The sequence below is a fragment of the Pagrus major genome, chromosome 7, assembly GCF_040436345.1.
Source record: "Pagrus major chromosome 7, Pma_NU_1.0".
NCBI classification, from domain to species: Eukaryota; Metazoa; Chordata; class Actinopteri; order Spariformes; family Sparidae; genus Pagrus; species Pagrus major.
The window spans coordinates 6,907,724-7,017,816 of record NC_133221.1 but is presented as its reverse complement, the minus strand read 5'-3'; the positions used below and the strand labels follow the sequence as shown (position 1 = coordinate 7,017,816).

At 40.7% G+C, this 110,093-nt stretch overlaps 15 protein-coding genes and 1 pseudogene across 15 annotated transcripts; 15 read left to right on the top strand and 1 right to left on the bottom strand.

The window, feature by feature from the left end:
- The first annotated feature begins 8,123 nt into the window (after window positions 1-8,123).
- On the top strand, window positions 8,124-13,255 carry ccn5 (cellular communication network factor 5). Its single transcript, XM_073470867.1, has 5 exons — window positions 8,124-8,186; window positions 9,555-9,771; window positions 10,246-10,494; window positions 12,327-12,568; window positions 12,916-13,255. The coding sequence occupies exons 1-5, from the start codon at window positions 8,124-8,126 to the stop codon at window positions 13,201-13,203; spliced, it is 1,059 nt and encodes a 352-aa protein (XP_073326968.1). The 3' UTR covers window positions 13,204-13,255.
- Window positions 13,256-17,191: 3,936 nt separating this feature from the next.
- On the top strand, window positions 17,192-18,242 carry LOC140999332 (P2Y purinoceptor 1-like). The gene has a single exon (XM_073469681.1). The coding sequence runs from the start codon at window positions 17,280-17,282 to the stop codon at window positions 18,240-18,242; it is 963 nt and encodes a 320-aa protein (XP_073325782.1). The 5' UTR covers window positions 17,192-17,279.
- A 1,921-nt stretch (window positions 18,243-20,163) lies between these two features.
- LOC140999331 (P2Y purinoceptor 1-like) lies at window positions 20,164-21,132 on the top strand. Its single transcript, XM_073469680.1, has one exon. The coding sequence runs from the start codon at window positions 20,164-20,166 to the stop codon at window positions 21,130-21,132; it is 969 nt and encodes a 322-aa protein (XP_073325781.1).
- Window positions 21,133-24,283: 3,151 nt separating this feature from the next.
- On the top strand, window positions 24,284-25,538 carry LOC141000134 (P2Y purinoceptor 1-like). Its single transcript, XM_073470764.1, has one exon. The coding sequence runs from the start codon at window positions 24,373-24,375 to the stop codon at window positions 25,339-25,341; it is 969 nt and encodes a 322-aa protein (XP_073326865.1). The 5' UTR covers window positions 24,284-24,372; the 3' UTR covers window positions 25,342-25,538.
- Window positions 25,539-27,175: 1,637 nt separating this feature from the next.
- LOC141000236 (P2Y purinoceptor 1-like) lies at window positions 27,176-28,283 on the top strand. The gene has a single exon (XM_073470899.1). It carries the CDS (start codon window positions 27,216-27,218, stop codon window positions 28,182-28,184), a length of 969 nt encoding a protein of 322 aa, XP_073327000.1. The 5' UTR covers window positions 27,176-27,215; the 3' UTR covers window positions 28,185-28,283.
- A 1,936-nt stretch (window positions 28,284-30,219) lies between these two features.
- On the top strand, window positions 30,220-31,369 carry LOC140999306 (P2Y purinoceptor 1-like). Its single transcript, XM_073469636.1, has one exon. The coding sequence runs from the start codon at window positions 30,260-30,262 to the stop codon at window positions 31,226-31,228; it is 969 nt and encodes a 322-aa protein (XP_073325737.1). The 5' UTR covers window positions 30,220-30,259; the 3' UTR covers window positions 31,229-31,369.
- A 9,153-nt stretch (window positions 31,370-40,522) lies between these two features.
- Window positions 40,523-41,546, top strand: LOC141000223 (P2Y purinoceptor 1-like). The gene has a single exon (XM_073470880.1). It carries the CDS (start codon window positions 40,523-40,525, stop codon window positions 41,489-41,491), a length of 969 nt encoding a protein of 322 aa, XP_073326981.1. The 3' UTR covers window positions 41,492-41,546.
- A 5,755-nt stretch (window positions 41,547-47,301) lies between these two features.
- Window positions 47,302-48,273, top strand: LOC140999330 (P2Y purinoceptor 1-like). Its single transcript, XM_073469679.1, has one exon. It carries the CDS (start codon window positions 47,302-47,304, stop codon window positions 48,271-48,273), a length of 972 nt encoding a protein of 323 aa, XP_073325780.1.
- A 16,884-nt stretch (window positions 48,274-65,157) lies between these two features.
- On the top strand, window positions 65,158-66,144 carry LOC140999328 (P2Y purinoceptor 1-like). The gene has a single exon (XM_073469678.1). It carries the CDS (start codon window positions 65,158-65,160, stop codon window positions 66,142-66,144), a length of 987 nt encoding a protein of 328 aa, XP_073325779.1.
- Window positions 66,145-68,774: 2,630 nt separating this feature from the next.
- LOC140999327 (P2Y purinoceptor 1-like) lies at window positions 68,775-69,764 on the top strand. Its single transcript, XM_073469677.1, has one exon. It carries the CDS (start codon window positions 68,775-68,777, stop codon window positions 69,762-69,764), a length of 990 nt encoding a protein of 329 aa, XP_073325778.1.
- A 2,664-nt stretch (window positions 69,765-72,428) lies between these two features.
- Window positions 72,429-73,415, top strand: LOC140999326 (P2Y purinoceptor 1-like). The gene has a single exon (XM_073469676.1). It carries the CDS (start codon window positions 72,429-72,431, stop codon window positions 73,413-73,415), a length of 987 nt encoding a protein of 328 aa, XP_073325777.1.
- A 3,071-nt stretch (window positions 73,416-76,486) lies between these two features.
- Window positions 76,487-77,491, top strand: LOC140999304 (P2Y purinoceptor 1-like). Its single transcript, XM_073469634.1, has one exon. It carries the CDS (start codon window positions 76,487-76,489, stop codon window positions 77,489-77,491), a length of 1,005 nt encoding a protein of 334 aa, XP_073325735.1.
- Window positions 77,492-77,547: 56 nt separating this feature from the next.
- Window positions 77,548-81,619, bottom strand: LOC140999303 (UDP-glucuronosyltransferase 2C1 pseudogene; annotated as a pseudogene).
- A 1,693-nt stretch (window positions 81,620-83,312) lies between these two features.
- On the top strand, window positions 83,313-84,351 carry LOC140999305 (P2Y purinoceptor 1-like). The gene has a single exon (XM_073469635.1). The coding sequence runs from the start codon at window positions 83,322-83,324 to the stop codon at window positions 84,306-84,308; it is 987 nt and encodes a 328-aa protein (XP_073325736.1). The 5' UTR covers window positions 83,313-83,321; the 3' UTR covers window positions 84,309-84,351.
- Window positions 84,352-88,788: 4,437 nt separating this feature from the next.
- Window positions 88,789-97,928, top strand: pfkfb1 (6-phosphofructo-2-kinase/fructose-2,6-biphosphatase 1). Its single transcript, XM_073470259.1, has 14 exons — window positions 88,789-88,904; window positions 93,102-93,227; window positions 93,335-93,431; window positions 93,634-93,700; window positions 94,102-94,176; window positions 94,790-94,846; window positions 94,947-95,068; window positions 95,150-95,357; window positions 95,529-95,675; window positions 95,795-95,899; window positions 96,200-96,329; window positions 96,428-96,490; window positions 96,576-96,640; window positions 97,236-97,928. The coding sequence occupies exons 1-14, from the start codon at window positions 88,853-88,855 to the stop codon at window positions 97,293-97,295; spliced, it is 1,374 nt and encodes a 457-aa protein (XP_073326360.1). The 5' UTR covers window positions 88,789-88,852; the 3' UTR covers window positions 97,296-97,928.
- Window positions 97,929-98,534: 606 nt separating this feature from the next.
- On the top strand, window positions 98,535-109,705 carry itih6 (inter-alpha-trypsin inhibitor heavy chain family member 6). The gene is made up of 17 exons (XM_073471060.1): window positions 98,535-98,642; window positions 99,294-99,329; window positions 100,738-100,892; window positions 102,859-102,969; window positions 103,145-103,392; window positions 104,178-104,347; window positions 104,503-104,619; window positions 104,757-104,928; window positions 105,037-106,632; window positions 106,752-106,778; window positions 106,949-106,966; window positions 107,536-107,583; window positions 107,681-107,710; window positions 107,802-107,897; window positions 108,003-108,116; window positions 108,256-108,639; window positions 109,452-109,705. The coding sequence occupies exons 1-17, from the start codon at window positions 98,535-98,537 to the stop codon at window positions 109,703-109,705; spliced, it is 3,684 nt and encodes a 1,227-aa protein (XP_073327161.1).
- The last annotated feature ends 388 nt before the right edge of the window (window positions 109,706-110,093 follow it).

The window sequence follows — 110,093 nt, the reverse complement described above, 5'->3', positions numbered from 1 at the left end:
AAAAAAAAAAGGAAAAGTTTACATAAGCGAGAGGATGATGAGATAGCAATATGTGCGGCCCAAAACTACAACCAATGTGTCAGGGGATTTAATAGCAATGGTGCAAAAACGAGACTAAAAAGCTTCACCTGTGGCTCCATTTGAACACAGTGGTGCCTTTAGCTAAATGCTAACATCAGCATGCTAACAAGCTCATAATAACAATGTTAACTTACTGCTGTTTTACACGTTTACCATGTCCATCACCTTAGTGTAACACATTAGCATGCTAACATTCAGGCCTATTAGTACAGCTGGCATCGATAAATGGATTGTCTTTAGTTTTCCACCTATTTGGTCATAAACCTGCCTGTTGGAAGGATTTAGTCATGATGGTGGCTCTAGAAAAGTTACTGTTACTGAAAAGTTTATGACAGTGCATCCACTAGCTGTCTAAACATTTCAAGGGGTGTAGCACAAAATTGTGGACCCCATACGTAGGCATTATGTATGGTTCCCTCCCCAAATCCAAAGCTTTTTATTCTATTCTTAAGGGGGTGAAGAAAAATTTGATTTTCTGAAGCATCTTGATTCTTTTTTTTGATTCCTTAATAAATTTTATATAACAATACTTCAAAAAGTATTTTATTTACCACTTTTATATGCAGGCTCATATTCTGCGCTGTGCAGTTTTCAGGGGTTGTGTTTTTAGCCTAACATTTATTTGATTATTATTTTCTTATGGCACATACAATAAATGTAGCGGTTTACTTTTAAAAGTAATTTATTTACCACTTTATATGGTAAGGCAAGGCAAGTTTATTGATGTGGCACGATCCAGACACAAGGCAATCCAAAGCTTTACAGGGGCATAAAAATAAATTGAAATAAGACATTAAGAAAAGAAATATAGTACGGCAATTATCCTACTGAAATAAATTGGTCGTATGATTCAACTTTTCCCCAAATAAAAATCACCACAAATTGTAAATATATCACAATAAATATATAATCTGCACCCAAGTATTGTGATTGCACTATGATAAGTGTATCATCCCAGTACTATTATCTTTGTGGGCACTCCTCACATGAGGTATACTCACACCTCTCAGTTTGAAGCAGATATTGATATACTTCACTGATTAAACAATGAAAGATTGGGGCCATGGATTCATCCTCAAGATAAATCCTCAAGATTTTAAAGTTAAAGTCAATCCATCCAGTACCTGCTGAGATACATCACTAAGAAACAAGTGTGTCAACCTCATGGAGGCACTAGAGGAAAAATTCATCCTCTGGGGTTCATAAATGTCCGTGCAAATGTTATGACAATTTATCCAGCAGTTGTTGAGATATTTCAGTCTCCACCTGCGTGGTATTGCCAAAACTCACATTAGGAAAAGCTTTAAAGAGATCCCTCCTCCCATCATCAGCACCATAATTTGAGGTCTGACCTGTGAAACTGCACAGGAAGTGGTCATTTGTCATTAGAGCGACAATCTTTGGGTTTTAATACAGCGTGTGACGTTGTGCAGACAGTTGTTTCTCCCTTTGTCGATAACATCTGTCAGTGCAGCTGTCATGCTGAGAAGGTGTCAATGAGCGTCTGGGCAATCTTTGCTTTTCTCTTCTCGCTGTAGACACGCAGTCACCTCAACCCTGTGTACGTCAGGAGTTGACCTTTTGGTCAGGATGATGTCCTTATCGTCCGCTCTGGGTGCTCCTGTGGCAACACTGTGGGATTTTCACACATCGAGCTGGAATGCCTGGAATTTTAGGTGTCATAGTAGGAAAACATTTTGGCTGCGGCTGGAGTTATCCATGTTGGAGGAGCTCTGGCTATGTGTGTGTGTGTGTCCTCCTGTGGGTGCTTACATCTGGAGCACATCTTGACACATTAATCATATAAATGGTGATGATATGCACATAGACAAAGGACACAATCAGTTCTTCCTTTCTCCCTCCCTTCCTTTTGGACGTTTCCACTTTGTGGTTTTTTTTAAATTCGGTTCTGGTTTCGTAAAAGTCTAGACGTTTTTAGACTTTTGGTGTGTGGAATGAAGGTAATTACCGTATTTAGTCTCTGGCTGAGTGGCTAGGTGGAATTAAATCATGTCTGAGTTTGTTGTTTTTGGCTATACTTAGACCACTCATGACAATTTAAGATGTATATTACATCATACAAGAGCTGCGCACCTGTAGTATTTCCTCTGTCGTTACACAAGAGCTATTTCAGAGGAAATGCCTGGTTAAAGTACTTTTGCTGCTCTTCATTATGTTATGTAAATGTTAGGCGAGTTTTCCATCTGCTTAGATGTCCAGCCCTTCCTCTTGTCTTTTTCCTAACTATTAAAAGTTTTATGACTGAGTTGTTGAAAGCGGCACTTGTTCCAGTCCATCCAGATGTCATTTCGTCCGGCTGTTTGATTTCAAAGCCAATTTTAATGAATGACGACGTTATCTACAGTGCTGACTTTTAAAGAAACTGCTAATCAGGAAGCTATTTGAGCTGAGGTGTGTTGAAAGAAAGACGGAAGAGAAGCAGACAAGGTGCAGTTTGAGCAGTTATTGTGTTTTGAATGGATTAGAACAGCTTCGTCTGTGACCTCTGGGTGTGGTGGTGATCCAGTGATGCCTGACATCACATTACCTCTCCAAAATCCTTACTGGAATAATGAGTCAGTATAACTCAGTACAACAACATCATGAGCAGACTACAACTCACACATGCTTCCTGTCTCAAGGCTGCGAAGTTGGACCTCTCACATGCTTTTTGCTGCTCCATCAGTCACAGCTAATCTGCCCTCTTCACTGAAAGAGTACCTGCAGATCTGGCAGAGCCGACCTGCCAGTGACTAGAAAACCTTCAGCTTCACATGGTGCCGAAACCTCAGACACCAATTACCAAGTGCACTTGGAGCTGCTCTGCATGTTATGCATGTGTCAAATATTGTCCTGGGAACAGATTTGAGTATTATTTGTGGCTGTTACAGCCCTCAGCCTGTTTATTCTGAGTCACACTCAAATCAGTCACAGCTAGTTGGCACCACCCAAAGCCACGAACTGGCAGACTGGAATATTGTCTGGGTTTGCTGAGGTCAAATGTGTTGGGGGTACGAAAATGTGCTTTTCGCAAAGAGCACCAACCTAAAAATGTGGAGGATATTAGGAGGATGCTTTCTGATTGTTAAAACTAAAACTACAATGACCACAACACAACTAAAATGTTTCAGCACAGAGTTCTACGATTTTCATTGTCTGTTGGACTGCTTGTATTTTCCCCAAACAGTAAATACATCAACCACAAGGTACCTGTAAGCTAGCAAGGTATGCACGTGTGTGTGTGCCTGCATGTCTGTGTTCGCAGATAAGATATCACCGTGTTGGTGTTGTTCCTGGAACATCATAGTTAATGTTGTTCCAGGTTCATCACTGCAACTGAGCAATCACGTTTTGGTAACGTCATAGCTTTGCAACTCGGGGGAGGAAGACCGGAAAAATTTGCACATGGAAGAAGTCATCCTTTCAAACACGTGCTTAACGTTGTGGAAGGGTATATTTTAACCCAAACCATGTTTTCTTAAGTCAAACCAAACGTTGACAGAGAGCTGAAAAGAAACAAAACATAATAAGTGAATTCTGTGTAAAATGTCAACAGTATAATGATGTGTTCCTAACAGGTTACACACCAGTCTCCTGAGTGAGAGTCCTTGACTTAACCCACGAAACCACAACAGCTTGCATCAGATTCAATGCTTCTTCATCGTTTGAAATACACTGTCTGTGTTCAGCCCAGCCACTGAACTCACAACTCTGATTCTGTCTTTTGTTTTCCTCCATTTTTTTTCTCCAACTGAAACATTTTCCACCTTGTGCGGTTGTGTGTTTGCATTGGTTTGACTGAATCTGCATTAACTTGGATTTTTCCATTGACTTTAGCAATTGCGGCACCTGTAAAATTCACCTTACATTCTATCTGAATGCAGAGAAGGAGCCCGTGCTAGTCACGCTAGCAGCTCTGTGAGTCTGCACTTTGACCTTAATACTAATGCAATGACAGTTACAACATGTCATGTTGGCAGGTATATTGTTTACCATGTTCGCCATCATATGCTCCGTTCCAACAATTCGAAACTCAAAAATTTCCGACCTCCTTCACTCAAAGTTGGAATTCCTACTTGGAAACTTGGGGTTGTCCCAACTTCAAGAGGGAGCAGCTGTCTGATGTAACACAACAGTGGCATCACCCATGGGGAGAGGGTAGGATGTATAATATTTGTAGACAACAATATTTGTATTAGGTGAGTGAAAGGACTATTTACATACATTTCCAAGTATAAAAGTGCCATAAAATAAAATGTATAATGGTGTTTGTTACCTCATTTGTTTCCCTGCTCTTTGTTATTGATATATGCGAGGAGGCTGGACAGCTGAGGTTTTTGTACAGTTTTTGTCAACTACACCTGGAACGCCTGGAGGCAGAAAGTTGGAAATTCCAATCTCTGATTTTGATGGTAACGCAGCATTAGTTTAGCATGTTAGCATGCTAACATTTGTTAATTAGAACTAAACACAAAGTTCAGCTGAGGCTGCTGGGAAAGCCATTAGTTTTAGAGGTATTTAGACTAAAGTATTGAAAAAATGTTGACCTGATGATGACACCAGAGGAACAGTTAACAAATCACTAAGATTTTTACAATTCATCCTGACAGGAACATGAATATCTGTACCAAATGTCATGCCATGAATTCCTGCAGAACGTGTCATGGCAATCCATTGAAAAGTTGTTGAGATATTTTAGTCTAGACCAAAGTGGACAGACAGACAGAAATTGCTGGTCCCTAATGTGACACTATTATTCAATCAGCACCTATTACTGTCTGATTTAAATGTTTAACTACCTTTAGAAATTCATCATCAACTGAACTGAACTGAACCGAACCGTTTCCCCGCCTGTCAATATGATATTAAGCACCACATAACTGTTGCCCCCCCCGAGTCTCATTACAACATGTCTGAATCTGTGCTGTATTTTGTTCTGCTTCTCCTCCGAGGCATTTTCGGGTTGTTGGACAACTTTTCTGAACATGTGTTTGACATTTTTACTCAATGGTGACAGATTTGGTAGAGTGATTTTCCTTTCTTTCAGCACTTAGATCACTGCATTCTTGTCTAACATTTACAGCACTAATAATATTTTCATTACTTTGCCGTGCAGGTTTTGCATTCATGAAGCAACAAGGAATCCTGCATACCATCACATACCCAAACAATATTCAGCCACAAGTGAATGAGGGTCATTGTACAGAATTTGGGGGTTTCTTCAGAAGTGTCCACTGTTAGTGAGAGCGATACTTCACTGTCTGGGACCTCTCCAACATCTGTGCGCTCTGGAAAAATGTGTTGAACCTTCTCAGCTCCTCTTGGTTTGATTTGGCTGACGGTGTATGATTTTTACTATGACTGATACTGTCTGGAGTTGTTGATGTTAAGTCTTGGATAAATCCTTTTCAAACAGTGATTGTTCATAGATCAAGCATAATAAAGCTATACTAAGCTCTTCTATTCATACAATATGTCCTACCAAGTATACTTAGGATCATTCAAGATCTTGCATTCAGAATCTCAAGCACAGAGAGGCTTTTCCCACACAAAATCTAAGACTAAGTGATCTCAGCAAGCTGGATTCGTTATATACTTCAAATCTTCTTATGTTATAGCCGAGCTGTTGCCCATTACAGTGCAATCCTTCCAGCCTATGTCACTTAATGGAGAGCACGGAAACATATGGACCGGTGGCCAGGAAAAGCATCGTTTTCAAAGAAAGCAGAATTTGAGGCCTTGCAGTACATCTACACTGGCTCTCCACATGGAGCCCACCTGCCTGGACACACATTCTTTCCTCTTCTCTATCTTTCTGTCTGCCTCCTTCTATTTATAACTCATCACTGGATGTCTGAACTGCCCACCCAGCTGTGTGAGAAATGTCTGATGTTTAAATCCAGGAATCTGGTGTTACTTTTGACTTAATCCCTCAACCATGATTGGTTTACTGTCTGTTTCAGTGACTGCAGTGGTTTTGCTAAAGTGTTTGGATTCAGATATGTTCTAGCTATGACGGCATCCCCATGCGTATACATGTACAGTAACTGTTCTGGAGAGTTTAATGTTTTTTTTCTTATTTTGTTTTTTAGCCAGTGAAAACCCACCATGACCTCACCCATTGTTTGTGGACTATTGTTTTGAAGCTTCACGTTTGGCATTACAGCCATCGCCATCTTGTTTTTTCAGAGCTAGAAGTTACGACATTTGGATGATTTTGGATGAGACCATATTTGCAAAATGAGCATTATACTGTGCTAAAGAAGACTGAGAAGATGTTTAGTGAGGTAGTAAAACAAGTGAGAAGTAGGCTCTTTTTCTCATAAGCTTACATACAATCAGACCTCTTTTTGAAACTGGTTAAGTCGCCTCCTGCTGGCCATTAGCATCCATATTGGCTTCACTTTTCAGACATAGAATCTCCATCCATTTTTTATACTGTCAATGGTTTTAAGCCACTCTAGATGCTGTAGGGATGCCAATCAATCAATCAATCAATCAATCAATCAATCAATCAAAGCTTTATTGTCATTAAGCTGTACCTACAAAAGTAGTGCAGCAAAAATGAGTCAGTAGGTCGGTAGGTCTAAAACAACTATTGCACAGATTGCTATGAAATGACATTCATGAACCCAACAGGGTGACCCTAACCCTGATGACTTTGTTGATCCTCTTTTCATGTAGCACCACTAGCAGGTCATAGACTCACTTATCCACCAAAACATCTCCAAATCTACTTAACAGCTTGGAGCAAAAGTTGATGCTGACATCCATGGTTCCAAGATGATGTGTCTGAAGGACTCTGGTGATCCCCAATTTCAATTGTCATTGCAATGACATTTGGTACACACATTCTTGTCCCTCAAGATAAACTGTAGCGCCATCCTCAGGTCAAAAGTCTTTCAATACTTTGGTTTCTGACTAAATGCCTGTAAAACTAATGGCCACCATCCTCAGCTGTACTTTGTATTAAGTGCTAATTAGCTAATATTAGCATGCTCACATGGCAAACAAAAATGGTGTCATTACACCTGCTAAACATTAGTTCTGAGTTGGAAATCCAACTTCAGGTGGCGTTCCAGTTGAAAGTGCCGACTGGGAACTTGGAAATGCCGACTTCCGACTTCAAATGGAAGTCTAGTGTAGCTGTATAGACACACATCTGCTGTATGGGTTAACAAAGATGGCTGTTTACATCTTACACTATGTATCTTAAACTGAATCAGTCTTGTTGTAAGCACCACAGCAGTTACTATGTAGTAATAAAGCAGCTCAGTCATGTGTCCTTTTGGCCTCTGAGGAGTCCTTTGACACTGTTTGCTTCCTGGCTCCTATTTGAATTCTCGTCATCTCTCACAATGGAAGAGATCTCGATGATTCAAGTTCATGACAACCTCAGACATGCTGCCCTCACACCATGGAAACCAGAGGGAAGAGCAGGATTTAATCTCTTTTAAGTCTGGCTGAAGTTACACATTGTGGTTTCAGTAGTATTTTAGGTTTTGGGAGGGAAAAATTAAATTGTGGGAGTATCTCCTCCTATATCTGTCCCTTCAAAGGATCAGCTACTATATGTGACTGACCATGCAGTGAAGCGGCAGCCTGTAAAAATATCAGCGAGATAAAATCTTGTCGACTTAAATCGGAATCGTCACCACAAAAAGCCCTGGAGGTTGTTTGAGTCGTAGACAGCTGGACTAATGTATTTTTCTCCCCTCAGCTCGTGTTAAGCTGTGTAAACTTAGAGCGCCACAAGACTGGAAAGAGAGGGAGGAGAGGAAAATGAGGGGAAAGACTCAGGGGTGGAGGTGTGTGTGTGTGTCTGGAAGTGGAAATGGGCAGCAGGGAGGAGGAATGTGAAACATTTCTGATGCTGGTCCAGAGGCTGTTTACACGGTAGTCAGCCTGTGACATCAGAGTCCAGACTTTATAAATGTCAGCAGACGCAAGAAGGAGCAGTTAGCAAACAGCTGCACTGGTCGCACCACACCGTCACACAGGTTAGTGAGACAGACTGAGCTCCATCAGCAACACGAGCCCTCATGGACCGACTGCTGTGTGACTGTGTGATAGCTTTGGCTGTGCTGCTGTGTGTGGCTACACAGGTGAGGCCTGCTTACTTACAGTAGTTTGTTGTGAATGGATGATTATGTGCTGTGTTTATGTGCGAAAGAGCGTAGGCATGGACGTTCAAACAATGAAGCAGATTTCCTGTAATTCTTTTAATTTGGCTCATATGAGATTTTTTTTCTCAGTGTGATTATTTATTGATACATTTTAGTTGTTTTACTCATTTTGATGTGTGGAGGAGCATCTCCTTAGCTACCCTGACTTAAAGAGTCTGAATAGAGTGAATCTAACTCTAAAGCTCTTTATTCAAGAAATGCAAATATGATGAAATAAGTAGGGTTGTAGCTGTCATGGTTTGGGTTTTTGATTAGCTGTTTCCTGTTTTATTTTGTGTCCCGTTATCTCCTTATACTTCCTGCTCCCCTGTGTTCCCGGTGTTCTGTTTCCCTCCTGTGTTCCTGTGCTCCTCCTCAGCCGGATTTCCCCCCCCCACCCCACACCTGCCTCAAATCAGCCTCGTTAGCACTGCCCCGTTCCCAGTGTCTCTCCACCTGCACCTCAGCCCCTTGTTAGTTTAGCGTGCCTGTGTTGTTCCCTCACTCTTTCCCTCCATGTACTCCTGTGCCTGTTCCCTGACCTTGTGTTCCTGATTTGTTCCTCATGTTGTTTTTTTTTGGTTTGTCCTCAATTTTTCTTTTCCTTGGTATTGCTCATTAAAGCTTGCTGTTTGTTTTCAGCCTGCCTACCTCTGTGTGTCTGCATTTGGTCCTCATCATTTTGCTTTTGTGAAAATAACTTAACAATTTTAACTTTTTAACTGATTTCTTTAATATCTGTTGTGTCTTGTTTGGGCTATCAAATATCAGTACATACAGAATTTACTTTAAAGCCCCAGGTGATAAGATGAGTTTGTTTTGTCCACCTAACAGTCCAAAATCCAAATATATTCAGTTTATGGTCAAATGAGACAAAGAAAAGCAACAAATTCTTACATTTGAGAAGCTGGAACTTGCTTGAAGAATTACTAAAAAATTGTTGGCAAACAGCCCTAAAGATAAGCAAATAACTAAAGTCTTATGACACTGGATTGTCTGCATATTCAAGTACATGATTTTGTCTTCCACATTTTCTGCTCTTGTCGAGTAAGACTACTTGCTTGTCCAGGTCTCATCTGTCTTTTGGCTCCACCAGACACATGTAATTGAAAACAGTGGTTTGGCCCGACAGTGTTGGATACTTGCATGTAGTTTCTAAGAATACCAGAAATATTTTCTCCTCTCGTGAAAATGTAAGATTTAAGAATCTAATTTAGAGGATAATTCTGATAATAGATCGTGGGATGACAACAGTGATAGTCTTTGCCTGTAACATCCTCTATCTCATGTGTGTGTTTTTTCCTGCAGGTGTTGTGCCAGCTGTGCGACAGGCCCTGCCTCTGCCCCAGTCCTGCCCCTCAGTGCCCCTCAGGAGTCCCTCTGGTGTTGGATGGCTGCCGGTGCTGCCAGGTGTGTGCCAGGCAGCGAGGCGAGCCCTGCACTGAGATGTTTCCCTGCGACAGCCAGAGAGGACTGCAGTGCGACTACAGCGCCAGCTTCCCTGGAGACGCTGGGGAGTGTGTCAGTGAGTGCCTCTTCCTACAAGCGAACAACCAGGCCCATGTCTGTTTGGGGACATACAGCTTCAGTCAGTCTGCATGAGTGGCTCTGCTGCAGACTTTAAACATTAACGGTCTGTTTTTCCCTGACGGCCAGCCAGATCTCCAAAACGTTTCAACTTCTATTTGCAGGACTGCTGTTGACACATTTGCACTAACGACTGCCCTTTGAGCATGATAGATTGCAGAGACAACACTCTTGGATTGAAAAACAGACTCCTCAGTTTCTCAGTAGAGAGGCCTGGTTTCCCATAAAATTAAATAACCATCGGCAGGGACAGCAGCTCCTGTGTCCTTACTGCTCTCCTAATTTCTTCTGCTGTGTCCCTTTGCATCCATCCCTTCTCTCCTCACCTAACCTAATTCTTTCACTTCCTGATTAAGTTTCCCACATCAATCCAACGAGTCAAGACGCTGTCTGTACTGTGTGTTCTGTACAGGTCAGGAGGATCTGGGTTGTGAAGTCAACGGCATCACTTACCAAGAGGGCCAGTCGTTTCAGCCCTCCTGTGACACTTACTGCCACTGCAGAGGTGGAGGGGTGAGCTGTGTGCCAACTTGCCCTCTGAACGCCCGTCTGCCCACTCCAGACTGTCCCAATCCACAACACGTCCGGCTGCCGGGGAAATGCTGCAGGGAGTGGGTGTGCGAAAACCTGGAGAACACAGTCATTCAGGATGCGATCACAGGTAAACTCTACAGGTGGATGGATGAGTCATGAGGGTTAAATCAACACTTAACACGCTGGGACTTCATGGCAGACTCAATTTAATTTCCAATTTCTATCCCTTTCCCTTATTCTCAAGTGCCCCCTTGCCCCTCAGAACAATGTTACAAGAGATGGTGGTTGAAATCGCCTCCTATGAAATGGGAAAACCCTTCAAGACCCTTGTACGGCATCTGTTGTCGCTGATGCTGAGCGTTTATGTAAACTGATGCGACTGAACATTTCCAATAGGCTGTCTTATCTGATCAAGATAGAAAAAGTTCACAACTTCAAGCTATCCATCTAGTCATCAAATAAGAAAGAACACTGCATCATTGACTGGCAACTAGCACTGCTTTATAGGCTAACATTATCAACCTGTCCTCCTACCCTGCCCCTATACTCATAGTCTTATCGGCTCCAGCTCCCACGGTGATGGAAACACACCTAATTCGTTTTCCAGTTGTCTCCATTCAAGCAGCTCTCGAACATCGATCAGTCTTCATTGAGTTTTAAAGAGGGACTGACATTGTCACTGGCCTCAAGGCTACTTTCTACTGTTTCCTGTTTTTCTGAGTGTTTGTGATGTCGAATGTAACACATCAGAAAAAAAAAACCAAGAAAGGCAAACTTTTTTTCTGCCAATGGTAAAGGAGTATATAGCCCATTTCAAGACGGTTTAATGAACTGCATACACATGTTAATTGTGGTGTAAAACATTTATAATTTACATGTTATAACTTCTTTGTTTTACTTTTACAACAACCCAGACGAAAACAACAATTTGTGGTTTTTACCTTCTGAATAGAGACATGCTAGCTGTTCCTCTTTACTTCCAGACTTATTGCTATAACCTTAAAATATCTTGGCTGTAGCTTCATATTTAAAAACAAAGACACACACTTTCTATAAAGCTTCTCATAAAAGTCGCTGCAAGAAAGCCGATGAGCGTATTTCCAAAAATGTCTAACTTTCCCTTTGTACCCTGACATCAGAGCTGGATGTTTGCACATATTTTCCAGTGTCAGGGTGCTGGTGCCAGGTGCATCTCCACATTTTCTCAGCGACACATGTTGCTCATTGATGATCAGTCCATGTGGCAACATCATCCTTTCTTTATTTATATGAGGTCTGTCACTGGTGGTCATGTCTGGAAGTTTTTACTGGAGCCTTTTTGAATTACACTGGGGTGTGTCTGGCCAAAGGAAAACTCACAAAGTCCAAATATAACCCGCATTTCTCTGGAAAAGTCAAAACATATTTTTTTTCTCAGCCACCAAGTTTAGGAGTTTCATAACAACGGCTGTGTAACAATTAAACATGCAAAGCTTTGCAGAGGATATTAATCCATTCAAAGGAAAGTGTTTGTTTGAGTGTGTATGTGTGTGAGTCAGAGTGGGTTGTTAAGGAAATGAAGCCACTCTAAAAGCATCTGGTAATCCAAACACTGTCAGAGTCGAACAACGTGACGAGAACAGTGATGGGACTTTTTGTTCTTGAATACAAAACATTTGATGTCATTCCTGAAGATCAGCTGATTATTATGACACATAGATGTTAGTTTTGGGAGGAACAAAATTTTGCTTTGGAATTTTCTATTCACAAAAGTCCAAAGCATTGGATCAGACTTGAATTGGATATTTTTGAGAGTGAAAAAACAATCAGATGAGACATTAAATTCCTAGAAAGTGACTCACTGAGGTGAATGAGTTCAATCTGCATGTAGTCGGTTTAGTTTAGTGCAGTTGTTCTCAAACTGTGAATGCCATTTGAATTTTCTTCTGATCCTGCCATTGTTGTATTTGGTTTCTTCAGCCATGAGACCCACCAGGCTGTGGCCAGCTCTCCCGAGGGATCATCCGCTAAACAGACTGGTCCAACCTGCCTCCAAGTGTATAGAGCAGAGCACCCAGTGGAGCGCCTGTTCCCAGAGCTGTGGGGCCGGGGTGTCCACACGGGTCTCTAACCAGAACCCAGCCTGCAAGCTGCAAATGGAAACTCGACTTTGTAAAGTGCGGCCTTGCCATACAGTTCAACCTGCCCCAAGAAAGCCCATGGTGAGTGATTCCCTATTTTACTTCTACTGTTTCTAGTATATGTTTTTACGTTTTTATCCTGTAATTTGGACCGAATCAAAATGTTTGAGAAAGTTTGGAGAAATTGCGCTGTAGTTTCAGGAACATGTTTAAACAACTGGTGAAAACTGTAACGTGTATTTATCACCTGTTCCACAATGAAACATTGTCACTGAAATGATGAAGCAACACTAGAACCAGCCTAGCTTTGACTCACACATCTAACCATCTTTTGACCTGCAAATCACCAAATCACAGCATTGCTGACTGGGTTTTTTTTCTTCTTCTGACTCACCTCTGTTAATGTGTTTGTGCATGCTGTTTTTTAGTGGGGACAGCAGGCACGTTGCAAGGCCAGCTACACATCACCAGGCCCCATTCGGCTTGTTCACCAGGGCTGCTACAGCACTCGGGCCTACAAGCTCCGGTACTGCGGACAGTGCACCGACTCCCGCTGCTGCACGCCCAATCAATCCACCACGGCTGACGTGACCTTCCTCTGCCCCTCTGGCAGAAGGCTACAGCGACCTGTGATGATAATCCACTCGTGTGTTTGTCACAACAACTGCCCCTACGCACCTTACAGTAACCCTGCTCTGTGGGGCTACAGGCCTTGATTGACCTGTCTGAGCACTGATTCCTTCAGAGCAGGAAGACTTCACTGACTGATTCAGGGGCCGGACAGTGAGAGAAGCAGAACTAGGTGGATCCACATGGGCATCCTCTAATCAATGGACCTTGAAAGAGAAAATGATATTTTTAGATAAAAACTGTGACTGAGTTTGGATGAACGTTGATCTTCACACATGTACGATCTCATTCTTCACTTCAGCATTATTCCTTTTATAGTTGTACACCTTCGGGAAGTCTATACGCTGATGACTGTGCCCTTGACCTATCCAAGAATCAACATTTTTGGGAAAATCTACAGAAAGCGAGCATGCAAACATAATTTACATTGTATATAATAGCGCTTTTAAACACTTATGTTACAAAGTGCTTTACAGGAAGAAGAAAAGGGAAAGAGGGAGATGGCGACAGAGAAGACAATATATAAACGAGGGGCAAAAAGGGATGTAAAGCCCACAAAGTAAAAGTTATAGAATTGGGAAAACAAGTGGCTTTTAATAAAGATGTGCACTGATTTGCCTTCTTTCTCTCCTATAGAGGTCAGAGGGCACAACAAGTCCTTTAAGTACAGAAGTGCCTGATCATGCCATGTCTTTAATCTCAAAGTGACAGGGAGCTGATAGAGAGACACTGAGGCTGCTGTTGTGTGTATTATGTTAAGTTTCAGTCAAGATAAAGTCAGTCACAGTTGGGGGTGCCGAGGGGTCAGTCTATATAATGACTTCATAGTAAATGGTGCGTGACATTCATGTTTACTAATTTGAATGGCCAGGATAACATGTCTGTAATCACTATTAACAATAATTTACAACAATTTGAGAACGCTATGCACAACAGCAGATGGCAAACTTGAACCCCAACGTACTATAGGTCAAAGCAGCCACATCATTTACAGTCAACAACAGCAAGCAGATGAAGAGGGAGAAAAATTCTGCCCTTTAAAATCACTCAATTTTGTGAGTTGTTGAGTTTGGAGAAACTTTATAGACTTTGTGAAGCGCTGTATCTGTCAAATTCTTAATTATTTGGGCCTTTTTGTAAATTTGGCATATGTTATAGCCTCATTTTAGGGAGTGCTACGACCCCCTCAGCACCCTTGTTCCCCGACAATGGGTCAGCACACAGAAACATATTATGATGTCCACATTCTCCTTATATTTGGGATCAGATTCTTGCAATGTTCCAATGTTAGTTGGAGAAAGCAGGTCTGAACTTATGAAATGGAGTTTAAAATTTAGGGTGGGATCAGAAGTAATTCTTGACACTTGGTTAAATGTTGATAAAAGTTGATCAGAAAAATAAACTTTTGTAACCAAACAGCTAAACTATGAATTGAAGACAGTTGGCCTGATTAATTTGGTCATAAAGATAGTTTTAAAAACATGTTCAAACTGCTAACTGGCAATATATTATGTCTTTAAGACCAAATATAAGTAACTTACAATTCTTTGTTTGATAGAAATTTATGCCACAAAACGACCCCAACCTTGTGTTGACAGATATTGTTTTCTGACGTGAGCAATGCAGTTTTTAACTTGTACAGTTTTGTTTGTGTGTTCGTAGCTGGATGACATTGCACTTATTTCTTCATTTTCTTAATTTGTTTTGTTGTAAATAATTCATGTATAGTGAAAAATGTTTCAGTGTTTTACACGTTCTGCATTTTAACTCTAAATGATTTTAGTGTTTTTGATTTATATTTTTTCATATTGTATTTACAGATTTATATAGTTATTTTGTACATACTGTGGCTTTTTACATGTTTGTCTGATATTTCTCTTCATTATTCATCAAAAATCATTGTACACTACATGTCTTCCTCTTGCAGAACACAGTACCACAGAAGTAACTTTTGGTATTTCATATAAAAAATGAAGCCAAATTAACTACTACTATTACTTGTAATGGCTTTTTTGTTGATGTCCTCTTTATAGTTTTGCACTAAAGCTTGCACTGTGCTTCTAAAGGCTTTTTCAGTCAGACCAGATTACCTTTATAGACATCCTGACATCTAGTGGACAAAGTAATGAACTGCTGAGGCAGAACAACACCTTTATCTCCAGCATCTTCAGAACATAAGAATGCATTTTATATCTTGGCTCTTTCTGCTCGCTCCAGAGCTGGTTAAAAGTATACCAGTACACAAGTTCAACATTAATTTATAAATGGAAACAGAAGTATGGGACACTTTGAAAATTTGACCACATGATGGCGCTATAGAGGAGAGGTCAAAAGATCACCAAGTTATTACAATGCATCATAAGAACATAAATGTCTGTACAAAGTGTCGGCCCATAGCAGTCAAAAAATGTTGATGAAATGACTTGGTGGTTCTGGAGGAAAATTCAGGAGATCGCCAAAGATTGTCTGAGAACCACAATTGTCTGGACAAAATTTCATGGCAATTTATTCTATAAAACAGAAATTTGTGATGAAACTTGGTAGAAACAGGCTCCTGCAATGTGCATCAAGAATCTCTCAAGAAATGTTGGCATGTTTCAGCTGCTCGGATGGGGGCGGGGTAAGAATCATATTCATTTGCATATCAACAGAACCTGGCATACGTAATGAGGCAAAGTTGTTGCGTTACAACCAAGACATTTTAAAGCCACGTGGGGATTTTTCATGGAAAAAGACTCCAAATATGTATTTGTGAGGAACAGACATGAATTATCAGGGGTTTAGGAGAGGGACTTCTGTTTGCGTCTGACAGTGCCTTTAGTGGACAATCTGCACCTATGCCTGTAGTCGCTTCTTTTATGATAAAAGTTTATTTCTAAAAATAAAATGTTTAAACTATAAATATAAACTTTAAACTTTGTGTGTAAGTGGTAAGCCTTAGTGGGTAGAGGTTTAATCCGCCATGGTTTAGAAACAGTATGGCTGACCACATCCTGTAGTAAAATATATTATCTGTGGTAGCTGCTCAACTCTGAGCTGATGGTACACTTGAAAAGTGTTACTTAGATTTAATATCAAAGGTCACATTTAATGCAAGTGTTTTCTTTCATGTTGAGGGACTGAAAATCAATCAAATAACTGAGTCTGATTATTATGTGTGTGTGCTGCGCCCCCCTCAGCACCCTAGATCCCTGACCGTATGTCCTGCCAACAGAAACATATCATGATGCAATAAAACCAGGGTCCACATTCTCCATATATTTGGGATCTGATTCTTGCAATGTTCCAATGTTAGCTGGAGAAAGCAGGTCTGAACTTATGAAATGGAGTTTAAAATTTAGGTGGGGATCAGAAGTAATTCTTAACACTTGGTTAAAAGTTAATGAAAAACTTTTTTTTTTTTCGAAAAAAGGAACTTTTCCATCTAATTTCATTACTCAGGTTTAATATCAAAGGTCACATTTAATGCAAGTGTTTTCTATCATGTTGAGTGACTGAAAATCAATTGAATAAGTCTGATTATTATTAAATTAAATTAATACAGACTGAAACATTATTCAATTATTACATGTAAAATTAAGGGTGACTTCTACATAAACACAATGTGTTTCTTATACAAGTATTAAACATATAAGTAATGCATTTCAAATGGGTTATTCTCTCTCTGGTAACAAACCACACATCTAGTTATTTATTTTATACACACTGACGCAACATGATAGAAAAACTTTGCCTTAAATGTGACCGTTTACATCGACCTAATGTAATAGAAATAGGTGTAAAATGTACATGTCAAGTCAGTGTTTGAGTCATCAGGTCAAAGTGGAGCAGCTACAACAGAAAAATATTTCCGTGCAAGCTGTGGCAAGCCTGACTGTAATTCTAAACCCTGGCAGATTAGAGATATGAAAGGTAGAGGTTTCATGATGCTTACCTCTTACAGACAAACATTTGTCTTAGGCTCTGCATCGATTCACAAACCAGCCAATTGAAGTCATTTCCTGAATATTGGCAGGTGCAGATCTCAAATATAGTATGTAGAGGCGTGGGCTTACAACAGGAAGTCTTCTGGAAAGCACTCATGCTCTGATTCAGTTTTAATCTGTTGAGAAGACCAGAACATTCACTGAGAGAAGGAACTGTACATACTGCTGTCCAGAAGATGATAAATAACACCACTTGTCCTCAGGTCAGCTTTGACTTTACAGGCAGATTCTTGCCTCCTGTTTACATCTTAGTGTTCATCATTGGTCTGGTAGCTAATGGATGGGGACTGAAGTCTTTGCTGCACAACTGGAAGAAGCTGGGTAACGTCAACGTGTTTGTTCTCAACCTTGGACTTACAGATGTTTTGTACCTGCTCACACTCCCATTTTTGGTGGTGTACTACTTCATGGATAGTAAATGGATCTTTGGAGAAGCATTCTGCAAGATAACAAGATTCTGCTTCAATGTGAATCTATATGGCAGCATTGGATTCCTGACTTGTATAAGTGTGTACAGATACCTGGCCATTGTTCATCCAATGAGAGCGAAGGGAAGAGTAACTGTCACCCATTCTGTGATTATCTCGGTCATTGTCTGGCTGTTGGTGAGTGTTCAAAGTCTTCCAGACATGTTCTTCACCAAGGCATCTAGAAACAACACTGAAAAATGCTTCGATACCACGGATAAAGCCCACGTTGAGGATTACCTGAAATATAATCTTGGATGGACCCTCACTGGGTTTTGTATCCCGTTACTCATCACACTGGGCTGCTATGGACATGTGATTGTCGTTCTCTGCAGCACAAATACTATTGACAAGGTACTGAAACAGAGAAGTTTAAAGTTGATGTTCATCTTGATTCTTCTCTTCTCTGTGTGTTACATCCCCTATCATGTATTCAGAAACCTCAACCTCTTTGCAAGAGTTCTTACCGAACAGAGGATTTGCAATGACTGGTATAATGGAGTCTACATTGCCCATCAGATAAGTCGTGCCCTTGTGTGTCTGAACAGTGCTCTCAACCCTCTGGTTTACCTCCATGAACATGGAGACATTCGTGCTCAGCTCAGACGACTGATCCAGCAAGCTTGTCAGGCTGTCGTGCCGGTCTCCGTCACTCAGTCTTCACTGGTATGAATTGTCTGACATAAGAAAGAAACTGAACAATTGCATTGCATCATCTTCCACTACAACGCTGTCAAGTTTTCATGTATGTCTTCATCACTTTGCTGTAAACCTGCTCCAAAAGCTGAGATTAAACACTTTTTAACACTTGGTAAAAGGTTTTATAAGACAAAGAAACTTTTGTAACCAAACAGCTAAACTATGAATTGAAGACAGTTGGCCTGATTAATTTGGTCATAAAGATAGTTTTAAAAACATGTTTAAACTGCTAACTGGCAATATATTATGTCTTTAAGAGCAAATGTAAGTAACTTACAATTCTTTGTTTGATAGAAATTTATGCCACAAAACGACCCCAACCTTGTGTTGACAGATATTGTTTTCTGACGTGAGCAATGCAGGTTTGAACTTGTACAGTTTTGTTTGTGTGTTCGTAGCTGGATGACGTTGCACTCATTTCCCACATTTTCTTCATTTGTTTTGTTGTAAATAATTCATGCAAAAATGTTTCAGTATTTTACACGTTCTGCATTTTAACTCTAAATGATTTTAGTGTTTTTGATTTATATTTTTTCATATTGTATTTACAGATTTATATAGTTATTTTGTACACACTGTGGCTTTTTACATATGTTTGTCTGATATTTCTCTTCATTATTCATCAAAAATCATTGTACAGTACACGTCTTCCTCTTGCAGCAAACAGTACCACAGAAGTCACTTTTGGTATTTCATATAAAAAATGAAGCCAAATTAACTACTACTATTACTTGTAATGGCTTTTTTTGTTGATGTCCTCTTTATAGTTTTGCACTAAAGCTTGCACTGTGCTTCTAAAGGCTTTTTCAGTCAGACCAGATAACCTTTATAGACATCCTGACATCTAGTGGACAAAGTAATGAACTGCTGAGGCAGAACAATGCCTTTATCACCAGCATCTTCACAACATAAGAATGCATTTTATATCATGGCTCTTTCTGTTTGCTCCAGAGCTGGTTAAAATTATACCAGTACACAAGTGAAACATTCATTTGTAAATGGAAACCAAAGTATGGGACACTTTGAAAATTTGACCACATGATGGCGCTATAGAGGAGAGGTCAAAAGATCACCAAGTTATTACAATGCATCATAAGAACATAAATGTCTGTACAAAGTGTCGGCCCATAGCAGTCAAAAAATGTCAACAAAATTCAACGTCTTGGGGGCTCTGGAGGAAAATTCAGGAGATCACCAAAGATTGAACCATGAGAACCATGTTTGTCTGGACAAAATTGGCATGTTTCAGCTGCTCGGATGGGGGCGGGGTTAGAATCATATTCATTTGCATATCAACAGAACCTGGCATACGTAATGAGGCAAAGTTGTTGCGTTACAACCAAGACATTTTAAAGCCACATAGGGATTTTTCATGGAAAAAGACTCCAAATATGTATTTGTGAGGAACAGACATGAGTTTTCAGGGGTTTAATTAATGTCAGGAGAGGGACTTCTTTTTGTGTCTAACAGTGCCTTTAGTGGACAATCTGCACCTACTGACTCACCATGATAGAAAAACTTTGCCTTAAATGTGACCGTTTACATCGACCTAATGTAATAGAAATAGGTGTAAAATGTACATGTCAAGTCAGTGTTTGAGTCATCAGGTCAAAGTGGAGCAGCTACAAAAGGAAAGTGTTTCCGTACAAGCTGTGGCAAGCCTCATGCCTACCTCTTACAGGCAAACCTTTTGTCTTAGGCTCTGCATCGATTCACAAACCAGCCAATTGAAGTCCTTTCCTGAATATTGGCAGGCACAGATCTCAAATGTAGTATGCAGAGGCGTGGGCTTACAACAGGAAGTCTTTTCGAAAGCACCCATGCTTGTTTTAATCTGTTGAGAAGACCAGAACATTCACTGAGAGAAGGAACTGTACGTACTGCTGTCCAGAAGATGATGAATAAAACCTCTTGTCCTCGTGTCAGCTTTGACTTTACAGGCAGATTCTTGCCTCCTGTTTACATCTTAGTGTTCATCGTTGGTCTGGTAGCTAATGGATGGGGACTGAAGTCTTTGCTGCACAACTGGAAGAAGCTGGGTAACGTCAACGTGTTTGTTCTCAACCTTGGACTTACAGATGTTTTGTACCTGCTCACACTGCCATTTTTGGTGGTTTACTACTTCCTGAAGAGTAAATGGATCTTTGGAGAAGCATTCTGCAAGATAACAAGATTCTGCTTCAATGTGAATCTTTATGGCAGCATTGGATTCCTGACTTGTATAAGTGTGTACAGATACCTGGCCATTGTTCACCCAATGAGAGCGATGGGAAGAATAACTGTCACCCATTCTGTGATTATCTCGGTCATGGTCTGGCTGTTGGTGAGTGTTCAGAGTCTTCCTGACATGTTCTTCACCAAGGCATCTAGAAACAACCGTAAAAAATGCTTCGATACCACGGATAACCCCAACGTTGAGGAGTACCTGAAATATAATCTTGGATGGACCCTCACTGGGTTTTGTATCCCGTTCCTCATCACACTGGGCTGCTATGGACATGTGATTGTCGTTCTCTGCCGCACGAATACTATTGACAAGGTACTGAAACACAGAAGTTTAAAGTTGAGTTTCATCTTGATTCTTCTCTTCTCTGTTTGTTACATCCCCTATCATGTACTCAGAAACCTCAACCTCTGGTCAAGAGTTCTTACCGAACAGAGGATTTGCAATGACTGGTATAACGGAATCTACATTGCCCATCAGATAAGTCGTGCCCTTGTGTGTCTGAACAGTGCTCTCAACCCTCTGGTTTACCTCCATGGACATGAAAACATTCGTGCTCAGCTCAGACGACTGATCCAGCAAGCTTGTCAGGCTGTCATGCAGCCGTCCGTCACCCCTACCCAATTTTCCCTGGTGTAAATTGTCTGATATGAGAATGAAACTGAACAATTGCATTACATCATCTTCCACTATAATGTTGTCAAGGTTTTATGTATGTCATCATCATTTCACTGTATACCTGCTCCAAAAGCTGCAATTAAACACGTTTTAACACTTGGTAAAAGGTTAAGGTCGATGAAGGTGAGGTTCGCCCAGGGTGTCATGCAAGCTAGGACCACCACTGCTCAAAGACACACACACATATTAAAGATAAGATACACACTGACTGCTTGACAGTGGAAATATAAAAAACAAAATAACTTTACAGACTTTTATTTATTTATTTGTTTTAAAAGATGACTTTGTCTATGATCACAAGACAGATTAAAGAATGGCAGCTGAAACCATCAGGTGAGACACACCCTGGTAGCTTGCAGCTGATAACCAGTTTGACCAGTTTGGCTGGGGCTTTTGACGGCTGGGAGGCCAAAAAACAGCTCCTATTCTTACCAGTTACAGTCTCACGGGCGCTTAAGGTGAGGCTCGCCCAGGGCGTCATGCAAGCTAGGACCACCAATGCTTGTAATGGCTTTATTTGTGGATGTCTTCTTTATAGTTTTGCACTAAAGCTTGCACTGTGCTTCTGAAGGCTTTTTCAGTCAGACCAGATTACCTTAATAGACATCCTGACATCTAGTGGACAAAGTAATGAACTGCTGAGGCAGAACAACACCTTTATCTCCAGCATCTTCACAACATAAGAAGGCATTTTATATCTTGGCTCTTTCTGCTTGCTTCAGAACTGGTTAAAATTATACCAGTTCACAAGTTAAACATTAATTTGTAAATTTAAACCACAATCGGACACTTTGAAAATTTGATCACATGATGGCGCTATCGAGGAAAGGTCAAAAGATCACCAAGTTATTACAATCCATCATGAGGAGAACATAAATGTCTGTACAAAATGTCACCCCATAGCAGTCAAAAATTGTCACTTAAAACCACAAAATTCAACCTCTTGGTGGCTCTGGAGGAAAATTCAGGAGATCGTCAAGGATTGTCTGAGAACCATGATTGTCTGGACAAAATTTTATGGCAGTTTATTCAGAAATATGTGATGAAACTTGGTAGAAACAGGCTCCTGCAATGTGCATCAAGAATCTCTCAAGAAATGCAGGCATGTTTCAGCTGCTCGAATGGGGCGGGGTTAGAGTCATATTCATTTTGAAGTGCTTCATGCAACATTAATAGGGAGTTTTGGGTTAAATGTGGCTATCAATAATAATTAATGATTATCAGGGCTAAATATTAATTATGATAAATAATAAGATCCAATTTACATTAGATCACCTCGGTGGACCACCCTTGAGGAAGGGAAAATCTAGCCAATTCACCAAATCAGTCTCAGAATAAGTTATTAAACTGTCAGTTTGTAACTCTGATTAATAATTAACTTAATAACTACAACCAAAATCACCATAAAAGCTAGTAATGGTTGAAGGATTTAGGATTCCTTGACAGAGTAGAGGTTGGCAACATTCACTCTTGTACAATATTAAATAGACAGCATGAAGGTTCAAAAGTCTTTTATTTAACACAAAGATGAAAACACACAATCTAACTAACATGTACTATATACAGGTGTGTGTGTCTGGAAGATCAAAGAAACAATAGTGGTGCTCACATCATGTGCTCACTGACATCACATGTGGGTGTGATATGCTCCAGGCTGAAGGAGTGTGTGTGTGTGTGTGTGTGTGTGTGTGTGTGTGTGTGTGTGTGTGTGTGTGACATGTCACGTTATAGAAGATGGGTAGTTGCATGCAAAGACCCTGAGTCTGTGTGAAGCATAATTCAACTAACGTCAATTTAGCCCTGTAGCAAAGCAAACTACCTATAACCTGACCTGAGATCACAATAATTCCAAAACAGTGAACAAACACATAGATTGAACATGTGCATTACATCAACTAGAGTTAAAAGTCCTGTGCTTAGCCTTGTTATGTTGTACTGTGTGCTATCTAGGCCCAGTTCAACGTTGCCAGTCTTTGTGGAAAAGGTGCTGATGGTTCCTTGGCTGATGAGCCAAGTAGGAGAAGGTTGCAATTCCAAAGTTGAACAATGCTTTTATTGCTGTGCAAGGTCTGATGAAAGACAGCAGGTGGAGGAAACTCGTTGCTCCTTTCCTTTGCAAGGATAGCAGCTCGGTGCTAACTTGCTTGGTGTTCCTTGGATTGTGTAGTTAGCTGGTAAGCTTTGGGCTGCAGCTGCTGGTGCTAACTAAACTGGAATACTAGCAAACTATAAACATAAACTTAGTTTGTGTGTAAGTGGTAAGCCTTAGTGGGTAGAGGTTTAATCTGCCAGAGTTTAGAAACAGTATGGCTGACCACATCCAGCATGAAAATACATTGTCTGTGGTAGCTGCTCAACTCTGAGCTGATGGTACACTTGCAAAATACTTCACCTAAAACAATGACTTTTATTACATGTAAATTGGAATCTATCTAATTTCATTACTTAAGTTTAATATCAAAAGGTCACATTTAATGCAATTGTTTTCTATCATGTTGAGTGACTGAAAATCAATTTGATAACTGAGTCTGATTATTATTAAATTAAATCAATACAGACTTAAACATATATGTTATGTATTTATTCAATTATTACATATTAAATTAAGGGTGACTTCTACATAAACATAATATGTTTCCTTTTACAAGTATTAAACATATGAGTAATACATTTCAAATGGGTTCTTCTGTCTCTGGTAACAATCCACACATCTTAATTATAGTTAGTGTGTATAAATTAAATAACTATGACTTAACATGATAGAAAAACTTTGCCTTAAATGCGACTGTTTACATCGACCTAATGTAATAGAAATAGCTGTAAAATGTACATGTCAAGTCATCATGTTGGAGTCATCAGCTCAAAGTGGAGCAGCTACAATAGGAAAGTATTTCGCTACAGGATGTGGTAAAACTGTTTTTCAAAACCCTGGCAGATTAGAGATAAGGTGGGTGGGGGGTTCATGATGCTTACCTCCTACAGACAAACCTTTGTCTTAGGCTCTACAATGATTCATAAAGCAGCCAACTGAAGTCATTTCCTGAATATTGGCAGGTGCAGATCTCAAATATAGTATGTAGAGGCGTGGGCTTACAACAGGAAGTCTTCTCGAAAGCACTCATGCTCTGATTCAGTTTTTATCTGTTGAGAAGACCAGAACATTCACTGAGAGAAGGAACTGTACATACTGCTGTCCAGAAGATGATAAATAACACCACTTGTCCTCAGGTCAGCTTTGACTTTACAGGCAAATTCTTGCCTCCTGTTTACATCTTAGTGTTCATCATTGGTCTGGTAGCTAATGGATGGGGACTGAAGTCTTTGCTGCACAACTGGAAGAAGCTGGGTAACGTCAACGTGTTTGTTCTCAACCTTGGACTTACAGATGTTTTATACCTGCTCACACTCCCATTTTTGGTGGTTTACTACTTCATGGAGAGGAAATGGATCTTTGGAGAATCATTCTGCAAGATAACAAGATTCTGCTTCAATGTGAATCTTTATGGCAGCATTGGATTCCTGACTTGTATAAGTGTGTACAGATACCTGGCCATTGTTCATCCAATGAGAGCGATGGGAAGAATAACTGTCACCCATTCTGTGATTATCTCGGTCATGGTCTGGCTGTTGGTGAGTGTTCAAAGTCTTCCTGACATGTTCTTCACGAAGGCATCTAGAAACAACACTGAAAAATGCTTCGATACCACGGATAAAGCCCACGTTGAGGATTACCTGAAATATAATCTTGGATGGACCCTCACTGGGTTTTGTATCCCGTTACTCATCACACTGGGCTGCTATGGACATGTGATTGTCGTTCTCTGTCGCACAAATACTATTGACAAGGTACTGAAACAGAGAAGTTTAAAGTTGATGTTCATCTTGATTCTTCTCTTCTCCGTTTGTTACTTCCCCTATCATGTACTCAGAAACCTCAACCTCTTGGCAAGAGTTCTTACCAAACAGGGGATATGCCATAAATGGTATAATGGAGTCTACATTGCTCGTCAGATAAGTCGTGCCCTTGTGTGTCTGAACAGTGCTCTCAACCCTCTGGTTTACCTCCATGGACATGAAAACATTCGTGCTCAGCTCAGACGACTGATTCAGCAAGCTCCTCGGGCTGTCATGCAGCTGTCTGTTCCCCCTACTCAATTTTCCCTGGTGTAAATTGTTTGACATGAGAATGAAACTGAACAATTGCATTGCATCATCTTCCACTATAATATTGTCAAGGTTTTATATATGTCATCATCAATTTGCTGTAAACCTGCTCCAAAAGCTGAGATTAAACAACACAATTCACTTAAAAGATTCTGAAAATGTCTCCGTTATCTTTTTGAGAGAATAGGACCAGATATTGTGGACAACAGGCTCAGTAAAACACCCTAAAACAGGAACTGTGTGAATATGTAAAAAGCAACACAGCCTCACAACATCAAAGTGATGCACAGGAAGATCATCAGAGCACAATGTACTGTATACAGTAGCAGTTTTAAACATGCATGTTACAAAGTGCTTTACAGGAAGAACAAAAGGGAAAGAGGGAGATGGAGACAGAGGACAATATATAAACGGGGGGCAAAAAGGGATGTAAAGCCCACAAAGTAAAAGTTATAGAATTGGGAAAAAAGTGGCTTTTAATAAAGATGTGCACTGATTTGCCTTCTTTATCTCCTATAGAGGTCAGAGGGCACAACAAGTCCTTTAAGTACAGAAGTGCCTGATAATGCCATGTCTTTAATCGCAAAGTGACAGGGAGCTGATAGAGAGACACTGAGGCTGCTGTTGAGTGTATTATATTAAGTTTCAGTCAAGATAAAGTCAGTCACAGTTGGGGGGGCTGAGGGGTTAGTCTATATAATGACTTCATAGTAAATGGTGCGTAACATTCATGTTGACTAATTTGAATGGCCAGGATAACATGTCTGTAATCGCTATTAACAATAATTTACAACAATTTGAGAACGCTATGTACAACAGCAGACGGCAAACTTGAGCCCCAACGTTCTATAGATCAAAGCAGCCACATCATTTACAGTCAACAACAGCAAGCAGGCGAAGAGGGAGAAAAATTCTCCCTTTTAAAATCACTCAATTTTGTAAGTTGTTTAGTTTGGAGAAACTTTATGGACTTTATGCAGCACTGTATCTGCGCTGTTCCAATGTTAGCTGGAGAAAGCAGGTCTGAACTTGTGAAATGGAGTTTAAAATTTAGGTTGGGATCAGAAGTAATTCTTGACAGTTAATGAAAAACTTTTTTTTTTCGAAAAAAGGAACTTTTCCATCTAATTCCATTACTTACGTTTAATATCAAAGGTCTCATTTAATGCAAGTGTTTTCTATCATGTTGAGTGACTGAAGATCAATCAAATAACTGAGTCTGATTATTATTAAATTAAATCAATACAGACTGAAACACATACTTTATGCATTTATTCAATTATTACATATTAAATTAAGGGTGACTTCTGCATAAACATAATGTGTTTCTCATACAAGTATTAAACATATAAGTAATGCATTTCAAATGAATCATTCTGTCTCCGGTAACAAACCACACATCTTGTTATTTATTTTATACACACTGACTCAACATGATAGAAAAACTTTGCCTTAAATGTGACCGTTTACATCGACCTAATGTAATAGAAATAGCTGTAAAATGTACATGTCAAGTGAGTGTTTGAGTCATCAGCTCAAAGTGGAGCAGCTACAACAGGACAGTATTTCGCTACAGGATGCGGTAAACCTAACTGCTTTTCAAAACTCTGGCAGATTAGAGATATGAAAGGTAGAGGTTTCATGATGCTTACCTCTTACAGACAAACATTTGTCTTAGGCTCTGCATCGATTCACAAACCAGCCAATTGAAGTCATTTCCTGAATATTGGCAGGTGCAGATCTCAAATATAGTATGTAGAGGCGTGGGCTTACAACAGGAAGTCTTCTGGAAAGCACTCATGCTCTGATTCGGTTTTAATCTGTTGAGAAGACCAAAACATTCACTGAGAGAAGGAACTGTACATACTGCTGTCCAGAAGATGATGAATAACACCACTTGTCCTCGTGTCAGCTTTGAATTTACAGGCAGATTCTTGCCTCCTGTTTACATCTTAGTGTTCATCATTGGTCTGGTAGCTAATGGATGGGGACTGAAGTCTTTGCTGCACAACTGGAAGAAGCTGGGTAACGTCAACGTGTTTGTTCTCAACCTTGGACTTACAGATGTTTTATACCTGCTCACACTCCCATTTTTGGTGGTTTACTACTTCATGAAGAGTAAATGGATCTTTGGAGAAGCATTCTGCAAGATAACAAGATTCTGCTTCAATGTGAATCTATATGGTAGCATTGGATTCCTGACTTGTATAAGTGTGTACAGATACCTGGCCATTGTTCACCCAATGAGAGCGAAGGGAAGAGTAACTGTCACCCATTCTGTGATTATCTCGGTCATGGTCTGGCTGTTGGTGAGTGTTCAAAGTCTTCCAGACATGTTCTTCACAAAGGCATATAAAAACGACACCGAAAAATGCTTTGATACCACGGATAACGCCCACGTTGAGGAGTACCTGAAATATACTCTTGGATGGACCCTCACTGGGTTTTGTATCCCGTTACTCATCACACTGGGCTGCTATGGACATGTGATTGTCGTTCTCTGCCGCACGAATACTATTGACAAGGTACTGAAACAGAGAAGTTTAAAGTTGATGTTCATCTTGATTCTTCTCTTCTCTGTTTGTTACATCCCCTATCATGTACTCAGAAACCTCAACCTCTTTGCAAGAGTTCTTACCAAACAGAGGATATGCCATAAATGGTATGACGGAGTCTATATTGCTCATCAGATAAGTCGTGCCCTTGTGTGTCTGAACAGTGCTCTCAACCCTCTGGTTTACCTCCATGGACATGAAGACATTCGTGCTCATCTCAGACGACCGAACCAGCAATGTCGTCAGGCTGTCATGCAGCCGTCTGTCCCCCATACTCAATTTTCCCTGGTGTAAATTGTCGGACATGAAAATGAAACTGAACAATTGCATTGCATCATCTTCCACTATAATGTTGTCAAGGTTTTATATATGTCATCATCAATTTGCTGTAAACCTGCTCCAAAAGCTGAGATTAAACAACACAATTCACTTAAAAGATTCTGAAAATGTCTCCGGTATCTTTTTGAGAGAATAGGACTAGATATTGTGGACAACAGGCTCAGTAAAACACCCTAAAAGAGGAACTGTGTGAATGTGTAAAAAGCAACACACCCTCACAACATCAAAGTGATGCACAGGAAGATCATCAGAGCATAATGTACTGTATACAGTAGCAGTTTTAAACATGCATGTTACAAAGTGCTTTACAGGAAGAACAAAAGGGAAAGAGGGAGATGGAGACAGAGGACAATATATAAACGGGGGGCAAAAAGGGATGTAAAGCCCACAAAGTAAAAGTTATAGAATTGGGAAAAAAGTCGCTTTTAATAAAGATGTGCACTGATTTGCCTTCTTTCTCTCCTATAGAGGTCAGAGGGCACAACAAGTCCTTTAGGTACAGAAGTGCCTGATCATGCCATGTCTTTAATCGCAAAGTGACAGGGAGCTGATAGAGAGACACTGAGGCTGCTGTTGAGTGTATTATATTAAGTTTCAGTCAAGATAAAGTCAGTCACAGTTGGGGGTGCCGAGGGGTCAGTCTATATAATGACTTCATAGTAAATGGTGTGTGACATTCATGTTTACTAATTTGAATGGCCAGGATAACATGTCTGTAATCGTTATTAACAATAATTTACAACAATTTGAGAACGCTATGTACAACAGCAGACGGCAAACTTGAACCCCAACGTACTATAGGTCAAAGCAGCCACATCATTTACAGTCAACAACAGCAAGCAGATGAAGAGGGAGAAAAATTCTCCCTTTTAAAATCACTCAATTTTGTGAGTTTTTGAGTTTGGAGAAGCTTTTTAGACTTTGTGAAGCGCTGTATCTGGCAAATTCTTAATTATTTGGGCCATTTTTGTAAATTTGGCATATGTTATAACCTCATTTTAGGGAGTGCTGCGCCCCCCTCAGCACCCTAGATCCCTGACTGTATGTCCTGCCAACAGAAACATATCATGATGCAATAAAACCAGGGTCCACATTCTCCATATATTTGGGATCTGATTCTTGCAATGTTCCAATGTTAGTTGGAGAAAGCAGGTCTGACCTTATGAAATGGAGTTTAAAATTTAGGTTGGGATCAGAAGTAATTCTTGACACTTGGTTAAAAGTTAATGAAAAACTTTTTCTTTTTTTTTTTTTTTTCGAAAAAAGTAACTTTTCCATCTAATTTCATTACTTAGGTTAAATATCAAAGGTCACATTTAATGCAAGTGTTTTCTATCATGTTGAGTGACTGAATATCAATTGAATAAGTCTGATTACTATTAAATTAAATTAATACTGACTGAAACACATACCTTATGCATTTATTCAATTATTACATATTAAATTAAGGGTGACTTCTGCATAAACATGATGTGTTTCTCATACAAGTATTAAACATATAAGTAATGCATTTCAAATGAATCATTCTGTCTCCGGTAACAAACCACACATCTAGTTATTTATTTTATACACACTGACTCAACATGATAGAAAAACTTTGCCTTAAATGTGACCGTTTACATCGACCTAATGTAATAGAAATAGCTGTATAATGTACATGTCATGTCAGTGTTTGAGTCATCAGCTCAAAGTGGAGCAGCTACAACAGGAAAGTATTTTGCTACAGGATGCGGTAAACCTAACTGCTTTTCAAAACTCTGGCAGATTAGAGATATGAAAGGTAGAGGTTTCATGATGCTTACCTCTTACAGACAAACATTTGTCTTAGCCTCTGCATTGATTCACAAACCAGCCAATTGAAGTCATTTCCTGAATATTGGCAGGTGCAGATCTCAAATATAGTATGTAGAGGCGTGGGCTTACAACAGGAAGTCTTCTGGAAAGCACTCATGCTCTGATTCAGTTTTAATATGTTGAGAAGACCAGAACATTCACTGAGAGAAGGAACTGTACATACTGCTGTCCAGAAGATGATGAATAACACCTCTTGTCCTCAGGTCAGCTTGGACTTTACAGGCAGATTTCTGCTTCCTGTTTACATCTTAGTGTTCATCATTGGTCTGGTAGCTAATGGATGGGGACTGAAGTCTTTGCTGCACAACTGGAAGAAGTTGGGTAACGTCAATGTGTTTGTTCTCAACCTTGGACTTACAGATGTTTTGTACCTGCTCACACTCCCATTTTTGGTGGTTTACTACTTCATGGATAGTAAATGGATCTTTGGAGAAGCATTCTGCAAGATAACAAGATTCTGCTTCAATGTGAATCTTTATGGCAGCATTGGATTCCTGACTTGTATAAGTGTGTACAGATACCTGGCCATTGTTCACCCAATGAGAGCGAAGGGAAGAATAACTGTCACCCATTCTGTGATTATCTCGGTCATGGTCTGGCTGTTGGTGAGTGTTCAAAGTCTTCCAGACATGTTCTTCCCCAAGGCATATAAAAACAACACAGAAAAATGCTTCGATACCACGGATGAAGTCCACGTTGAGGATTACCTGAAATATACTCTTGGATGGACCCTCACTGGGTTTTGTATCCCGTTACTCATCACACTGGGCTGCTATGGACATGTGATTGTCGTTCTCTGCCGCACGAATACTATTGACAAGGTACTGAAACAGAGAAGTTTAAAGTTGATGTTCATCTTGATTCTTCTCTTCTCTGTTTGTTACATCCCCTATCATGTACTCAGAAACCTCAACCTCTTTGCAAGAGTTCTTACCAAACAGGGGATATGCCATAAATGGTATAATGGAGTCTACATTGCTCGTCAGATAAGTCGTGCCCTTGTGTGTCTGAACAGTGCTCTCAACCCTCTGGTTTACCTCCATGGACATGAAGACATTCGTGCTCAGCTCAGACGACTGAACCAGCAATGTCGTCAGGCTGTCATGCAGCCGTCTGTCCCCCATACTCAATTTTCCCTGGTGTAAATTGTCTGACATGAAAATGAAACTGAACAATTGCATTGCACCATCTTCCACTATAATGCTGTCAAGGTTTTATGTGTGTCATCATCATTTTGCTGTAAACCTGCTCCAAAAGCTGAGATTAAACAATACAATTCACTTAAACGATTCTGAAAATGTCTCTGTTATCTTTTTGAGAGAATAGGACCAGATATTGTGGACAACAGGCTCAGTAAAACACCCTAAAAGAGGAAGTGCATTGTGTGAATGTGTAAAAATAGACAGGATGCAAATTGTAGTGTGACTGTAACACGACCTCATGACATCAAAGTGATGCACAGGAAGATCATCAGAGCATAATGGCAGAGTTCGTTGCACTGGCACAGGGAGTATCAAGTGTGAATTCAAAAGAAAACAATACATATCACAGATGTTAACAACTTTGTCAGCATCATTGTGCAAAATAACTAGAACTTCAAATTTAGTGTTTTTATTGTAAGAAAATATTAAGAATTTTAATTAAGTCAGTTGAGGAAATCCAACAACCTGTTGGCTAATTAAGCCATTTTAAAACCCATTGGATAGCTGGGCTGCTTGGTTTTACTCAAAACTGGACTTTGACCTGGACATTTGTTGGCTGTGATCGTTTATTGTTTTACTTGGAACAACAACAACAGCCCCTACGAACATTACAGTGACCGTGCTCTGTGCCTTGATAGACCTGTCTGAGCACTGATTCCTTCAGAGCAGGAAGACTTCACTGACTGATTCAGGGGCCGGACAGTGAGAGAAGCAGAACTAGGTGGATCCACATGGGCATCCTCTAATCAATGGACCTTGAAAGAGAAAATGATATTTTTAGATAAAAACTGTGACTGAGTTTGGATGAACATTGATCTTCACACATGTACGATCTCATTCTGCACTTCAGCACAATTCCTTTTATAGTTGTACACCTTCGGGAAGTCTATACGCTGATGACTGTGCCCTTGCCCTATCCAAGAATCAAACATAATTTATATTGTATATAGTAGCACTTTCAAACACTTATGTTTCAAAGTGCTTTACAGGAAGAAGAAAAGGGAAAGAGGGAGATGGAGACAGAGAAGACAATATATAAAACAAGTGGCAAAAAGGGATGTAAAGCCCACAAAGTAAAAGTTCTAGAATTAAGAAAACAAGTGGCTTTTAATAAAGATGTGCACTGATTTGCCTTCTTTTTCTCCTATAAAGGTCAGAGGGCACAACAAATCCTTTAAGTACAGAAGTGCCTGATCATGCCATGTCTTTAATCTCAAAGTAACAGGTACACTGTGGCTGCTGTTGTGTGTATTATATTAAGTTTCAGTCAAGATAAAGGAAATTTAAGGCTGTCAAACAAGACTGAGCAGAGCAGATGAAGAGGGAGAAACATTCTCCCTTTTAAAATCGCTCAATTTTTTGAGTTGTTGAGTTTGGAGAAACTTTCTTAACTTTGTGAAGCGCTGTTTCTGGCAAATTCTTAATTATTTGGGCCTTTTTTCAAATTCGGCATATGTTGTAGCCTCATTTTAGAGAGTGCTACAGGCCCCTCAGCACCATAGTTCCCCGACCGTATGTCCAGCACACAGAAACATATCATGATGCAATAAAACCAGGGTCCACATTCTCCATATATTTGGGATCTGATTCTTGCAATGTTCCAATGTTAGTTGGAGAAAGCAGGTCTGAACTTGTGAAATGGAGTTTAAAATTTAGGTTGGGATCAGAAGTAATTCTTGATACAAAGAAACTTTTTTTTTTTAAGAAAAAGTAACTTTTGTAACCAAACAGCTAAACTATGAATTGAAGACAGTTGGCCTGATTGATTTGGTCTTAAAGATAGTTTTAAAAACCTGTTCAAACTGCTAACTAGGGTTGGGCATCGTTTGGATTTTAACGATTCTGATTCCGATGCTCAATTTCGATTCCTGTTCTAAACGATTCTCGATTCCGGTTCTTTGAGTTGTGCAGGTCAACAGGTCACAGATTTCACAGGAGAATTTTTTCATTTGAAAAAGCCTTTACACAGGCCATTTTTATTTATTCACATTGCCAGTGGGGGGGTGTACTTTGGGTTTATTGAATGGATCATATCCCTGCAAACACAAAAACAAACATTAGGTATCTTTAGTAAATTTAACTTAGCATTTAACTTTTAAACAGAGAATAAGAGCAACGTGCAATAAATACACACAAACACTTCAGCACATGTCCATATGTTGTGATGTTTTTAAATGAAATGAGCACTGTGCCAAAGACAAATATGTCAATAAAGTTAAACCTGAACTGTTACTGTAACGTTAGGTCAGGGGTAGATAACAAGTAGCTACCAGCTAAGTTAGTTAGCTTAACGTTATTCTTATTTGCTTACGGTACCTAAATGTGGGCGATTCGACATCTGAAAAGGGATGCAGCCTTTTCACCACATAAGCTGTTACTTTTCTGTGGCACTCTTCGACTTGCTCCGCTGACAGCTTCCTTTGCTGCTAGAGTGAATGGGGTGACACGTCGTTTCTATGCTGGTTGAAGAAACGTCTCTGCTGGCTGGGGTCGCTGGCTGGTTAACGTAGCAGCAGCAGCAGCAGAAGCAGCAGGCTCAGACTGGCTAACGTTAGCATCACTCTGCGAGCTTTCAACAACTATGAACAGATTTGACACAGTTTTAGCAATTGGTAGTCTATAACTTTAGCTAGTTTGTTAAGAATAAGACAATCATAATTTTCATGTACCTGATTCCGTTTGCAACGAGGAGTTGTTGGTCGATGGTGACTGTCCGAAGTGGAGGAAGCGACGGGAGCAGGAGAGCGGCGCAACGAGTTAAACACTGTACACTCTTTAATTATTATACCATGCTGCAGGCGAAGGTGTTTTGTCATGTTTGTTGTGCATCCTTCTTTGGCAGTAATAAGTTTGCGGTCCATGTTCAGACGAGTGATGTTCTTCTTACTAGCAGAGCACACCGGGCGGAGTAATTCAAACCCCGGAAACAAACTAGTGCGGGCATTTAGGAACCGAAAAAAAGAATCGGAATTCAAACATCTTCGTAACGGTTCCGGAACCGGACGTTAGGAACCGGTTCTTATTTGGAACCGGTTCTCGGTGCCCAACCCTACTGCTAACTGGCAATATATTATGTCTTTAAGACCAAACATAAGTAACATACAATTCTTTGTTTGATAGAAATTTATGCCACAAAACGACCCCAACCTTGTGTTGACAGATATTGTTTTCTGACGTGAGCAATGCAGGTTTGAACTTGTACAGTTTTGTTTGTGTGTTCGTAGCTGGATGACATTGCACTCATTTCCCACATTTTCTTCATTTGTTTTGTTGTAAATAATTCATGCAAAAATGTTTAAGTATTTTACACGTCCTGCATTTTTAACTCTAAATGATTTTAGTGTTTTTGATTTATATTTTTTCATATTGATTTACATACAGATTTATATAGTTATTTTGTATTTTCATATGAAAAATGAAGCCAAATTAACTACTACTATTACTTATAATGGCTTTTTTGTTGATGTCCTCTTTATAGTTTTGCACTAAAGCTTGCATTGTGCTTCTAAAGGCTTTTTCAGTCAGACCAGATTACCTTTATAGACATCCTGACATCTAGTGGACAAAGTAATGAATTGCTGAGGCAGAACAACACCTTTATCACCAGCATCTTCAGAACATAAGAATGCATTTTATATCATGGCTCTTTCTGCTTGCTCCAGAGCTGGTTAAAATTATACAAGTACACAAGTTAAAAATTAATATATAAATGGAATCCAAAGTATGGGACACTTTGAAAATTTGATCACATGATGGCACTATAGAGGAAAGGTCAAAAGATCACCAAGTTATTACAATGCATCATGAGGAGAACATAAATATCTGTACAAAGTGTCGGCCCATAGCAGTCAAAAAATGTCAACAAAATTCAACGTCTTGGGGGCTCTGGAGGAAAATTCAGGAGATCGCCAAAGATTGTCTGAGAACCATGATTGTCTGGACGAAATTTCATGGCAATTTATTCTATAAAACAGACATTTGTGATGAAACTTGGGAGAAACAGGCTCCTGCAATGCAATGCGTCGCCCCCTCACGCGGACTGTCCCGCCCCCTCAGTCAAAACGTAGTATTTTTTCATTTTTTTATACTGTTGTCAGTCTATGATGTGTTCAAAACAACCCAAAACTCTGAAAACACTCCACCGACTTGTTAAAACCATAATGAACAGTTTTGGAAATTCAAATTCCGAGTTTCCAGTGGTCGTTGAATCCATCACGCACCTTACGTTATGTCGTCAGCGCATCATCCCGCCGCAAGGAAAAAAAAAACCCCAAAACAAACTCAGATTTTCAAGCGCAAGCCAGCAGCTATATTTTCATTCAGAATGGACATTAGCAAATGGCTGAAAAAGCCAGAAACTACACCGTCGGCGTCCCTGCAGCCTGGCAGCAGCAACAGGAGAACCGGAGAAGCCGAGGAGCACCTGCCCCCGCCGGCGCCCACAGCCCCTGAGCCGGGTTCACCGGGAGCGGAGAGCCCGCCATCGCACTCGCAGTGAACTTGTCGCAAAGGAGTACATGGTATTCAGTGCCATGCCGGCGGTAATGACTGCATTCATTTGAGAATGACCTCAGTCGGAAATTTAAAGATGAATGGAAGGAGATGCTGTTAAGGAGGTTCCAGTCATCAGGAAAGAGGAGACTGCAACTCTACTGAAGGTCAGAGCTGGTTATTTTATCATCTGTATTGTTGCTACTGTTTGTGTTTGTTACCAATGTGAGGGCCCTTCCAGAAAGGAGGTTCAACAAACTCTGAGCCTAACCCTGAACTCTGAGTTGACTGTGAAGTGAAACTCTGAGTTTTCAGTTCCAGAACAGCTGATCTGAGTTAGGGGGGGGGGGAATACAAATTCTGGCAGACAGGTTGACAGTCTGAAATAATATGTCTCCCCCCATATCTTCACAGAGGTTATAGACTAGTATCTGAAGTACACATAAAATAAATAATTTGATGGTCAGGCTTCATCTGTCCATTTTGAGGGGGGGATACATATTATTTCAGACTAACAACCTGTCTGCCAGAATTTGTATCCCCCCATATCTTTGGCTAGAAGAGAGGAAACTTGTTCATAATCACAGAGGTTACAGAGTAGTATCTGAAGTACACATAAAATAAATCATTCAAAGGTCAGGCTTCATCCGTCCATTTTGAGGAGGGGATACATATTATTTCAGACTAACAACCTGTCTGCCAGAATTTGTATCCCCCAGTATCTTTGGCTAGAAGAGGTGGTCAGGCTTCATCTGTCCATTTTGAGGGAGGGGGATACAAATTCTGGCAGACAGGTTGACAGTCTGAAATAATATGTCTCCCCCCCATATCTTCACAGAGGTTATAGAGTAGTATCTGAAGTACACATAAAATAAATCATTTGATGGTCAGGCTTCATCTGTCCATTTTGAGGGGGGGATACATATTATTTCAGACTAACAACCTGTCTGCCAGAATTTGTATCCCCCAGTATCTTTGGCTAGAAGAGAAGAAACTTGTTCATAACCACAGAGGTTATAGAGTAGTATCTGAAGTACACATAAAATAAATCATTTGATGGTCAGGCTTCATCTGTCTATTTTGAGGGGGGGATACATATTATTTCAGACTAACAACCTGTCTGCCAGAATTTGTATCCCCCAGTATCTTTGGCTAGAAGAGAGGAAACTTGTTCATAATCACAGAGGTTATAGAGTAGTATCTGAAGTACACATAAAATAAATCATTCAAAGGTCAGGCTTCATCTGTCCATTTTGAGGGGGGGATACAAATTCTGGCAGACAGGTTGACGGTCTGAAATAACATGTCTCCCCCCATATATATGGGCCATGTTGCAAAACCTCGTAGATAATTACAACACCAGAACATTGAATTAAACAATGCAGTTGTTGTTAGTTTTAATTTACTTGGGTTAAAGCAAGCGCAGCGGTGTTTCGGCCTTCGCTGAATGAATGCGCGCTCCCGCGGCCAGGGGAAACAGTTTCTGTCGGGGATACCTACATTGGCACGACACCTGTCAATATAAATGACGGACTGATGAGAAGCGGTCTACTGTTCGGTTCAGTCCTCGTCAGGGAGTGAGAGCTCATCTAAATGAATCTAAATTCTCCTCCTGGTGTAAAACTATGTGAATTATTTCTGCTTCAACATGATTGGACTGAGAAGGAAAGGACAACCGCTGTCAGACAGTACCGTCAGACCCAGGGTTTCTTCAGGTAAACCTGCCAGTGAGCAGGTTAGGTTCACAGAGTAAGTTACCACAGTAAGGATCGACCGATACATCGGGGCCGATATTTGCGATATTTTTCACACGTATCGGCATCGGCCGATTCGCGCGTGGGTTCGCCAATGTTTTTTTCCGCGGCATGATTTACAGACAGGCATCCACGGGCAGCTCTGTGTTGCCGGAAGACCCTGCAGCACATGCAGACGCGTTACCCCTCCCCCACTGGAAGAGTGGTGAAAGTGGCATTGCCCAGGAGGAGCTTCAGAACAATGGTAAGTTTTAAACTTTCAATTAGCCTCTAACTGTTAAACTTAGTTGAAATATTAGTAATGAAGTAATATTAGTAGTAATGTCAAAGTTGTCAATTCAGTTCCATGGTGTTTGTAGGAGTTTAAATCAGCGAACGCCAGGCTGAGATGCGTGTCGTGTGTGTGTGTGTGTGTGTGTGTTTTTGTGTGTGTCTCATCACATCGATGAGAGATTTAACTGAAACTATGAGAGAAATGTTTTGTACATGCTTGAATATTTATTCCTTTTAAAGTTGATAATGCCGTTTAAAACTTAAACTTGAACAATTTGTTGCTAAAATGTGCTTCTGACATCACACTTATTTTCCTGCTGATTTATGTTCTGGTGTTGCCAAACCTGACAGCATAGTAGCCTAAGACATGATCACTTTATTTTGTGCAGAAAAAATGAATTATACCTGTCTTATCAGCAAGCAATGCATCATCAAGGCCGTGTTGTAGATATTGATGAAAGGGTGATGATATGGGTGATATGAATGTAAGATGATGCCAAAAATATTGATACTGATTGATACTAATCTGTGTTTTTATTTATTCTTCATACAGATGGCTGAACGCAAGAACCCGGTGTGGCAACATTTTAGTGAACCCACTTCACGGAAGGCTAGGTGTGTCTTATGCAATTCTGTGAGCAATTGGTGAGCATGGGGGCTGAAAAAGGAAAAGCTAAAAATACTTCAAATATGTGCTATTTCATAGACATTACTTGAATAATTAAAAGCACCAAACACTTTTTTTTCATTTGAAAGTATGTGTGGTGTTAAGTTGAACAAAGCTGTTGAATCCTACTGTGTACAGTAGTTGTTGTTTTATTTATGTTACAGCTTAAGCTTAAAATTTTACTGTTCAATAAATGTTTGTTTAAACTTGAGACCTGTTATCATTGTGTCATTTTTTTTAATGTAAATTGAAGGAGCAAAAGCAGTATCGGCCCAAAAAAATCGGCAGTCCATAATCGGTCATCGGCTAAGGGTGATGGAAAAAAATCGGCATCAGCCCTAAAAAAACCCATATCGGTCGATCCCTAACCCAGAGTTTAAATTACGTCTCTTTCTGGAACTGAAAACTTAGAGTTTCTCTCATCTCAGGGTTAACAAACTCAGAGTTTTGACAAAACCCGCTTTCTGGAATACCCCCATGGTTATTGATCATACGCTGTTGGACATCACATGTTAGATCAGCGCCGTCTGATCTGTGGAGTCTGTTTTTATGTTGCTCTGGGTTGCCTGGCTTGTTTCTTGCTTCTGATTGGCTAGTGCGGTTATTCACGTTTTCATCTGTTTCTTAATGGTCGGGTTAGAATGAACGTTGTGTTAGTAAAGCAGTATATTGACTTGTGGCAGTGTGTTATTGTAACTTGTTTCTTATCACGTATCTATGTGGGTTAGATAAAACAGTTGGGCTGCATAAGTTTTCTCATACTATGCACCACGTCATCGCCCCCCCCTCGGTTTTCAGCCGGCCCGCCTTCTGTACTGAGCTGGCGCCGGGACTCCTGCAATGTGCATCAAGAATCTCTGAAGAAATGTTGGCATGTTTCAGCTGCTCGGATGGGGGCAGGGTAAGAATCATATTCATTTGCATATCAACAGAACCTGGCATACGTAATGAGGCAAAGTTGTTGCGTTACAACCAAGACATTTTAAAGCCACGTAGGGATTTTTCATGGAAAAAGACTCCAAATATGTATTTGTGAGGAACAGACATGAATTTTCAGGTGTTTAATTAATGCCAGGAGAGGGACTTCTTTTTGCGTCTGACAGTGCCTTTAGTGGACAATCTGCACCTATGCCTGTAGTCGCTTCTTTTAAGATAAAAGTTTATTTCTAAAAATAAAATGTTTAAACTATAAATATAAACTTTAAAGTTTGTGTGTAAGTGGTAAGCCTTAGTGGGTAGAGGTTTAATCAGCCATGGTTTAGAAACAGTATGGCTGACCACATCCTGTAGTAAAATATATTATCTGTGGTAGCTGCTCAACTCTGAGCTGATGGTACACTTGAAAAGTAATTGACCTAAAACAATGGACTTTTATTACATGTATATTTAAATCCATCTAATTTCATTACTTAGGTTTAATATCAACGGTCACATTTAATGCAAGTGTTTTCTATCATGTTGAGTGACTGAAAATCAATCAAATAACTGAGTCTGATTATTATTAAATTAAATTAATACAGACTGAAACATTATTCAATAATTACATGTAAAATTAAGGGTGACTTCTACATAAACATAATGTGTTTCTTATACAAGTATTAAACATAAGTAATGCATTTCAAATGGGTTATTCTGTCTCCTGTAACAAACCACACATGTAGTTATTTATTTTATACACACTGACTCAACATGATAGAAAAACTTAAATGTGGCTGTTTACATCGACCTGTAATAGAAATAGCTGTAAAATGTACATGTCAAGTCATCATGTTTGAGTCATCAGGTCAAAGTAGAGCAGTTACAACAGGAAAGTATTTCGCTACAGGATGTGATAAACTTTCTCAAAACCCTGGCAGATTAAAGATAAGGTGGGTGGGGGTTTCATGATGCTTACCTCAGACAAAAAAAGGTGCAGATCTCAAATGTAGTATGTAGAGGCGTGGGCTTACAACAGGAAGTCTTCTCGAAAGCACTCATGCTCTGAGTTTTAATCTGTTGAGAAGACCAGAACATTCACTGAGAGAAGGAACTGTACATACTGCTGTCCAGAAGATGATGAATAACACCTCTTGTCCTCCTGTCAGCTTGGACTTTACAGGCAGATTCCTGCTTCCTCTTTACATCTTAGTGTTCATCATTGGTCTGGTAGCTAATGGATGGGGACTGAAGTCTTTGCTGCACAACTGGAAGAAGCTGGGTAACGTCAACGTGTTTGTTCTCAACCTTGGACTTACAGATGTTTTGTACCTGCTCACACTGCCATTTTTGGTGGTTTACTACTTCATGGAGAGGAAATGGATCTTTGGAGAAGCATTCTGCAAGATAACAAGATTCTGCTTCAATGTGAATCTATATGGCAGCATTGGATTCCTGACTTGTATAAGTGTGTACAGATACCTGGCCATTGTTTATCCAATGAGAGCAATGGGAAGAATAACTGTCACCCATTCTGTGATTATCTCGGTCATGGTCTGGCTGTTGGTGAGTGTTCAAAGTCTTCCAGACATGTTCTTCCCCAAGGCATCAAGAAACAACACTGAAAAATGCTTCGATACCACGGATAACGCCAACGTTGAGGAGTACCTGAAATATACTCTTGGATGGACCCTCACTGGGTTTTGTATCCCGTTACTCATCACACTGGGCTGTTATGGACATGTGATTGTCGTTCTCTGCCGCACGAATACTATTGACAAAGTACTGAAACAGAGAAGTTTAAAGTTGATGTTCATCTTGATTCTTCTCTTCTCTGTTTGTTACTTCCCCTATCATGTATTCAGAAACCTTGACCTCTTTGCAAGAGTTCTTACCAAACAGGGGATATGCCATAAATGGTATGACGGAGTCTACATTGCTCGTCAGATAAGTCGTGCCCTTGTGTGTCTGAACAGTGCTCTCAACCCTCTGGTTTACCTCCATGGACATGAAAACATTTGTGCTCAGCTCAGACAACTGATCCAGCAAGCTTGTCGGGCTGTCATGCAGCCGTCCGTCACTCCTACCCAATTTGCCCTGGTGTAAATTGTCTGACATGAGGATGAAACAGAACAATTGCATTGCATCATCTTCCACTATAATGCTGTCAAAGTTTTATGTAACCTGCTCCAAAAGCTGAGATTAAACAATACAATTCACTTAAACGATTCTGAAAATGTCTATCTTTTTGAGAGAATAGGACCAGATATTGTGGACAACAGGCTCAGTAAAACACCCTAAAACAGGAAGTGCATTGTGTGAATGTGTAAAAATAAACAGGATGCAAATTGTAATGTGACTGCAACACAACCTCATAACATCATAGTGATGCACAGGAAGATCATCAGAGCATAATGGCAGAGTTAGTTGCATTGGCACAGACTATAATTATCAAGCAAAGTGTGAATTCAGAAGAAAACAATACATATCACAGATGTATACAACTTTGTCAGCATTGTTATGCAAAATAACTAGAACTCCAACTTTAGTGTTTTCACTCTGAGAAAATATTAATAATTTTGATTAAGTCAGTTGAGGAAATCCAACAAGCTGCTGGTTATTAAGCCATTTTAAAACCCATTGGATAGACATACTAGTGGCACTGTGAGGCTGTGCTTTGAACTGAATCCTAACATCAGCATGCTCACAATCTTAACATGCTGATGATAATCAGGTGTAATGTTTGTTTACCAGGTGAACTCGGAACTTGGTACTTAGTTTGGCATGTTAACATGGTAGAAATGAGCTATAATCTCAAAATTATACATCTGAGGCTGATGGGAATATTTTTCCTGTACACACACATTGCACAACTGGAATGCTAACTTGCTAAAAACTTTACAATTACAATTCATTCTGAGAAGGGCTTGAGCATGTGTGCAAATTTCATGGCAGCATTCATCCAACAGTTGGTGAGATACTTGGTGCTAGAAGAAATGTCACCAAAGTCATTTTTAATTCCCAGACCTGGCCTTCTGGATGCCAGGAAAAATCTATTTTATTGTTGTTAATATTTTTTTGAAGGTTGTGATCATTTATTATCGTTCTTGGATAGCTAAATATGTGCTTTCTCGCAACATTAGTGTATGGAATAATATGTCTTTGGGATGGGAAGTCTGAAAGAATTGGAACTGGATATGGATAAGTATGAATAAATATAAATGGTTTGTGACCATATTCTGATCAGATGCTGTGAAACTGTGGCCGCATGCAGAGTAAAAGTATAACTTGTGGAGGGAAAAGGCGTTTGAAACCTTATTTTGAGGCAAAATCACCAAACGTTTAAGCTTTTAAAAAAAATCAGATTTGACTGCCAATTCTTTACATGCTGTTTTTATGTCCAGGTGACCATAAAAGTGAAGTTCTGGCTCTCTCCCCATTCATAAAGATGGGGCCTGTTCTTGTTAGCAATGAACTAAATGCCTTGGGGCATTGCCAAGATGGCAGCCAAGTGGCAAGACTTGACTAAAAGGACTTTGCCCAAACTCCCCATTCCCAAATTTAACCCACTCCCATTGAGTCACCCTATTTGCCCCATCAACATTAAAAGAGCTGTGACATGTACCCCCTGGCTGTCTCACTTTTTCATCTTTGAACATGGTGCAGTTTGTAGATGGACGGGCGTGGCATTTTACACTTTCATTAACAAAGACAACGCCATCGTTTAGTGTAAAGGTAATTGTATTCGAATTTATAGAAGGCTTGATGAGGGTAGGGAAGGGGGTCGAGGTAGGTGGACGAAGGGAAAGAGGGGCGGAGGTAGGCGGACGAAGGGAAAGAGGGGCGGAGGTAGGCGGACGAGGGGAAAGAGGGGCGGAGGTAGGCGGACGAAGGGAAAGAGGGGCGGAGGTAGATAGGTAGGTTTCATATAAAAAAATTAAGCCAAAGTAACTACTACTATTACTTGTAATGGCTTTTTTTTGGTTGATGTCCTCTTTATAGTTTTGCACTAAAGCTTGCACTGTGCTTCTAAAGGCTTTTTCAGTCAGACCAGATTACCTTTTATAGACATCCTGACATCTAGTGGACAAAGTAATGAACTGCTGAGGCAAAACAACACCTTTATCTCCAGCATCTTCAGAACATAAGAATGCATTTTATATCATGGCTCTTTCTGCTTGCTTCAGAGTTGGTTAAAATTATACCAGTACACAAGTTCAAAATTTATTTGTAAATGGAAACCAAAGTATCTGACACTTTGAAAATTTGATCACATGATGACGCTATACAGGAAAGGTCAAAAGATCACCAAGTTATTCGGTTAGAATCCTGTTCATTTGCATATCAATAGAACCTGGCATGCTTAATGAGGCAAAGTTGTTGAGTTACAACCAAGCCATTTGAAAATCATATCAAATCAGTTTTATTTATAGAGCCCAAAATCACAATCACATTGCCTTAATGGGCTTTACAATCTGTACAGTGAATGACAACCTCTGTCCTTAGACCATCGATTCGAGTGAGGAAAAACTTGCCATTTTGATGGAAAAAAAACCTTTTAACAAGGGAAATAAATAAATAAAGAAGATGGAAGAAACCTCAGGAAAAGCCACACAGGAGGGATCCCTCTCCCAGGATGGACAGACATTATGGAGTTATAATTGTTGCAAAACTATTTGCAAATGCGTATCTCAATCTGTGTGTGTGTGTAGTCAGATCTGTGTGTGTGTGCTTTATCATTTGTGTGTGTGTAATCAGATCTGTGTGTGCATATTCAGATCTGTGTGTGCATATTCAGATCTGTGTGTGTGTGTTCAGATCTGTGTGTGCGTGTTCAGATGTGTGTGTGCGTATTCAGATCTGTGTGTGTGTGTTCAGATCTGGTTGTGTGTAAAAAAATCCGCATGTCTGTATTCTGTAGTCTGTAAATGCGTACATAGATCTGTAAATGTCTGTCAACAGTTACAACTCAGGCAGGAGCTCTCGATTGGCTGTCTTTTTACATGTGACTTTTGCTAGGCTTCTGCCTGGCTGCAGTAGCAGTACAGCCTACATACCCAGTTGGCACGTAGCACCCAGTGATGTTAAGCGTGTCATTGTTGGGGTAACAGATGATCGTTACCCTAACAACTTACTGCAAGTAAAAGTTCATGTTTTAGCAGTAGTTGTCAGAAGCTGACAACTAAGTTACTGCTAAAACATGAACTTTTACTTACAGCAAACAATCGAGAATCCATTGTGGTCTGCCTCTCAACATCACAACCGCTGGTTGCGCCTGTGGTTGGCAGCCAGGCAGCGTGAGCCTGTGAGCCTGAGCTCAGGGCAGAGGAAAAGTGAAGTTACACACGAATCTTTTCTACACATTTGCAGATCTGCCACGGGAGAAGTGTAGCAAAAGTCACGTGTAAAAAGACAGCCAATCGAGAGCTTCTGCCTGAGTTGTAACTGATGACAGACATTTACAGATCTATGTACGCATTTACAGACTACAGAATACAGACATGCAGGTTTTTTTACACACACACAGATCTGAACACGCACACACAGCTCTGAACACGCACACACAGATCTGAACACACACACACAGATCTGATTACACACACACAGATCTGAACACGCACACACAGATCTGAATACGCACACACAGATCTGATTACACACACACAAATGATAAAGCACGCACACACAGATCTGACTACACACACACAGATTGAGATACGCATTTGCAAATAGTTTTGCAACAATTATAACTCCATAAGACACGCAATAGATGTCACATGCACAGAAAAGAACAACAAAATCCCAGTTTACAAGTTGCATTGACAGAATATCTGATACAAATTATAATATATGTAAAGTGGAGATGACTGAGCAGGCCTAGGCATCGTCAAGTGGTGTCCGAGCCACACGACCTCCCCTCCACCGTGGTGACCTGGAAGAGGGCAGGCCACACAAGATAATTAGCAGTAAAACAGAAAAGATCAGACTGAAGAGGCATCAAGTTTTACAGATATACAGATATAAGGAGATAGTAAAACAGAGGAGAGCAATGATCCAGCAGAGCCCAGGGTATGACGATCCATAAGCATCAATATGTGAGCCAGCAGGAGCCAGGAGAGGTAGATGGTCCCAGGCGCCCGTGGTCCATCAGATGGGAGCCTGAGTGAAAAGAGAGGAGGAGGAGGAGGAGGAGGAGGTGAAAGAGGAGGAGGAGGAGGAAGCTATTGAGAGTGAGAGAGTGACACAGCTTGCAGCTTGTGGGGACAGAAACCAAAAACAAAAGTTAGAGAAATGCAATGTTCAGAATAAGCAGATTGTTTCTCGTTGGCAGGACAATGTAAATTCTAATACTATAGGTAACTCATTGAGACTGAAACCGACCCACTGAAGAAGCTAGCAATCGAAGTCAAGGACTAATTAAAGGCTAAGTCAAAGAAGTAAGTTTTGAGTTTAGATCAAAAGGCGTCAATAGAGCCAGATTGTCTGATGTCAGCTGAGAGGTTATTCCAGAGGAATATTTTGAGGGCATAATGCACAAGTTGGAATATATTGTATAATGAGATCTGACATGTACGATGGGGCAATGCCATGTACAGTTTTGTATGTCATCAGCAGCACCTTAAAGTCTGATCTTATATGAATTGGGAGCCAATGCAGTGAGGTTTGAGATTTATCATCAGCTGTTATGGCAGTGGAAATATATAAAGAGAAGAGCAAAGGGTCAAGAACAGAGCCCTAGGGAACTCTATACTTCACATCAATAAATATTGATGTAGTATTATTGTAAGAAACAAATTGTGGTCTTTCGGATAGGTAAGACTTTAGCCAAGCGAGACCCAGGCCAGAGATGCCACATTGACTTTCAAGTCGGTCTGACAATGAAAGCCATGTAGGGATTTTTTTTTTAGGGAAAAAGACTAATATGTATTTGTGAGGAACAGAGATGAGTTTTCAGGGGTTTAATTAATGCCAGGAGAGGGACTTCTTTTTGCGTCTGACAGTGCCTTTAGTGGAAAATCTGCACCTATACCTGTAGTCGCTGCTTTTAAGATAGAATAAAACTATGAATATAAACTTTTAAGTTTGTGTGTAAGTGGTAAGCATTAGTGGGTAGAGGTTTAATCTGCCATGGTTTAGAAACAGTATAGCTGACCACGTCCTGTAGTAAAATATATTATCTGTGGTAGCTGCTCAACTCTGAGCTGATGGTACACTTGAAAAATAATTGACCTAAAACAATGACTTTTATTACATATACATTTAAATCCATCTAATTTTCATTACTTAAGTTTAATATCAAAGGTCACATTTAATGCAAGTGTTTTCTATCATGTTGAGTGACTGAAAATGAATCAAATGACTAAGTCTGATTATTATTAAATTAAATTAATACAGACTGAAACATTATTCAATTATTACATGTAAAATTAAGGGTGACTTCTACATAAACATAATGTGTTTTTTATACAAGTATTAAACATATAAGTAATGCATTTCAAATGGGTTATTCTGTCTCCTGTAACAAACCACACATCTAGTTATTTATTTTATACACACTGACTCAACATGATAGAAAAACTTCGACCTAATGTAATAGAAATAGCCGTATAATGGACATGTCAAATGATCATGTTTGAGTCATCAGCTCAAAGTGGAGCAGCTACAACAGGAAAGTACTTCGCTTCAGGATGTGGTAAACTGTTTTTCAAAACCCTGGCAGATTAGAGATAAGACAAACCAGCCAATTGAAGTCATTTCCTGAATATTGGCAGGTGCAGATCTCAAATATAGTATGTAGAGGCGTGGGCTTACAACAGCAAGTGTTCTCAAAAGCACTCATGCTCTGATTCAGTTTTAATCTGTTGAGAAGACCAAAACATTCACTGAGAGAAGTAACTGTACATACTGCTGTCCAGATGAGGATGAATAAAACCACTTGTCCTCCTGTCAGCTTTGACTTTACAGGCAGATTCCTGCTTCCTGTTTACATCTTAATGTTCATCATTGGTCTGGTAGCTAATGGATGGGGACTGAAGTCTTTGCTGCACAACTGGAAGAAGCTGGGTAACGTCAATGTGTTTGTTCTCAACCTTGGACTTACAGATGTTTTGTACCTGCTCACACTTCCATTTTTGGTGGTGTACTACTTCATGAAGAGTAAATGGCTCTTTGGAGAAGCATTCTGCAAGATAACAAGATTCTGCTTCAATGTGAATCTATATGGCAGCATTGGATTCCTGACTTGTATAAGTGTGTACAGATACCTGGCCATTGTTCATCCAATGAGAGCAATGGGAAGAATAACTGTCACCCATTCTGTGATTATCTCGGTCATTGTCTGGCTGTTGGTGAGTGTTCAAAGTCTTCCAGACATGTTCTTCACCAAGGCATTTAGAAACAACACTGAAAAATGCTTCGATACCACGGATGAAGCCCACGTTGATGAGTACCTGAAATATAATCTTGGATGGACCCTCACTGGGTTTTGTATCCCGTTACTCATCACACTGGGCTGCTATGGACATGTGATTGTCGTACTCTGCCGCACAAATACTATTGACAAGGTACTGAAACAGAGAAGTTTAAAGTTGATGTTCATCTTGATTCTTCTCTTCTCTGTGTGTTACATCCCCTATCATGTACTCAGAAACCTCAACCTCTTTGCAAGAGTTCTTATCAAACAGAGGATTTGCCATAAATGGTATGACGGAGTCTACATTGCTCGTCAAATAAGTCGTGCCCTTGTGTGTCTGAACATTGCTCTCCACCCTCTGGTTTACCTCCATGGACATGAAGACATTCGTGCTCAGCTCAGACGACTGATCCAGCAAGCTCATCAGGCTGTCATGCAGCTGTCTGTTCCCCCTACTCAATTTTCCCTGGTGTAAATTGTCTGACATGAGAATGAAACTGAACAATTGCATTGCACCATGTTCCACTATAATGTTGTCAAGGTTTTATGTGTGTCATCATCATTTTGCTGTAAACGTGCTCCAAAAGCTGAGATTAAACAATATGATTCACTTAAACGATTCTGAAAATGTCTCTGTTATCTTTTTGAGAGAATAGGACCAGATATTGTGGACAACAGGCTCAGTAAAACAACCTAAAACAGGAAGTGCATTTTGTGAATGTGTAAAAATAAACAGGATGCAAATTGTAATGTGACTGCAACACGACCTCATAACATCAAAGTGATGCACAGATTTAGTTGCACTGGCACAAAATATGATTATCAAGCAAATGTAAAATCAGACGAAAACAATACATATCACAGATGTTAACAACTTTGTCAGCATTGTCGTGCAAAATAACTCCAACTCCAACTTTAGTGTTTTTTACTGTGAGAAAATATTAATAATTTTGATTAAGTCAGTTGAGGAAATCCAACAACCTGCTGGCTAATTAAGCCATTTTAAAACCCATTGGATAGCTGGGCTGCTTGGTTCCTCAAAATTTTTGTTTGTTACAAATGTACTAATGCACTCTGTTCCAAGTGAACGTCCTGTTTTTCTGCTCTCACTATAATAAAAGTACATGGTGGACAAATACAGCAAACAAAACACAATGTAAAGGAAGTTTGATGACACAGTTAGTCTTTGAGGTTTTCACTGGAAGCCAATTACAAGTCAGTGCTAGTGATTGGCCAACTAAACACAATTCAAAAAAAGTTTGATGACGCAGTTGGCCTTTGAGGTTTTCACTGGAAGCAAATTCAAATATAATGCTATTCATTACAATCTGACGAAAGATAAGATACCATGAACATATTTTAACTAACGATTAAGAGTCTAAAGACATACTAGTGGCACTGTGAGGCTGTGCTTTGAACTGAATCCTAACATTAGCATGCTAACATGCTCTCACTGAAAATAAATCCTAACATGCTGATGATAATCAGGTGTAATGTTTGTTTACCAAGTTCACTTTCTTAGTTTGGCATGTTAACAAAGTAGAAATAAGCTATAATCTCAATATTTTACATCTGAGGCTGATGGGAATATTTTTCCTGTACACACACATTGCACAACTGGAATGTTAACTTGCTGAAAACTTTACAATTCCAATTCATTCTGAGGAGGGCTTGAGCATGTGTGCAAATTTCATGGCAGTATTCATCCAACAGTTGGTGAGATACTTGGTGCTAGAAGAAATGTCACCAAAGTCATTCTTAATTCCAAGACCTGGCCTTGTGGATGCCAGGAAAAATGTATTTTATTGTTTTTAATATTTTTTGGAGGGTTGTGATCGTTTATTGTTGTTCTTGGATATCTAAATATGTGCTTTATCCAAATGTTTCTGTTGTATTCACTAGCCTATCTTGCAACATTAGTGTTTGGAATAATATGTCTTTGGGATGGGAAGTCTGAAAGGATTGGAACTGGATATGGATAGTATGAATAATTAGGGCCCGAGCAGTGAAACTGCGAGGACCCTATTGTAATTGTAATGATTATTATTAGGGCCCGAGCACGGAATTCCGTGCGAGGACCTATTGAAACCGTAAGGATTATTAGGGCCCGAGCAGTGAAACTGCGAGGACCCTATTGTTTTTCGAATGATTCTTATTATTATTATTATTATTATTTTTCTTTTTCCCAAATGATCGCATTTTTCACTGCCTGAACATACCCCAAAACGCATCAAACTTGGAATATATGTCACACCTGGTGAAAAATTTTATAATCTGTTGTCATTCTGAATTTTCACCACTAGGTGGCGCTACAATCAAGGCAAGTGTGTTTTGGCTAATAACATCCACATACTTTGTCGCACATTCAAAAACCTTACATCCACGCGTTCAGTGAATTGTGCTGAATCTCCTGATATAGGCCACGCCCATTTCCGCCTACCGTTTTTTTTCGCTAGCTCGCGAAATGTTGAAAACCTACTTTTTCGAACTCCTCCCAGGCAATTTCACCGATTTGCACCAAACTTTGCAGACGGCATCTGTGGACCCTTCTGACAAAAAGTTATTAAAAGAATATTGATATACCAAAGATTACTCAAGTTATTAAATAACAACTTCCTGTAAAATCGGGTCAAAACAGGAAGTGTTGCATATCTCCACATTGGTTTGTCCAAATGACGTCACACTCAGGATACTACTTCCCCATGAGCCTCTAAGGCTCTGGGCAAAATCTTGGCCCATGACCGCTAGGTGGCGCTATTTAAATTGAAGTATTTTATATCTCAACATCGGTTGGTCGGATTAACACAAAACTTGGTACACTCATTGCCAATGCCCTCCTGAGGATAGCTGACAAAGGGGTTACCGATCTGACACTAGGTGGCGCTCTGGTGGCAGTTTCTTTTTAGATTTGGCACTGTGCCCACACCATAACACTTATGGATATGAAATTCATAGGGGTGGTATAGACTGGCATCTGTAACTCACACACCAAAAATGACCAGCAGGTGGCGCTATTATCAAGAAAAAACGTTTTTTGCTAATTACTCCCACATAATATGGTGCACATTGTTAAACATTATATCTACGTGTTCCCTGAATACAGCCGAACAGTGTGATGTAGGCCACGCCCACGTTCGCACTGAATTTCCATTTGCAAATTCGCCAAATGTCGCAAACCTACTTTTTCGAACTCCTCCCAGGCAATTTTTCCAATTTGCACCAAACTTTGCACGCAGCATCTCTGGACCCTCCTGACAAAAAGTTATTAAAAGAAATGTGCTAGTCCACAGAACGCCCAAAATATAAAACAACAATTTCCTGCGCATTGTGGTCAAACAGACATTCTTGTGTATCTTGATGAAATACAGTCCGATCAACACAAAACTTTTGGCAATTGTGTTCCATGGCACGATGAGCATTTCTACAAAATTTCGTGCAAATCGACCAATAGGTGGCGCTTTTATTGCTAAATGACGAAATGACAGCTTCACTGCCTTCACTTTCATTTCCTCAATGGAAGTTGTTGCAAGTACAAGCCCCGACAGCAGCATGTCACGACAGCAGCATGTAACGACGGCAGCATGTAACGACGGCAGCATGTAACGACGGCAGCATGCCGCGACGGCAGCACGCCCCGACCCGCGTGGACTGCGAGGGCCCGTTCATCGCTGCTTGCAGCTTTAATTAGGGCCCGAGCAGTGAAACTGCAAGGACCCTATTGTAATTGTAGTGATTCTTATTATTTTTACTTTTTCTTTGTCGCAAATGATCGCATTTTTCACTGCCTGAACATACCCCAAAACGCATCAAACTTGGAATATCAGTCACACCTGGCGAAAAATTTTATAATCTGTTGTCATTATGAATTTTCGCCACTAGGTGGCGCTACAATCAAGGAAAGTGTGTTTTGCCTAATAACTCCCATATACTTTGTCGCACGTTCAAAAACCTTATATCCGCGCGTTCAGTGAATTGTGCTGAATCTCCTGATATAGGCCACGCCCATATCCGCCTACCGTTTTTTTTCGCTAGCTCGCGAAATGTCAAAAACCTACTTTTTCGAACTCCTCCCGGGCAATTTCACCAATGTGCATGAAACTTTGCACACAGCATCTGTGGACACTCCTGACAAAAAGTTATTAAAAGAATTTTGATATTCCAAACAATACTCAACTTATTAAATAACAACTTCCTGTGGACTCGGGTCACAACAGGAAGTCTTGCATATCTCCACATTGGTTTGTCCAAATGACGTGAAACTCAGGATACTACTTCCCCATGAGCCCCTAAAGCTCTGTGCAAAATCTTGGCCCATGACCACTAGGTGGCGCTATTTAAATTGAAGTATTTTATATCTCGACATTAGTTGGTCGGATTAACACGAAACTTGGTACACTGATTGCCAATGTCCTCCTGAGGACAACTGACGAAGGTGTTACCGATCTGACACTAGGTGGCGCTCTGGTGGCAGTTTCATTTTATAATTGGCACTGTGCCCACACCATAACACTTATGGATATGAAACTGATTGGGGTGGTATAGACTGGCATCTGTAACTCACACACCAAAAATGACCAGCAGGTGGCGCTATTATCAAGAAAAAATGTTTTTTGCTAATTACTCCCACATAATATGGTGCACATTGTTAAACATTATATCTATATGTTCCCTGAATACAGCCGAACCGTGTGATGTAGGCCACGCCCACGTTCGCACTGAATTTCCATTTGCAAATTCGCCAAATGTCGCAAACCTACTTTTTCGAACTCCTCCCAGGCAATTTTTCAAATTTGCACCAAACTTTGCACGCAGCATCTGTGGACCCTCCTGACAAAAAGTTATTAAAAGAAATGTGCTAGTCCACAGAACGGCCAAAATATACAACAACAATTTCCTGCACGTTGTGGTAAACCACACAGTCCTGCATATCTTGATGAAATACAGTCCGATTAACACAAAACTTTTTTGATTTGTCTTCCATGCCCACATGAGGGTTTGTGCCAAATTTGGTGCATATCCACCAATAGGTGGCGCTTTTATTGCTAAATGACGAAATGACAGCTTGACTGCCTTCACTTTCATTTCCTCAATGGAAGTTGTTGCAAGTAGAAGCCCCGACAGCAGCATGTCACGACAGCAGCATGCTCCGACAGCAGCACGCCCCGACAGCAGCACGCCCGAGAGCAGCACGCCCCGACAGCAGCACGCCCCGACCCGCGTGGACTGCGAGGGCCCGTTCATCGCTGCTTGCAGCTTTAATTAGGGCCCGAGCAGGAAACCTGCGAGGTCCCTATTGTTTTTCTCGTGATTATTATTATTATTATTTTTATTTTTCCCAAATGATCGCATTTTTCACTGCCTGAACATACCCCAAAACTCATCAAACTTGGAATATAGATCAGACCTGGCGAAAAATTTTATAATCTGTTGTCATTGTGAATTTTCACCACTAGGTGGCGCCATAATCAAGGAAAGTGCGTTTTGGCTAATAACTCCCACATACTTTGTCGCACATTCAAAAACCTTATATCCACGCGTTCAGTGAATTGTGCTGAATCTCCTGATATAGGCCACGCCCATTTCCGCATAAGGTTTTTTTGGCGCAAATTCATGAAATGTCGCAAACCTACTTTTTCGAACTCCTCCCAGGCAATTTCACCGATTTGCACCAAACTTTGCACACAGCATCTGTGGACCCTCCTGACAAAAAGTTATTAAAAGAATTTTGATATTCCAAAAAATACTCCAGTTATTAAATAACAACTTCCTGCAGATTTCGTTCCAAACAGGAAGTGTTGCATATTTCCACATTGGTTTGTCCAAATGATGTCAACCTCAGGATCCTACTTCCTCATGAGGCCCTAAGGCTCTGTGCTAAATTTTGGTTGATGACCACTAGGTGGCGCTCTTTAAATTGAAGTATTTTATATCTCAACATCGGTTGGTCGGATTAACACAAAACTTGGTACACTCATTCCCAATGCCCTCTTGAGGATAGCTGACAAAGGGGTTACCGATCTGACACTAGGTGGCGCTGTGGTGGCAGTTTCTTTTCAGATTTGGCACTGTGCCCACACCATAACACTTATGGACATGAAATTCATAGGGGTGGTATAGACCGGCCCCTGTAACTCACACACCAAAAATGACCAGCAGGTGGTGCTATTATCAAGAAAAAATGTTTTTTCCTAATTACTCCCACATAATATGGTGCACATTGTTAAACATTATATCTATATGTTCCCTGAATACAGCCGAACCGTGTGATGTAGGCCACGCCCACGTTCGCACTGAATTTCCATTCGCAAATTCGCCAAATGTTGCAAACCTACTTTTTCGAACTCCTCCCAGGCAATTTCACCAATTTGCACAAAACTTTGCACAAAGCATCTGTGGATGCTCCTGACAAAAAGTTATTAAAAGAAATGTGCTAGTCCACAGAACGGCCAAAATATAAAACAACAATTTCCTGCGCATTGTGGTCAAACAGACATTCTTGTGTATCTTGATGAAATGCAGTCCGATGAACACAAAACTTTTGGCAATTGTGTTCCATGGCACGATGAGCATTTCTACAAAATTTCGTGCAAATCGACCAATAGGTGGCGCTTTTATTGCTAAATGACGAAATGACAGCTTCACTGCCTTCAGTTTTGTTCCTCAACAGAAGTTGTTGCATGAACAAGCCTCGACAGCAGCATGCCCCGACAGCAGCATGTAAAGACAGCAGCATGCCCCGACAGCAGCACGCCCCGACCCGCGTGGACTGCGAGGGCCCGTTCATCGCTGCTTGCAGCTTTAATTATTATTATTTTTCGGCCAAAATGATCGCATTTTTCACTGCCTGAACATACCCCAAAAGTCACCAAACTTGGAATATAGATCAAACCTGGCGAAAAATTTTATAATCTGTTGTCGTTGTGGATTTTCACCGCTAGGTGGCGCTGTAATAAGGAAAGTGCGTTTTGGCTAATAACTCCCACATACTTTGTCGCACATTCAAAAACCTTGTATCCACGCGTTCAGTGAATTGTGCTGAATCTCCTGATATAGGCCACGCCCATTTCCGCCTACCGTTTTTATGCTAGCTCGCGAAATGTCGAAAACCTACTTTTTCGAACTCCTCCCAGGCAATTTCACCAATTTGCACCAAACTTTGCACACAGCATCTGTGGACCCTCCTGACAAAAAGTTATTAAAAGAATTTTGATATTCCAAAAAATACTCAAGTTATTAAATAACAACTTCCTGCAGATTTCGTTCCAAACAGGAAGTGTTGCATATCTCCACATTGGTTTGTCCAAATGACGTCAATCTCAGGATCCTACTTCCTCATGATGCTCTAAGGCTCTGTGCTAAATTTTGGCCGATGACCACTAGGTGGCGCTCTTTAAATTGAAGTATTTAATATCTCGACATCGGTTGGTCGGATTAACACAAAACTTGGTACACTCATTGCCAATGGCCTCCTGAGGACAGCTGATGAAGGTGTTACCGATCTGACACTAGGTGGCGCTCTGGTGGCAGTTTCATTTTATAATTGGCACTGTGCCCACACCATAACACTTATGGATATGAAACTGATTGGGGTGGTATAGACTGGCATCTGTAACTCACACACCAAAAATGACCAGCAGGTGGCGCTATTATCAACACAAAACCGTTTTTGGCTATCAGTTAAGACATGCGCGCACAATAACGGGGCAATGGGTCCGGGTAAGGAGCACGCCCTGACAGCAGCACGCCCCGACCCACGTGGACTGCGAGGGCCCGTTCATCGCTGCTTGCAGCTTTAATTATTATTATTTTTTTTCTGACGAAATGATCGCATTTTTCACTGCCTGAACATACCCCAAAACTCACCAAACTTGGAATATAGATCAGACCTGGCGAAAAATTTGATAATCTGTTGTCCTTTTGAATTTTCACCACTAGGTGGCGCTACTATCAAGGAAAGTGTGTTTTGCCTAATAACTCCCACATACTTTGTCGCACGTTCAAAAACCTTATATCCACGCGTTCAGTGAATCCTGCTGAATCTCCTGATATAGGCCACGCCCATTTCCGCCTACCGTTTTTTTCCGCTAGCTCGCAAAATGTTGCAAACCTACTTTTTCGAACTCCTCCCAGGCAATTTCACCGATTTTCACCAAACTTTGCACACAGCATCTGTGGATGCTCCTGACAAAAAGTTATTAAAAGAACTTTAATACGCCAAAGAATACTCAAGTTATTAAATAACAACTTCCTGTGGATTCGGGTCACAACAGGAAGTGTTGCATATCTCCACATTGGTGTGTCCAAATGACGTGAAACTCAGGATACTACTTCCTCATGAGCCCCTAAGGCTGTGTGCAAAATCTTGGCCCATGACCACTAGGTGGCGCTATTTAAAATGAAGTATTTTATATCTCCACATCGGTTGGTGGGATCAACACAAAACTTGGTACACTCATTGCCACTGCCCTCCTGAGGATAGCTGACAAAGGGGTTACCGATCTGACAATAGGTGGCGCTCTGGTGGCAGTTTCTTTTTAGATTTGGCACTGTGCCCACACCATAACACTTATGGATATGAAACTGATTGGGGTGGTATAGACTGGCATCTGTAACTCACACACCAAAAATCACCAGCAGGTGGCGCTATTATCAAGAAAAAACGTTTTTTGCTAATTACTCCCACATAATATGGTGCACATTGTTAAACATTATATCTATATGTTCCCTGAATACAGCCGAACCGTGTGATGTAGGCCACGCCCACGTTCGCACTGAATTTCCATTCGCAAATTCGCCAAATGTCGCAAACCTACTTTTTCGAACTCCTCCCAGGCAATTTCACCAATTTGCACAAAACTTTGCACACAGCATCTGTGGACACTCCTGACATAAAGTTATTAAAAGAAATGTGCTAGTCCACAGAACGGCCAAAATATAAAACAACAATTTCCTGCGCATTGTGGTCAAACAGACATTCTTGTGTATCTTGATGAAATGCAGTCCGATGAACACAAAACTTTTGGCAATTGTGTTCCATGGCACGATGACCATTTCTACAAAATTTCGTGCAAATCAACCAATAGGTGGCGCTTTTATTGCTAAATGACGAAATGACAGCTTCACTGCCTTCACTTTCATTTCCTCAATGGAAGTTGTTGCAAGTAGAAGCCCCGACAGCAGCATGTCACAACAGCAGCATGTAACGACGGCAGCATGTAATGACGGCAGCATGCCGCGACAGCAGCACGCCCCGACCCGCGTGGACTGCGAGGGCCCGTTCATCGCTGCTTGCAGCTTTAATTATTATTATTCTCCTTCTTCCTCACAAAGGATCGCATATTTGGCGGCCGCAACATACCCCAAAACTCACCAAACTTGGAATATAGATCAGACCTGGCGAAAAATTTTATAATCTGTTGTCGTTGTGAATTTTCACCACTAGGTGGCGCTATAATCAAGGACAGTGCGTTTTGGCTAATAACTCCCATATACGTTGTCGCACATTCAAAAACCTTACATCCACGCGTTCAGTGAATTCTGCTGAGTCTTCTGATATAGGCCACGCCCATTTCCGCCCCAGGTTTTTTTTCCGCAAATTCGCAAAATGTCGAAAACCTACTTTTTCGAACTCCTCCCAGGAAATTTCACCGATTTGCATGAAACTTTGCACACAACATCTGTGGACCCTTCTGACAAAAAGTTATTAAAAGAATTTTGGAATTTCAAATAATACTCAAGTTATTACATAACAACTTCCTGCAGATTTCGTTCCAAACAGGAAGTGTTGCATATCTCCACATTGGTGTGTCCAAATGACATGAAACTCAGGATACTACTTCCCCATGAGCCCATAAGGCTCTGTGCAAAATTTTGGTGGATGACCACTAGGTGGCGCTCTTTAAATTGAAGTATTTTATATCTCCACATCGGTGGGTCGAATTAACACAAAACTTGGTACACTCATTGCCAATGCCCTCCTGAGGATAGCTGACAAAGGGGTTACCGATCTGACACTAGATGGCGCTCTGGTGGCAGTTTCTTTTTATATTTGGCACTGTGCCCACACCATAACACTTATGGACATGAAATTCATAGGCGTGGTATAGACTGGCCCCTGTAACTCACACACCAAAAATGTTCCATGGCACGATGAGCATTTCTTCGACGTTTTTCAAACATCTCCTGCTCTGGCCTACGTTCACCTAGAAACACCATTCAAACTTTAAAATGTAGGCACGGGTCTTGTCTATTTAATTCGTATTTGAACTTTTTTCCCACAATGTTTCGTTTTTGAACTGTGACCCTTTAATGATGCTGAGTGAATTTTAAAGAATTTTAGTTTTTTCAATGATTGTGTATTGCGGAATGTTCGTGCAGAACCAACTGCCAGAGTGTGGGAGACTCAAAAAAACTCTCAGAAATTCTCTCTTTCTCTGACGACCCCAGCCACAAATTACACAGTAGAAATGTGATTTTTTCACAGAGTTGTAGCCACACTTGTCTTCTTTCTCCCAATGTGTCTTCTTTATCAGTAGGATTTACGGTTTTTGATTTATCTGCCCCTAACCGACAAGAGTAGCTCTCAACTGCTCCATTTACTCCAATGTTAATCGGGAGGAGGATTTTCCAGGATTTTCCAAACTGCACCTGTTTTGAACTCGCTCCTATTACCACATTTTAGAAGCTAGGACCACAAAAAATTATGGCTGTGTTCTTTAAGGCCTTTCTGGCTTGACGGTGAAGAAATTTTGCCGATATCATGTTTGGTTTTGAAGATATAGCAGTAGTTTGAAGTCCTACTTCTGAGCCAAAAGTCACTCTCAGATCAGCTCTGTCACAGACAGCAGCTGTGGTCACAGGCCATTGCTAGGGAGTTCCGACAACCATCGCCGTAGCAACCGAGATCAACTGGGCCAACAGAGACACACAATTAATATTCCCCCTGTCTTGGAATATAGATCAGACCTGGCGAAAAATTTTATAATCTGTTGTCATTGTGAACTTTCACCAGTTAAGACATGCGCGCACAATAACGGGGCAATGGGTCCGGGTAAGGAGCACGCCCCGACAGCAGCACGCCCCGACCCGCGTGGACTGCGAGGGCCCGTTCATCGCTGCTTGCAGCTTTAATTAGGGCCCGAGCAGGAAACCTGCGAGGTCCCTATTGTTTTTCGAATGATTCTTATTATTATTATTATTTTTATTTTTATTGTTCCCAAATGATCGCATTTTTCACTGCCTGAACATACCCCAAAACTCACCAAACTTGGAATATAGATCAGACCTAACGAAAAATTTTATAATCTGTTGTCGTTGTGAACTTTCACCACTAGGCGGCGCTATAATCAAGGAAAGTGTGTTTTGGCTAATAACTCCCACATACTTTGTCGCACATTCAAAAACCTTATATCCACGCGTTCAGTGAATCTTGCTGAATCTCCTGATATAGGCCACGCCCATTTCCGCCTAGCGTTTTTTTTCGCTAGCTCGCAAAATGTCGAAAACCTACTTTTTCGAACTCCTCCCAGGCAATTTCACCGATTTGCACCAAACTTTGCACACCGCATCTGTGGACCCTCCTGACAAAAAGTTATTAAAAGAATTTTAATACACCAAAGAATACTCAAGTTATTAAATAACAACTTCCTGTGGATTCGGGTCACAACAGGAAGCGTTGCATATCTCCACATTGGTGTGTCCAAATGACGTGAAACTCAGGATACCACTTCCCCATGAGCCCCTAAGGCTGTGTGCAAAATCTTGGCCCATGACCACTAGGTGGCGCTATTTAAAATGAAGTATTTTATATCTCCACATCGGTTGGTGGGATTAACACAAAACTTGGTACACTCATTGCCACTGCCCTCCTGAGGATAGCTGACAAAGGGGTTACCGATCTGACAATAGGTGGCGCTCTGGTGGCAGTTTCATTTTATATTTGGCACTGTGCCCACACCATAACACTTATGGATATGAAACTGATTGGGGTGGTATAGACTGGCATCTGTAACTCACACACCAAAAATCACCAGCAGAAACGATGAGCATTTCTACAAAATTTCGTGCAAATCGACCAATAGGTGGCGCTATTATCAAGAAAAAACGTTTTTTGCTAATTACTCCCACATAATATGGTGCACATCGTTAAACATTATATCTATATGTTCCCTGAATACAGCCGAACCGTGTGATGTAGGCCACGCCCACGTTCGCACTGAATTCCCATTCGCAAATTCGCCGAAAGTCGCAAACCTACTTTTTCGAACTCCTCCCAGGCAATATTTACGATTTGCACCAAACTTTGCACACAGCATCTGTGGACTCTCCTGACAAAAAGTTATTAAAAGAATTGTGATAGTCTAAAGAACGACCAAAATATAAAACAACAATTTCCTGCACGTTGTGGTAAACCACACAGTCTTGCATATCTTGATGAAATACAGTCCGATTAACACAAAACTTTTTTGATTTGTCTTCCATCCCCACATGAAGGTTTGTGCCAAATTCGGTGCATATCCACCAATAGGTGGCGCTTTTATTGCTAAATGACGAAATGACAGCTTGACTGCCTTCACTTTCATTTCCTCAATGGAAGTTGTTGCAAGTAGAAGCCCCGACAGCAGCATGTCACGACAGCAGCATGCCCCGACAGCAGCGCGCCCCGACAGCAGCACGCCCGACAACAGCATGCCCCGACAGCAGCACGCCCCGACGCGCGTGGACTGCGAGGGCCCGTTCATCGCTGCTTGCAGCTTTAATTAGGGCCCGAGCAGGGAACCTGCGAGGTCCCTATTGTTTTTCGAATGATTCTTATTATTATTATTAGGGCCCGAGCAGGGAAACCTGCGAGGTCCCTATTGTAATCGTCGTGATTCTTATTATTATTATTTTTCTGCCAAAATGATCGCATTTTTCACTGCCTGAACATACCCCAAAACTCATCAAACTTGGAATATAGATCAGACCTGGCGAAAAATTTTATAATCTGTTGTCATTGTGAATTTTCAGCACTAGGTGGCGCTATAATCAAGGAAAGTGTGTTTTGGCTAATAACTCCCACATACTTTGTCGCACGTTCAAAAACCTTATATCCACGCGTTCAGTGAATCTTGCTGAATCTCCTGATATAGGCCACGCCCATTTCCGCCTAACGTTTTTTTTCGCTAGCGCGCGAAATGTCGAAAACCTACTTTTTCGAACTCCTCCCAGGCAATTTCACCGATTTGCACCAAACTTTGCACACAGCATCTGTGGACGCTCCTGACAAAAAGTTATTAAAAGAATTTTCATACGCCAAAGAATACTTAAGTTATTAAATAACAAGTTCCTGTGGATTCGGGTCACAACAGGAAGTGTTGCATATCTCCACATTGGTGTGTCCAAATGACGTGAAACTCAGGACACTACTTCCCCATGAGCCCCTAAGGCTCTGTGCAAAATCGTGGCCCATGACCACTAGGTGGCGCTATTTAAAATGAAGTATTTTATATCTCCACATCGGTTGGTCGGATTAACACAAAACTTGGTACACTCATTGCCAATGGCCTCCTGAGGACAGCTGATAAAGGTGTTACCGATCTGACACTAGGTGGCGCTCTGGTGGCAGTTTCATTTTATATTTGGCACTGTGCCCACACCATAACACTTATGGATATGAAATTCATAGGGGTGGTACAGACTGGCCCCTGTAACTCACACACCAAAAATGACCAGCAGGTGGCGCTATTATCAAGAAAAAACGTTTTTTGCTAATTACTCCCACATAATACGGTGCACATTGTTAAACATTATCTCTATATGTTCCCTGAATACAGCCGAACAGTGTGATGTAGGCCACGCCCACGTTGGCACTGAATTTCCATTTGCAAATTCGCCAAATGTCGCAAACCTACTTTTTCGAACTCCTCCCAGGCAATTTTTCCAATTTGCACCAAACTTTGCACGCAGCATCTCTGGACACTCCTGACAAAAAGTTATTAAAAGAAATGTGCTAGTCCACAGAACGGCCAAAATATAAAACAACAATTTCCTGCGCATTGTGGTCAAACAGACATTCTTGTGTATCTTGATTAAATACAGTCCGATCAACACAAAACTTTTGGCAATTGTGTTGCATGGCATGATGAGCATTTCTACAAAATTTCGTGCAAATCGACCAATAGGTGGCGCTTTTATTGCTAAATGACGAAATGACAGCTTCACTGCCTTCAGTTTCATTTCCTCAATGGAAGTTGTTGCAAGTACAAGCCCCGACAGCAGCATGTCACGATGGCAGCATGTAACGACGGCAGCATGTAACGACGGCAGCATGCCGCGACGGCAGCACGCCCCGACCCGCGTGGACTGCGAGGGCCCGTTCATCGCTGCTTGCAGCTTTAATTATTATTATTATTATTTTTAGGCCAAAATGATCGCATTTTTCACTGCCTGAACATACCCCAAAACTCATCAAACTTGGAATATAGATCAGACCTGGCGAAAAATTTTATAATCTGTTGTCATTGTGAATTTTCAGCACTAGGTGGCGCTATAATCAAGGAAAGTGTGTTTTGGCTAATAACTCCCACATACTTTGTCGCACATTGAAAAACCTTATATCCATGCGTTCAGTGAATCTTGCTGAATCTCCTGATATAGGCCACGCCCATTTCCGCCTAACGTTTTTTTTCGCTAGCGCGTGAAATGTCGAAAACCTACTTTTTCGAACTCCTCCCAGGCAATTTCACCGATTTGCACCAAACTTTGCACACAGCATCTGTGGACGCTCCTGACAAAAAGTTATTAAAAGAATTTTGATATGCCAAAGAATACTCAAGTTATTAAATAACAACTTCCTGTGGATTCGGGTCACAACAGGAAGTGCTGCATATCTCCACATTGGTGTGTCCAAATAACATGAAACTCAGGATACTACTTTTACATGAGCACCTAAGGCCCTGTGCGAAATTGTGGTCGATGACCACTAGGTGGCGCTCTTTAAATTGAAGTATTTTATATCTCCACATTGGTTGGTCGGATTAACACAAAACTTGGTACACTGATTGCCAATGGCCTCCTGAGGACAACTGAGGAAGGTGTTACCGATCTGACACTAGGTGGCGCTCTGGTGGCAGTTTCATTTTATAATTGGCACTGTGCCCACACCATAACACTTATGGATATGAAACTGATTGGGGTGGTACAGACTGGCATCTGTAACTCACACACCAAAAATGACCAGCAGGTGGCGCTATTATCAAGAAAAAACGTTTTTTGCTAATTACTCGCACATAATATGGTGCACATTGTTAAACATTATATCTATATGTTCCCTCAATACAGCCGAACCGTGTGATGTAGGCCACGCCCACGTTCGCACTGAATTTCCATTTGCAAATTCGTCAAATGTCGCAAACCTACTTTTTCGAACTCCTCCCAGGCAATTTCTCCGATTTGCACCAAACTTTGCACGCAGCATCTGTGGACCCTCCTGACAAAAAGTTATTAAAAGAAATGTGCTAGTCCACAGAACTCCCAAAATATAAAACAACAATTTCCTGCACATTGTGGTCAAACAGACATTCTTGTGTATCTTGATGAAATACAGTCCGATTAACACAAAACTTTTGGCAATTGTGTTCCATGACACGATGAGCATTTCTACTAAATTTCGTGCAAATCGACCAATAGGTGGCGCTTTTATTGCTAAATAACGAAACAGCAGCTTCACTGCCTTCAGTTTTGTTTCCTCTACGGAAGTTGTTGCATGAACAAGCCTCGACAGCAGCATGCCCAAACAGCAGCATGTAACAACAGCAGCATGCCCCGACAGCAGCATGTAACGACGGCAGCATGCCGCGACAGCAGCACGCCCCGACCCGCGTGGACTGCGAGGGCCCGTTCATCGCTGCTTGCAGCTTTAATTATTATTATTATTTTCCTTTGTCCGTCATGATCGCATTTTTCACTGCCTGAACATACCCCAAAAGTCACCAAACTTGGAATATAGATCAGACCTGGCGAAAAATTTTAGAATCTGTTGTCGTTGTGAATGTCCACCACTAGGTGGCGCTACAATCAAGGAAAGTGTGTTTTGCCTAATAACTCCCACATACTTTGTCATACATTCAAAAACCTTATGTCCTCGCATTCAGTAAATCTTGCTGAATCTCCTGATATAGGCCACGCCCATTTTTGCCTGGCGTTTTTTTCGCTAGCTCGCGAAATGTCGCAAACCTACTTTTTCGAACTCCTCCCGGGCAATTTCACCAATTTGCACCAAACTTTGCACACAGCATCTGTGGACTCTCCTGACAAAAAGTTATTAAAAGAATTGTGATAGTCTAAAGCACGGCCAAAATATAAAACAACAATTTCCTGCACGTTGTGGTAAACCACACAGTCTTGCATATCTTGATGAAATACAGTCCGATTAACACAAAACTTTTTTGATTTGTCTTCCATGCCCACATGAGGGTTCGTGCCAAATTCGGTGCATATCCACCAATAGGTGGCGCTTTTATTGCTAAATGACGAAATGACTGCTTGACTGCCTTCACTTTCATTTCCTCAATGGAAGTTGTTGCATGTAGAAGCCCCGACAGCAGCATGTCACGACAGCAGCTTGCCCCAACGGCAGCATGTCCCGACAGCAGCACGCCCGAGAGCAGCACGCCCCGACCCGCGTGGACTGCGAGGGCCCGTTCATCGCTGCTTGCAGCTTTAATTAGGAATGGTTTCTGACCAGATTCTGATCAGATGCTGTGAAACTGTGGCCGCAACCAGAATAAAAGCATAACTTGTGGAGGGAAAAGGCGTTTGAAACCTTATTTTGAGGCAAAATCACCAAACTTTTGAGCTTCTTCTTTTTTTTTTATCAGATTTGACTGCTGATTCTATATGTGCAGTTTTTAAGTGAATTTCTGGCTCTCTCCCCATTCATTAAGATAGGGTCTGGTCTTGTTAGCCTGAACTAAGTTCCTTGGAGCTTTGCCAAGATGGCAGCAGAGTGGCAAGACTTGACTAAAAGGACTTTGCCCCAACCCCCCAGTCCCAAATTTCACCCACTCCCATCGGGTCACCCTATTTGCCCCATCAATATAAAAACAGCTGTGACATGTACCCCCTGGCTATCTCTCACTTTTTCATCTTTGAACATGGTGCAGTATGTCGATAGACTGAAGTGGCATTTTACACTTAGCAGTGCATCCTGTGTTATCAAGCTTCCATCTGAAAGGGAATTTTACTTTTAATCTTGCAAAGATAAGGTTCTCAGAAGAGTTTTCGACAGGAAGCAATCTATAAAGGTGATTTCCTCACCATTCTGGGCATCATTGCATACTTGTTTTACAGCATTGGCTGTTTTTTAGAAAGAGACAGAATGAATAACACCACTTGTCCTCAGGTCAGCTTGGACTTTACAGGCAGATTCTTGCCTCCCGTTTACATCTTAGTGTTCATCGTTGGTCTGGTAGCTAATGGATGGGGACTGAAGTCTTTGCTGCACAACTGGAAGAAACTAAAGATCATCAATGTGTTTGTTTTCAACCTTGGACTTGCTGATATTTTGTACCTGCTCACACTCCCATTTTTGGTGGTGTACCACTTCATGGACCGTAAATGGATCTTTGGAGAAGCATTCTGCAAGATAACAAGATTCTGCTTCAACCTGAATCTATATGGCAGCATTGGATTCCTGACTTGTATAAGTGTGTACAGATACCTGGCCATTGTTCACCCAGTGAAAATGATGGGAAGAATAACTGTCACCCATTCTGTGATTATCTCGGTCATGGTCTGGCTGTTGGTGAGTGTTCAAAGTCTTCCAGACATGTTCTTCACCAAGACATATAGAAACAACACTGAAAAATGCTTTGTTACCACGGATAAAGCCCACGTTGAGGAGTACCTGAAATACAATCTTGGATGGACCCTCACTGGGTTTTGTATCCCGTTCCTCATCACACTGGGCTGCTATGGACACATGGCTGTAGTTTTATGGACATTGAAGAGAACTGACAAGGTACTGAGACAGAGAAGCTTGAAGTTGTTGCTCACCTTGATTCTTCTCTTCTCTGTTTGTTACATCCCCTATCATGTATTCAGAAACCTCAACCTCTGGTCAAGAGTTCTTACCAAACAGAGGATATGCCATAAATGGTATAATGGAGTCTACATTGCTCGTCAGATAAGTCGTGCCCTTGTGTGTCTGAACAGTGCTTTCAACCCTCTGGTTTACCTCCATGGACATGAAGACGTTCCTGCTCAGCTCAGACAGCAGCTCCAGCAAGTTCGTCAGATGTTTAACCATTGTTTTTTGTCAAACCACAGCAGAAGGCCTTTGGCACGGACTGTAGACGAACTTTAACACAAGAAAAACATCAGAAATATGTTCAACATTATTGGTCATAATTGTCTTTCTAATACATATGCAATGCAAATTAGGAGGAAAGGAGGATGACTTAAAAAATATTTTTTTTATCACTATGTTGGTTTATTTGTGTGTTAAACATTTCTACAGTATAATTATCTGATGGTGAGTCATTTCTTTTATGCTGTGTGCTGTCTTGTGTTAGATGGGACTAAATTCAATCTAAAGATTAAATAAGTGATTGCAAGTTTGTAAGTGTTGCAGCAAAAGAAGTGGACAGAAATTATTGCTGTAATAGATCATCAGTTTATGATGAATCCAAATGTTTAGGGATTGGTAAATTCATCACAAAGGCATAGATCTTTTATTCTGTTTTTGTTACAATACAATGATTTGGTACATCAGATTGAATATTTATCCACTTTCTTTATAATCGCAAAGCTGAAAATAAAAAAGGATTCATCATCACATAGACCAATCCAGCATTTCATCTGTATATAAAAAGAGACGATAGAGAATAAATCATCTTTAAAATGTTTTAAAATGTAAATTTTTCCAGCCGTTAAAACAAGAGACCATGTGCAGGTACACAAATGTTCACTGTTGTTTTAACAAAGTTAATGTGATTACTTCAATGTTCTGTACATTCATTTGTCATGTGCTTGTGCTTCATTGGCTCATGCTTCTTCTTATCTTATTTTTTTTAATAAAAAAACATTTTACCAATGTATTTCCTTCCATACACCTTACCTACAAATACAAGAAATATAACATTCACTCCTCTGCTCATTGAAGCCTACATTAGTCTTATGTTTTACCTGTAAAATCCATTTGTTCATTACTTTGTTGAAGTTCATATGTGACGTAAAAACAGCAGATTTCCACACAGTTATGGTTAGAGAGTGAGTTGTGGTCATAGTTCTGCTGCTTACAGCTCTGTCAGTCGAACACTTAGGCACACTGCATGGCGAAAGAGGAGGCTGTACCGGCGTTTGGTTCAAAAGAAGAAGGCTGTTCATTGTTACATCATATTCAATACAACGTAGTGAAACTTCTCTGTATTTTACCCACCCCTGTGAGGCAGCGGGCAGCCACAGTGTGGTTTCAAGTTGTGTCTGCTTAACTTTTGCTAATTATCACAGTTTAACTTTTATAACTAGTTTCTGTCTAACTTCTGCAAGTCAGTTTATTGAAGTGCGTGTTTAATCACATTTTCTAGTCGGGTCAGAGTCATCAGTGTGTTTGTCAGTGTTTTGTGTCATTTTATAAAAGTCAATTTATGAAATGAGCCTCAGCTTCTTTCTGCTTCAATGAGCTTCATAGTGTCTTTTAGCTTTCAGCTTTCAAACCCCCAACTCTACTGATTTGGTTCATTCTCGCTGCTTTTGTTACATTTTGAAGAAGTGGACCATAAAAGATGGTTAACAATGATAAAAATAACAAAATGTTAAATAATCTTTTTTCTATATCTCTAGGTCTAAATATGTTCACAATGATTCATGAGAAAGAATTGGTGAGTGCTGTCTCTCCAAACTCTACCACCAGAGGGGAGACTCTCACCTTCCCATTCATCAGAGTGATGAAGAAGACCTATATCAGTCAATCTGGTCAACACTTACATGCATCTATACTTTGCATCTTGTAAGGGGCTAGGGATGACTAAAACATTCAACTCTAAACTACTCTTGTATCTTGGTACTAACGTGCAGAACTCTTCTTTACACCTCATGTGGACGTTGGCTGTTCACTCCCACATGAAGATTTGTAAAGCGTGATGTTCATCACAAAGTCTGCTTTAAGAAATTACCACAGTTTTTCTAAACAAGAGATCATATCCATCATTAAACGTTGTAAAGAGTGTAATGTAGTACTCATACAAATTATAGAAATAATAAGTAAATGGACAAAGCTTACAGGCGTGTAAGGAGATGTCACATTTACAGCTGATGGCTTCAAACAGGAAGTGTCATTTGAATAAATAGGTCATTTTCTTTCATCTCTCAAAAGCCAGTTTTGAACCAACTTCTTTTTACAAGACAAAATGAATATCACCTCTTGGCCTCTTGTCAGCTTTGACTCAACAGTGGAAAAAACTAAAAATCATCAACGTGTTGTTACACCCGTCCATGTCATGAATATTATCATTCATCTGTACTTTGTGTGCTAAAACTATTCTCACATAAGGAGCTACATGATACAATTCTGACACAAACAATAAACACTTGATGATTGGTTTGTCTTTGCACTAACATCTAAAACTGTTTTTTTAAAGTACACCTTAGCAGATCATGTAGATTATTCAGTCTTTTCACATTAAGATTTAAAAAGAAAAGGTTGAGCACAAAGTCTGGCCAGTATCTCTAACCTCAAGACCACAAGAGTTTCATGTTGTGCTTTGCGTATGACAGAATAATGAGCAGCGGTTTTGCACAAAGAGGAAAATGGACGGAACTCGTGACAATTTTTTTTAATAGTGATCTTATATCTGCAGTTGAGACAGGAAGGCTCAACCAGGAAGTCATCTTTGAACAAATCATGAGTAATGTTTCTTTCGCCTCTCATAAGACAGATCACCCACAAAGGACAAGGTGAACAAGCTAAAATTTGTAGTAACTTTCTCTCAGAAGATGATGAATAAAACCACTTGTCCTCAGGTCAGCTCTGACTTCAAAGACAGTTTCTTGCCTCCCGTTTACATCTTAGTGTTCATCGTTGGTCTGGTAGCTAATGGATGGGGACTGAAGTCTTTGCTGCACAACTGGAAGAAACTAAAGATCATCAACGTGTTTATTTTGAACCTTGGACTTACAGATGTTTTGTACCTGCTCACACTGCCATTTTTGGTGGTTTACTACTTCCTGAAGAGTAAATGGATCTTTGGAGAAGCATTCTGCAAGATAACAAGATTCTGCTTCAATGTGAATCTTTATGGCAGCATTGGATTCCTGACTTGTATAAGTGTGTACAGATACCTGGCCATTGTTCACCCAGTGAAAGTGATGGGAAGAATAACTATCACCCGTTCTGTGATTATCTCGGTCATGGTCTGGCTGTTGGTGAGTTTTCAGAGTCTTCCAGACATGTTCTTCGCCAAGGCATCTAGAAACGACACTGAAAAATGCTTCGATACCACAGATAACGCCCACATTGAGGAGTACCTGAAATATACTCTTGGATGGACCCTCACTGGGTTTTGTATCCCGTTCGTCATCACACTGGGCTGCTATGGACACATGGCTGTAGTTTTATGGACATTGAAGAGAACTGACAAGGTACTGAAACAGAGAAGCTTAAAGTTGTTGTTCATCTTGATTTTTCTCTTTTCTGTTTGTTACATCCCCTATCATGTACTCAGAAACCTCAACCTATTGGCAAGAGTTCTTACCAAACAGAGGATATGCCATAAATGGTATAATGGAGTCTACATTGCTCATCAGATAAGTCGTGCCCTTGTGTGTCTGAACAGTGCTGTCAACCCTCTGGTTTACCTCCATGTACATGAAGACGTTCCGGCTCAGCTCAGACAGCAGCTCCAGCAAGTTCGTCAGATGTTTAACCGTTGGTTTTTGTCAAACCACAGCAGAAGGCCTTTGGCACGGACTGTAGACGAACTTTAAAACAAGAAAAACATGTTTTTTTTTCAGAAATATGTTCAACATTATAGGTCATAATTGTCTTTCTAATACATATGCAATGCAGATTAGAAGGAAAGGAGGATGACTTAAAAAATACATTTTTTATCACTATGTTGGTTTATTTGTGTGTTTAATCATTTCTACAGTATAATTATCTGATGGTGAGTTATTTTTTTATGCTGTGTGCTGTCATGTTTTAGATGGGACTAAATTCAATCTAAAGATTAAATAAGTGATTGCAAGTTTGTAAGTGTTGCAGCAAAAGAGGTGGACAAATTATTGCTGTAATAGATCATCAGTTTATGATGAATCCAAATGTTTAGGGATTCGTAAATTTATCACAAAGGCATAGATCTTTTATTCTGTTTTTGTTACAATACAATGATTTGGTACATAAGATTGAATATTTATCCACTTTCTTTATAATCGCAAAGCTGAAAATAAAAAAGGATTTATCATCACATAGACCAATCCAGCATTTCATCTGTATATAAAAAGAGGCGATAGAGAATAAATCATCTTTAAAATGTTTTAAAATGTAAATTTTTCCAGCTGTTAAAACAAGAGACCATGTGCAGGTACACAAATGTTCACTGTTGTTTTAACAAAGTTAATGTGATTACTTCAATCTTCTGTACATTCATTTGTCATGTGCTTGTGCTTCATTGGCTCATGCTTCTTCTTATCTTATTTTTTTTAATAAAAAAACATTTTACCAATGTATTTTCTTCCATACACCTTACCTACAAATACAAGAAATATAACATTCACTCCTCTGCTCATTGAAGCCTACATTAGTCTCATGTTTTACCCGTAAGATCCATTTGTTCATTACTTTGTTCCTCATATGTGACATAAAAACAGCAGATTTCCACACAGTTATGGTTAGAGAGTGAGTTGTGGTCATAGTTCTGCTGCTTACAGCTCTGTCGGTCGAACACTTAGGCACACTGCATGGCGAAAGAGGAGGCTGTACCGGCGTTTGGTTCAAAAGAAGAAGGCTGTTCATTGTTACATCATATTCAATACAACGTAGTGAAACTTCTCTGTATTTTACCCACCCCTGTGAGGCAGCGGGCAGCCACAGTGTGGTTTCAAGTTGTGTCTGCTTAACTTTTGCTAATTATCACAGTTTAACTTTTATAACTAGTTTCTGTCTAACTTCTGCAAGTCAGTTTATTGAAGTGCGTGTTTAACCACATTTTCTAGTCGGGTCAGAGTCATCAGTGTGTTTGTCAGTGTTTTGTGTCATTTTATAAAAGTCATTTTAGAAGAGGCATCATGTCATGTTATAAAAGTAATTTTATGAAATGAGTCTGCAGCTTCTTTCTGCTTCAATGAGCTTCATAGTGTCTTTTAGCTTTTAGCTTTCAAACCCACAACTCTACTGATTTGGTTCATTCTCACCGCTTTTGTTACATTTTGAAGAAGTGGACCATAAAAGATGGTTAACAATGATAAAAATAACAAAATGTCAAATAATCTTTTTTCTATATCTGTAGGTCTAAATATGTTCACAAGGATTCATGAGAAAGATTTGGTGAGTGCTGTCTCTCCAAACTCTACCACCAGAGGGGAGACTCTCACCTTCCCATTCATGAGAGTGATGAAGAAGACCTCTCTCAGTCAAACTGGTCAACACTTACATGCATCTATATTTTGCATCTCGTAAGGGGCTAGGGATGACTAAAACATTCAACTCTAGACTATTGTTGTATCTTGGTACTAACATGCAGAACTCTTCTTGACACCTCATGTGGACGTTGGCTGTTCACTCCCACATGAAGATTTGTAAAGCATGATGTTCATCACAAAGTCTGCTTTAAGAAATTACCACAGTTTTTCTAAACAAGAGATCATATCCATCATTGAACGTTGTAAAGAGTGTAATGTAGTACTCATACAAATTATAGAATAATAAGTAAATGGACAAAGCTTACAGGCGTGTAAGAAGATGTCACATTTACAGCTGAGGGCTTCAAACAGGAAGTGTCATTTGAATAAATAGTAGGTAATTTTCTTTCATCTCTCAAAAGCCAGTTTTGAACCAACTTCTTTTTACAAGACAAAATGAATATCACCTCTTGGCCTCTTGTCAGCTTTGACTCAACAGTGGAAAAAACTAAAAATTATCAACGTGTCGTTACACCCGTCCATGTCATGAATATTATCATTCATCTGTACTTTGTGTGCTAAAACTATTCTCACATAAGGAGCTACATGATACAATTCTGACACAAACAATAAACACTTGATGATTGGTTTGTCTTTGCACTAACATATAAAACTATTTTTTTTAAGTACACCTTAGCAGATCATGTAGATTATTCAGTCTTTTCACATTAAGATTTAAAAAGAAAAGATTGAGCACAAAGTCTGGCCAGTATCTCTAATCTCAAGACCACAAGAGTTTCATGTTGTGCTTTGTGTATGACAGAATAATGAGCAGCAGTTTTGCACAAAGAGGAAACAGGCAATTTTTTTTAATAGTGATCTTATATCTGCGGTTGAGACAGGAGGGCTCAACCAGGAAGTCATCTTTGAACAAATCATGAGTAATGTTTCTTTCGCCTCTCATAAGACAGATCACCCACAAAGGACAAGGTGTACAAGCTAAAATTTGTAGTAACTTTCTCTCAGAAGATGATGAATAAAACCATTTGTCCTCAGGTCAGCTTTGACTTTAAACACAGATTCTTGCCTCCCGTTTACATCTTAGTGTTCATCGTTGGTCTGGTAGCTAATGGATGGGGACTGAAGTCTTTGTTGCAGAACTGGGAGAAACTAAAGATCATCAATGTGTTTGTTCTCAACCTTGGACTTACAGATGTTTTGTACCTGCTCACACTGCCATTTTTGGTGGTGTACTACTTCATGAAGAGTAAATGGATCTTTGGAGAAGCATTCTGCAAGATAACAAGATTCTGCTTCAACGTGAATCTTTATGGCAGCATTGGATTCCTGACTTGTATAAGTGTGTACAGATACCTGGCCATTGTTCACCCAGTGAAAATGATGGGAAGAATAACTGTCACCCATTCTGTGATTATCTCGGTCATGGTCTGGGTGTTGGTGAGTGCTCAAAGTCTTCCAGACATTTTCTTCACCAAGACATATAGAAACAACACTGAAAAATGCTATGTTAGCACAGGTAACACCTACGTTGAGGAGTACCTGAAATACAGTCTTGGATGGACCCTCACTGGGTTTTGTATCCCGTTCATCATCACACTGGGCTGCTATGGACACATGGCTGTAGTTTTATGGACATTGAAGAGAACTGACAAGGTACTGAGACAGAGAAGCTTGAAGTTGTTGCTCATCTTGATTCTTCTCTTCTCTGTGTGTTACATCCCCTATCATGTACTCAGAAACCTCAACCTCTGGACAAGAGTTCTTACCAAACAGGGGATATGCCATAAATGGTATAATGGAGTCTACATTGCTCGTCAGATAAGTCATGGCCTTGTGTGTCTGAACAGTGCTCTCAACCCTCTGGTTTACCTCCATGGACATGAGGATGTTCCTGCTCAGCTCAGAAAGCAGCTCCAGCAAGTTCGTCAGATGTTTAACCGTTGGTTTTTGTCAAACCCCAGCAGAAGGCCTTTGGCACGGACTGTAGACGAACTTTAACACCAGAGAAACATGTTTTTTTAACAGAAATATGTTCAACATTATAGGTCTTAACCATCTTTCTAATACATATGCAATGCAAATTAGAAGGAAAGGAGGATGACTTAAAAAATACATTTTTTATCACTATGTTGGTTTATTTGTGTCTTTAATCATTTCTACAGTATAATTATCTGATGGTGAGTCATTTCTTTTATGCTGTGTGCTGTCATGTGTTAGATGGGACTAAATTCAATCTAAAGATTAAATAAGCGTTTACAAGTTTGTAAGTGTTGCAGCAAAAGAGGTGGACAGAAATTATTGCTGTAATAGATCATCAGTTTATGATGAATCCAAATTTTTAGGGATTGGTAAATTTATCACAAAGGCATAGATCTTTTATTCTGTTTTTGTTACAATACAATGATTTGGTACATCAGATTGAATATTCATCCACTTTCTTTATAATCGCAAAGCTGAAAATAAAAAAGGATTTATCATCACATAGACCAATCCAGCATTTCATCTGTATATAAAAAGAGACGATAGAGAGTAAATCATCTTTAAAATGTGTTAAAATGTAAATTACTTCAGCTGTTAAAACAAGAGACCATGTGCAGGTACACAAATGTTTACTGTTGTTTTAACAAAGTTAATGTGATTACTTCAATCTTCTGTACATTCATTTGTCATGTGCTTGTGCTTCATTGGCTCATGCTTCTTATCTGATTTTTTTTAATAAAAAAACATTTTACCAATGTATTTCCTTCCATACACCTTACCTACAAATACAAGAAATATAACATTCACTCCTCTGCTCATTGAAGCCTACATTAGTCTCATGTTTTACCTGTAAGATCCATTTGTTCATTACTTTGTTCCTCATTTGTGACGTAAAAACAGCAGATTTCCACACAGTTATGGTTAGAGAGTGAGTTGTGGTCATAGTTCTGCTGCTTACAGCTCTGTCGGTCGAACACTTAGGCACACTGCATGGCGAAAGAGGAGGCTGTACCGGCGTTTGGTTCAAAAGAAGAAGGCTGTTCATTGTTACATCATATTCAATACAACGTAGTGAAACTTCTCTGTATTTTACCCACCCCTGTGAGGCAGCGGGCAGCCACAGTGTGGTTTCAAGTTGTGTCTGCTTAACTTTAGCTAATTATCACAGTTTAACTTTTATAACTAGTTTCCGTCTAACTTCTGCAAGTCAGTTTATTGAAGTGCGTGTTTAACCACATTTTCTAGTCGGGTCAGAGTCATCAGTGTGTTTGTCAGTGTTTTGTGTCATTTTATAAAAGTCACCATGTCATTTTATAAAAGTCAATATATGAAATGAGTCTTCAGCTTCTTTCTGCTTCAATGAGCTTCATAGTGTCTTTTAGCTTTTAGCTTTCAAACCCCCAACTCTACTGATTTGGTTCATTCTCGCCGCTTTTGTTACATTTTGAAGAAGTGGACCATAAAAGATGGTTAACAATGATAAAAATAACAAAATGTTAAATAATCTTTTTTCTATATCTCTAGGTCTAAATATGTTCACAATGATTCATGAGAAAGATTTGATGAGTGCTGTCTCTCCAAACTCTACCACCAGAGGGGAGACTCTCACCTTCCCATTCATGAGAGTGATGAAGAAGACCTACATCAGTCAAACTGGTCAACACTTACATGCATCTATACTTTGCATTTTATAAGGGGCTAGGGATGACTAAAACATTCAACTCTAGACTATTGTTGTATCTTGGTACTCACATGCAGAACTCTTCTTGACACCTCATGTTGACGTTGGCTGTTCACTCCCACATGAAGATTTGTAAAGCATGATGTTCATCACAAAGTCTGCTTTAAGAAATTACCACAGTTTTTCTAAACAAGAGATCATATCCATCATTAAACGTTGTAAAGAGTGTAATGTAGTACTCATTCATTCGTCATTTGAATAAATAGTAGGTCATTTTCTTTCATCTCTCAAAAGCCAGTTTTGAACCAACTTCTTTTTACAAGACAAAATGAATATCACCTCTTGGCCTCTTGTCAGCTTTGACTTAACAGTGGAAAAAACTAAAAATCATCAACGTGTCGTTACACCCGTCCATGTCATGAATATTATCATTCATCTGTACTTTGTGTGCTAAAACTATTCTCACATAAGGAGCTACATGATACAATTCTGACACAAACAATAAACACTTGATGATTGGTTTGTCTTTGCACTAACATATAAAACTGATTTTTTAAAGTACACCTTAGCAGATTGTCGTATCTTCAGTGGGGATGCAGTTGAAGATGTTTGAAGAAAAACTCCGCCGACACTGTCTTAGTTGTATAACAAATTTATTACAACAAGTTCAGTATCGTAATCAAGTAACACGTTACTTGGAGAGTCTCCAGCCGAATAATGAAACTCTGACGACAATATGCAGACAGCTCCTTATATACCGAGCTTGTTTTGGTCAAAAACCTGTTTTTAACATATGGTTCATGTTATGAGAGCGAGACAGAAAAACAGGAGAAGCCCCTCAATTTGGGTGCATCCACCTCTGACCTAGGGCCTCCATGCCTCTGCTAATCCACATCTGGTATATGTATTAACTTTGACAGCAGCACCATCATGTCAATAACCTGGTACCCCTGATCAAACAACCTCTAAGTCAGAGAGGCCCAAACAGCAACTAACATTCCAATATATTCTCCTAATACAAACCATTTGTATAAATATGCTGCATCGAACAGCAGACACCTCAAGATCATGTAGATTATTCAGTCTTTTCACATTAAGATTTAAAAAGAAAAGATTGAGCACAAAGTCTGGCCAGTATCTCTAACCTCAAGACCACAAGAGTTTCATGTTGTGCTTTGCGTATGACAGAATAATGAGCAGCGGTTTTGCACAAAGAGGAAAATGGATGGAGCTCGTGACATTTTTTTTAAATAGTGATCTTATATCTGCGGTTGAGACAGGAGGGCTCAACCAGGAAGTCATCTTTGAACAAATCGTGGGTAATGTTTTCTTTCACCTCTCATAAGACAGATCACCCACAAAGGACAAGGTGAACAAGCTAAAATTTGTACTAACTTTCTCTCAGAAGATGATGAATAACACCACTTGTCCTCAGATCAGCTTGGACTTTACAGGCAGATTCTTGCCTCCTGTTTACATCTTAGTGTTCATTGTTGGTCTGGTAGCTAATGGATGGGGACTGAAGTCTTTGTTGCAGAACTGGAAGAAACTAAAGATCATCAATGTGTTTGTTCTCAACCTTGGACTTACAGATGTTTTGTACCTGCTCACACTCCCATTTTTGGTGGTGTACTACCTCATGAAGAGTAAATGGATCTTTGGAGAAGCATTCTGCAAGATAACAAGATTCTGCTTCAACGTGAATCTTTATGGCAGCATTGGATTCCTGACTTGTATAAGTGTGTACAGATACGTGGCCATTGTTCACCCAGTGATAATGATGGGAAGAATAACTGTCACCCGTTCTGTGATTATCTCGGTCATGGTCTGGCTGTTGGTGAGTGTTCAAAGTCTTCCAGACATGTTCTTCACCAAGGCAATTATAAACGACACTGAAAAATGCTTCGATACCACGGATAACGCCAACGTTGAGGATTACCTGAAATACAGTCTTGGATGGACCCTCACTGGGTTTTGTATCCCGTTCATCATCACACTGGGCTGCTATGGACACATGGCTGTAGTTTTATGGACATTGAAGAGAACTGACAAGGTACTGAGACAGAGAAGCTTGAAGTTGTTGCTCATCTTGATTCTTCTCTTTTCTGTTTGTTACATCCCCTATCATGTACTCAGAAACCTCAACCTCTTGGCAAGAGTTCTTACCAAACAGAGGATATGCCATAAATGGTATAATGGAGTCTACATTGCTCGTCAGATAAGTCGTGCCCTTATGTGTCTGAACAGTGCTGTCAACCCTCTGGTTTACCTCCATGGACATGAAGACGTTCCGGCTGAGCTCAGACAGCAGCTCCAGCAAGTTTGTCAGATGTTAAACCGTTTGTTTCCATCAAACTCTGGCTGTGTGCCTGTGGCACAAACTGCAGATGCAGATGCAGATGCAGAAGTTTAACACAAGTTAGCATATTTTACAGTAAGAGAAAGGGTAAAAAAATATACAGCAAAACATTCTTTAAAGTTTTTCATGATGCACTTTAATCGTCATACGGCAAAGTTGCAAAGATCACAAATTAGGCCATAGTGAATTGGTTGTATTTGCAAAAAGACAGTTCAGAAGAGAGAATAGTAAATAATTTGAAAATTTCAAAGCTTTAATGGAATTAGAATTTCCATCAGATTGCCCCTAATATATTCATGTAAGTCCGATACATTGAGCCCTGTTATTATTCCACAGTTTCTGTACCACTGTAAGTTGTTGGTCTGTTTTATCTATTATCGTCAGTATCCAGCTTGTTTAATCACCAGGTTATCTATTCATTCTTGGACTTGGATGTGGACTTCATGATCCTCATCAAACGTCTGATTAGACATCTGAAGGAAACCCAAAATAATGCCATGATCAGCAGACCAAAGGCTAGAAAGACCGCCATCACATCTAGACAGTGATAGGCATACCATGGCAACTTGTATGACTCAGTGCGCAAATGTGCTGCTCCCTTGTGCCTCATGACGTGCTCTATCCAGAAAACAGCACTGTCCAAGGGCTTCATTGGTTTGTCATGATGAAGCTGTGACAGTTTGTGCATATTCTCTTTGTATGGCTTCTCTGGGTCGAGAATATTCTTCAGAGCACTCGTCATAGACTCAACATCCAGGGTTGCCACTTCAACAGTCTCAGCCACCCCACGGGCCTTCAAACGCACCATGTTGTCATCCTGGTCAAAGATGAGAGGAATGCCCAGGACTGGGAGACCGTGGTAAATGGCCTCGTAAAGTCCATTCGTACCGCCATGCGTGACAAAAACTTTGGTTTTAGGATGACCTAGTATATCGTTTTGAGGCATCCATTTAACCAGCATGGTGTTGTTTCCCAAAGTGGTGGGTCTTTTCCCGATGTGTCTCCACAAGACCTTCTGAGGGATGTTGGCAAATGCTGAGGCGATGATCTCCGATATCTCAGGGCCGAGGTCACCCAGCAGAGTCCCCAGAGTCATGATAACCACCCCATGTTCACCAGAACTCTGCATAAATTCCTCTAAATCTGACGGAAGAGGTTTTGAGGGCTTTCCCTGGAACCCTCCCATGTAGATGACATTGGGCATGGTGGGACGAGGGAACTCAAATGTAAAGTCGATCCGCATCAACCAGAGATCACCTCCCTGCATGAGAGACATGACGCTAACATCAGGTCCAAAATATTGATCGCAAACAGCCTGGTAAGGTGGATTTGAGACATAGTGGTACATGTAAACCAACATGCTGTGACGAATTATATTACTGATTCTCTGGAAAAAGTCCATCTTGTCAGAATACTGGGAGAACAGCTGAGGGACGTACGACAGAGGAGAAGGAGCGAAGGCAAAGTGTGCATCTCCGTTGAAAAGCCAGCGCACATTGAAAACCATGGGAAGCTGGAGATAGTGTGCCAACAGCACTCCCCCTGGAAATGCAGGGTCCATCAGACAAAGATCAAATTCAGCTTCCCTCAGCTCTTTAATTAGTGTCTTATTCTCGAAGATGTTGACAACCAGTTTTGCCACATCTTTCTGGTTCTCCCCTAGCAAGGTGAAAAGATTCCTATAAGACTCCAGAAAAGCCCATAGTGAGCCTTTACTCCGACGGATCTCTATTGACCTCTTTAAGAAAGCTGTCATGACGTCTTGGCTCTCAATGTTTTGGGACTGTTCCTGGGTGACGGTGATGGAGGTATAATGTGGTGAGAATTCAGACACATACCAACTGGTGGAGGTACGTAGCACCGTTATTTGATGGCCCTGAGAATGAAGCGCCTCCACCAAGATTTTCATGTTAAGCCAGTGGCTCCCATCTAAGGGGTAAACCAGAATTTTTCCACCATCACAACTGAAGCACAGAGTTGCTGAAAAGAGCAGGATGAATGCCAGGGCTGGATACGATCCCATCACTGTAGAAGAGAGAGAAAACTTATTGAACAAATATTTGCAGTTCATACAGTGCTAAAGCTGCAGAAGAACTCAACACATGAAATCCAATATTACCATCTTAAGAAGTTACACTGGTCAGCGTATAGATATTTACACATCCGGCAGACATGGAGGCCGCATTAAGGTGTGACAGACTGTGCTACCACATCATTTACTTCCCATGTATCTCCAAGAAAAGGGAAGACACCTGTAGCTTACTGGTAACTCTCACAGATGCTGCTTAGTGAAATATCATGCCCATAATTATTTCAAAGTATCATGGAGGCAAGAATAAGGTGGAAATAAGCTATTATGTAATTGTTGCGATGAGCTTTTTACTACCCTACTGTGTGTGCAACTTTGTCCTTTTGTAAATGGGTCAGTGTAATGTGAGAGGGGTTGCTAATATTGATGAACCCACACAGAATTAAATGAATGATATTTAATTTTTGCCACAAGGAGTCTCTATCAAAACAAAAGACATTTGCATGGTGTTGCGTACAGGGCTCAGAGCCAACCAGCTCAGGAGGAGAGTCAGGTGCAGAGCCAGACCTTCTGGAGGAATAAACACTCAATCACAACATATTCTGCTCTGATCCAGAGCCATTTATGAACGGGAACAGAGCTCAGAGATTAGCTTTAAACTTTTGGGATTAAAAAGTGCATTTATCTGCACTCGCATTTATCAACCTGACTGCAGTAGCGATCCTCGGAGGTTACCTACATTGTCCGGTATTTATGTGTTGTCATGTTCACTGCCAACTGTATTTTACTACTCAAACAACATTACAGAAAGGACAGGGCAAGACTAGTGAGTGTTTAATTTAGTGAGAGTTGACTTGAAATTAAACACACACACACACTCCATACATGCCAGTCCTCGCTATCTTACAGCTAATGTACATTAGGGTAACCTGGCTGTGTGGGTGAATGTACAAGTCTGAATGATTACTCTTCCTCTGTATTTGCTGTAACAAGCTAAATGTTTGCTAACACGTTCACATATCACCTTTTTGGGGCAATGATGTTGTGTTTAGGTGACACTTGATCTGCTGCCACTGAGTGGACAAATAATCTACGGTAGTGCTGTCAATCTGTTTTGGTGTACACCATCAAAAACAACTTTTAAACTCTAGCTAGTTGCTTACTCTGTTTGCCATTTTGTGCTGGGGTAGCCTACAGTGAGTTAATCAGAGTGTGTATGCCTAAGACAGCTGCCTGCTGCAGAAATTCAATAAACATGATGGTTGTAAAAAGGAAAATTTTAATAATTTGTATGAAGAAATGTTCAGAATTGTATTTTTGTCATTTAATTCTGTTTTTGCTTTCCTATTAATGTTTGTATGTATGATAATACTTTTTGCCTCAGAATAAACATTTCACAAAAGTGAACTACATGTGTCTCCTTTAACCCAGACAGGGTTTACTAAAAATAAATAAATAAATCGTTCAATCGTTTTTTTTCCTGGAACTGTTTGACCACATTCAGCACTTACTACACAGACCTTGTGCACTTGAAACATCATTCAGTCAGGGATCAGTTGTGTATTATTCAAGTATGCAAGTATACAAGTCTTTACAGTGTGCACAGAATGCTAATGTTTAATAGAATGTAAAACATTAAATTAGACTAAAAGTAAAGCAAACGGATGTAACATGTCAAACACTTTCTAGAATAAAATCTATGATTCATCTGCCCTGAAACTTCTGTCTGCGCAGCAATTATTCACCTTACTTTCACTGTAATTTAGGACACAACCACATGCCACTGCAAAATTGTAGCACACAGGATGTAGTAACACCAGAGTGTACTCCTTCTGTCTCTATGATCAAATGTCAAGCGGAAAGGCTCAAGAATGCTTTGAAAATACATTCAAACTTTCAATTAGCAGCAGTTACAATAAAGATACAAAGTCTTCTAGAATGAAACAACAATATATGAGACCAACCAGGGTGATATTAAATACCTCTGAACAAATTTAGGGCAGAAACCACATTGTCCATTAAAAGTTAAGCACACAAGCAGCAACAAACAGTTTGCGAGTACAATATAGCTCCTCACCTCAGACTGTGACTTCTCCCTCCAGCCCAAATGAATCTAATGTCTGAAGTTATCATGGTGCGAGTCAATGTATTACCCTGCATGTCCCTCCTGACCCGTCCATTTTGCTGACTGTTTATCTAAGCAAATGTTATCACGCGGATGTCCCATCCAAACCCTCCACCCAGATATTTAGCTGTTATGGCTTTTTTGCTTCTGTGCCGTACACCATCTAGATACTTTCGTGATTTTGTTTCCTTATCAAATAATAAAGAGTTGATCTGCTAACTCAGTTTGCAGTTAATGGAGTGTTCCCTTTTGTGCATTGATGAATTTTGAGTCAGAGCACATTAACCTGCAGGACCAGGCATAAGCCGAGGGTTTTCTTCTCTGATCTGGTCCAGAAGTTATCAAACTTGTGGGAAATTAATGTTAAACTTCTGTAAAAGTGTGGGCTACTGAGTTTACTGATAGTTGCTCATGCTCTGTTCTGTCTGTGACCAATGTGCACAAATAGATAAGTAAAGAATCTCAAATCAATGTTTAAAATCAATTTTGAAAGGGAACCCCCACTTATCAATCATCCATATCAAAACATTTGTATGGGTGTTGTTGGTGAGTGTTATTGAACATGTGAAGAAAGTTCTTTAAAGCCTTTTTTGTGGCTCATGAAGGAGTGGTACAAAGTCTGATAAATTGTCTCCAGTTATTTACAGTCAAACTATATGACTAATTGGGCTCATGAACAATGCCACGTAACATGGTGATTTAAACGGCAGCCAAAAAGTGCAAAAAACTATCGGGTCCCCTCAGAGTTGCCATAAGGCTGAAGTCTGTTACACCCCTTTCATACTGGCCATACTGTCAGTTGAGCCTGCAGTAGTCATGGGTATTTATTGCCTCTGGCTCAGCCTGTCTGTGGTGTAAACATAACACCGCTCAGTCAGCGTGAGTTTGGAGAAAGCGTGAGTTCCGTCAGCATGAGTTTGACAGAAAGACTAGGGTTAAAAATATAAAAAAGAGAAGTTGTTTGTGGCTTCTGTGTGGTCTGAGCCGAGTCAGCAGGTGTCATTGTCTCTGAGTCAGGTTATGTTAGCTTGCTGTGTTGTTACCCTTCTGAGTTGTGTGCAGAGCTTTTGCAAACTTTGACTGCTGCATGGTAAAAATGCCTGAGCAGTGACGTACGGTAGAAGTAGAAGTGAAACAGGTGTTGAAGTAGGTCTGAAACTCTAAACTTCCCATTTTTGTGAATGATGAGACACTTCTGTATCACACAAACTATTCACACCCTCCCATGTCATGAATAATATCATGCACCCATATTGTGTGCTAAAACTATTGTCACCTGAGCTGCTACATGCTTGAATTCTGGCACAAACATTAAACCCTTGACTATTGTTTTATCTTGGCATTAATATGTGAAACTTTTTTTTACAGTACCTTAGCAGATCATGTAGATATTCACTGTCTGCTCATGTGAATAATCTGAAAACAGAAAGTTCAACACATTCTGCTCAGTATCTCTAACCACAAGACCGCATCCACCCTGATATGTTGATTAAATGAAAGAATAAATGCAATGGTTGTAGAGATGGACAAAGCTTACATGCACATGCCCAGATGTGACAAAAAATGTATCAGCTATCTCAGATTGACAGGTAAGATAGCGGGGCTTCATACAGGAAGTCATCATCGAACAAAAAAGCGGTCATGCGTTCTTTCGACTCTCATAAGCCAGATCACCCACAAAGGAGAAGGTGTACCAGCTACACATGGTACCAACTTCCCTTTCAAAGACAATGAATAACACCTCTTGTCCTAGTGTCAGCTTTAGCTTCGAACACAGATTCTTGCCTCCTGTTTACATCTTAGTGTTCATCGTTGGTCTGGTAGCTAATGGATGGGGACTGAAGTCTTTGCTGCACAACTGGAAGAAGCTGGGTAACGTCAACGTGTTCGTTCTCAACCTTGGACTTGCTGATATTTTGTACCTGTCCACACTCCCATTTTTGGTGGTGTACTACCTCATGAAGAGTAAATGGATCTTTGGAGAAGCATTCTGCAAGATAACAAGATTCTGCTTCAACATGAATCTTTATGGCAGCATTGGATTCCTGACTTGTATAAGTGTGTACAGATACCTGGCCATTGTTCATCCAATGAGAGCGATGGGAAGAATAACTGTCACCCATTCTGTGATTATCTCGGTCATGGTCTGGCTGTTGGTGAGTGCTCAAAGTCTTCCTGACATGTTCTACAAAAAAACATTTAGGAACTTTACTGGAAAATGCTACGATACCACCCATAAAACCGATGTTGAGGATTACCTGAAATATACTCTTGGATGGACCCTCACTGGGTTTTGTATCCCGTTCCTCATCACACTGGGCTGCTATGGACACATGGCTGTAGTTTTATGGACATTGAAGAGAACTGACAAGGTACTGAAACAGAGAAGCTTGAAGTTGTTGCTCATCTTGATTCTTCTCTTTTCTGTTTGTTACATCCCCTATCATGTACTCAGAAACCTCAACCTCTTGGCAAGAGTTCTTACCAAACAGAGGATATGCCATAAATGGTATAATGGAGTCTTCATTGCTCGTCAGATAAGTCGGGGCCTTGTGTCTCTGAACAGTGCTCTAAATCCTCTGGTTTACCTCCATGGAAATGAAGATATGTCTGCTCAACTCAGACAGCAGCTCCAGCAAGTTCGTCTGTCGTTTCACCGTTTGTGTGTGCCAGACTCTGGCCGTATGCCTGTGTCACAAACTGCAGATGAAAGATAATAGTTAATAGTGTAATATTAACTGTTTAATTACACATATCTAAAACCACAGCTCTTGAATACTTTGTAATGCAGCTGTCTTTCACATCTATCGGTTTAAATTGACTTCAGTGTGGATTGAATTGTCAGTCATTCTCTTAAGTATTTTATTTGTTGCCTGAATAATGCTTTTTCTGTACTGTGTTAGGTTTGTTTTGTTTTATCTTTGTTTCTTTTTGATTCTTTTATCATATAATGACAAATGTTCCAAATAAACAGAAAAACTCTAGATACAAATAGACTGTAAACATGCTGAATCTATCATATCACCTGCATCTCGCAGTGATTCTAGTTCACAACAAGCAAAGAGCATTTCTTCCAGACCTGGACAGTGGTAACCATCTCAAGGTTTATTTAAGCAGAATCCCAGTTCATATCAACCTTGGATTTATCTTCATAGTTCTGGCCATCATTTGATAACGCATTTCCTGAGATCTTGGGACTCTGAGACATTGCCAGAATGAAGCAACCAGGACATGAAACACTGGGACGATCAGAGAGGTTGTTTATCCAGTTTAAACCTTAATTCAAAATGTCAGCAATCATCCCTCACTTTGTAGTGAAACTTAGTTGTTATGAAAATTTGAACCAGGGCATAAACCTGTAAACTGTGATGAATATTAAAGTTTGTTGCCAGCTTTAAGAAAACCTGTTAACATCCCTACAGCAAAAAATAAATCAAATGCTCTGACATAAACAAAAACAAATAAAAATCAGGTGGCTCAAAAGCCTGTATTAAAGTGAAACTCTCGCCAAAATGCAACCTAGGCTTTTTTTGTGTGTGTTTGTAAAAGCATAATTACGACGAAAAAGATATATAGAGATCCAGACCCAGATGTTAAAGAAGAAGGGAGAAGACTCTCAGTGGTGCACAATATAAAGTTAATATATTTGGGAATAATCAACTGTCTGTCTCCAGAATTACTTGAAAAGTTGCATCATGTTGCTTTAATCCTCATGACATTTTTTTCTGCTATTTGCCTCTGAATAAACGTCTGACAAGTGACTTGTCTTATCTAAATCTGACCTGTGCCATTTTGCTCTTTGTACAGTGCCTTGGTTCACATTTAATGTGTGCACAAATCATAATTAGCCTAAATGTAAAATATAAATGCTGTCTGACAAAAAAAGCAAACCCATGTAACATGATGAACACTGCAGTGTCCAGCACTGCATCTTTGATTCATCTGCTCTAAGAAGTTTGTTAAGGTGTCAAATAATAACCACATCTTAGACTGAAATTTAGAGCAGGAGCACACACAGTTTCAAAATGTAGCACACAGGATATAGCTAAACCACAGTGTGAATGCACGCCCTCACCGAGCTGTATAGTAGACTCAGTCTGAGATCAAATGTCAAGTGAAATGACGCAGGATAGCTTTGTAATAAACCCAAAAATGTGGTTTCAGCACGAACAGGGTTATTATTTGCAGCAGTAGTTTATTCATGTAAGTTGAAACAACAGGCTGTTCTGCAAAACTGAGCGAACAAGCAGCGGCACCGAGTTTCTTAGAAAACAGCTCCTTACCTTAGACGGTGTCACTTCTCTCTGAGACCCTCAAAGAATCCAGTGTCTGAAGTTATAATCAATCGCTGAAATGCAAGTGAATGTGTGCTATAGCTGCTCCATTCTGCTGCATGTTGACATGTGGATGCTTTCTCTAAACCCGCCCAGATGTTTTTTTCTGTTATGGCTGTTTTGCTTCTCCACATGAACACCATCTGGAAGTAATTTCACGCACTTCCAGAGTCCAATTTTAAAGCAGTGCTTGTGCGCTAACCAGTCAAATGCATTCCAACCCAGCTGCTTTTGTAGCCTCTGTTCTCGCTGCATGCAGAACTGCAAAGTTTTTTTTGTTGTTGTCATATTTACTTAAAATATATCCCTTTTTTCACTTCTTTCCACAGACATTCACAAGAATGAGGAACAAAGCAGAAACATCTGAACCTTTTGCCTAGTTAAATTGTTATACTGCTGTCAAAACAATGTTTCTGGTTAGGGTTACTTTTTTCCAAGTAATCAGTGTAAAGGCCCCATATGCCCTTGGATGGACTTTGAGTTGGAACACACTGGAAAAACAGTGAACCACTGGCTGTGTGAGCGACGTTGCCTGCAAGCCTGCATGACCAATCATCTCCACTCAAGCCAAGGGTCTGCATTTTTTCATGTCAATGTCCCTACAAACCAGTTACATCACTACAGTGCTATGACCTGAGTAACTGACTTTAAATAACTTAACACTAACCACAACTCTCATACATTTTACCTTTTTGTATTTCACTCAGACCTCAGCTTAACAACAAGGTACTCATGTCAAGGAGCTTCAAAAATATTCATCTTCAATCATCTTATTACTTTGTTTATAGCAAAACTAATTTTCTACATCAGCCTTTGGTTAAACAACACAAGAAAGACTATAGTGATTCCTTGAAATATGTTGTGAGATAACACACACTGCTAACCAGTTTTATAATAGAAGACATAAGGTTGTTCTCTGGTCTACTTTATCAGTTTTGATCCTTTTAAAAAAAAAAAACTGTCGAATACAAGCTAAAATAGAGGAGGACTCATTTATGTCTGACTCAAGTTGAATAAGCTAAACATTGCAGTAATCAAGTTTTGATGAAACAAAGGTGCAGATTAGGGTCACTGCATTAGTCATGATTACAGAAAGCCTGTTGCGTAAGTGGGAAAAGGCGATCTTGATGAGAGTTTGGGTCAAATGTAACACTAAGATTCTCGGCTGTTGAACTTTGAAAAATCACAAAGTGTCAAGATTTACTGCTATTTGATCAAACTGGTGTCAGACAGGTCCAAAAGTCCAAATTTAGGAGCAGGACATAGCATGAAATCCAGGATTTCATAGCACTGACACTGTTCACACTGTATTCTTTTGGATAGGTAAGACTTTATCAATAATAATTAATGATTATCAGGGATTTATATTAGATCACCTCGGGAGCACCACCCTTGAAGAAGGGAAAAGATGGCCAATTCAATAATTCAGTCTCATAAAAAGGTACTAAACTGTCAGTTTGCAACTTGGATTTACAATTAACTTAATAACTAACAGCGTAGAGGCTGGCAACATTCACTCTTGTACAATATTAAATAGACAGTAGGTTCATAAGTCTTTTATTTAACACATAGTTCAATACTTTTGAACAGAGCTGAAGGGTAGGGACTAGTTGATAATTTTTCAGAGAACCTGGATCAGGATGTGGTTTCTTAAGATTTAACCACAGCAGTCTTAAAGCTAGAGGCTTTGATGCTCTCTTAAGTCATACATTAACAATATTAAACATTTCCTGTCCCAGACATGGCCAGAGATCTTGAAAAGGTACAGCTTGACCGGGGTCAAGGAGGCAGGTAGTTAATTTCAAAGCCAAAACCAGTGTAGACAATGATAATCAGTCAGTATTAGTATTGTTATTGACAAGTTTAGGGAAAGATAACTCATAAAATAGTCTTAACGTTTTAACCTCACCTGTCTGTCTGAAAGTTTGTGTTATGAATATCTCACTAGGGAGGACATGTTAATTAAGTTAGTCGACTCCAAATCCTCAACTACTATAAATAGAATTTTGTGTCAACAAAACAGTCTATTCAACTACTTTTTTAGAGGGACCAGATTTGAAAAAAGTGTAATGCCAGGGGCCAGACCTACACATTACCTATTTCTGACCTGTTTTTTTTCCTTGGCTTTGGTTATTATTTTTCCCCAATTGAAAAAGGAACATTATATATACAACAATACAGAAAAAACTGCCCATTTGTAATATCAGAAGTAGATTGACAGTTTACTTCTCGTAAATTCCCTTTGCTTAGACAGCTTAGGTTAACATTTTTTGAAGAAATAATGAAATAATGAATGAACAGGCTGATTAGCTGATTAACAAAATGATCATAGGGCCAGAATGAGGTTGTTAAACGGCTGTAATCAGCCTACGTGCCACCAGCTGACTAGGCCTGCTGTATGAATTTGAGATATGCCATATGTCTTCCATAGTGGGTATAAATATTTAAGCCACTTTGACTGTTATGTATGTTACTAAAAAGAATAAATACAGCAGTGCATGTATGACATGTTTCGTGGCACTGCACAGCTGACATCAGGTCCCTCACTGCTGTTCATTAAAGCAGACATGGACAGCATGTGACTGTCGTCTGTGAGCATAAATGTTGTCAAGTCTCCCTGTGCAACAGCAATCACCTCCTCAGCGACCTTTGCACTTGTTATGGCACACCCTCTGAGAGCTGCTTCTCCTTTCCATGTGTGTACGTTGTGAACTCTGGCCCTGGCAAACATTAAAGGACAAGCCCAGTGTGCTGCTATCATATGTCCATGTGTCGTGGAAAGACAGGGCTCGGGGATGGGTGGGGGTGGGTAGAGAACACTTTGGCAGAGGGGTTTAGTTTCTTAAAAAAGAGCACAAGATCCATCGCCACCGGCTTCATAATCCAGTGCGTCGATTGTGTCGCTGGTTTCTTCATTGGAGTGTAGAATGGAGCTTCCCCAGCTGGAACATGTGAGGCTCCGCAGGTGTGACAGCGCAGGTGAGATCACAGATGACCCGTCTCTGCAGTGAGCATGCCAAAACAAAACGTGAAGTAAACTGAGCAGCAAGCTTTCTACTAATATGTCACCCATTCAGGCCAGAGATATGTTCATGCTGGCTGAGTGCAACATATGAGTAAAAATAGCATTGCTGCTGTCATGTAACGCCAGCAGCAATGCAGTCACTTCCTTGAGTGAAGCAGCTGCACAAGAAGCATATAACTTATAAACAAATAAACCAAGAGTTGCCTGGTTTGTCAGCTAAATGTTGGACTTAATTGTGTTTTTATTTATATCCCTCTCACTTGCTTTGTTTACAGGTAATAAATACTTGAAAGACACACGTGCATGCATGAGTGATAACGTGTGTGTGACCTTATGACACGGTAAAAGAGCCACTAACCTAAACCTAAACAAAGACACGCAGACATATGAAGACTTAATTCTGCCGGCTGATCGTCAGAAAAAGATGAAAAAGACGGCTCCTAATATTTAAGGGAATTTTATTCATGTTTTAATTTTAAGATGCACTGAAAAACTTCTGTAATGCTTTTCTGTGTGTATGTTTGTATGTGAGAGAGTGCGAGGAAAAGCCCTGACTTTAATCCCCCGTGGCTGTTGTGTGGGAGAACATGCTGAACTCCTGCCAGGACAAACACCTCCTAGAAGAATATGTTCTGTACCATCTCTTAATGGTCAAGCTTAGCCAAAAACAGGAAGCACCGGCAATGAGTGGCCATTACTGCCCGGATAGTTATTGCCCGAGAGTAACTGCCCGTTTAGACTTTGGTGACCTCTGTTTGAGGTTAATAATCAAAAACTTGAGGTTTTAGACAAGTGATGATTGCTTTTGGGATCAGGTTTGAATGAAAACACGGATTGTTCCCCTCTATTCCTATGTAACACAGAGAGAAAAGGTACAGCTGATTTTCATTTGCTGTCGTTAAAAAGTTTTTATTGGTGAGCTGTCTACTCAGAGAGCTGATGTCTCTGAATACATCTGGTTCTCAAATTACATTCAGTAGTGAAAAACAGTGCTGTTTGACATTTGAAGGAATGTGCTGCCTTGCTTTCTATCTATCCATTAAATATATATATAAATATACGTCATAAGGACAGATTGAACAATTGAGATATAACTAATTAAAACTAGAGATCATCTTGTGATGGGATCGCACCAGCTGTGACACCCGTAACACGTGCTCACATTCTGATCCATGAGAGCTCAGTATTCATGGGTCAGACAGCAAACGTCTTTAAACCTGGCCTTTATCTTTATCTTTGCTGTGATGCTGTCGTGTTGACAACCTCTCTCCACAGACAGACAGACAGACATATAAACACATGGCAAATTACTCTAAACTACATCTGTGGTAGTCATCACCACAATAAGTGTCTCCAGGACCACAAATGTGGGCCATGGGGTGCAAAGTTCCCCATGATAACATCACAACTGTGCAGGATGCAATCACGAAACTTCACAGGCGTTTAGTTGAGATTAAAAAAATGGGTGTTGTGGTCTGAGCAAAGCAGTGCAGGGGTTGGAAGGGGGCCATTGGTCCCCCACTTTACATCCCTAGGCCATTTTTGTTTTAGGTTGTAGATCGCTGTATCCCAGCTTCAGTCTTTCCCATCCACTCTATGGTAGCTGATACACACTCTCACTGTTTCTTACACTCCTGAGTTTACTTTATTTCCCCAGAATACGTTAAATTCATTTTGCTGACACTTTTATCCAGGAAATCCTGAAGATAAACGTAACAGAGTGAGATCAAACAAATATAATATGAAGCTACTTTACTCTTTAAGTCCTCAGAAAGAAATGTGGATGACAGAGGCAGAAAACATTCAACAGAAAAAAAACAAACAGTTGGTTCCACCGAAGGTCCAGCCTCTAACTGGGCAGAGAGCCAATCATTGTTTAGGATAATGAGTTGGCACCTGGCCAATCAGATTTCAGAGGCTGCCCTTTGGGACACGCCCCCGCTGTCGTATGTGTGTGTTATCGAGGCAAATGTGGCCCTCAAAACACCTAAATAATACCATTTGACATTTTTACATATTAATAATTTTAAATGATCCATATGCAAAAGACAAAATCTACTTTTAGATTAAAGTACCCAACAGTGAAGTAGTTTAGATCAGCTCCATCTCCACCAACTACTTACAACAATATAATAACATACATATATATGAATGTGCAATGAGTATTTTGACTTTTGCACTACAACTCATACTTCCACAATAACTGTTAATGATTGATAACATTTGGGGGTGGGGGCTTTAACTTCTTTCAGCATCCTGAGGGGATTAATGTCAGAAAAAGTTTGAGGATCACAGCTCAAGACTATCCAGGATTTAAAAGTTAAGTGTAAAGCTGCCCTCTAGTGGTAAGAAAGAAGAAGCACCACTCTACACTACACTTCAATAAGCAGCTTGTTCAGAACCAACTGTGCTCATCTGAATTCATGAGAGCTCACCCTTGTTATACTTGTCTCACATGACTGTTGCCCTTATCCTGCCGGAGGAACCAGCTGTGTATGTACAGAACAGTAGATTTGGATGCTGCTCTGCTTACTGACATCACCACAGAGATTTTAGCCGCTCCCCTTATGCCTTTTAATTCGTGAAACAGATGGAGAGGCAGACTAGCAGCATGGCCTCAGGTCCTCCCCCTGCTGCCTACCAAGTACCTCTCCTTAGCAACAGTCAGCTGACCTCGACTAGGTAGTGTTTAGTGAAGCACACATGCACACAGATAATAGAGCTGTGTGCCTCAGTCGTTCGCCCTCGCTCCTCCACCTCAGGCCTCATGGCTCTCACCATTAACACGTCCACAGAGCAGAAAAAACTCACACAGACTCCTCTGCTCAAGATCTGGGTGCCATGGATGGGCTGCAACTTGAACCGCAGGAGAGGATGTAAGTGCAGCAGAAAACCTTTCTCAGCTTGTGTAGAAGATGATCAGGACTCGTTAGCTATTCTGTCTTGTTGCTGTTTGCTCTGCCTCTACTTTAACTCACTTCTTGTTTCAACAGATGAAGCCAGCCTTTGCTTTAACACTTCCAGTAGTCATTGTTGCGTTTCATATTGAATCCTCTCCTCCTGTTGCTTCAGGACTGAGCTCAGTCCTGCCAGCTGATGCAGGTAGGCAGGCAGCAGTCTGTGAGACAGAGGAGTCAGCTATGGATGAAAGCCAGGCTGGACCAAGCCAGGTCCGAGTTGGCTCACTGTTCAGTGTCTGACGTTGTCCTTTGAGCATTTTGCTGACGCAGCATACTCCATTCATAATCGAACAGCCTGGAGGCTGACACTCTCCCTGTCCCTGTATAGACACACACAGGGCACTTTAGCTAACTGGCAAGTACCCCTACAGTCTGCCTTATAAATTACTGGTAGTTTTTGACCAAAGAGAGAGGCAGGTATGCGACAACTGGGTCATGATGACTGGGTAAGAAACACACTTCGCTTAAAATTTTTAATTTTTATTTTTTTTGAAGATGTCAGTTTTGTGTTGAAATGTATGAACACGAAATGCTGATTCTTCTTTCTAGCAAAGAATATTTCACTATAAAACTTCTCTACGCTTTCTTTTTTCTGAACTAAATTTGTGCAGTAAAACTAATAGTGTTATTCTGAGACTGACATTTTAACACACCTGGAGATTAGGAGTGTTTGGTCTTGTGATTGTCAGACATATTGCTCAGTACATTATTCCGCTCTGGTGGTTTCTAAGATGTGACTACCTGAGGAGAAGAAGCGTCACGTTTGTCAAAGCTGTATTTGACTTTTTACAAATGATTATTTCATTGTGTTGAATTCTTTATCTGTTCATTTGATTTTGTTTGTGGATGTTTGGACAGCTTCCTGTGTTGAGAAATGCTGCCAAAGACAGGCAGATAAGCCGTGTGACTCTCTACACTAGTTTGCTCGACTAGACATTTGAGCTGCACCTTGGAGCTCTTATTCTCCTTCCTAATGAAGATTACCTCGGCAGGGACACGCACACAACACATGTCCTGCAGCACTGAGCCTCAGAGAGTGACACTGGATTGAATTTGACTATTTGAACACAAGGCTGATGCTCTTCTGCTGAGCGATGTGTCACATTTGCAACAATCGCGCGTAAAAATTTAAACATCAGCAGCATTCAGTTATTCATGCTTTCTGTTACTGTGTGTTTGTCTTCATCTCAGCCTCGGTGCCTCAGTTCTGTAACTCTCCCACAATGATTGTGATGGTGGGATTGCCAGCCAGAGGGAAGACGTACATCTCCAAGAAGCTCACTCGCTACCTGAACTGGATCGGAGTGCCTACAAAAAGTCAGTGTTCAAAGTGAATCCTCGAATCCTGACCATCAAACATTCAATGCCATTAGTTTTTTTTCTTATTCTGAAAAGGAATCTATGATTTTTCTTCCTCTCTCCAGTGTTTAACGTGGGCCAGTACCGCAGGGAGGCTGTCAAGATCTATAAGAACTTTGAGTTCTTTAAAACTGATAATGAGGAGGCCATGAGGATCCGCAAGTAAGATGGATGCTACATACTTAAACAGAATATAACACAAAATATTTCAAATTAATCACCTAAAACTCAAAGTCATAATTTGTAATTTGAGTTTTATGTGATCTGATTTGTTTCAAACTGTCAGTTTGAAGCCGCTCTCATCGTTCGCTCATATTTCACAGTTCTTGCTCCTTTGCCAATGTGAATGTACCTTCTCTCTCAGGGCCTGTGCATCTGCTGCCCTCAAAGACGTCGCTGCTTACTTCACAAAGGAACAGGGACAAGTAGCCGTGAGTAAGAGGACAACTGAGACTGTCCCTCTGATCACAATAAAACACACTGATTCATTATTTAGTTACAAGACAGCCAAGGTCTAATGAAAAGCATTATCAACTTGTAAAATGGGAATTGTAGTATCTAGTGTTTTTGGAGCGTAGTGAGACCAGAAATTATAAAATGACTTTGATGGTTTTGAAGAGATCTCTTGTCTTCTCCGTTATCTTTGTTGTACAATGTCGTACATAAAACAGGTGGTTAATCCATGCATTTTAATCTGTATTGTATTGAATTGTATTGTGTAACAACACAATATGTTCTATAATTCAGATGCTTGATTAGAAATCATTAAATGTGCTTCATTTGCCAGTGTTATAAGAATTTACTGATAACACCTGGGTCTTTTCCCATCCAGGTATTCGATGCTACCAACACCACCAGGGAGAGGAGGGCAATCATTAATAGTTTTGCAAAGGAGAAGGGCTACAAAGTGAGTATGTATGTTGTATTTGGGATTATATTTTAGCAAATATGCTTATCCACTCTGTTGATGAGGGTCAGATAATAAGATTGATACCACTCTCATATCAGTCCATTGAATTGAAGCAAAGGCCAGCAGGCGCTTAGCATAGCTTAGCATAAAGACTGGAAGCAAAGGGAAACAGTTGTCTGGCTCAGTCGAAACGTAACAAATGCTTTATATCTCATTTGTATAATCCACACACAAAAAAAGGTGACAAGTCCTAGAGGCAGTGACATATGGGCATGACTAGTTCCTGGCTGGGTGCAGTGACTTCCTGGAGACTCTACTGGTCGCCTGGCAGACTCACAGTGACAACAAGACTCCACATTTTGATACCTTTGGAAAGAGCCAGGCAAACGTTTTCCCCTCCTTCCTTCATGCAAAGCTAAAATAACCATCTCCCAGCTGTAACTCTATATCCAACAAGAAATTAGAGCGATATAAACTGCGAAAAAGTGTATTTGTTAAACTGTGAAACTCTTGTTTTAAGGACGAGATTATAAACACTAACACATGGTCACAAGAAGAAAATAAAGGATGTATTTCACCAATACATTTTTGAACGACTTCTTCTATGCAGGTGTTCTTTGTTGAATCAATCTGTGATGACCCAGATATCATTGCAGAAAATATTAAGGTGAGTTTTTTTAATAACATTTTTATTTTATTTAAAAGTTTCTGCAGGCTGGGATGTTGCGTTCTCACTCAAATTCCAAATCTGCCTTTTTCCTTTCCAGCAAGTGAAATCTGGGAGTCCAGATTACGTGGACCGCGACATGGACGAGGCCATGGAAGACTTCGTCCAGCGCATCGAGTGTTACAAAGCCAACTACATGTCTATAGACGATGAAAAGGACAGGTACCCATGATGCTTTTCTTTGTGTGAGATTAAAAAGAGAAGTTTCATAATTTCTGACGAATGAATGTGACCTTCGAATAGGAAGCTCTCCTACATCAAGATCTTCGACGTGGGCAGCAGATACTTGGTGAACCGGGTCCAGGACCATATTCAAAGCAGGATTGTCTACTACCTCATGAACATTCATGTCACACCGAGATCCATCTACCTGAGCCGCCACGGAGAGAGCGAACTGAACCTATTAGGTCGCATTGGTGGAGATTCAGGCCTCTCACCTAGAGGACACAAGGCAAGTAGATTACATTTTCAGCTCCCACCTCGTAGTGTTTCCCTGTTGTAGTACTACTGTAGCGTCACTGTCGCAAAGACTGAAGCAAAGAAGTTGTCTATTGCAAGTTAAAAGTAAAAGATGTGTTCAAAACTGCTTTTAAAATGTACAAATTGCACACATTGTTTCCAGTATGCCAATGCCTTGGCGACCTTCATCAAAGGTCAGAAAATCAATGACCTGAAGGTGTGGACAAGCCACATGAAGAGGACCATCCAGACTGCAGAAGCTCTGGGCGTCCCGTACGAACAATGGAAGGCCCTCAATGAGATAGACGCTGTGAGTACATCTCCACACATGGAAACATAGTCCTTCAAACGAAGTCGCACGTAAACTATAAGAGCAAACACTCACATGCTCTTTTTATGGTGATGTTAATGTGACGTTTCCTCACTAAGGGTGTGTGTGAGGAGCTAACCTACGAGGAGATTCAGGAGAATTTCCCAGAAGAGTTTGCCCTCAGAGACCAGGACAAGTATCGTTATCGTTACCCCAAGGGTGAGGTAAGGGCTCCATTGTGACGTTTTGTTCCATCTAACCATTAAAGCATCACCATGGCGTTTTGAGGAGCACTCTGTTGACACTCACACAGCTTCACACACAGTCACACCTGCCAAATTTATACTTCAGATGTATTCATTATAAGAGAATGAGAATAAAGCCATGCAGGGTCAGTTAAGCGTTGCACAGTGTACAAGCTCTGAAAATGGCCTGAGAAGCTAAAACAGAATGAGTCTGATGTGATGAGTCAGAATGAGGCTGAATAATTGATGAACTCCTCAATTACTTTGTCTCTCGTCCAGTCCTATGAGGACCTTGTCCATCGTCTGGAGCCGGTGATCATGGAGCTGGAAAGGCAGGAAAATGTTCTGGTTGTCTGCCATCAAGCTGTTATGCGCTGCCTGCTGGCCTACTTTCTAGACAAACCTGCAGGTACAGCAATTCAGGTTGCATGGACTAACTTCTCTTCTTGTAATATCTTGACACAATCGTATGTGATGTTAATAATCTTATTCCTCCCCTCTCTGAAGATGAGCTGCCTTATCTAAGATGCCCTCTTCACACAGTGCTCAAACTCACACCAATAGCCTATGGTAGGTAATAAGTGTTTGTGTGTGTCATATTCAGTCTGTAAATCTAAATCCTGCCCTGACAGTCTGTTTTTCTCTTTAACTGAAGGGTGTAAAGTGGAGCCATTTTTCCTCAACATTGAAGCCGTCAACACACACAGAGACAGGCCAGTGGTAAGTTTCCACAGGCACACATTTGTCATAATAGATACTTACCTCTGCCAACTATTGGCTCTGTGGGATATTACATACTGTGCGTCTGATGGCAGGCAGTAACGGTTTGAATTTGTATGTATTGATGACATGAACATGTATGGTGGTGAAGTGAGGAATGAGCAAAGAAGCTGAGGAAAGAAGCTGCTCTTTAGTCTGTTATTATATTCTCCTATATATTATATTCTTCTTATATTTCTGCCAAGAAATCCTCCTGAATCTACACACTGGACCTTTAAACCTAAATAGAAAATGTATTTTTCTTATTTTTGTTTTCAAATCTGTCGAGAGCCCTTTCACTACCACTCACAGTTCATTTGAGCTTCATTTTCCATCCATGAGAAATGTCTCCCTTTCTTTTTTGCATTGCATCATGGGAGAGAGAGTCCCCATCAGCAGCACATTCCTGAATTTATTACGTTGCTTTTCTCGTGTGAACACACTTTATGGTTAAAAGTTAAAAACCTGCGTATGATAAGTATGTAGGAGGGATTTGTGACACGCTGATTGTCTCACTTTAAACGGATTCTCAGTATTTGTGTTTCTGTCGTTACAGAATGTGGACATCAACAGAAACCCAGATGAAGCTCTGCTGACTGTCCCCGACCACATATAAATGCTGGGGTGTTTTTTGCGAAGAGGCCTACAATCATATATGAAACTCCACGTGTCGCTACTCATTAGCTTCACTTTATTATAGCACTCCGGCTCAAGGTTAATTGTGTGACGACAGGGGGGCTCTGATGCAGGAGGAGATGAGATGGTACAGATGGCACTCATAGTCATCCATGAAAACATCACCTGAGAAGCACATGTCCTCCGCCTGGTGGAGCCTCAGCAGGAGATCCTGTTTTCATGTCTGTGAGATGTTCCTGTGTCTTATCTGACTAGAGTTTTATCTCCACATTTTAAAAAGTGTCAAATTGTTTACAAATGATTTAGAAACAAAAAAAAATGCACTGTGTTTTGAGATTTAGAAGAAAACATGTAAGAATACATGGGGAGGTTGTCTTTGTTTGGGCCTACATGCACGTCCAACTGTTGAACAGATAACATGATGTGTTGTTGATAATCAAATTATAGAGGTGGGAGTCAGCACCAAGGACAGCACCAAACAAACAAAGCACCTGACTGTTTGTAATGTAGATAAGACGCCAGTTTACAGGCCGGTTTGGATGCAATAATGTAAATAAAGTGAACCTCCAACGTGTCATTGTGCAGAGAATAAACTCACTATACAAGTCAGACACACAGCCATGTCGTGTTGTTGTTTCTCTCCCACTGAGAAGCTAAATTGAACAAAATGATCCCCCATCACGCAATGTTTCCTCTCAGCCAATAATGGGTCTTTGTGAGGGAGCACTCAGGGGGAATGAAAACTCACATTTGGGAGTGATTTAAGGAATAAAACTCAGTTTTTCAGGAGCACTCCTACAGAGGGGAGGAGGTGTGTTTTCCCCAAATAGCCGAGCAGAGGTTAATAATCCCTCATTTCTTCTGCACTTCTGTGGCAGCAGTCCGCGAAATTTCCAGTATGCACGAACAGAAGCTGAGAGCTGCTCTCTTCAAATCCCCCACGCAACTTTCTGACTGAACTTTTTTCTGCCATCTTCTGACGGATGTTCTACTCTTGCCATTTTCTTTTTTTTTTTTTTGTCATTATCGCCACAGTGGAGCTGTTCAAACTAAGCTGAGTAAGGTGAGGTAAGGGAGGGGAGAGGACTGCCCTCTGCAAGAAAAAAATAACTTGTGTAAAATGTGAGGTATGTGCACAGCAGTCTGCTAACAACGTGAGACCACTGGGACATTCACCTCTTCATCTTGGAGCCTAAAACTGAACTGAATTATTATGGACATGATGAGCTTTAAAGTCCGGTTCATTCTAGTTTTCCTCACTTTTTACGTGCAAGAGGGATTATCAAGGGATTATGAAGCAAAACTTGGAGCAAATAATCTTTTACAGGTATGTTTTCTACCTTATTTTTTTTCGGTTTTGTGACCGAAGTCATTGAAAGCTACAAATTCATGCCACTTTCTGAAACACACCCCTCTGTTAAACCAGGGTGAATCAAACCAAGAGGACAGTGTTACAACAATAATGCAGAACTTTATTTTGTACTTCAAACCTCGACCATATTTAATTCAACCAAGAGCTATCAGTCTTCACCATGCCTTGAAAATGTATGCTAACAGCAGAGCATATCATATAGTCCTCTTTTCCACCTGAATTATATGAGTTTTATGTTTCCCTCTAACGGGTTTCCACTCTTTAAGTTATTTGTTTATGTTAAAGTCCCAGGATATGTGGTAATGTATTGACACAGCAGTGACTTGTGTGCAAAATTAACATTTGAGACCAAACCGTGCAACCCTCGCTGGCCCTGTGTACAGTGCAAGCATTTATTTCCAGTTCCACTTCCCCTCCATTCATGAATGGCTTTGATTCAGACTGTTTTGACACAAAATCTCGACCCAACCCTCACATATAGGCAGATTGTGGAGATTACTTCAAAAAAAGTAGGCACTCTGAATGAGCCGTGCTACTAATAAATGGTATTATGTGCCATTTCATAGCAATGTACCTCTAACTGACTGACACCGTTTCTTTTTCCAGAGAATCAAACGTCAGAGCAAACTGTCAAAACCAGTGGTAAGTTGGAGACATTCATAAAATATGAGGTTCTCAATTTGTCAATAGAATAAATGTTTATTATATCAATGAATTCATTTTGCATGTGAGAGCAGAAATATGGAATAAGACACTCACACAAAAATAACAGCTGTGGGACTAAATAACAGTTGTGTACTTGCCCTCTTCTTATACAAAGTGAACTACAGAGGAAGCTCCACAACCATCAACACCTCTCAGGGTATCATCAGTAACTTCCCCTCAGTTTGTTTTACCGTTAACTGTGAAGCAATCCCCTGGAAAACATACAGTAATTCAGTTATGTATAGCACAAACCACAGCTCTCCTAAATACCAGCGTCCAGAGGGCTGATGTGGCTCTCCTCCTCCTGCCTGTCGCCTCGTCCTGCAGTAATGTGGCCTACGCTGACCAGATTGGTCTCAGCAGGCGCCAGCGTTACCCGAGTAAACAAGAGGAGGGCAGAGACACCACGCAGGGAACCGCTTTGTGTCGTTCCATCGACTCGCCAGAGCAATGCAGGGCAGACTGTGATAAGGGTAAAAATAAGAGAAAGTGGTGGGTGCAGGTTTAGGAGTTGTTTGTCAGGGGAGGACAGTGGGTTTAAATAAATGTCTATGGTTGTCTGTTATAGTCAGACCTGACTGTGTCACATCAGTGTATAAATGTGGCATGAACTTCCGAACTTGACACTTTCTATTCTGGAAGTTTAATTCAGGTGGAAAAATAACTTTTAGTCAAACAATGCTGTGCATCCTTATGATAAGAACGCTGCAACATTTAGTAGACTAATCAATAAATTGATCAACATAAGAATAATCACCGACTAATCTGATAATCGATCAATCATTAAAGTAGTTTCTCATGCAAGAATTGCAGAAAATGCTGTCTTCAGCTTGAGATTTCCTGCTTTTTTCTGATTATATCTTAACAAACCGAATATCTTTGGGTTTCCGACTGACAAAAGAAGACATTTAAAGATATCACCTTGGACTTTGAGGAACTGGGATGCTCATTTTTCACTATTTTCTGACATTTTATAGGACAAACAATCAATTAATCATGAAAACTAGAAGCGCATGCCTCTGATAAGGCCCAACAGCCCCCTTTTGTACTCAATCATAGATACCAGCCACCTAAATACGCATGATTGTTTTCATCAAGATCCATGCATTATTTGCTGAGAAATTGTTGTTGAAAAAATCCATCCCTTTATCAGGACCCACACCAAAAGTTAATGGGATCTATTCTGGGCCGAGACCCGTCCTCCATCCAAGTCTCGTAGAAATTCGTTAAGTCATTTTGTTGTAATGTTGCTGACAAACCAACCAACAAACAAACGATCCTCGACTTCAGTCTTTTCTCCTCCAACCTTGTGAGTAATGTTTGCCTGTGTTTGTGCTGCCACTAGCTGAAGGTGACAGACTATCATGTGAGGTGTTCAGTGGTGTCCCGCTATGCTGTTACCACAGTCCAGAGTTCAGTATGGAACCAGCTCCCCGTCACCAAGGAGGCCGCCTTCGAGGTGGACCTGCCCTCCTCTGCCTTCATCTCCAACTTCACCATGTAAGTCAGACCTACATTGTCTCTCACTCTCTCTCTCCGACAGTAAACAGCGTTTCCACATTACTACTTCCTGTATTTGTTTATTTGAGTGTCTTTTAATTTCTACATCAATATGGCAGGAAATGCAACCAATCGTCATCTAACTTCATGTGTTTTATACTATGATTCCTATGATTCCTGCTATATGGCGAGCAATTAAAATTATTTAATGTTCTCATTAAAGGAACAGTTTACTGAAAAATGAAAATTCAGTACTTATCTACTCACCTCCATGCTGATTGAAAAGCAGGTTTGTTGTCCACAAAACGTTTCTGTAGCTTCACAGCAAAACAGCGTAACTGCATTCTCCTAAACAACTGAAGTAGATGGGGACTTTTGCTTAATCCCTCTCATCCAGCATAATCCAACTCTACGGAAGCTCTGAGATCCTCAAATTATTTATACACGTCATTTACACCCTTGGTGCTCAGTTGAATTTGCGCACCCATTTGAGATTGTTTAGCTTCGCAGCTTCAGTGAAGATTTTGTCTTAAAAAAGGGTATAAATAAAATCAATTTAGGATCTCTGGGCTTCCAGACACTTGAACTAGTCTCCATCTACCTCAGTTGTTTCGGAGAACGCTTCCATGATAACTTTCCGTCAGCATTAATAGATAATGACTGAATTTTAATTTTTTGTGCGAACTGTCCCTTTAATCGTCGGACTCTAAGATAAATGAAACTTCAGAGGAATTATGTAAGGAACTAGAATTCCGGTCCGGAGGCGATGCATAATTTGATTAGTAAGAGGGTTGCTGACCGCTCTCCTTCAAAAATGCTAAATATAAACAAAACAAATAAGTCAACATCGCAGGCCAAACACCGACCCTGGAGCTGGATTTGGGAGCGGAAGCAGGTCAGGAGGAGGGGGAACCTGAGGCCGGATGAATACCAGGCTTTGTAAATGGAAGTCAGAAAAGTTAATAGAGAAAATGACAGGAGTTTGCCCAGTCCCCCTTTTCTCCCCCGCACAGTTTACCGAGGCAGCCTGCCAGTTTAGATACGCTACGTACACACACGCCTACATCTACTGCATGTATGTATGTGTGCCTACATGGAAGTAGACTTAGCTTTTTTTAAGTATGTGTGAGTCTGGAATTTGTACATCTTTTTATAACCATAATCCTTCACATCTCCCTTTCACAGACACACACATACATATTTTCACACGCACACTCAGAGCCTATACAGCCGTCTGCACACAACCAAACAGAGAAGAAGAAGAAGAAAAAAAAAAAAAAGCTGTGGCAAATGTGTTGCGTTACTTCTTTGGCATTTCTGTGTCTGAGACTAAGAGCTCTGTGTTCAGTGTGCAGGTCACTGATGTGCAACCATTCCTGAAGCCCCTCGGCCCGCCACACATATAAATACAAGCGCCTCCATTTTCCACTCTGCTCTCTCATGCCATTCTGCTCTGTTTCTCAAACAAGAGCCGTTTCAAGCCTGTGGGTTTATTTAACTCGGCCCTTGATGTTTTTTCTCTTTGGATATATTTGTTCAAAGGACGTGACCTTAATTTAGCACCTTGTCACATGACATCGGTGGTCTACGAAGTGCACTGTGTGAATTGGATCCCACTTTTGAGCGGTGGTTTTGGTTGGGGATTTTGCTGGGTGCAGCACTCGGCGGCACTCCCACGGAGCGTCATCGGCCTGCAAGATCTCTCTTCATTAATGCTGTTTTCAGAGGGAAATTACTCTTTTCCACTCAGCCTGTTTATGACCCCACCCCCCCACCTTCACATGGCATGAACTCATAAACAAGCATCAATGCGAGCGGCTTTGTGATCGCTCTGGAAAAAGAGGGCGCAAAATCAAGTAAATCATGCTCAACAACTCAATGCAGGCCAGGCGTGTCTCTGAAATATAATCTGGCTACTGTGAGTCTCACAGAGACGTGTTTCTTCTTCTTTTCTCCATCCCATCAGCACCTCCAATGGCAAGGTGTACGTGGCCCAGGTGAAGGAAAGAGCTGCTGCCAGGAAAATCTATGATGCTGCTAAGAAGCAAGGAAAAACAGCCGGACTTGTTGCCACAAAGTCAGTCCCAGGCTAAATGTGTTCTCTTTTCTTTAACTTCCAGAAAATAAGAAAGAATTCAATGTGATTCCTAAATAATCTGTTTTATTTGCAATGTCATACTGCATGCTTTCCAACACATATATAGACAGGCAGTATTGTGAGTTTCCTCTCTTATTGCTCTGCTGTGTTTCAGAGAGAGGGAGATTGAGAAGTTCCGTGTAGCAGTGAGCGTCCCGTCAGGAGCTCGGATGTTATTCTCCCTGTCCTACGAGGAGCTGCTACCTCGTCGGCTCGGCCGCTATGAGCTCAGCCTGGGTCTTAGGCCCGGGCAGCCTGTGCAGAACCTCACCTTAGATGTCAGTATCACAGAGAGGACTGGCATCAGTTTCATCAAAGTCCTTCCTCTCAAGACAAGCCGACTCCTCTCAAACACTGCTCAAGGTACGATATGAGTTAGAGATTCAAGATTTACTTCACAGTCCCAACACTGAGTGAAAAATCTGTATTGGGCTTCCATCCAAGCTGCATCCATAGAGAGCATACACTGATGTTGTACCTTTGGTACAGAACAAATTGAAAGACTGGACTACAACTGGAAAATAGTCAATCATAAATAAATAAATAAAAATAAAGCTCTGTTGGTTTTAATGTCGATTCCATCCATATTTCATCTCCGGCCGCTTAAATTTTTCATTGAAGTAGGGATAAAAGAGATTTGAATCTGTTCAAACGACATCATGGTACTCTAACCTCCTCCCTGAGGGTAGTAGCTGGTACTCAGTGTGTGTCACCTGGGATGGGTCGGTCATTATCTTGTCGGCTTGCCTTAGAACAGTCTGTTCTTAGGGAGACTGCAGGGATTGATGCTGTCTTACACCTGGTATCATCGTCCATGCAGACTGTTATTACCTGTCAAGACAAATCTGAGATGCTTAATGAGCGTGAGCAACCCTCAAAGAAGAAAATCACACATCAGGTGTGAAGAGCAGGGAGTGTGAAAGGTTTCAGGAATCTCAAGAGATCTCAGGTGGATAAATGACTATAGAAGCTAGCTTTGGACTGACTTAGCTAGGCTAGCTGTTTCCAGTCTTTATGCTAAGCTAAGCTAATCAACTGCTGGCTGTAGCTTTGTGTCGGACATGAGAGCGATATCAATCTTCTCATTCATCTCTCAGCAAGAAAACAAATAAGTAAATGTTATCATTACGTTACTTTTTCTCCTACAGGTGATGTAGACGCCCCGGCCTCGACTCACGTTGAGCGGAGCGCTACCTGTGCTCGAGTTCGCTACAGTCCAACTCTGCAGCAGCAGAACAGCATCTCCTCGAAAGGTCTTAATGCAGACTTCATCATTCAGTATGACGTGGACCTCAGAGACCTCATGGGGGAAATCCAGGTCGGGAACAGGTTTTTTTTTGTTTTGTTTTTTGCCTGTCAAATACATGAGGGTGCATGTTTTTTTGTGTTTTGTTTTTTACAAAAAAGTGTGTTTTTGGTATCAGTAAATGTTGTCCTCTGCCCCTTCATTTTGGATTTTTCGCCCTCTCTCAGGTGTATGACGGCTACTTTGTGCATTACTTTGCACCCAGAGGGCTTCCTGTGGTTCCCAAGGATGTTATATTTGTCATTGATGTCAGTGGCTCAATGATAGGCACCAAGATAAAACAGGTAAAGTGGACAAACCCCATGGACTCACTATGGCGAATGCTATAGTTCTAAAATGAGAAAACTTGCTCAAATAAAAAAATATTCTGCAAAGATAATATGCGATTTCTGTCAATAATTCTAATAATTTCTGTCAGTAGACCAAGCAGGCCATGAGCACCATACTCGGGGACCTTCGAGAGGGAGACCACTTCAATATCATCACCTTCTCAGACAAGGTCCACACTTGGAGGAAAGGACGAACGGTGCGGGCAACTCGTCAGAATGTGCGAGACGCCAAAGACTTTGTGAGGAGGATTATTGCAGAAGGATGTGAGTTTAAATGTGATATTGTTTAAGGTGTGGCATTCAACTTCCTTTTGTTGTTTGTTCTCTCCCTACAACACTGACTCTCCCCATCGTTCCACTCTTTTTAATCAGGGACCAATATCAATGCAGCTCTGCTTTCAGCCGCCCAGCTCGTCAACCCTTCATCCTCCACCTCTTCCAAACTCGTCTCATCCCGTCGTGTTCCTCTGGTCATTTTCCTAACTGATGGGGAGGCAACCATCGGAGTAACAGCTGGCGACACCATCCTCAACAATGCCAAGAAGGCTTTGGGTTCGGCTTCTCTGTTTGGCCTCGCCTTCGGAGATGATGCAGACTTCCTCCTACTGAAACGGCTGGCACTGGATAACCGAGGCCTGGCGAGGATGGTGTATGAGGACGCGGACGCAGCCTTGCAGCTGAAGGGCTTCTACGACGAGGTAGCCAGTCCTTTGCTGTCAGACATCCAGCTGTCGTACCTGGATGATCAGGCGTATGATATCACCCGCTCCCTGTTCCCCAACTACTTCCAAGGCTCTGAGTTGGTGGTGGCTGGGAAAGTCAAACCAGGGGTCAAGGATTTAAAGGTGTCGATGTCCGCCATTGATTCAAAAGAACATGTCAAGTTGGAGAACGATGTGTTAATTTCCCATGCAAATAGCAATGGGAGTGCAGATTCATTTGACTGTTCAGCAGGCTTGGAAGGAATCTCCAGCTTTGTGCACCGTCTCTGGGCGTATTTCACCATCAAGGAGCTGCTGCTGGCCAAACTGAACGCCACTGACCCTTCAATGCAAAGGCTACTGGCAGACAAGGCCATCAACCTTTCCCTCAAGTATAACTTTGTAACACCGGTCACCTCTTTAGTTGTAGTTAAACCAGATGCAGATGAAGCATCTCAAACTCCAACCACTCCAAAACCCACCACCGCTGCCACTACAACCACGACAGCGACGACTACCGCCAACACCAAAATATCAGCTGCCGGTGCTGCAAAGAGGCCGAGCTCACCTTCTAACCCGAGGCCAAACAAAACAAAACCAGACCCTCCTCAGCCACCTCCGAACACACCACAAACTAAAAAAATCTCACCTTCCACAGTAAAAACTGCAGTTTCACCGTCCAAGAAAACCACAACAACCTCAAGCCCCAGCCCGGTCAAAACTGCCCCAGCACCATTCTCTGGTAAAAAGCCCTCTCCTTCCCAAAACGACTCCAAAACTGCCTCTCCTCCTCCTGCTGGGAAGATACCCACCTCTCTGCTCAATGCTCTGAAAACAGCGTCACCTCCTGCACCTGGAAGAGTCTCCACCCCCCAGCCCAGCGCCTTGAAAACAACCACTCCATCAACAACCACCACAATGTTAACATTCACCACCAGCACCACACCTCCACCTGCACCCCTGCCTACCCCTCAGCCGGGCACAGTGAGGTCAACCCTCCCTCCTGTCAGAACGACTGTACGCTCCACAGAGGCAGAAAACAGCACCACATCTGCTCCAGATGTTCCACATCCTGAAATCACCACCGCTCTACCAAAGCTGCCGCCTCCGCTCACCTCTCCGACCCCGGCGCCCGCTCCGGCTGTGGACGACAACAACACAAAGTCAGAGACAAACCTGAGAGTGGCCACCTTTGTGTCTGCCACCTTTGCACCCATGCCCGGTGTGACAGATGGGCCGCGGCTGTGGGAAGCAGCAGGACTTCTGGGTAGGTTGTGAACTCTGTGTTGTGTGTTGTTCTAACCTGAAAGCCTTTCTGTTCCCCGAGGAGTTACAAGCTTGTGTGTATATTTATTCCTAATTGAATGCTCTCTATCTCACCACTAGATGTCTCCACTTTTATTCAGAGAAAAGGTAAAACTGAATTTTCTTTTTACATTTCAATTACAGATTTTTGACACTTTTTTATGAGCTTTTAATTACATGTTATCTGTTAAAAAGTGACTGACAGCTTTTGATTATGATTTACCGATATAATCAGCTACATGACAGTGAATAATAATGTCTTATGTTCTGTCTTATAGATATTGACCTTGTGAAAGGTGAGTATTATTGTCAATGCATCTTATGAGGGCTGGGCAATATATCAATATTATATTGTGATATGGCATAAGTGTTGTCTTTACCTGGTTTTAAAGGCTGCATTACAGTAAAGTGATGTCATTTTCTGAACATACCAAAATGTTTTACTCATAATAAATGTTGGTCCAGGACGATCATTTCAACTTATGAAACCGTTACGAAGACCACATCTGTACTGAGTTTTTGTAAGGTCACTTATTATTTTCATGTTTCTTTTCAGTTTCCTATCAGTGTTCGGTTCGGTTTAGGGAACTTAAATACGTGGTTTAGTTTAGGAAAACACGGTTTGAGTTCAGATATACCCTTTCTCACCTTTAATCGCATCTGAAATGATAATTTCTCCCATATTCATATCTTTCTGGTCTTTTACCCCAAAGCCACAAAGCTATGACATTACTAAAACATGATAAGTCAGTTTCAATGATGGTCCTGGAGCAACATTAATTATGAATTTCCAGGAACTTTCCAGGAAATTTCTTCATGAGCAGCAGAATACATCCTGAACTCATTGCTTGTTTCCACTACCCAGACTATGACGCAACCTATGACTACGACTACGATCTCAACTACGATTCCTGTAAGTTTTAAATCCTCATCAGATGTAAACCCGTACTGCAGCTGATTCTCAGACTTTAAAAGCTTCATGTTAAATACGTTTTCTGACTTATTTTTAGGGGATGATACTGCAGACACGGGATCATTTGGTAAGAACTTTGTGGATTTTCTTTACAGCTGCATGTGTTAATTATTATGTCATTTATTGTAGAGGCACTGCTTGCTTGTCATTGGTTGCAGTGCTTGGGAGTGAGGGGGACTGTCCTTTAGTTGAATGTCTTGTGCTTTTAGAACCTCCGTCCAGACTGACCACCATCCGAGTCTTCTCCTCATCAGGTCAAGAACCTACCTTTTATCTACTTGTTATTAATGATAATGTGAATGTTATTTCATATGTTAATGTGCTCATGTTGTATTATTGCTCACTGTTGTCCATTGTAGTTGATGGAGATCCTCATTTTGTGGTCCAGCTGCCAAAGCTGCATCAGAACCTGTGTTTCACAGTAGACGGGAGGGCTAATGATGTCCTCAGACTGTTGGAGGACCCAGAGAGAGGTATGTAAAGGAATTTATCTCTATGTTTTAAGATCAAACAACACGTTACTACGCAGTTAGCATTGAATAAATAATAATAAAGTTAGAGGTGAGGAGATAATGAACCTATCCTTTAATGGGAGTTCCCTTCCTCCTCAAGGGATCATTGTCGATGGCCACCTGATGGGAGCTCCCTCCAAGCACGGTGTAGAAGACCGCCCCCGGACCTACTTCGACCAGCTCACCATCTCCTCAGCCACAGGTGGCTCTGGTGACATCACCATCACCCTCTCACTGGACGCTGTAGTGGTGGAAGGGGAAGGGCGGGATATTCTGCCCATCAACCAGCAGGGATCAGTGAGGAGGCAGGGTGTGACGGTCACGGTGGACAACCACAGGAGCTGCTGGATCGAGCTGGCCAAGGATGTGCAGTTCCTGGTCCTGTTCCACCACTACAAACACCCCAGCTACCTACAGATGGCTCACCTGGGGTTTTACATCACGGACGGACGGGGGTTGACGGCTTCAACTCAAGGCCTGCTGGGTATGTACACATCAGGTCTACGCTGTTAGCTCTCACCACTCAACCACTCACTGCCCTTCAGTGGTGGAAGAAGTATTCATATCCTTTTTAAGTAAAAGTACCAATACAACAATGAAAAAAATAAACTTCATTCAAAGTCATACTTAAAGGGTAACTCCACCAATTTACCACATCAAAGTGTGTTTACAGGTCTTGTGGAGTACTACTGCATGTGTGAAAAAAGTTGCATTGTGGGTAATGTAGGCACCAGGTTTGGAAAAGGAAGAAGAATTTGTGGAATAAAAAAAGGTGATATATCTGATTCTTCTGTCGATTTCAATTATTTGTTTTTAATCTGTCTGTAAGAGTCCAACAGTGTTATAGGAGTGTAGGAGAGCATTTAAAAACCTAGGCCTACATTACCGACAATGCAATTTAGTCACTGAGTGACATCACTGGAGGCAGTATATCAGATTACATGCAGCTTCCTCTGGAGCCACAAAAGGCCTCATACTTCTTTTTTTTTTTTACATATGCAGTAGTCCTCCCCGAGACTTGTAGACACACTTTAATTTGTAAAATTGGTGGAGTTACCCTTCAAAAATATGTTGTATTTTATAAGCCTATCATAGGTTTTATATGTAAATTGTAACTATGTCTTTAAAATTCAGTCTTTTAATAAAACATTCAGTGCACCAGAAGTATAAAGTAGCATAAAATAGAAAAACTTAAGTAATGTTCGGGTACCGTTGTTTTCTACTTCAGCAAAGCACTTCACCTTCCACCGCTGCTGTTCTCTCTCTCTCTCTCTCTCTCTCTCTCTCTCTCTACAGGCCAGTTTCAGCATGCTGACATGAGTGTGACGGCAGTGAAGGATTATCTGGATGGAGGTGCTCACAAGGAGGCAATTTCAGCCAGGGGGATCCTGAGGTGGGGATCAGAGCACATGCCAGTCACCCTGCAAGACAAGACGCTGAAAGACACGGTGCGAAAACGCCACACAGGCAAGTGCTGGGTGGTGCCCAAGGCAGAGATAGAGAGACTACTGGGTCATCCATACGAGAGCTACGTGGTGGATCATGTGTAATTCTAGCCGAGTCAGCTCCACCTTGTTGCCTCTCTGCTGCGCAGCTCAGGTCGCAGCAGTTATCGTGGTGTGGTTACTGGACAAAGGATGAGCAAGAACTGGGAGGCTAAATGACACGTTTCCAGCCCCTGGATGAGACGTTGTAATATTCTGTAAGGCGCAGTGCAACACAGGTGTGGTTACAAAAGAGGAGAAGAGGTGGTGACAGATTGGAGACTACAGAGGAAGAGAAAGCTGCATGTAAAGAGTGATAAGGACGTACGGTTTGAAAAAATATAGTGACAGACTGATCGATGCTGCTGTTCTCTCCATCACTGAAGTAAAATTGGATAGAAGCTCCATGTGCTGTATCTGTGACAGAGAGGCAATGTTCCCCTGTTCGCATGGC

Bases quoted from the DNA above. Each gene is read 5' to 3' on its own strand.
- pfkfb1 (XM_073470259.1), top strand. From the start codon at position 88,853: ATGGAGCTTCCCCAGCTGGAACATGTGAGGCTCCGCAGGTGTGACAGC. The intron at 93,432-93,633 runs GTAAGATGGATG...CTTCTCTCTCAG, and splicing joins GAGGCCATGAGGATCCGCAA to GGCCTGTGCATCTGCTGCCC. The intron at 96,641-97,235 runs GTAAGTTTCCAC...CTGTCGTTACAG, and splicing joins CACACAGAGACAGGCCAGTG to AATGTGGACATCAACAGAAA.
- ccn5 (XM_073470867.1), top strand. From the start codon at position 8,124: ATGGACCGACTGCTGTGTGACTGTGTGATAGCTTTGGCTGTGCTGCTG. The intron at 10,495-12,326 runs GTAAACTCTACA...TGGTTTCTTCAG, and splicing joins CATTCAGGATGCGATCACAG to CCATGAGACCCACCAGGCTG. The intron at 12,569-12,915 runs GTGAGTGATTCC...GCTGTTTTTTAG, and splicing joins CTGCCCCAAGAAAGCCCATG to TGGGGACAGCAGGCACGTTG.
- LOC141000223 (XM_073470880.1), top strand. From the start codon at position 40,523: ATGATGAATAACACCTCTTGTCCTCCTGTCAGCTTGGACTTTACAGGC.
- LOC140999332 (XM_073469681.1), top strand. From the start codon at position 17,280: ATGATAAATAACACCACTTGTCCTCAGGTCAGCTTTGACTTTACAGGC.
- LOC140999331 (XM_073469680.1), top strand. From the start codon at position 20,164: ATGATGAATAAAACCTCTTGTCCTCGTGTCAGCTTTGACTTTACAGGC.
- LOC140999326 (XM_073469676.1), top strand. From the start codon at position 72,429: ATGAATAAAACCATTTGTCCTCAGGTCAGCTTTGACTTTAAACACAGA.
- LOC140999327 (XM_073469677.1), top strand. From the start codon at position 68,775: ATGATGAATAAAACCACTTGTCCTCAGGTCAGCTCTGACTTCAAAGAC.
- itih6 (XM_073471060.1), top strand. From the start codon at position 98,535: ATGATGAGCTTTAAAGTCCGGTTCATTCTAGTTTTCCTCACTTTTTAC. The intron at 104,348-104,502 runs GTCGGGAACAGG...GCCCTCTCTCAG, and splicing joins ACCTCATGGGGGAAATCCAG to GTGTATGACGGCTACTTTGT. The intron at 107,898-108,002 runs GTCAAGAACCTA...TGTCCATTGTAG, and splicing joins CCGAGTCTTCTCCTCATCAG to TTGATGGAGATCCTCATTTT.
- LOC140999328 (XM_073469678.1), top strand. From the start codon at position 65,158: ATGAATAACACCACTTGTCCTCAGGTCAGCTTGGACTTTACAGGCAGA.
- LOC140999305 (XM_073469635.1), top strand. From the start codon at position 83,322: ATGAATAACACCTCTTGTCCTAGTGTCAGCTTTAGCTTCGAACACAGA.
- LOC141000236 (XM_073470899.1), top strand. From the start codon at position 27,216: ATGATGAATAACACCACTTGTCCTCGTGTCAGCTTTGAATTTACAGGC.
- LOC140999306 (XM_073469636.1), top strand. From the start codon at position 30,260: ATGATGAATAACACCTCTTGTCCTCAGGTCAGCTTGGACTTTACAGGC.
- LOC140999330 (XM_073469679.1), top strand. From the start codon at position 47,302: ATGAGGATGAATAAAACCACTTGTCCTCCTGTCAGCTTTGACTTTACA.
- LOC141000134 (XM_073470764.1), top strand. From the start codon at position 24,373: ATGATAAATAACACCACTTGTCCTCAGGTCAGCTTTGACTTTACAGGC.
- LOC140999304 (XM_073469634.1), top strand. From the start codon at position 76,487: ATGATGAATAACACCACTTGTCCTCAGATCAGCTTGGACTTTACAGGC.